Here is a 128,886-nt window from a genome sequence, read left to right as displayed (position 1 = left end):
CCCCAGCCAGCATTCGCTGGCTGGGGAATTCTGGGAGTTGAAGTCCAGACATCTTCAAGTTGCCAAGGTTGAGAAACACTGCTCTAACCACTGAACACACTGGGGGAGGATGGGATCTATGGTTTGACACCTGGCGGGTCAACCCGGTGAAGAGCGCCTTGAAAAGCCAGAACCGGTCTGTCCTGGTCAGTAGAAACGAAGCCCCCCCCCCAACACTCCAAAGGCCCCCCCAACCTGGAGTGGTGGGTCATCAGAGGGTCCCCCCTGGGAGGGGGAGTCCAGCACCCTTTGGGGGCCCAGCTGGCCTCTTGTGCAGCTTCCTCTGCTTGGTTCAGGCGCTTCTGTGCTGCTTCGATCTGCAGGCAGCCAAAGGGCAAAAATCAGCCACAGACATGTAAAAATCCATAAATAATCACATCTCCCAGTTATCCTCGTTGGATCCAATTTTACTGTGTTTCCAGCCCCTGCGGCTCCCTCGGCACCCGCCTGCTTCCCTCCAGGATCGCCAGGCCCTGCGGGAGGCCCCCGGCTTCAGGCCTCAGCCACTAGCCCTGCGGTCCTGCAAAAGACAGCCCCTCCCTCCCCCACCGCACGCCTTCCCCCACTGGGACCCCTCCCTCCCTGGGCCAGAATGTGGAGAAGGCTGCGGCCCAGTCTGGAGGTGACCGCTCTCCCTGTGGATCTATCCAGGCCTCTTGGAAGCCATTGGGGAGTGGCCATCACTGAGCCTTTTAACACAACTCCCCTCCCCCCCCCCGTCCAGGCTTGGGATCAGGATGAGCAGGGAAGCCCACCTGCCCCCCCCCGCAGGTTCCAAAGGAGCAGCAGGTGAGATCCACATCCGTCAGGGCCTCCCTTTGCCTCCTGAAACGCAACTATCCTCCGCGAGCTGCACTGGCTGCCTATTGGTCTCCGGATACGCTTCAAGGCGCTAGTCGTCACTTATAAAGCCCTCCATGGTATTGGACCTGGGTACTTGAGAGACTGCCGGCTGCCAATCACCTCCACTAGATCGATCAGATCCCACAGATTAAGCCTCCTCCGAATTCCATCCGCCGGCCAGTGTCGACTGGCGACTACCCGGAGGAGAGCCTTCTCTGTGGTTGCTCCGACCCTCTAGAACGAACTCCCCGTGGAGATTCGAACCCTCACCACCCTCCAGGCCTTCCGCATAGCCCTTAAAACCTGGCTGTTCTGACAGGCCTGGGGCTAAAGAGCTTTTGCCCCCCCCTCGAATGGTATGGTTGTTGTGTGCTTTTAAATTGTGTATTGTTTTGTTTGTCTTTTATCCCTTATCTGTGTCCCCTTCCCTGACTTGGATTGTGAGCCACCCTGAGTCCCCTTTGGGGAAAAGGGCGGCATATAAGTGCAATAAATTCAATTCAATTCAATTCAACTGCTTCCTTCACACAACAGGCCTAACACGGTTGCTGAATTTTGGAAGCCGCGCCAGAGATTTGCTGCTTCCCTCCCACCAGGGGTTCAGTCTGTTCACCAGGCGGCCTCCCAAGGTTGCACCCAGCTCCAAAGCATCAACTAACCAGCCTGCGTCCACTTCATAAGCACGCAAACCAAGGTTGCCTCTTTGCCCCGTGAGCTGCCTTTGTGGGGCTCCCAGGGGCTTCCGAGTGGAAACCGAGGGGCTGGCGGTGCCCCCTCAAGCCCCCCCCCCACAGCCAAGGACTGCAGCTGCCCCCATCTGCCCCTCAGGTCTGGCAGGAGAGCATCGTTGGCCCCCTTGCGTCAAGGAGGGTCCTCTGAGGGGGTCTTTGCAGCCTCCGCCCTCTGGAATCGCTGGGCCCCATTGGCTGTTTTCGGGGGGGGGGTTGAGGCTACTGTGGTAACTGCTGTTCTCAGCTGCCATCCACTCTCTATTTTCCCCCCTAAGTTTGCTTGTTAGTTTTTTGCGTTTAACCTTGTTAGTTGCTCAGAGTCACCAAAATTGCCGCGTGGGCAACCCTAGAATCCCAAATCAATCAGATCAGTTTTGGGGGGCTTTGGGCACCACTAAATCTTTCCCTGACCGGGTGAAGCCGGTTGTGTGAACACGGCCCATCGTGGCTCTCGACTCCCCTGGTCAGAGGTCCTGGGCAGCGCTGTCTCCAGACGTTGGCATGGGCGGATTGGCAGAAATCTCGGCTCCAAGACTTTCTGGCTGTCGCCCAACGGCTCCTTCCTGAATGGCAAGCGGCTCAGTTCAGCTCTGCTGCGTTGTGTGAATGCTCTCCTCTCTCGCGTACATCTTGCATTATTTTCATCTTTACCCTCGGCTTCTTTCCTGCCCATACATAATTTGGCTGACAGGGAAATCTCAACAATTAAGGATAATAATAATAATGTTTAAATGATTCAGAAAATTAAGAAAGATCTGGAAAATTGGAGGAAACTACAAATATCATTAATGGGAAGAATTGCTATTGTTGAAATGAATATTCTATCAAAAAGTTTATTTTCATTTCAAGTGGTACAGATTAGCCCAGGGAAAAACTTTTTCATGGATTTAAACAAATTAATTGCACATTTTATTTGGTCAGGGAAAAAAGCATAAATTAAATTAAAACTGTTACAGGACAGTAGAGAAAGAGGAGGATTTGGCTTTCCCGATTGGGAGCTTTATTATCAAGCAGCGTCTCTCACCTGGATCAGGGACAGGATCAATCTAAAAAACAGAAGATTACTAACAATAGAGGGTTATAATTTGGAACTGGGTTGGAATGCCTTTATCTGGGATGGGAAAGGCAAGATTCATAGCTATTTCCAAAAACATTTAATTAGAAAAGCTCTACTACAAATATGGTTAAAAATCAAAACACTGCAACAGCATCCCAATCTGGCTATCCACCATGGAAGCTCTGATATACCTGGACATAAACAAGATAATAAGATATAAAGATATATTAGACAACCAAGAAAGACTAAAAAGAAGGCAAGAATTGAAAGACGAGGGAAGAGATGTAGGCTGGTGGCCCTATTTATAAATACAGGAAAGGTATAAAAAAGACAGGAAAAGGGGTGGATTTTATAAGGAGCCGCAAGAGCTGGATAAAATTCTACAGGGAACCGAAGAAAAAATGATTAAAAATATATATCACTATTTATTAAAATTCAAAATGGAAGAAGAAACTGTGAAAGAATCGATGATAAAATGGGCAATGAATTTTGGGTATAGTATAGAATTGGCAGAATGGGAAAAAATTTAGGAAATAAATTACAAATTAACAATGGTAATGGCATATAGAGAGAACATGTACAAGATGTTCTACAGACGGCACCTTCCACCAGTGAGAATTGTAAAAGTGTTCCCGGAGTGTTCACCTATTTGCTGGAAATGCAACAAACAACATGGAACATGCTACCATATGTGGTGGACGTGCACATCTGTGAAAAAAGAAATGATGGAAACTAATGCAGGGGAGAAGCAACCTGCAATTAAGGAGAAACTTCCTGACAGTGAGGACAATGAACCAATAGAACGGCTTCCAAAGGTTGTGGGTGATCCATCACTGGAGGTTTTTAAGAAGGGACTGGACATGATGTAGAGAAGGTTTAGCTTCTCCTGCTTGGGCAGGGGGTTGGACTAGATAAGCAGTGTCAAACTCAAGGCCTGGGGGCCGGCTCCAGCCTGCTGGTTGCTTAGATCTGGCTCGTGGGGCCATAGCAATAGCAGTAGACTTATATACCGCTTCATAGGCCTTTCAGGCCTCTCTAAGCGGTTTACAGAGAGTCAGCATATTGCCCCCAACAATCTGGGTCCTCATTTTACCCACCTCGGAAGGATGGAAGGCTGAGTCAACCCTGAGCCGGTGAGATTTGAACCGCTGACCTGCTGATCTAGCAGTAGCCTGCAGTGCTGCATTTAACCACTGCGCCACCTTGGCCATCCTGGAAAGAGCAAACGATTGGCGCACGGTGCCTCTGCCAGGGAAAAGAGAGCTTGGGAGGGTGCAGCCCTGTGCTCCCTTTTCTCTGGCAGAGGGTTGCAGGAGGCCATCGGAGCCGGAAACGGAGCTTGGGGGCCCATTTTTTGCTGGCAAAGCGCTTGGTCCACCAAAGGCGCCCCTGACATGATTGACATGAAGCTGGCCATGCCCACCTCGGCCCTCTGAGGTCAAACCCATCGCTGAAGCGGCCCTCAATGAAATCAAGTTTGACACCCCTGGACTGGATGATCTCCAAGGACCCTTCCAGCTCCATTCTGATTGGACAGGAAGGAGGACAGAGGCGGGAGCAAGCCCAGCGGCTTAAGGTGAAACCAGAGGCGGGAGAGAGGTGGTCAGGTGGCTGCTGGAACTTGGAGAAAGACATCAGAGAAGACTGGAGTGTCCCCAGGAAGGAAAAAAGATCCTGCAGAACAGAAAACTGAAGGTCACAGAGGAGGCCCACAAGTCATAAGATCAGACAGACAGACAGACAGAGACAAGGCTGTAACTCAGTAGAAGCCAGACTAGAATGGAAAGTCCCTCAGACACAAAAGCAGGCGCAAAGCTTCTTGGGGTTCACAAAATTTTACAGGCAGGCCACCCCTCCTTCACCAACATAGCAATAGCATAGCAGTAGACATATACCGCTTCATAGGCCTTTCAGGCCTCTCTAAGCGGTTTACAGAGAGTCAGCATATCGCCCCCAACAATCGGGTCCTCATTTTACCCACCTCGGAAGGATGGAAGGCTGAGTCAACCCTGAGCCGGTGAGATTTGAACCGCTGACCTGCTGATCTAGCAGTAGCCTGCAGTGCTGCATTTAACCACTGCGCCACCTTGGCTCTAACATCACCCTGCCAATCATCAAACCATTATAGATGGGAAGGGGTGGGGAGGAAAACCCAGACGGAGCCAGCTGCTGAACAGGACGATGGAGTGCCAAGGGGCTTTTGAGCAGGGGAAGAGGGTGTTTGCTAAGGAATCGGTCCTAAAACACCCCAAGGAGCCCTTTGTCATCCAGACAGATGCCAGCAATGTGGTGGGGGGGGGCAGAAAACCCTTCCAGAAATACCATGAAGAGAACTGCCAACCACGCACTTAATCCTCCTGAAAATCCCCCACCGACACAGAGGGCTGTTGGGCAGTGTGGGAAAAGGAAGCATTCGCCATCAGATGGGCTTGATAAACTTGGCAACAACTCCTTGAGGGGAGTAAAGTGACTTTTTTTTTATAAAGAATTTTTTTTATTTTTGAATAAACACAGAAAAAACACACACAAAAAAACCCACAAAAACCATCTTCCATTACAAATTGTAGAAAGTGTGTCGATTGGTTACAAAACTTCCATGCATCCCTTCCACAGTCATCCCTACAATTCATATCAAATCATATATTTTAAATCAAATATATTTATATAATTATCATCATACCTCAACCTTCATTTATAATTGTTTTTACGTCCTTTTATATAAAATATTCCAGATTTAAAGCAAAACCACATAATGGCATTCCATTAGCTCTTCCCAATATCACCCAGTAACATTACATCTTTATAGCATGTTCTAAATAAAAATTGGTTATATTTAATAACAGATTTATTTCCAACCTCGCCCAGTTCACTGTCAGTATCAACAATTTTCTTGTCTCTTTGTTTATTTTTTGCTTCAGTTTTTAGAACTCTGACCTCCACTTTCTTCATTTGATGAACATCCTCAATTTTTCCATCAAATTTTTACTCTTCTAAGATCTATGTTCTCCAATCTCTTCCCAATTTTCTCCCCCCCCCCCCCTGGTGCTTTGGAGAACAGGTTGCAACCCTGATATCACCTATAGTTTTCTCTTAAAGTAGACACGCTCAATTCCTACAAACATTATTGTATGATCTCCCTTCCAGCCCCCTAATCCTCTTGGTTGCTCTTCTCTGCACCCTTTCCAGAATCCCAACGTCTTTTTTACATCGTGGCGACCAAACTGGATGGTGGCCTTCTTACCAGGGCCTCATAAAGTGGGGCTAAGACTTCGCGTGATCTTGATTCTATCCCCTGTCAAGGCAGCCTGGGACTGCATTGAGTCAGGTAAGGAATACCCCGAGAAGGCCTGGGGCTGTGTAGTGGGGCAGGGTTGTGTAGTTCCTCACAAAACCCATCCCTCGATTATCTAGATCAGTGTTTCTCAACCTTGGCAACTTGAAGATGTCTGGACTTCAACTCCCAGAATTCCCCAGCCAGCGAATGCTGGCTGGGGAATTCTGGGAGTTGAAGTCCAGACATCTTCAAGTTGCCAAGGGTTGAGAACACTGATCTAGATACTGATACTCAGGCAAATAACCAATCCGCTTGGACTCTTGAGCACAGGAGAGAAGGGGAAATGCGATTTGGAAGAGTGTAACAGGAGACCTGGTGGGATGACTGGGAACAGGGCCATTAAAAGATAAAATTTCTTCAAAAAGAACAGAAGCAACAGACAGGCAGGAGCTGTGCTCTACGTTGAATGTTTCCATTTCTCTTTAGAAATTAAACGATCTTGCCGATGCTCTGCGATTACAAGCGGGAAATGCCAGACTGTTGCTTGAGCCCGCAGCTGCAAACCAAGAAGGAAGCACAGCGGGTGCCTCCCAAAATCTGACCCAAAGGGCCTCAGGGACGCCTCTCCTGTGTGTCCAGAGTCCTGCTCTGGAGGTCGTCGGGGTACAAGGTCGGGGTGTTGAATCGGCCTGTGGGACTGAAGCAGCCCCACCCCAATGTTCAAAGGCTTTGCTGATTGACCTCGAGCCGTCATTAGAGCCCTCATCCCCGATTGGCTTGGGCGACAGCCACTTCCTGCCCAGTTCCACCATTCTTCATGTGTGTTTTAACCTCCGGTCCCCTAATCTTCTTTGTGGCTCTGCACTTTTTCCGGAGTCTCAACGAGACTCTGCTTTATATGGTGGTTACCAAAACTGGATGCAATATTCTAAATGTGGTTTTAACAAGGCCTTACAAAGTGGGACTTCCCTTCACGTGATCTTGATTCAGTTCCCCTGTTAATGCCAGCCAGGATTGCATGGGCTTTTGGGGGCTTCCGCACACGGCTGGCTCCTGTTTAAGGGATTGCTCACTAGGACCCCCAGGGCCCCCTCCCACTTACTGCTATTGAGCCTCGTTTCCCCTAATCCACATCTGTACGTTTGGCGGTTCTTGTTAAGTGTAAAACCTTGCTTTTCTCTCCACTGGATTCCTTTTGCTAGGCAGGGCCCAGCGTTCCCCTCTGCCGAGATCCTTCTTCTGCCTCCCGAGAACCTTCTGGGAGTTTGGCTGTGGCCTGCCAGCTTGCCTCAAACGGTGGGGGCTTCCCTGCCGGAGGAACCTTTTGGTGGTCCACATTCATGAAGTCAGGAACAGAGGCAGGAGACGCCATGGTCTTTCCGGTCCTGCCGTGACCTTGAGGGGAAACTTCCTGTTCGAATGAAGGGCCAGTCAGTCTCTCTGAATGCTCCAGGAGCTCTTGAAGGCAGAAGTTCCCATTTGACTGAGTAATGGTTATCCCCGTCTTTATTTACCTCCTTCTGCCTCCCCTCCCATCCCTCTTTCCATCTTCTTGCTTTGCATTCCGTGAAGAATATCACTTTATGGGTGCTAAGCCTTTTCACTGCCAATAAGCCGAGGGGAGCAAGGGATGCCAAGAGTCACCCACGGGGGGGGGGGGGAGGGCAGCCAGTCAGAGACGGTGACAAAGTGCTAAGGTGGCAAGAAACGGCAGGGCTCTTCGGTGCCCGTCCTTGCCAGCCAGCAGCTCGGTGTCCCAGGAAGAGTTGAAGGGCAGGACTCGGGCTGGGATCAATAGAAATGAGATCCGGGCAATTTCCGGGGAAGGGGAGAAATCAGGCCCGGTCTTGCCAACATCTCTGGGTGCATCGGAGTCCTTGGAGAGGTGGCAGAGAAGGAGAGGAGGGCAGATGTCGCCCTTCTCTTCGGAAACGGGCAAAGGAAGCCTCAGCCACTTTGGCGTCAGTTCTGGGCAGAGCTGAAAGACACGGATCAGCCGACATCTTGAGGGCCGTTTTTCTCCTCCCTCTCGTTCCAGAAGGCTTGGGGGGGGACGGGATGATGGGTCGAAGCACCCAGGAGGCAAAATCTGGCTGAACTCCAGAAGAAGAAGGACAAGTTCGACTGGGGGGGGGACGATTTCCCTGGGAGGGGCTGGGCTCTCCTCCCCTGAATGAGCTTGGGGGAGGGAGGGAGCCCTCCTTTGGCCTCCTGCACTGACCAGGGATGGTTCTCCATGACTGGGGCAAAGACAGTGGCCCGAGGACACATGGATCAAAGGGACCCCCCCCACAACGATTGGGCTGGGGTGGCCGCCCTCACCCAGACCTTACGCTGAGCTGCTCTCAGGGAGAGGAGACCTGATGACTTTCCCCCTTTTGTCTGTGTCTTGTGGGGGGGAGGAGAGCCGCAGACTCAGGTCAGGCGTTTTCTGAATGTTTGAGCCCCAAAAGTTGCCCATGGCTGCTCCAGCGGCTCTTTCCAGCTCCAGGCCCAGCGGGGGCTTTGATCTCCCTGCTTGCCAAGACCGGAGCTTCTGCTGGAGACCCCAGGCCCTTCTTTAGTCCCCCTCCGTCCTTCTACGCCCCCCCCCCCCCCCCCGTCTTCCACAAAGATTTCCTAGTTTGTACGGCAAACAAATGGGGTTTTTTGTTGGGCTTCTCCAGGGAACAAACTCTGTTGCCAATGGAGGCTTTTGTGAGCTGCAGATCATTTTGACCCAGATGGAAAATATCGGCCTTGCCCAGCCCCACGTGGTGCTTCCCCCCCCCCCCCGAAAGCCTCAACACGAACCTCCCACGATGTATGGACTGTTCCCGGCAGGATTTTATCCTCCCCTCCCCCCCTCCGCCAGTAAGCAGCTACAGCCGAATGGACAGAAAACAGGCAAGAGATAAAACAAAACGAAGTTTTTATTTCCAAAAAATAACACCAGGGATTTGCAGGAACCCAGGGAATGCTGAGAGCAAAACCCAGCAGGCCCTCCCCAAAATGAAGAGAGAGGGGGGAAGGAGGGAGAGGGGGGGCATTTGAGCAGGGGGCTGGACTAGAAGACCTCCAGGTTTCCTTCCAACTCTCTTGTTCTGTTAAAGCCAGATATCCAAATCCCCTAGAAAGGCAGAGCCGGAGGGGAGAAAAGTGGGGAGCAGATGGGAGCCCCCCCCTTTCAATCACAAATAGTTGCAAAGCTGCAAAGAGTGCCCCCCCCCCAGTGAAGTCTCCCTCCTCTCTGTCGGCTGCTTCCTGAGCAAGTGACGGAAGTCGGGGGAGGGGCTGGGGGCTGGAGCTTCCCACGCCGTTCAGTGGATCGGGACATGGCTGAGAGAAACTCTCCTCCCCCTAGCGCAGCCCCCTCCTCTTCCTGGCAAGTCTTCCGCAGGCTGTGGGGGCCCGAGGGGCCAGGGCAGCATTTGGCCCCCCAAGCAGAGAGCCCGCCCCATCAGCTGGCCAGCCAGGGGGGGGTCGAAGCTGCACAGCAATGCCCCCCCTCCAGAGGCCTTTTGAAGCAGAGGGTCCAGGTGGGTCTCATTGTTCAGGGCACTTCAGGACGTCCTGCTTGAAGTACCCCACCCGGGTCACCTGGTAGCGGGGCTCATCTGCCAGCAGAAGGGGTGGCGGCAGAAGTGGAACCTCCCTGGAAGAGGGGAAACAGCGGGTGAAGGTGAGCGGGCGCTGCGGAGCGGCCACAGGGAAGGAATCGCAGGGACCCCCATGGGAGACCTCCTCCTGGCCCCTGGGAATCTCTCCTGGGAGGGAGGGACCCTAAAGCAGACCCAGAGCTCCTGGCACTGAGCTTGGTGGGTCAAGGGGGATTCATCCTCCCTGCAGGCCTTGCGGGGGGGGGAGCCGCCCCCTCCCCATCTTCTCAACCGTTCTCCCTAGGCCTCAGGGAATCCTGGTCCTCAGCCATGCAGAGTCTCCCAAGGAGCCTCTTCCTCCACACTCGGGGTGGGGGGGGAGCTCTTCTACTGAATTCAGGCATGTCCCCCCCTTCCCCCTCCCTCCTAGGAGAGCCCCACCTGAAAGGGTTTGCCCAGAGCCCCAATCAGAGGAGCTCCAGCAGCACTGCCTGACAGCTCACAAGTTAAAGCTCTGTGTGTGTGTGTGTGTGTGTGTGTGTGTGTGTGTGTGTGTGAGTCCCCTACATGAGAGAGGGAGGGGGTTCCCTCTTCTTCCCCCTCCTGCCCCCCCTCCTTTGGCAGAAGCCCCCAACCAGCAAAGCCCGAGATAGGGATGCTCTTGCTCGCTGCTGCCCTCTCGTGGCCATCTGTCTTCTGCAGCCACCCACTGCTGCTTGCTGCACCCGGGAGGAGGAAGTCCCTAGACGGCCCCCTTGCATAGCAGAGACCCCCTGCAGAGGACCCATGAGAGGGGCGGGGGGGGCCTGTCTGGGCCCCACCTGAGGCTGTCCCCCCTCCTGCCCCCCCCTTACCTTTGTACTGGAAGACCAGGTTAGCATCAGTGGGGACCCCAGGAAAGAGGCTGTCAATGTAGCGGGGGAAACCCCTGTCCACCTGCTCCTTTTTCACATCCAGCCTGGGGGGGAGGGGAGGAAACGTTAGCAAGGTCCCTCTAGATGCCCCCAAGGGCGCCTCTTCCTGTGCAGGGATCTGCTTTCCTTCTCCCTGGAGCTACCTGGGGGGTGCAGTCCAGGGAGCCAGGCCAGACCAGGCAAGGCAGCCGGGGTGGGGGGCGGGGAGAGCTCAGGCCAAGGGAGGGGGGTGGCTGGGGATGCAGGAGCCCCCCTGGGAGGCCGCTGCTGGGGGCTCCTGGAAGCTGAGCAGCCTCCGCCCCCCACCCAGCCTCTGGCCCCCAAAGGAAGGGGGTTGGGCAGAGGGACCCCATGTTCCCCCTCCCCCGAGGCTCAGGTACCTCCAGAACTGATCTCCGCTGAAGAGCAGGACCCTCCCCTGCTTCCGTGTCAGGCTCCCCACAATCTTGCGCACGTCTCTCCCGATGCCCAGCTTGTCAAGGCTCCGGGGGCCGAGCACCCGTGGCCCCTGGGACACCCAGAAGCGCTGGCCTGCAAGAGGAAGGGGTGGCTGGCTGAGCAGGGGCCCCTCTCTGGGCAGAGGAGCCGGCTGCAAGGGCCCTCCGCAGGGGAAGGGGCAGGGGCCACCCTGAGGGCCCTTTGGGTGGGGAGGGGCCCTCACCCGAGAAGAAGAAGATCTTCTTGGTCAGAGGGTCCTGGAAAGCTGCGTCAATCACATCTGGGAGGTCCGGCCAGGTGCTCTGGATCCGCAGGGGACCTCCAGGGGCCCGTGCCCTGTGCTCGACATTCGCCAGTATTGCCTGGGCAGGAAAGGCGGCTCAGTCTGAGCTCAGTTTCCCCCACGGGGCCCAACGCCCGAGTCCTTCCAGGCCCCCTCCTGCCTCGCCACTCACCCGTCCTTGAAGAAGTGCAGCGCCTTCTGGATCTCGCCCACCCCATCAAAGCCCCCCACCTGGCAGGCACTGCTCCGGCCATTCACAGCGGGGGTCTCGGTCACGGAAGAGCCGTCGTCATCCCCAGCTTCCGTGGGGGCCTGAGAAGGGGGGATGGGCGCCGTGGGCTGAGGGCCGGATCCTCGACCTAGTGGGGGGGGAGAAGGAGGAGCAGCACAAGCGTCAGAGGCTCTGATTTGGGGGGAGGGAGGGGCTGGCAGAAGAGCAGAAGCAGCTCAAGCGTTGAGCCAAGGGGGGCGGGAGCATTGCGAGGGGGCTGAGGACCTCCAGGGCCGCTTCCACATCTGGGTGAAGGGACTTGGGCCTCGTGTTCTCCATGGAAAGGGCTTCCAGACCAGCCTCACCCAGGAGACGGTGTGTGAACAGGACCCCAGTCCCCCCGATTCCCTTGGGAGCTTCCCGGGCAGGGACTCAGGGAGGGAGGGAGGACAGCCTGCTTCTGCTCCCAGGAAACCCCTCCCCCTGGCAACCCCCCCCCTCCTGCTCACCATAGAGGGACTGGATCCCGGCCACATCGTCCGGATGCAGCTGGAGGTCGGCCATGTAGGTGTACATGGGGTACATCAGGGCCTCCCGGATGCTGGAGTGCTCCAGGCCCAGCGAGTGGCCGAACTCCGTGTGCCGCAACCAGGAAGAGGCTGTAACCTGGGGGTGCAAAGCGGCAGCAGAGGCTGGACCGGGGCCCTCGATCCCTGTGGCCCCTGGGTCATCGTCCTCACCACCCTTCTCCCTGCTGAGGAAGGCGCCCATTCCCCTAGGCTGCCGGACACACTTGGTGCGTGTGTGTGTTTGTGTGCGTGTGCAAAAGTAAAGGTCAATTGCTCCCTTGGCCATCATGTCCGAATCCGAGGCATGGCGCTTGTCTGTTTCCTGGCCAAGGGAGCCAGCCTTGTCCAGAGACTTTTCTGTGGCCATGTGGCCAGCAAAGGGAAAGGCCAAAAGCGATTGGAATGCCGCTAACTTCCCACTGAAATGGTACCTATTTATCTACTCACACTTGCCTGCTTTCGAACAGGAGCTGGAGCGAGGAACGGGAGCTCACCCCGTTGCGTGGCACTCGGGCCGTCAGCTGAGAAGCTCAGCATCGTTAATGGCTGAGCTATTTGTGCCCTGTGGGTGGGAGTGCTGAGTCCCCTCCCCACCAGCTTTCCAGGGGGGCAGTGAAAGGAGCTTCCCCCATACCTTGGTCGGGGCAAAGGCCCCACTTCTTGTCCGCATCATAGTCGCTGGTGGTGGCGCACCAGAGTTTCCCATCGGTGCGTCCCTCCGTGGTGCAGCTGCTGTACGTCTGGCCCAGGAACTTGAAGGGGAAGGAGCAGGGCTCGCCCTGGGAGTTCCCTCCAATCACAGCCGTGTCTGGGGAGGGAGGAGGGAGAGGTCAGCCTTGGCCCCCAGCTGTTCTGCCAAGCAGAACTCCCTGAAGCTGAACGTGAGACGGTCAGGGCTGCTCGGTGGGCTCTGCAGCTGCAGCCCCCCTTGGTAATGCCAGGGCTGAGGTCGTCCCTGAGCTCTTGCATTCCCCACACTGCACCCCGTCCTGAATGCCAGACGCCCCCAGACCCTCCTACCTCTATTTGGGCAGAAGCCGTATTTCTTGTCCTTGTCAAAGTCGGCGGTGGTCGCGCACCAGCGGTAGCCATCTGTGCGGCCATCGGTGGTGCAACCCTGGTAGGATTTGCCGTCAAAGATGAAGGGGAAGACACACTTCTCCCCATCGCTGTTCCCGTCGTAGGTGAAGAGGACTAGCAAAGCAGACGAGGAAAAGGAATTCAGCCAACCAAACTCCCCTCATTGTCTTCCTTGGGGGGCAGCTCGGTTCCCCTTATTATTCATTAATTTATTACACTTATAGGTGGCTGACAACTGAAGGAGGAGCAGGGGGCTCAGAAGAGAATGGCCTTGAGAAGCCCCTCCCACCTGCTCCTGGTTCGATTGTAGTGGGGGCCTGTTTGTTCCCTCCCCCCCCCACCTGGGAGGGACTGTGCAGCTCAGCTTTCCAAAGCCAGGTGGCCCTTCTGCCCCCCCCCACATCTCCCCACATGTTGTGGAGCAATTAGGGCTTCTATAATCCTGACCAATCCAATCACTGGAGATCTTTAAGAAGAGACTGGGCAGAGCCTTGTCTGGACTAGTCTAGGGCAGGGGGGGGGTCTCCAACCCCAGGTCTGTGGGCCAGGGACGCGCAAACAAGCGAAGCCCACCTGGCAGCACACGAAACCCGGGCCCCCGACCCACTGAAAGACCCCTCTGCAGGGAACCGGTCCCTGGGGCCCGGAGGTTGGAGGCCACCGATGTAGGGTCTCCTGGTTGAGCAGGGGGGTGGATTAGAACAGTGTTTCTCAACCTTGGCAACTTGAAGATGTCCGGACTTCAACTCCCAGAATTCCCCAGCCAGCATTCGCTGGCTGGGGAATTCTGGGAGTTGAAGTCCAGACATCTTCAAGTTGACAAGGTTGAGAAACACTGGACTAGAAGACCTCCGAGGTCTATTCCGATTCTACCCTTCCCCATTCCGTTCCCGCTCTTCCGGCTTTCCGAGTCCCGTCTACTCACGTTCGCTGGGGCAGAAGCCGTATTTCTTGTCCTGGTCAAAGTTGGAGGTGGTGGCACACCAGGGCAGCCCGTCTTCCCTCCCTTCGGTGATGCAGGTGGAGTAGCTTTTGCCCTCAAAGGTGAAGGGGAAGCGGCAGGAAGAGCCGTCGGCGTTGCCAAAGTAGGTCTTCACCACTGCGCGGCAGAGAAGGGGAGAACCGGCCGTCAGGGGGGCAAGGCTCCAGGGCCCAGCGGAGCACCAGCCAGCAAGGGGGCTAACTCACCGAGGCCCGTGCCCAGCGTCCAGAACTCGTCATCATCAAAATGGGCATCCCCGCTGAACCGGTCTTTGCCAGGAGGGAAGGCATGGGCCAGAAGGTTGTCCTTGCCATCAAAAGGGTAGCCGTCACCATGCTCTGGGGAAGGGGAGAGGGGGAGAGAGGTCACAATCTGAGCAGGAATTCTTTCAAGACAGATGGGGGAGGGGGCGACCCCAGCTCTCCCCCCCCCCCAATCCTCCCCTCCCACTCACCTCCGGTTCCAAACTGGATGAGGATGTCCACCTCCCCCTCCTGCTGGCGGGTGAAGGTGAGGGGGGTCACCTGGCTCCACACCTTGAAGGCTCTGGTGAAGGCGTCCTCGATGACCGAGCCGTCCAGGTCAGGGGAATAGTTGACCACCCTGGCGAAGAGTGGAGGCTCAGAGGCTGCCAGAGTGCCAGGTGCCCTGAAGCTGCCCCCCCTCTCCAGACACACACACACGCAGAGGAAAGTGCAGGGCTGCCGCTGAGGGGGGGGGGCAACCTTCCCCAATCTGCTGCCCTCCACCCAGGAATCTTGGGGTCCCCTCCACTTGCAGTCTTCCACGAAGGCGGGGGGGGGATGGGCTGTGTCCGGTGAAGGTGCGCGCTCACTCACCGGTAGGTGAGGTCCGTGTGGTCCCAACTTGAGGTCGCCCGGGAAGGTCTGGAAGCGACCCACGTCCGGGACTCCGCAGCGGGGCGCCCGCACGGCCGCCATGGTGGAGGCGTCCAGCTCCCCTGTTTCCGGCAAGCCCAGCTGCTTCTGCATGGCCCTGAGGGGGGTCTCCAGCTTCACCTGCCCCCCGGGGGGATCCCCGTCAGGTACCCGTAACGCTGGAGGTAGCGCTGCGGAGACAGAGGAGGGGCGCTAGGGGGGGCTCCTGGGCGGGGATGGGCCAAGCGGCGGGTGGGGGGGGGGCGGCCCTTGTGGTGACCTCCTGTCTTGTCCTTCAGCCCAACCCTCATCCCGTGACCGGATCCCCCGGGGCTCTCCGGGCCTCCCCAGGGGCCAAAGAAAGAGCCGGCTGGGAGTCACTGGCTTCTTACAGCGGCGCCCACGCGGGGTCCGCCGCTGGCCTGGTCGGGCCAGCGCAGCGCCAGTTAAAAAAGCGCCCGGCGCCAGCGGGGGACTAGAGGCAACCGGGCGCCCCGCAGGGATCGCGTCGCCCCGCTCGCCCTCCCGCCCCGCTCGCTCTGGCGAAGTCCGAAGGGCGGCGGGGAAAGGAGGGTCTCTGGCCCCGGAGATAGCGCAGCTCGGAGACTCACGGTGGCCAACTGCCGCTCCGTCAGGCGGCTGAGCGCGTCCCCGGGGGAAGTCGACGACCACGGGGCCCTTCCCCTGCAGGGCGGCGGCCCAAGCGCAGGGCAGCGGCGGGAGCGCCAGGAGGAAGAGGAGGGTCGCGGCGGGGACCCTCATGGCTGCTGAGGCGAGGCGGGCGAGGGTCTCGGGTCTCGGGCCTGGGCGCGTCTCTCCTTCTCTGCTCTCGGGTTCTGCGGGAAGCGCGGAGCTCAGGCGAGCCCAGGAGTCTGCAGCCCGACCGCCGGCGGGGCCCTTTATGGTCCTCGGGGAGAGGGAAGGGGGGAGGCTGAGTCAGCCGCGGTCCCTCCCCCCCCCCGGGTGGAAGAGGGGGAGAACCGGCGGGCGCTGCCACTTCCTGGACTTGCCTCAACAGGAAATGTGAAACGCAGCGGGACCAGCCGCGGGTTCGAAGAGGGCAGCCGTCCGCCTCGACCGGGCTCGGACGCCGCTGCCGCAAGGAGCCAACGTCCCAGGCGCGCCTGGCTTCCCTGGCCCCAGTCCTTTGTGGGGCGGCATCAGAGCCCTTCAGGCGCTGCCCCAACTGCCACTCCTGCCTCTGCTGGGGCAGGAAGGGATGGGGACCCTCAGAGTGAGGGGCTGGCTAGGAAAGGGCTCCTTGGGCTGCTCGCTGCACCAGGAGGCTGCCTGTCCGAGCCTCCAACCAAGGCCCGTTGCCTGGGCATTATTCTGGCCCAGGGCCTCTTCTTCGACTGGCCAAGCTCCCACCTAGGCCCAGGACCTGGGGGCCCTCAGGGGCAGCCCCTGCTCTTCTTTTGGAGAGGGAGAAGGCTGGGACACTCCCAGAGCTCCCCCAGTCCTCCGTGCCTCCCTCCACGAAGTGGGTGGGTGCCCCTCTCCTGGACGAAGAGCCTGGCACCTGAGGCAGCCGGCTACCCTGTGAGGAGGACCCTGGCCGCTTTTGCAAGGAAGTTATCAGGAGGCACCCTGGATGGTTGGGGCTGCTCGGTGCTTTTGCCCTCCCAGCCAGCTCTCCCAAAGTCCCAGGGGGAAGGCAAGGCGGGGGGGGGGGGGGGAAACGTCAACACACCTGTCCCCTGGCCGGGCACCCCCTGCTGGCTGAGACCTTTGTGTCCATTCTGAAAGCCTGCAAATTGGGACTCCAAATGGGGGGGGGAGGAGGGGGGAGCCCAGCAACCTGTGGTTTCCTCATGATAAGCACTGAGCACAGCACGGCCTGTCCAGCCGCAGGTGCCGCAATCTCTGCTGACAGGAGCCCCTCTCAGCCCACTGAGACAATGCCAGAGCCCCTCCCCTCCAGAGGGAAGCAAAGCCCCCTCCCACTTGGAGACCTTGGCCTCCGAAGTCGAAAGCGCTCCGTGGGGCTCTTCCCTGCGTTGAAATACTTCGTAAAAGAGAGCACACGGGGAGGGCCACATCAACACTCCCCCCCCCCCCAATAACCCCATTGTCTGCCCAGGGGGGAGGGCTTATTCTGCAGCTCCTGAGGAGCCCCTGAGAGCTGAGAAGCCCTTGGGATCATCCTGTGACTCAAGAGGGGCAGGGAAGCCACCCCCCTCCTCCCCCAGTGACCCAACTGGAGTTTCCCTCTTCTGCTCCCAGACAGAGTGGGGGGGGGGAGGCCTGCCTTTGTCTCCCTGCTCCCTTCCATGGGTGTCTCATGGGAAAATCCCTAGATGGAAAGGGGGGGGGAGGTGCGGGAGGCGGGAGTTTTCATGCCACCTGATGCCCAGCCTGTTCCTTGGGGCTCCTTGGCATGAAGCAGAAACCCGAGTTCTCCCTTGCCTGCCACACGGACAGTCTGGGCTCCTGCATTTATGTGGGGCTAGTGGTATGTGAAGGTGGTGGCTTGTTCAGACAAGCTTTTCAAGGAGAACACGCTGGGTGACTCCGCTTGGGTATTGATTAACCCTAAAGCTGGGTTAACCGAGCACTGATCAACAGAAGAAGAGAGTTGGAAGGGACCTTGGAGATCTTCTAATCCACCCTCCTACTCAAGCAGGAGACCCTAGACCCCTGATGGCGAACCTATGGCACATCGACCCCTCTCTGTGGGCACGTCAGGCATCACCCCAGCCCACACATGCGAGCATGCCTCCTGCAGGCCAGCTGGTCTTCGGGCCACCGCCGTGCATTGCCAGGGAGCAGGGTGCATGTGGGGAACAAATGCGTGGGGTGTGTGTGCTCGCATTGCATTTTGGGGGGTTGTGTGTTTGCAGCCTCCCCCCATTTTGAGGCTGGAAGGCCTGACACTTGGGGGGGGTGCAGGCAGGGTGTGTGTGCTCACATTGCATTTGGGGGTTTCGTGCATGTGGTTTGGGCACTCGGCACCAAAAAGTTTACCCATCACAAATGCCTGAGAGCATTTCAGATAAGCTCTTTTTAAAATCCTCCAGGGATGGAGGAGCAGCCACAGTTTCTGGTGGCAGCCATTCCGCCAGTTAATTGTCCTGACTGTTAGGAAATTACCTTTCCATTCCAGATTCCTTGATGAGTTTCCACCCATCGCTTCTTGTCCTGCCTGAATTCAGGGACTTTGGAGAATAACTTGACTCCCTCTTCTTTGGGGCAGCCCCTGAGAGACCGGAACACTGCTCTCATTCCCCCCCCCCCCGGTCCTTCTTTTCCTCAAGCTACACGTATCCCAGTCCCAGCAACCGTTCTGTGTGTGCTTCAGCCTCCCCTAACCCCCTTCGTGGCTCTTCTCTGCACTCTTTCCAGAGGGGACTTGGCAAAATGCTGGGCACCCAGATGAGAACACACCCCGTGGGATAAACCTATTTATTTATGTGAAGCGTTTAGATAATATGCCTGCCTGCACTCAGCCCCTGGCCTGCCCTGTCCAGGCTGTGAGGGGATGGGGGGCAATCCCGCTTGGGTCTCTTTGGATCTGCTTCCCTGTTTTTCTGTCCTCTCCTCCGTCTTTCTCTTCTCTTCCCAAATTCGGCTCCTTTGCAGAGAGTACTTTGCCTTCCCCCCCCCTCCCCTGGAGCCTGCTTCTCCTGGCCCCTGTTTTGCTGGACACCGCTCCTCCTCCTCCTCCTCCTCCTCTGTGGGGCAACAGCTGGGACATTCACAGAGGGGTGGGGGACATTGCCAGCTGGATGTTGAGACACAGGATGAGCTCATCGTCCTATGCTGCTCCCCCCCCCCCCAGCCACAGTCACCATCTCTCCCCAAGGCCCAGCAGTGGCCTCTCGGCCAGCCAGGCTTTGGGAATGGCCGAGGATCCGGCTGCTGGGGGTGTGGGGCTAACCTGGTGCAGGCTGGAGAGATGTTCTCGGAGGGGGGGATGGGAAGCCCACCTGCTGGGCCAGGTGGAGTCCCCAGTGACCTCAGAGGGACGCAGCCTCATTCCTCCCCCCCCCCCCCCCCCGGTGAGTCTTCAGGCTCTCATGGGAGAAAAGGGAAGAGCCCCGTGGGAAGTGAGCCTCCAGTAGCCACTGAGTCACAGCAGGGACTTTGACACACAAGTGGTCATGGGGGAACCCCCCCACCCCGCCCCAGAGCAGCGGTCCTCCCCCCGCCCTCTCTGGGTGCAGGAGAGGACAGGCCTGCTGAGGCTTGCGGGGGCCGGACTCGGCCGGTGGGAGCAGCCTGGGGACCCCGGATGGCCCCCCCGTCTCCAGCTGGGTGCAATCGGACCCATCGCAGCACTGCTGCGGATGCTCTCACAAAATGGCGCCAGAGGGGCTGCTTATGTACAAAACTACCAGGGTCCTTCTCCCTCCCCCCTCCCCCCCAAAGGACCCCCCATCAGAGATGCCCTCCTAAGAGCTCCCGCAATTGTCTTTATTCTTTGTAAAACGTAAGCGCTTATTCCCAGCTGCTCCGAGGCCTTTTGCAGAATCCCCGCCCTTCTTAAGTGGTCGTTAAGTGAATCTGGCTTCCCCATGAACGTCGTGCGCCAGAAGGTCGCAAAAGGATGCTGCAACCGTCATAAATATGAGTCAGTTGCCAAGCAGCTGAATTTTGATCACCTGACCCTGGGGATGCTGCAAAGGTCGTAACTGTGAAACATGGTCATAAGTCACTTTTTCAGTGCCATTGTAACATTGAACTGTCACTAAGCGAACCGTTGCAAGTCGAGGACTGCCTGGATAGGGGTGTTCTCCATGCAGTGACGATACAAGCATTCGCTCAGGGACCCCTCTCAAAGCTACAACCACAATGGAAAAGGCGGATTATGAGCAGTCCTCACACGTTAACGACCGTTGTAGCATTGCCGGGTCACGTGATCGAAATTCGGCTAACCGCCTGCATTTGCGTCGCTTGGGTCGGATTCGCCCTCTGCGACCTTCCCAGCTGCCTTCCGACAAACAAAATCAACAGGGGAGGGGGAGAAACAGATTCACTTAATGACTCCGGATGCCAAATTGTGGTCGTAACCTGGGGACCTCCTGTAGATCTGTGTCGCACTGACTTAAAGTTTTAAAAAAGCAATTACAAGAGGAAACACAAACCCACACGTGAAGGCCTCAACTTACGACCGCAAACCTGATTTTAGAAGAAGTAATAAAATACTCAATTTACGTACAAAACTGGCTGCTCTCTGGGACGGCTCCAATAAGCCGACCTTGGCCTGGTGACTCCCTGGCCGTCTGGTCTTCTCGGCCACTCTCTCGCCAGCCCTGGCCCTTCTCCTCTTCTCTGGCTGACCCAAAGCCACCCACTTACAGTATGGCCCCCATTGTCATTGTGTACACAATGTGGCTCTGGGAACAGAAGGGGGGACTTGGAGATGTCTCATTCCTAATTTTGGGTCTTCTTCATTAGATCAAACAGGCTGTCATAAAGGAATGTGGGGGGGGGACTAATGTGGGGTGCAGAAAGCCGGAAACCTGGGTTGTGGGGATCAGTGCCAGCAGTTTCGCCCCTCGGTGCCCAAATCGCCCTCCAGCTGGGACTCCCAGCCACTCCCAGCAGCCCTGGTCAGCCTGATACAATGCATGACAGATGAGCCTCCCCCTTCCGTCCTATGGGCGCAGCCCAGGAGCATGGCGACCCCATTTCTCTTCCCCATTGTTAGTCTCCACATCCCTGCTGGCACTCAAAGAACGGAGCAGCACCTGCCAAACCAAACCCAGGAAGAGAAGCACCTGGGTGGGAAGGGACCGGTGGCCGAAAGGGGAGCCCGGAGCTCCTGGGTGCCACCCTGGGTGCTCAGCTATACAAAACTGGCCGAGGAAAGTCTTTGTCGGGGGGGGGGGACTTTGCCATGTGCCAAGGGCCACCCAGAGACGCCCAGGGAGCGAGCCGGCCGGGCCTCGTCCTTCCCCAGAGCCGACCTGAGGTCTCGGGCCTTGGAAGGTTTTTAAAGGGGGGGGGGCGTCGCACTGGGCTTTATTCTCCCCGCCTGGATGGGAGCTCGGCTGCCTTTCAGGATTGACTGGCGGCTGTGAGGGGGGGTAGGGCGGGGCGGTCCAGCTGGTCTCCCACGCGTGGAAGAGCCGGAGGGCAGCTTTGAAGCCTCCACAGACCCTCGGCCCTTCCCGCCACCACCCCCCGGGAACCCCCTCTCCGTTTCCCCCTGGACGGTTCACCGCAGCCTTTGGGCGGAACGCCCCTCATTCGGCGCCGCACAGAGCGCAGCTCGGCCACTGCGGCCTCCAGCGGAGCAAAGCGGGGCAGGAGTGCGCTCTCCGAGCAGCCGTGGAAGCGCTCCTTCCCGCCGCCACCCATCCTGCGCCTTTGGCCGGGAGGCGTCGTGGTGACGGGCGGGGAGGAGAAAGTAGAAATGAGGGACTTCGGCCGCCGCAGCCGCCCGGGACGCGCATCCTTCGGCCGCTTTTGTGGACGCGGGACAGCCCCCCCCCCCGCGTGTGTGTTTGGGGGGGGGGGCTCAGGTGCGAGAGAAGCTTCCCTGGCGCCTCCGATTCACAGCCGGGGCAGGGAGAGCGCCAAGCCCACCGGCGGGCCCCTCCAAAGCCAGAGGGGAGAAAGGGGGAGAAGCCCACCTGGCTGGGGAGGGGGCGGTCTCAAGGGAGAACTTCTCATCGCGGGCTGCGCGCACAGAACTGCCGTCCCACAGTGGCTGGCAGGTTGTTCCGGGGGGGGGGCAGCTCCTGCGCCCTCCCCGCCTTTCTTCGGCTCCTGCTTCGGAGGTCCCCGAGCGGCAGAAAGCATCAACTCCTGCCGCCCTCCCTCCTCTGCCCCCCGTGAATGGGCTAAGCGCACCTTGCGCCTGGGGAACTCAGGGGAACCTGGAGGTAGGGGCCCCTCCCTGGGAAGCACAAGGCAGAGTCCCCCAGGCGCCCCCCCCCAAGACTCCCAAAGTCCTGGTGAGGAGGGGGCAGCGGAGCGGTGGACTGCTGGGGTGGGGAGGGGGCTCAGCCAGGATGGGAGCAACAAAGCAGCTCCTCTGGAGAGGGAGGTGGGGCTGGGCTGGGTGGAGGCAGGGCCTCCCAAGGGCTCCTGTTGGTCCCCAGCACAGCCCACCTGCCATCGGCCCCTGTGTCACCACAGCCGCCCGCTCTGAGGGGCCGGGAGACCATGGTGGGGGAGGGCCAGAGCCGGGGTGGTGGTGTTTGTGGCGGCACAGCCGCCTTCCTCCAACAGCAGCCGAAAACTTGGCTGTGGCTCTCTGAAGGGCAGGACACGCCGTCGACGTGGGGTACAGCCACCCCAGCCATAAGGCAAAATAGCCATCCATGCCTCTTGCGACGCTGGGACAACCGTCAGAAGAAGAGACGACTCGCCCTCCGCTTACAACAGTCCCTTTATTGACTCTTCAAAGTTACACTTCGGCACTGGGAAAAGTGACCCTTTTTTTCACACAACTGTCACAAGTGGCACCATGGTGACATGATCAAAATTCAGCCGCCTGGCAACTGGTTCGCACTTATGACGGTCGCAGTGACGTGGGGTCACGCCATCCCCTTTTGCGACTTGATAAGCAATCAGGAGGTTGGATTCACTTAACGATGTGAGTGAGATATGCTTATCAAGGAAGGTCTTAAAACGGGGCAAAACTTGCTGAATGTCCGTCTTAACAACAGAAATTTGGGGCCGAATTGTCATAAGTCAAAGAATAACCATGTATTGAGCAACAAAGGAAGTTATTCTGGCTTCAGGGAGGTCTCGTGAAAAGCAGCTTTTTAAAGACTTTCACAATTTGTCTCCTTGTTTTAGTACAATTATTATATTATTTTAAGGAGAGTGCTGGCTCCAGGTGGTTAATTCTCTTAACGTGAAGCTTTCCAGTCAAAGAAAAAAGTTTGTCTCAGTATTAATTGCGATTTGAAATGAGGATGCTAATAAACATAAGGTTAGTTTTTCACCCAAAGCTACCGGTAAATGACAATAAACAAACATGAGTTATACCAATAAACATTCTACGAAATTTGTTGCACAGTAAACGTTTACATCTTAAGTCCGTAGTTGTGAAATTCCCGTGTGGTTAATGCTAAAGTCTCCATTAGAGACAAAAACAAAAAAAGGAAACAAAACAAACAGCAGAAATAAAGTTATTTGGTTTCCTGGTTCCTCTTTTTTTGCACTTCTAGTAATTTGCAGTGCTTCACATGCTGCGTCTGTAGTGGATTGTTCTTGCTCAAATCTGATTAAGCTGTTCATTATACCTTTCGGATTCCATGAACACCAGGTAGAAGTTGTGTGTGGTGGTGGCGCCTACTGCCAATTACCTCCACTAGACCGATACGATCGCATCGATTAGGCCTCCTCCGAATTCCATCAGCCGGCCAATGTCGACTGGCAACTACCCGGAGGAGGGTCTTCTCGGTGGCTGCTCCGACCCTCTGGAACGAACTCCCTGTGGAGATTCGGACCCTCACCACCCTCCAGGCCTTCCGCGCCGCCCTAAAGATCTGGCTGTCCCGGCTGGCCTGGGGTTAAGACCCTAACCCCACTCGAATTGTGTGACTGTTGTGTTTTTAAATGATGTAGTGTCTTTATGTTGTAAAATGTTTGTCCTCCCCCCCCCTTTTGAACTGTGAGCCGCCCTGAGTCCCCCCAGGGAAAAGGGCGGCATAAAGGGAAAATGAACATGAATGGTGGTGGGAGTCTGGGGTGGCCTCCCTGCCCAACAGGCCTGGGGCTGGACCAGGCCCACTCACTGGTCAGGTTCAAGGTCCCATTCTGAGCTGGCCTTGTCCCAGGTCTGCTTTTGGAGCGATTGTGCCCCAGAGCTGGCAGTAGCACCCACCCCCTTCATCACAGAGGGACCCAGCCTAGTTGTGCTCCCCCCCCCCCGTCTGCTTCAAGGTGGGGCAGAGAGTCGGAGAGTCAGAGAGACACCTCAACGCAGCTGGGTGCTTCCTGGCTCCAGCCTGGCCTTTGTGGTCCTGGCTTGTTTTGCAGAGTGGCAAATGAACCTGAGTGATGAATCAGCCCCTCTGAGGCTGCAGGAGGCCAGGAACCGCAGAGGGGGCCTCAAAGCGGCAAGGAAGAGGGGAGGAGGCTGGGGGGGGGGGGCAAGGAAGGTCAAGGCCTGCCCTGAACTCCTGGCACCCCTTCCTCAACTCTGGGCCTGGAGAAAAATCCATGGGTTTTCTTTAAATATCAAAAAAGTCAGATTTTTAAATTTAAATTGGATTTTATTAGATTTATTTTAATAAAATGCTTTTGGAGTAAAAATCTATCTATAGTTTTCTATTTAAGATACATTAATAATTTCATTTATTCAGCATGAAACGGAGCTTAGGGATGTGGCGTGAGGAGGCTGCATATGCTGCAATGTTTACATTTTTGGTCAATTCTACAAGCTAAATAGGAAACCTTCATTTGTTTGCAAATAATCACACGAAAGAGTTTAACTACCAGCAAGAACGAGAACTTACATTTAAACAGCGCCCGTCATTTCAGAGCCACCCTGGCAGCCCCTGTTGGTGGGCATCCACTCACCTGCTGCCCGCCACGTCCCTCACCTTGTGGTGCCCCTGCCGCACCTCCGCCCCCCCCCCCATTGAAGTGAACGGGACAGCCGGAGAATCCCCAGAGGGTCAGAGGAGGAGGAGCCGCTGCGGGACAGAGAGACCGCTGCTCTTTAAAAGCCACGATTTGAATCCAGTGGGTTTAAGTCAAGCCTTTTTACTAGCGATTTCAACCACGATTTCAATCGACTTGATTTAAATCAAATCCGCCCTGCCTGGAGCTACTCTCTGCTCACCACCTGCACGAGACGCAGCAAAGGAGGGCATCCAGGCTGACCTTCCCTGCCTGGTGGGGAAACTGAGGCAGCTCAGATCAGGGACCTGCCAGGAAGGGGGGGGCTTCGTAACCGGCATTTTTATGCCAACAGCAGCTGATCTCAGCCTCCCTGAGACTCTGGGGGGGAAGGAGGCCCTTCCTTCAGTGGCCCCCATGCCTAAGCCGTCCCCTTTGGGAGCTGATGCCACCCCTGGCCTTCCAATGTTCCCAGGCGACACGGGGTCCCAACTGAAAGGAAGCAATCCGATGCCAGGGGGAGGGTCCCCCAAGACCCTTCTTCGCAGGAGAAGGGATCTCCAGGGCCCCCATCCCTCCCTCCCTCGGGAAACAGCATCGTGTCCTCTGCTCTCCTCAAATAGGTAGCCCACAGTCCCAGCAGAAGCAAAGTTTTGAGAGAAAATGCACAATCATGAAAACCTCCCCAGCCCCCTTCCTCCTCTCCCCCCCCAAACCCCAAAGGAAACAACCCCCCACCCACTTTGTGCAGACAATGTTTGTTGTGTGTTCCCAAACACTAAAACTGCAGCCACAGGCAGAAGGACGGCCCCTCCCTGTTCTAAAGAAACCACTCACCCCAAGGGGGGGGGGATGTTCCTGGAGGGGGGGGCAGGCCCACTTAGCCCCTTGTCCTCCTTTAAAAGCTGCAGAGCCCCCCCCCCTCTTAGGTTTGGCCCAGCAACCGCTTCAGGGAGAAGGGGGCTTGCAGGACCCCTCCCCTTCAGGGGTCTCCCTACTCCCCCCTCGAGGCAGAATCGCTTGCAGCCCCCCCCCGCCCCTCCCCCGCCCTTGGAGGCAGGGTGAGGCAAGGGCTCTTCCGGGCAGCCTTGTGCAACCTGGATGAAGCAAGGCTCCGGCTGAGCCAGCCCCCTCGGGCACGGACGGGACCCTCGCCGGGGGCTCCTAATAAGGCAACCGATAATAAGGGGGAAGCGGAAGCTGTGGGGGGAGGAGGCGGGCAGGGCTGCAGACAGAGCTCCGAGGAGCCCCCGGACCCTCCTGCGCCCCTTTCGGCCCCAGGGGCTTCCCTTGCGGGGAGGGGCGGGGGAGGAACCCCAACTGAGGGAGGGGAGGGGGGGAGGGGGCGCAGGGTGAGTGGAAAAGAGGGGGGCAGCATAGAAGTCGGCGCCTGCCTGGCAGGGGGGAGTCAGCGGAGCCCCTCCCGCAATGCCCCCCTCCCCCAGTGGGCATCCAGGGGGGCTCAGAGAGGGGAGGCAGGTGGGGGGGGTCCTGGGAAGACCCTGCAGCGACCCTTCCCCAAGCAGAGCCCACCCCCAGCTCCCCCACCGGCCCTGCGGCTGCAACCGGCGCCCCCGCCCCAGACCCCCTCCCCCCCGCTAAGCCGGAGCCCCCTCCCTCCCCCCCCACGGCACCCACCGCCGCTCCCTCCCGGAGGAGCCTCTGCAAGAGAAGCCGGGAACGGAAGGCGGCCCCGCTCTCGGGCCCCGCCCCCTCCCCTCCTCCGCGGGGGACGCACGCGCGGAAAGGCCGGCGACGCTTCCGCGGAAGCCGACGAAAAGTAGAGCCGAGTAGAAGCGCAACGCGTCACGTGCCCCACAAAAGTAGTTCCGGCGGCAGCGTCGTCCCTGGCGGTGGAGGTCCAGGGCGCCGAACCCCTCCGCCGGGCGAGAGAAGCGGTCATGGCGTCTTCGCCGGTGCCGGAACGGAAAGCGGAGCCGCCGACGGAGCGCCCGGAGCCCCTCGGCGGCGCGGCGGCAGGTGAGGCGGGGGCGGCGCAGGGCCGGCGGGCGTCCGCGAGGGCTCCGGGCCGGCGGAGGGGCGAGGAGCGCTGGGCAAGATGGCGGAGGGGGAGCGGGGCGCAGGCAGTGCCAGGGGCAGCCCGGACCCCTCAGGCCCCGCCAGGCTGCCAGGGAGGGAGAGGGAGGGAGGGAGGAGCGCGGGGGTCCCAGGCCACGCCCCTCGCGCGCCCCCCGCAGCCCCCCCGCCCCGCTCACCCCCCGCTTCCCCCCCCCCGCAGCAGCAGCAGCAGCAGCAGCAGCAGAGGACGCTGCCCCGCAGAGCGACGGAGGAGACGCCGAGGCCAGAAGGAGGAGGGAGGAGGAGGAGGATGGGGGGCCGCCCCCCGAGGAGCCCCCCCCGGGTGAGCCGCTGCCCCCTCCCCTTCCTCTAACCCTAACCCTAACCCAGGGCGGGGGGGGGCGTCTGGGGGGGGTCTCGGGGGGACTGACGGCGCTTCCTCCCCCCTGTGCGGCAGGATGCGGGTGGGGGGCGTCGGCCGAGGAGCTGGTGGAGGTGGTGGTGGTGCAGCGCTTCCAGTGCCGGCGGTGCCCCTTCCGCAGCGCCGCCCGACAGACGCTCCTGCGCCACGTCCAGCGGAGGCACCTGCAGCCAGGTGGGTGGGGAGGGGCTCTGGGAGTGGGGGGGGGAAGGTCTTGGGGGAGGGGGTCTTGAAGTGGGGAGGAGGGAGGAAGGAAGGGGGTCAGGGTGGGGGGAAGGAGGGGTCTTGGGGAGAGGGGGTCTTGGGGTGGGGGGGAGGAAGGAAGGGGGTCTTAGGGTGGGGGGGAGGAAGGGTCATGGGGGGAGGGGTCATGGGGGGGAGGAGGAGGCCTGCAGTCCCTGGACTCTTAGGGGGCAGAGAGGTGGAGGTTAGGCCCCACTGGCGGCTGAGGGTCTCTTCTGCCTGCAGGGGCCTCCCCAGGGCCGAAGAGGGGCCGGCCACGCAAGGGGGCTTTGGTGCCAGAGGCCCAGAAGGAGCAGGAGGAGGAAGCAGAGCAACAGGAGGAGGATGATATTGTGGATGCCGGAGCCATCGATGACCCGGAAGGTAAGAGGGGGGTGGGAGGCAACGAGGCCCCCTCCCCTCCTTTCTGCTGCTGCTGCTGCTGGGGGTCCCCAACACACACAGACCCCCCTCTGCCCCTCCCTCTGCAGTGGACAGCGACTACAACCCAGCGGAGGATGAGCCCCGAGGACGCCCGCCCAGGGTCAGCCGCCCGCTGCCTCCCTCTCCCAAGCAGGGGCTGCGGCGGCGGCCAGGGAGACCCCGCAAGTTCCCACGCCTGGAAGGGCCCCCTCAGCCGGCAGGTAAGGAGGAAGGGTGGGGGGGAAGGTATGATGGGTGAGGGGCAAAGACGCTCGTGGGCTCCCAGCACCCGGTGAGGCTCCCTTGGGCTGCCCTCCATCCCGGAGGCTCTGCAGGGCCAGAGCCCCAGGTCCCCTCCTGAGTGTGGCCCCTGCAGGGAGGAGAAGCAGGGAGGGTCTCGGAAGGAAGAGCCTCTGCGGCTGGCAAAGGGGCCTCCGGGCAGGAGTGGAGCCCTCCCCCTCGTTTGTGGGCCCCCTTGTGCGTTTCCTGCTGTGTCCGGAGGGCTGCAGCTCCTGACGCTCTGCCGGTCAGTCCTTGACCTCTGGCCCCCCTCTCCGCTTCTGAGGCCTGGTGAGGGGCAGCCGGCTCAGGAGGCTCTGAGACCCCGCAGCCCCTTTGCTTCCTGCGTCAGAGCAGAGACCCCACTGGGGAACAGGATCCGTAGAAATCACGGGGGGCTTTTCCTGGGGAATCCCTCTGGCCATTGGCCGCTGCTGCTCCCATGGCTGATTTCTTCCCTCGGCAGGCGGTGAAGCGGAGGAGGCCGTCTCCTCCCCGTGTGTCCCGCAGGGGAACCCGCAGAGCTCCGAGACGCCCAGCTCCTCGGGCTCCGTCCCTGATGCCACCGGTCGCCTGGCGGAAGTGGCGGTGAGCCAGTCGGATTCGGAGAACAGGGACCCCTCCTCGCACGGCCAGCCCGAAGCGCTTCCCCGTCAACGAGGCCGGCCCCCCCATCGCTTCCTGGGCAAGAAATACCGCAAGTACATGGGGCGAAGGTGAGAGGGGATGGGGCTTTAGAGGGAGGCTTCTGGCCGGGACCCCCATGTAACGTTCCTGTGGTTCGCCCATGAGGCCAATGTGGAGAAAAGACAGGAGACGACCTTTCTCGGGATGGAGCGACCCAGATTGGGGGTCTGAGAGCCCCTTTTATTGAGATAGGACAAAGGCAGGAGGAGCAATAGCATGTGGTTAAAAACAGCCTGTAAAAGTACAATTTCTAATCTACTGCTTAGGGAAGTTCTGTCTATATATGGTCAAATCCTGGGCGTCATTGGTAGGGCACATCTCAGGATGTTATGTTATGCACTATCAGGATGTTATGGAGTTTTAGGAGTTTGTTTTCTCCTGTGTGGTTCAGCGTGGCTCTGCATGCCCTGTTATCCACTGGGCCATGGGTGACCACTACGCCTGCACAAGGAATTATATTACAACACCCCCAGGTGACAACCCCTCCCCCTGTGCCTCCCCACAGGTACTGCTACAAGTCCGCCAAGCCCTTGATGCGGCCGTACCTGTGCCGGATCTGTGGCTCCCGCTTCCTGACCCACGAGGACCTGCGCTTCCACGTCAGCTCCCACGAGGCCGGGGACCCCCAGCTCTTCCGCTGCCTGCAGTGCAGCTACCGGTCCCGGCGCTGGTCCTCTCTGAAGGTGAGCCCACCCCCCCCCTTTGGCCCCCTCCCAGCAGGGAAGCAGCCATTGCCAGGAGCCTCCAGCCCCTCCCTCCCTGCTCCCCCCCTGCAGGAACACATGTTCAACCACGCGGGGAGGAAGCCCTACAAGTGCGAGGAGTGCGATTACACCAGCGTGTACAAGAAGGACGTCATCCGCCACTCTGCGGTTCACAACCGAGACAAGTGAGCGCGGGGCAGGGTGGGGGGGAGCTCCCCGGACCCCCTTGTGACCTTCTGTGGCCTCTGAAACCCTGCGGGGGTCTTCATTCCGTCCTCTGCTTTCCTTACGAAGCCCCTTCCCCTCCTTTGCTCTCTTTCAGGAAGAAGAGAACCGACCCGGTAAGCAAGGAGGGTCTCCTGAGGGCGGCATCCCCCCCCCCACCTATCCCTGCCTCCAGAGCGCTTCCCTGATTGGGGGGGAGGGGGCTGCAACAGCTTGGCTCTATTTGGGAATCCCCCTTGTTTCTGGAGTACCTGGCCCGGGCCGGAGGAGCAGCAGAGGGTCTCCTGCAGAGGCCGACCCACCGGAGTCTCCCCCCCCCCTCCAGGCTCCCAAGCGCAGCGCCTTCCCCTGCCCGGTCTGTGGCCGAGTCTACCCCATGCAGAAGCGGCTCACCCAGCACATGAAGACGCACAGCTCCGAAAAGCCCCACATGTGCGACAAGGTGGGTGGGGGCCTGCCAGGATGGGGGGGAGGGGGTCTTAAAGCCTCTCCTCCTCCTCCCCCCCCCCGGCTGACCCCTCAGCTCTCTCGCAGTGCGGGAAGTCCTTCAAGAAGCGTTACACTTTCAAGATGCACCTGCTGACCCACATCCAGGCGGTGGCCAACCACAGGTGAGCGGGGGCCTGCGGGGGGGGCCGCCCGGCTGGGCTCTGCCGGCAGCGTCTCCTGGGGACAGCCGCTCACGGGGGCTCTCCTGCGGGCAGGTTCAAGTGCGAGTTCTGCGACCACGTCTGCGAGGACAAGAAGCTGCTGCTCAACCACCAGCTGCTGCACATCAACGACCGGCCCTTCCGCTGCGGCCTCTGCCCCTACGCCACCGTCCGCGAGGACTTCCTGCTCTCCCACACGGCCGTCAAGCACACAGGTGGGCTCGGCCGGAGGCTTCGGGCAGGGCTGCCCACCTGAGGCTCCGCTGCGGCTTTAGTTGCGCCCATGATAACAACCATGGTAAATTGACGCGCTGCCCGACTGCCACCCTCCGGGCCCTTCAGAGCCGCCGAAAGGCCTGGGAGGAATGCCACAAGCAGAAGCCGGCCAGGGCGGAGGGGGCATCGGTCATTGCCCAGGGGAAGGGGCTGCTCTTTGTGGCAGGGCGGGGAGCCCTTGGCGTTCCCAGGGGACAGGCCCTGCTGCAGCACCCCGGACCCTCAGCCACAGGCCTCTGGAGGCCAGCCCTCTTCGGCCCACACCAGAGGGCCCCTTGGCTGCCCCAGTGCCACCCGTGTGCCAGTCGGAGCAGGCACAGCCACGTCTTGGGGTTTTGGCTCCTCCTGCGGAGGGAGCGATTGGGGGGGGGGTTGGAGCTGGGCGTGGCGAAGGGGAAGGACGGGCGCTGAGCCTCTGGTGGCCCCTGCAGGCGGGAAGCCCTTTGGCTGCGACCTCTGCCACTTCTCCACCAAGCACAAGAAGAACCTGCGCCTCCACGTCCAGTGCCGCCACCCGGAGAAGTTTGCGGAGTGGGTGCAGCTCCATCCGGAGGAGGCGCCCTGCCGCCGGCGCCCCTTCTTCACCCTCCAGCAGATCGAGGAGCTGAAGCAGCAGCACTGCCAGGGCCAGGCGGCCCCCGAGGGCCCCCCGCCCAGCCCCCCCGTGAGTGGCCCCAGCCCCCCCACCCCCACCCTTGGGGAGGGGCCCTTGTGCCGCTGGGGCTGCTGTGGTGACCGGCTGTCTGGCTCTTCCCCGCAGGTGCCAGGACCCCCGGACCCTCCCCAGGAGCCCCTGCAGGGCGCCATCCTCCTCTTCGAGCCAGGTACCTGCTGGGGGGGGGGGCAGGGGATTGCTGTGGGGGGGGTCGGGTAGCGAGGCAGAGGCCTTTTTAGGTGGGCAGAGCCTGAGGGGGGCTTCTGACTCCCCTGGGACAGGAGTGGGCTAGCAATCCCTGCCCAGCTCCCCCCACGTAGCCCCTCCCTCTCTGGGTGGGAGACCTCCGAGCGGTTCAGTCGTGGGAACCGGGCCAAAGTTTTCTTACTCGTCTAAGTAACGTCTTCAGTTGAAACGGACGTTTGGGGGAGTCTGATATTCGGGGAGTTGCTGAAATGAACCAATTCTTGCCGTGCAAACTGCCCGGGGGAGGGTGGGGGGGGGGCGGAAGGGGGAGCGTCCTCCCATTATCGGGGTCTGGGCACAAGGCTGGCAGGAGGGAAAACACCCTGAGGCCAAAGAGACCCCCCCCCTTCCCTCTTTCTGGGGAGGCCTGGAGGGGAATGTGAGTGGATCCTGTGTGCTGAGAGATCCCTTTCTCGGGGGAGGGGGGGAGGGCAAGGTTTAACTTCGATCTCTTCCCCCCCCCCTTTCCCAGAGGTGGGGGGCTCGGCAGAGGTGACCACGCAAACCGCCCTGGACCTCCTGCTGAACATGAGTGGCCAGAGGGAGCTGCCTTCCAGTGCCCTGGAGGTGAGGCTGGGGGTTGGCGGAGGGGGGGGGGAGGCAGAATGTGGGGAGGGGGCAATCTGACCTGGCTCTGCTCCCCCCCACCCACAGGTGGCTGTGGTGAAGGCGCCCTTGGAGTCCCAGGGCCAGGGAGAGGAGGAGGAGGAGGGGGAGCTGCAGAGCGGCCTGCTGACCCCCCAGGGGACGGAGCAACGGGGGGCCCTCCTCCAGCCCTCCACGGGCCCCTCCGAGGTCCAGCACATCACCGTCCCCTTCTGCAGCGCCTCCGAGTACAGCGTGGTCTCCGGCAACGGGGAGGTTGCCAGCACGCTCTACGGGTGAGGACTCCCCTGGGGAGGGGCATGGGGGGGGTGAGAGACAGGGGGGGGTCCCTTCAGCCCCTCGGCTGAGGCTTCAGCTCCTCCTCTCTTGGGCCCATTTCCCTCCCTCCCTCCCTCAGCAGCAAGGACGAGGCCCCTGGCGAAGCTGCGCAGGCCCTGATTCAGGACTCCCTGAAGGAGGACGCCACAGTGCCCGAGGGGCCCCAGCAGCCCCCACCGCCTCCAGGGGAGGTGAGCCAGGGACCCCCGGGAGGCTCCGAGGGGAGGGGAGAGCCTGGAGCCGCCCAGCGTTTGCTGTTGGGGGCAGTTGGGGGTCAGCTGCTGACCCCCTGGGCTTCTCTGCCGATTCTCCCCGCAGCCGCTCAGCGGGGAGCCCCTGCCGGCCGTCCCGTGGCCAGTCGTGCGCTGCCTGACCTGGCAGGCCCAGGAGCAGCTGGAGCCGGAGGCCGGCGATCTCCCCCTGGTCCCCTCAGAGCAGGCCGTGGCCAGGGCCCCCCCGGGCAAGAAGCCCCCCCCGGCCAAGAAGTTCTCCTGCAAGATCTGCAGCGCCACCTTTGCGGGCCGGGCGGAGATGGAGAGCCACAAGAGGGCCCACGCCAGGCCCAGCGGCTTCAAGTGCCCCGATTGCCCCTTCACGGCGGCTGCTTGGCCAGAAGTCCGGGTAGGTGCTTTGGGGGGGTGGGGGTGGAGGGGGCGGCTGTGGGGGCTGCAGGGCTTCCTCCGGGAGGGGCCCCCCTCTCACGCACACCCCCTCTGGCCCCAGAACCACCTGCAGCAGCACGCCAACCTCCGTCCCCACAAGTGCCAGCACTGCAGCTTCGCCTCCAAGAACAAGAAGGACCTGCGCAGACACACCCTGACCCACACCAACGAGAAGCCCTTCGCCTGCCACATCTGCGGCCAGAGGTAAGCCCGGGGGGGCGTCCTTGGGGGGGGGGGCTGGGGGGAGTCCGGTCTTGGCAGCCGAGTGACGGCAGCCCTCCCCCCCGCCTGCAGGTTCAACCGCAAAGGACACCTGAAGTTCCACACGCAGAGGCTGCACAGCTCGGAGGGGGGGGCGGCCTCCGAGCCCCTCCCCACCGCCTCCCAGACCATCATCCTGAAGAGCCCCGAGGAGACCCTGGCCACGCTGCAGAGTAAGCGCCCCGGGTGGGTGGGAGGGGGCTTCCCCCAAGCCCCTCCTGCTTCCCTCCTCCTGGCATTCGGCCCCGGGGGCTGCAGGGGGCTTGGCCATTGGCTGTCCTTGGGGGGGGGGTGTCTGGCTGGCATCCTGACCTCCTCCTCCTCCCCCCCCCGCAGCGGCTCTGCAGTCCGGCCCAGAGAGGCTCCAGCAGGCCCTGGAGCAGGAACACATGATCGTCACCCAGCAGGAGGGGGACCCCAACGAGGTGAGGAGGCTCGGGGGGGGGGGGCTCAGCTGAGTCTACCCGGGGGACAGCCCAAGGTCAGGGGGCAGTTCAGGGAGGCCCCCCACCCCTCCGGGTGAGATCCTATGGCCAGAAAAATGGGGAGGGGGCTCCAGCTGGGTTGGCGGGAGGCCTTTGCTGCGTTGGCCCAGCCAGAATCCTGAGGGGGGGGAGGGAGGGTCTTCGTGCAGATGGAGAGAAAGGCCCTCGGGGGGGTGGTCACTTCTGATGCTCTTTGCGCTGCTGCCTCCTGTCGGCATGTGGGGAAAACAGGCAGTCGTCAGTCGTCCCCCCCCCTCAGTTCTCCTCTTGCCCCCCCCCCTGGCCTGGCCCCTCCCTGCCGTGGGGCAGCTGGGCCGGGTGCGAAGTCTGGGCCTTGCTCTCCTGCAGGAGGAGGCCACCTACATCCAGGAGATCCTGGCCACGGCGGACGGGCAGATGGTGCAGCACCTGGTGACCACTGAGAACCAGGTCAGCCCACCTGTGGCCACCCCGGGGGGGGGAGTTTGGGACTCTGGCCACTCCCCCCCCAATAATCTCTCCCCCCCCCCAAAGGTCCAGTACATCATCACCCAGGAGGGAGTCCAGCAGCTGCTGCCCCAGGAGTTCGTGGTGCTGCCTGAGGGCCACCACATCCAGGTGAGCCCCCCCTCCCTCCCTCCCACAAACATGGGGGGCCCTCCCCCCCCCCCGATGTCTGACGTTCCCGGCTGCTGTTTCAGGTGCAGGACGGCCAAATCACCCACATCCAGTACGAGCCAGGGGGGCCGTTCGTGCAGGAGCCCCAGGTAGGAGGGTCAGCCGTGGGGCGGGGAGGCTGGGGCCAGGCGGAGCTGGTGGGGGGGAGTCTGACGGATGCCTTCTCCCCACACAGATCCAGTACGTCCCCGTCTCCCCTGGGCAGCAGCAGCAGCTCCTCACCCAGGCCCAGCTGGAGGCCGCGGCCCACTCGGCAGTGGCCGTCATTGGGGCCCCCGGGAGCAGCAAGGAGACCCCCGCGGAGCAGGAGCTCCTGCCCGTCCCCTTGGGCCGACCGGCAGCCGGCCTGGGCAAAGTGAAAAGCCCCAGCTGCCTCTTCTGCACAGGTGCCTCAGGGGGGCCTTTGAGTGTGGGGCTGAATCCTCTGGGCCTGCCCTAGATCCGCCCCCCCACCTCCTCAGAAGGCTCCCTGTCCTTTCGCCTGGGGGGACCAGAGGCTGCCCTCTCCCTTCCCCCTCCCAGCGGCCAACGATGGGGTTGGAGGGGTGGGATAGGGACAGCCCCTTCCCCTCCCTCCTCCTCCTCACTCGTCCCCCCCTCTCCCTCTGCAGCAGTGGCCGACGTGGCCGTGGCTCCCTTCGGCACGGAGTCTGGGCCGGAGCAGCTTCAGCCGGGCGTCCACTACGACATCATCACTGTGGCAGAGTGACCGGCCTCCTCCTTGGACCGGCCTTCCGTCCGGAAGGTGCCTCCCGCAACCGCCCCGCTTCAGCCGCTGCTCCTACTCGGCTGCCCCGCAGGTCACCTGGCAGGCCAGGTTGGGGGGGGGCTCTTCGCAGGGATGCCCAGCCGAAGACCCCCGTCTGCAGCCCCTCCCCCCTCGCGAGGACTCCCTGGGGGAGGCACTGCTGAATAAAAAGGGCCACTCGGTCTGGACTTGTGCGTGCGGCTCTTGTGGGAGGGATGGGGAGAGCGGGGGCCCTTCCTACCCACCATGCCATTCCCCCCCCCCCCGAGACAACCCCCCTCCCTTTCCTGGCCGCCCAGATGTTGGCTGCTCCTTTGGCAGAGTTGGTGTCGGATTAGAACTGCTAATCCGGGAATTTAACGCAGAGCTTTGGCCTCGTCCTGATGGCGCTCAGCAGGGCAAAAGGCCCCCTCCCCCAAAGGGCACCTTCAGCCAGGTGCCAGGCAGGGCTGGGCAGGTGGCACAGGATGCAGGCCCCCCCTCTGCCCCAGCTGTGGCCTCTGCCAGGCTCAGCCGTTCCAGCTGTGTCCCAGCAGCACATTAGCAGAGGGCAAGCGGGATTACCAGCCGTTATCGGATCAGGCCCTCATCGGGGGCGGGGGCAGGGGGGGAAGGACGCGCTCCAGAGGAGACGGCCAGTGTCTGCCCAGCCAGACCACGGCCGGGATCCCCTCCGTCTCTGCCTCTCCTGCTTGGTGGGGCCAGGAGGGCAGGTGGGGCCAGGCTGAGGAGGGAGGGTGGTGAGGAAAGTCTCGGGGGGGGACGACCTCTGGCTCTTCTGGTTGGGGCTGAGGAGTTTGGCAGGTATGGGAATGGCAGCTGAAGGCGCCCCTCCGATGCTCCCACCAGGACCCCCCTGAAGCTCTCTGGCCCAGCCCTCTGAGGTACCCGGAGGAGGCCTTGAACCGTGGCTCTGCACACCCGAGGAGCCCCAGTGAGGGGGGGGGCACCTGGTGCCTCCTGATAGGCCCCCTTGATTGGCAGCCCAAGAGAGAAATCTCCCTGCCCCCCAAGAGAGGAGAGAGCCTGCCAGTCACCTGAGGCCGAGGAGGATGGACCGGACCTTTTGGAGGTTCTTTCTGGGGGGGGGTCTCTATGCTGCCTGCCTCGGGGGTGGGGGGGACCCAGCCCTTGCTCTGAAGCAGATTCTCCCTGGGGCCGAATGCGGAGAAAGCCCCTGCTGGAGCTGCGGAGGGGAGCAGGGGGAGGGTCTCCGGGCTCCCTCCTGAAGCCAGCCAGCCTCCCTGCCCAGAAAGGCGGGGAGTGTGTGTGTGTGCAAGTGCTTAACCTGCCACCCCAAGGAGGGGCTGCGTTGCCCAGCAGGGTCTTCCCAGCTATGCTGGAAGAGGTGGGCCGTAGATCCCCCTACCAGCTAATTCACAGCTGTATTTTGCACACTTGACCAGTTCACACACTTGCTGAGGGCACTTCCGCCCAGAGAGAGGACATGCTGGGCCTGCTTCGTCTTCCCTGGCGCCTCCATGGCCAAGAGGCCTCTGGGTTGCCCTGAGCCCCTTCACGCCCAGGGAAAAGAGGGAGGGGCTCTTCTCTGGGGGCGGGGGGGGGGAAGGGGAGGCAGCCAAAGGTCTTCTTCACACAGCCCCCTTCCCCGGATGCTCCTTGGCCTCCCAGCTGCCTCCCCACAAGGGCCTGAGCCGGAGATGTGCCTGGAGAGGGGGGTGGAGGCGTGGCAAGGGGGGGTTGGCATGGAGCATGGCACGAGAGCCACAGCCTTCCCGGGGAAAAGGGCGGCTTGGGTGCCAGGAGGGCCTCACCTGTGCAGAGTGGCAGGGCAGCGTCCCTGGGGGGGGAACCGCCTGTGTTCAACATCTTGAGTTATTTATAAAAAATAATAAAGGAAAGATGTGAATTAAATAAAATTCCGATGATCCCCAGGGGGAACCAGGGGGTTGGAACGGCTGAAGTCCTGCTTTCTAGGCTGACGGGGGGCCCTCTCTTACTCCTTGCCCCAAAGAACAACCGTCACTATGCGGGACGTATCTGCCAATGGCGACTGCCAGGAAGGCCCTTCTGAGTCTTGGGGGGAGTTGCATGGCCTGAGGGCCGACCAGGAACCACCTTCTCGGGCTCAATGAAAGGGATCCAGTGCAGCCCCATGTGACAAAATTCAGGAGACCTTTCAGCTCCGGTCAAGAAGGTCTCCTGCTGACCCTGCTCACTGTCAATGGCCGTCTAGCCCCAAACCTTCCTGGTGGTCCCCCATCCAGCTCTTCATGGGATCGGATCCTGCCTGCCTGGCTTCCGAAGGTGGGCCAGATGTGTCCGAAGCAAAAGAACAGCTGCTTCGATCTGGCTGTGGCTTCTCCCCTGTGTCGGCCAGAAACCCTCCGCTTCCCAGCTGGTGGTCTCAGAAGGGGGGGCTTTGCTGGCTGACCTCCCTCCCTGAGGCAGCGGGCGATGAGGTGACCTTGGGGCTTCTGGCTGGCCTTCATGCTGGAAGGGCCTGGGCTGCCCTGGGCCAAGGCCTCCCTGGAGGATCCAATCCCCTTCCAGGTTCAGCTCTCCATCACCCGCAGGGACAACCTGGGCCAGAAAACGGATGGCCGTGAGAAGGGAGGGTCTCCTGCCGGCTCTCCTGGACCTCCTGGCAACTTTGGATCTCATGGAGGGTGTAACCTTTAGGCTCTGCTTCCCCGCTAGGGTGGTCCGGAGTCCTTTGAGGCCATCCGGCTGGGCCTCTGAGCCACTGGCTGGTGTCCCAGGGCAGAATCCCTTCCAGACTGGCCAGGCAGTGCCAAAAGTGGACAAGAGGAGGAAGGCTGGGATGGTACCCTCCTTTCCTGGCCCTGGTCTGAACTGGGAATTCTTCCAGAACTGGTGAACAGAAGGGCAGGGCAGAAGAAGCAGAGCTTCTACCTTTAATTTAGTTTGATGATTTTCAGTGCTTTCCATCGAGGGAGTCCAGCCTTTGCAACTTTAAGACTTCTGGACTTCAACTCCCAGAATTCCCCAGCCGGCTTTGGTTTGGTGGCTGGGGAATTCTGGGAGTTGAAGTCCACAACTTGCAAAGGTTGGAGGCCTCTGCTTTCCCCTGCCACCCAGTAGTTTCCCTCTCCTAGGCCCCAGACGGACCTTGCTGCTGACCTCCCTCCCTCCCTCCCTCCCCAGCATCAGGGCCTTCCCCGGCTCTTTGCCCTCGTCCAATGTGTCCAGAATACCATAATTTGAGCCTGGTCGGTTTCTGTCTTGAGGGACAGCTGACGTCTCCCCTCCTCTGCTTGTCTCTTGGCTGTCCACCGTCTTCTCGGAGGTCTTCACCAAAGCCAAAGCTCCGAAGTGTTTTCTCCTTGTCCATAAAAGAGGCGGTGGGAAAACCTGAATTTTGGTCAAGACGTATCACAACATCTGCAGATCTTTTCCAGGCCTTCCTGGCTGCTCTGCCCAGGGCTGCTCTGCAGTGTTTCTCTTGATTCCTTCGGTCCTGATGGTTAGTCAGAAAAGAGCTGGAAGGGACTCTGGAGGTCTTCTAGTCCAGCCCCTTGTTCAAGCAGGAGGCCCTGTGCCATTTCATACAAGTGGCTGTGCAATCTCCTCCTTAAAATTTTTACTCCCAGGGATGAAACGCCCACAACTTCTGGTGGCAAGCTGTTCCACTGGTTACTTGTTCTCCTCCTTAGTTCCAGATTCCTGGGTTAGTTTCCACCCATTGTTTCTTGCTTTCTGGTGCTTTAGAGAACAGGTTGGACCCCACCTCTTCTTCCTGGCAGCCTCTCAAATCCTGGAATGTGATGTCCTGCCCCCTCCTGCCCCCCAGTCCTCCTTTTCTCTAGACCAGCCAAAGCCAAATCCTGCAACCGGTTCTTCTTCGTATCCTTCAGTCTCCAGGCCCCTAATCAGCTTAGCTGCTTTTTCTATACACTTTTTCCAAAGTCTCGACGTCTCTTTTTGCAATGTAACTGGATGCAGGATTCCAGGTGTGGCCGCCGTAAGGCCTTCTAGAGCGGGACTAATATTTCACGTGAACAACACCTGACCACCACCCCCACAGGTAGAAGCCCCCCCTTCCTTTGCTGCCTCCACTCTCCCTTCTGAGCTGGGGGTTCTACTACGGGGATGTCAGCCGTTTGAGCGTCTTTCATTTCTCTCTGCTCTGTGGCCTTTCCCCCCCGGGAGCTTCACACCTTCAGTTATCCGCCTGTTCTCATCAGCACAGATTCTAGACCAGTATTTCTCAACCTTGGCAACTTGAAGATGTCTGGACTTCAACTGCCAGAATTCCCCAGCCAGCATTCACTGGCTGGGGAATTCTGGGAGTTGAAATCCGGACATCTTCAAGTTGCTAAGGTTGAGAAACACTGGTCTAAATGGTTCTTCCTCCAGACTCAAAACTGTGCTTATCCTCTTCCAATCCAGCCTGCCGTGATATTCTCTTCTACAGGTAATCCTCGACTTAGCAACAGTTTCTATGCACTTTCTATGCCGAGGTGGCGCAGTGGTTAGGGTGCAGTACTGCAGGCCACTTCAGCTGACTGCAGTTCTGCAGTTCGGCTGTTCAAATCTCACCTGCTCAGGGTTGACTCAGCCTTCCATCCTTCCGAGGTGGGTAAAATGAGGACCCGGATTGTTGTTGGGGGCAATATGCTGACTCTGTAAATCGCTTAGAGAGGGATGAAAGCCCTATGAAGCGGTATAGAAGTCTAACTGCTATTGCTATTGCTAGTTCTTTAAATGACACTTCAAAGTTTCAACAGCACTGAAAAAGTGATGTTTTTTCACACGACCTTCCCGTGGTCACGTGATCAAAATTCGGATGCTTGTATTTATGGAGCATCCCAGGGCCACATGGCCCCACTTTGCGACCTTCTGACAAGCGAAGCCAATGGGGAAGTGACTTACCTCAACTGCAGTGATTCACTTAAGAACTATGGCAAGAGACATCGTAAAGTGGGGCAGAACTCTCTAAGCAACCTTCTCAATTAGCGAAACAGAAATGTCGGGCTCAGTTGTGGTTATAAGACGAGGACCAGTGGTAGACCTCTACTGACCTGGAGCCCGGTCTGTTTCCCCTGCTTTGCACGAGGCCCTTGAGAGGTTCTGGGATCCCCGTTGCCCAAGGCCTTCCGGTCAACTCAACCGAAGGAAGCGCCAGTGGGCGTCTGGGGAGCGGCTCTTGGGTTACCCCCAATTATCCAGCCAGCCTCCCCATTAAGGCCGCTTGTTCTCCAGCCTTTCCTAAAGCCAGCGCGAACATCTGGCCTCCTCCCCTCTAATCCTCCTGGGATGATCCTAAGCTGGCTGCAAAATTATGGATATTGTACAATAGTTGGCAGACTCAGCTAAGTCCCCCGGCTTTCATTTTGGAATGTAGACTGACCTTTTGCAATCCCGGCGTTTGTTCTTATTTTTCATTTTATACCATAGCAGCCCCAGGGGGACTCTGGGAATAAACATAGACCCATTCTTGCATTTGGGTAGATTTTTCTGTTTTTTTGCCTCATTTCCATGAGATTCCATCTCTCCCTGCAGCCTTCTGATTTGGCAGAGATCAGGGAACTGAACTGAACTCCTTTCTTCGCACAAAAGCTACAGGTAGCCCTCAATTTGCAGTCCTAATTGAGCCCAAAATTTACGTTGCTAAGTGGGACAGCTGTCTTGCCCCATTTTACAATCTTTTGTGCAGTGTTTCTTAACGCTGGCTGGGGAATTCTGGGAGTTGAAGTCCGGACATCTTCAAGTGGCCAAGGTTGAGAAACACTGCTTTTGTGCTATAGTTGTTAAATGATTCACTGCAGTTGTTCAGTTAGTAACATGGTTGTTAAGTGAATCCGGCTTCCCCATTGACTTTGCTCATCAGGTCGCAAATGGGGAGCACATGCTGCCGCCGTCATAAATGCGAGTCAGTCTCAAACTTGCTCACGCGACCACAGGGATACCGCAATGGTTGCTAAGTGTGAAAACTGGTTGTAAGTGACCTTTTTCTCGTGCTGCTGGAACTTTGAAGAGTCCTTCCAGGAACTGTGGTGAGCCGACCCCCCCCCCCCTGACCGTGTGAGCAGGGAGCGTCTTCCAGGGCAGGAGTCCCCAAGACTTCCCATTTTAAGCAGAAATGGTTATTTGGAAAAAGCCTCCTGAAAAGTTCTGGCTTTTGGCTCCCTAACAGGGCTCTCTTCCTGCAACCCCTCCCTGGAGGAAAGGGGCGGGTGGGAACAGGCAGCCGGAGGATCCCGATTGGCCGGTCTTGATCCTGTCCTTTAAGGGGAATGGGGTGACCTCTAAACACAACCCCCCTCCAGCCCCCCCCCCGCAGACCTGCTCCTATAAGAGCCCAGGCTCCCTCCCCCAGCAGCCCATCTGCCCTGCACCATGGCCTCCGCAACGCCCCCCAAGCGCTCCCTGGAGGTGAGGGACCTGGAGGGCTTCTGGAGCCCCTTGAGGGGGTGTCCGGCCGCCCTGCTGCCCCCACTGCCCTGCCTGTATCCTGCTCTGCCTTGCTATGGCTGGTACCCGCCGGCCCCAGGCGCCATCAGCCAGCCGGTGAGTCCAGGGAGGGTCAAGGGCTCTGAGCTGCTTCTCCAGACCAGCAGCCGCTGCCCAGCAGGGGGGGGGCAAGGGGGCTTCTCTCCCCATCGCAGAGGGCTCAGGTGAATGGCCTGAGAAACCTAAAGCAGAGTTAGGAGCCCATAGAGATTCCCAGCCATCCAAGTCCTGGTTCTCCCAAAGGGTTTTTCCTTTTTCAGGAGGCAACTGGACTTTTGAAGATGTTTTGCTCCTCATCCAAGAAGCTTCTTCAGCTCTGACTGGATGGAGGGGAAAGGAAGGACTACAGGAAGCATTTGCTCCACTCAGGTGACCCTGAGGACACCGGCAGACAAACCTCCAGGTGGCCTCAAAACGCTCTCAAAGGATGCAGACCACCAGCTCCCTGCAAGGAATACCAACCCTTCCATCACTCCCTGCCGCCCAGTCAGAGCTGGAGAAGCTTCTTGGATGAGAAGCGAAACGTCTTCAGAAGGAAAAACAAGGAAGTCCAGTCGCCCCCCTAAAAAAGCCCCTCTGGGACTAAAGCAGACTCAACGGAGGGGCCAAAGGGGCGCCGGAGGGTGGAAGGGCTGCTGCACCTGCTTCCCCCGCCGCTTCATCGGGGATCGACCACCACCCGACCACCAGCACCGCCCCCCCGCCCCGTCCAGGGCTCCGCTAGCTGCTCTTTGCCGCGATCCCAAGCCGTCTAGTGGGGGCCGGGGAGGCGGCGTCGGGGACGGAGCGCGGCTTTTCTGGGCGAAGGCTCCGGCTGGTCCCGCAGCCCCGGATCGCGCCGGGCGGCTCGTTTGTCCGCGGGGAGCACCGGGACTCCCCTCCTGCGGGGCCGGCCGGAGCGGCTCTTCCGCGCGCGGGGCTGGCGGGGCGCGCACAGCGGTCCGGTCGAGGGGACAGCGTCGCCTTTGGAAGCCCGACCGGCAGAGGAGCCTCCGCGGGAAGCCCCCAAGGGGATCGGCCGGCGCCTGAGGCTGCGCCCCCCGGACGGGTGGCCTCCGTTCTGCGGGCAGGCGGGTTCAGGAGCGCAGCCGCTGGCCGGGATGGCGGCTCCTGCCCGGGGAGCTTCTAGCCGGCTCTCCCGCCGCGGCCCCGCTTCTGCCGTGGCTCTTTTTTCTTACGGGGGTCCCGCCAGGGCCTCCTGCGAAATCTCGGGCCTCGTAACAGAGCAGGGGCCCTGGACACGCGGGGGGGGGCAAGGCTGAGCGGGCCTTTGGGCTCCTCTGACCCTGCAAGGCCAGTCGGAAGACCGGGACCCAGGTCCTAAGTGGGCATCTCACGCGGGAGAGTGGAAAGGTTGGAGCTCATTCCTTCCTTCCTAAGAGTCTTTCCACAGGAGTCCATTCTCTCCTTCAAGGGCTCCAGTGATGAAGCAGCCACAATTGTTACATTGATTAATCTTTCCCACTGTTTCTCCTGAGTTGCTTCTCTCCTTGATTAGTTTCCATCCAAATAGTCACTTGGAAGTGATAATTTAGAAAGGATTTTGCCTGTCTGGCTCACATCCCACAAACTTTTTTCTCCTCCTCCTTAAATTAAGTCTGATAAATGCACAGGATGAACTCTTGGAGGAGCTGCGTTTGTCTAGTCTAGTGAAAAGAAAGGCCACAGGGGACACGTTAGCCGCCTTCCAATATTTGAGGGGCTGCCCCAAAGAAGAGGGGGGGTCCACCTATTCTCTCGGGCACCTGAAGGCAGGAGAGGAAGCAATGGGTGGAAACTAATCAAGGAGAGAAGCAACCTGGAATTAAGGAGGGATTTCCTGACAGTGAGGACAATGAATCAGTGGGACAATCTCCCTCCAGAAGCTCTGGGTCCTCCATCACTGGAGGCTTTGAAGAAGAGACGGGGCAGCCCTTTGCCTGAAACGGCGTAGGGTCTCTCCTGCTTGAGCAGGGGGTTGGACTAGAAGACCTCCGAGGCCCCTTCCAACTCTCTTCTTCTGTAACGATAGAAATGTGATGGAAGCAAGGGCGCCTCCCGGCAGGTGTGTTGGTCCAGTGAGTTGTGCAGGGATTCCCATTAGACGGGATTAGTGTTGTCGTCTTGTGGCTTTGGGGCATCAGGCCCCCAACCGCTGGGATCCCCAGGGGTCCCAGAAGCCTCTGGAGGCCTGGCTGTGTTATAGGAGGAAGGTCGTTTTACTTACTTGTGCTTTAATTTAGACATTGGATGTGTGATAAGCTGCCCGGAGCCTTTTTAGTGCTGGGTGGCTTTAATAAATCCAATAAACAAATCATAGGAAAATGGATGTACTGGAAAAGGTTACCTAACCAAGATGGGAGTTTGTGGAATGTACCAGAAAAATGACTTTTGCTTTAGTTCTGGAAAAGGGTAATTCTTTTTGTAAAGCATAATAGGCCTAATTTCTCTTTTTGTTTACGCCAGTTTTATACAGCAGCCTATATACAACAATTGCTACTGACTTGTTTTAGGATCTTTTAAATAGGTATATTGGCATTTAAAAATAATATTTTTTAAATGAATCATAGAAATGTAGCATCAGGAGAGATCACAGGGTCCAAAGTGGCCCATATCAACCCCCAAGGGGTCTGTCCAGGAGTTGTTATTGTTATATACACACACAAAAAAAAGGGCAAAATGCAGCTGCCGGCCCTTTAGGTGACTTTTGCTCTCATCTGTGTTGAGTTTTCACCAACCAGCTCAAGAGCTCAGGATTCCCCACGGAGCCCCCTTGTCTTATGTCCAAATCCAGGCAGGGCTTGGGGGAGGGGTGGTCTGGCAGGCAGGGATTTTCCCACTGGGCAGACTTTTTAAGTACCGTCCAAAAAACGCTGGTGTGACCCCCGATAACACCAGTCAGTTTCTGCCATCATCTGCCTCACTTCTTTGTCTTCTATTCTACTCTCCCCTGGTATCACCACCTCCATCGTCCCCACATTCCTCTTTCCAAGCCCAGTTAAATCTGGGGTGTCCAGACTTTGAACAATTATGTTCTTCAGAATCCCTCAGTAGTTTAACCTGCTCATTTTATGCTACTTTTGCATGGTGTTTTTTTTTCTTTGTATGGATCTTTTCGCTACCTTTCCTATGTTCCCCCCATCTGACGTCTTCTTCTACAGCCGTTCCGTTTGAATCCTTGTAAGCTTCTCCCCTCCCCCCAATCTTCTTTCACCACCTGAGTAAAGGGTCTTCCGAAGAATCTGAGGACCCCCTGATCTAGTCCAGCCCTCTGCAGGGGGCTGCAGAACACTCCCCCCAATGAAAGCATCCTCCACAGCCGCAACAGGAGGCCCTTCTCCTCCTCCGGCGGCAAAAGGCTCCTCAGGGAAGGGGGTTTGGAGGCTGCCCGGGTGCCACCCACGGCTCACAATCGCTCTGCCTTGTGTCTTGCAGGTGCCGGCCCCCTGTTGTGAGCTGCCTGGAGGGTTGCCCCTGCTGTGGCCGATGCCCCCGCTGGGCAGCCCCCTCCTCTGTGCAGGCCCCCCAGAGGACCCACGCTGGGGCAAGACAACCATCTGGAGGGAGAGCACGGGGGCCCTGCGGGCGTGGCTGGGCCAGCATCTCCAGAACCCCTACCCCAGCAAGGGGGAGAAGGTCCTGCTGGCCGTGCTGAGCCAACGGAGCCTCAGCCAGGTCTCTACCTGGTTTGCCAACGCCCGTCGGCGCCTCAAGAAGGAGAACCGGCTGCACAGCAGCTCTCGGCTGCTCACGGCTTCGGGCGAGGAAGAGGAAGAGGAGGAAGAGGGCAAGAAGGGGCAGGCTGGAGGCCAGCGGACAGACTCAGGCAGGAGCCCACAGGCCCCATGGGGGGGCTCCAGGGCTGCAGATCCCTTGCGAGGACCCAGACAAGACCCAGATCCCCTGGCCTCCCTCCACCAGGCTGCGCCAGAGAGGGCCCCTCCTGAGGCCAGGCTGTGGAGTGTGGCCGAGCCAGCCACCCGCCTCCTGCCTGGGAAGCCTCCCCAGTGGGTGTGGGGCCTCCGTCCCCTGAGAACTCTCTCCTCCGGCCTCCGGGAAGCCCCCAGCTGTGCGCCCAGGGAGGGGAGGGGAGAAGGGCCACCGGGCTGTGAGCCTTGGGGCCCTCCTGCAGAGTCGGGTGGGGCTGAAAGAGGCATCCCTCTGCCCTCTCCTGGCTGGTGCACCCTGGAGGTGGACTACAGTCCCCAGGAGGCACAGCTGGCCTGTCAGCTGGTCATGCAGACTTGTGGCTCCGCACACCTGGAGTGCACCCGGCTGAGGAAGGCCAGGCCCAGCAGGGGGGAATGTGCCGCAGGGGCCCTTCTCCACGTGGGCACCGAGGGCAGCTCCAGAATGGGCCAGGCTGCCAGGCAGAGCAACCCTCTGGGGCAGTGGGTGCCACTCGAGTGAGCCAGGTGCAGCGCCCCTTCCTCTCTCCGGGAAAGCCGTGCGAGGGGCAGACCCCTTCTCCAGAGTGGAGGGGGTCCACGTGGCTCGGGGCTCCCCAGTGACGTCACTTGTGGGAAGCTGGCAGGAAGTCACAAGTCGCAGCCGTGTGGGTCCTCGCTTAACGACCGGCATTGCTCTTTCCAACCACATCACCTAACGATGGAAATCCCACTCCCAACCGCCATCATTGAGTGGGGATTGAGTCCCCGTGTGACTTCCCACGTCAGGGCTTCACTTCCGGCCACAGTTGAGTGCAAAATTTTTGTGGCTAAGCAAGATGGTTGTTAAGTGAGTTTTGTCCTATTTTATGACCTTTCTTGTCACATCTGTCAAGTGAATCACTGCAGTTGATCAGTTATTAAGGGAACCCGGCTTCCCCACTGCCTGTCAAGAGCTCACAAAAGGGGGTCACATGACCCCAGGACTCTGCAACCGTCATAAATATGAGTCAGCCTCCAAGTAGCTGGTTTTTGATCACGTGACCCTGGGAATGCTGCAACGGTCGTAATGTGAAAAACGGCCATAAGTCACTTCTTTTTGTGCCATTGTAACTTTAGATGGGCGCTAAAAAAAAATCGTTGTAAGTTGAGGCTTATCTGTAGATCAGTGTTTCTCAACCTTGGCTACTTGAAGATGTCTGGACTTCAACTCCCAGAATTCCCCAGCCAGCATTCGCTGGCTGGGGGATTCTGGGAGTTGAAGTCCGGACATCTTCAAGTAGCCAAGGTTGAGAAACACTGCTGTAGATCATCTGGTCAGCAAAAGTACGGGGTTTTATGGGGTGGGAATGTTGGTTCTGAATACGAAGCCTCTCCAGCCCCATGGACCAGGGGTCTCCAACCTTGGCAACTTTAAGCCTTGTGGACTTCAACTCCCAGAATTCCCCAGCCAGCCACAAGTCTTAAAGTTGCTAAGGTTGGAGACCCCTGGAATGGACGGGTTATAATATAATATTTATATATACGGTTTTTATGTTGTTCTTGTTTTAATCCTACCCCACTCAGAGCTGCTCTGTGAATGAGGTAGACCCTTTCTAGATTTGATATACACAGTAATCCAATAAATAAAAACACAACAGCCTTTCTGTTGTGGCGCAGTGGTTAAAATGCAGCACTGCAGGCTACTGCTAGATCAGCAGGTCAGCGGTTCAAATCTCACCGGCTCAGGGTTGACTCAGCCTTCCATCCTTCCGAGGTGGGTAAAATGAGGACCCAGATTGTTGGGGGCAATATGCTGACTCTCTGTAAACCGCTTAGAGAGGCCTGGAAGGCCTATGAAGCGGTATATAAGTCTACTGCTATTGCTATATTGCTATCTTTAAAGTCCGTGTATTAATCAGAGCCTTTCTTGGTTGTGTTGGTGAAACTGCACACATGTTGCTAGATCTTAGCAGATTCCCTTTATTCCCCCCCCCCCTTGGGTGAAGGAAATTGGAGAAATTGCTGAGTAACCTTTAGTAATTAATGAATTAGTTCTGAGGTGCTTTTATTGCTCATTCCCCGCTGCCCCCTATTAATAAACTGATGCATCATAAGGAATTATATCAATTGTTTCATTACCAGATTTACCATACCAAAACGTCAAAAAATTAATACTCTATGTCAGTGTTTCTCAACCTTGGCCACTTGAAGATGTCCGGACTTCAACTCCCAGAATCCCCCAGCCAGCATTCGCTGGCTGGGGAATTCTGGGAGTTTAAGTCCGGACATCTTCAAGTGGCCAAGGTTGAGAAACACTGCTCTAGGTTCAGTCAGATATGAGTGAATCATCATTTCAAATGTGAAAGGGTGAGAATGATCACCGACAGAACAATTAATGCAACAGGAATAGCGTTCTTATTACACCCACCTGTTTTTTTCAAATCTTCGCTTGATAGGCGCCCACATATCAGCGTTACTCATAGCAGCCCCCCCACCCCAGGCAGTTCCTCTCTCCCCCCTGGGCCTGCAGATGGTCTCAGGGTGCTCCCATCAGGGCTGAGCCCAGCCCCAAATCCCCCTCCTCTTGCTGCTGGCTGCCCCCTTCTCTTCCCTCTCCCTGGGCCAGAGTCTCCTCGGGAGGGTTGGGAGGAGGGTGACCGGTGCCTCCCGTGAGCTTGGAAGGGCTGGCTGGATGGTCTGGACCAGGCTCTCTCCAAACTCCAACCCTGGCAGTTGGAAGGCCACAAGTCTTAAAGTTGCCAAGTTTGGAGACCCTTTTGAATGGCCTTGCTTTTTCTTGGCTTATCCATCTCTGCCAACGTCAAAGCATCCATGCAGGGGGTCCTCGGCTTACGACCACAATCGAGCCCAGCATTCCTCTTGCTAAGTGAGACATTTGTTAAGTGAGGTTTGCCCCATTTTACGACCTCTCTTGCCACAGTTGTGAAGTGAATCCCCACGGAGGAACCCAGGCCAGCTTTGCAAAAACACCAAACAAACCCATCGCCAGAGACTCACTCAGAGCCCCCCCACCCGGCCATCACTGAGGGCCCCCAAAGGCCGGGATGCCTCCCCCCCCAAGACTTCCTCTGGGGGAATCAGGCTCAACTCCTGCCCCCCACTGGCCCCCAGACAGAAAGGGAAGGGACCCGGAGCCTTCCAGAGGGAGGGGCCTTCAGCCAGAGGAAGCCAGTGGGCCTGAAGAGCCTGACCAGGGAGGCCAGACTGGCGGGGGGGAGGGGAGGGGGGCTGGGTCATTTGTCTTTGGGGTGCCCCCTGCGTTGAGTGGGGATGGTCTCAATGTCCTCAAGGGGCCCTTCTGACTCTGGGATTTGGTGGCTTGATGAGCCTTGGCAGTGTTGGAGGCCCTGAGTGCTTTCCTGAAGGGGACCACGGAGGGCGGGGGATGCTGGAACAGGGGGTTTCAGGGGTGCTCTGGGACCTCAGCCAGAAAGGGAAGGGACCACCCACTTTCTCCCCCAGGAGGAAAGAAGCCAGGCAAACCGAGGGGGGAGGGGTGTTCCAGGAAAGATGCAGAGCCTTGAGCTGAATCGCCAGGGGGCTTCTGGATGGCTTCTGGCACCCCCACTTTCCCCATGAGGCCCTTCATTTAGCAACAGCCCCCCCCCCACCGCTCTCAGGGGGGTCCTGGCACCCTTCCTTCGTTGCATCAAGAACTTGCCCATTGCCGGTCTGGGCATCCAGCCTGGCACAACCTCTGGGGTGCAGAGGCAGGGTCGGGGTGCGAATGCTGCATAGGAGCTGGGAGGGGCCTCCGGGAGAGGCAGAGGGAGCCTCCTCCATCCTCCGTGCTCAGGTTTTATTCCTGCACCTGCAGCCCCATTGGGGTGAGGAAGCCACAGGCTCTCGCTGGGCTGCTCCTCAGGACCCTCTTCCCCATGGCCCCCCCATCCCCCAGGGAGACCCCCATCCAGACAGATCCACTGGGGAGTTAGCCTCCCATCCCAAAGTCTCTGGCCGCAATCTCCCTAATAGTGAAGGGCAGGTAAAAGATGTCCTTTGCAACACGGGAGGGTGGTGTCAGGTACGTTGCCACTATACATGGAGGTTCAATTTCTGTTGTAAGGAATGGGGTCTCTTGGGGTCGCTTCTTGGCCAGCAGGCTCCCTGCGCAGTTCTCCATCAGAGTCCCAAACGGCTTGGCTCTTCCTGGTGATAGGAGCATCCGCAGAAAAGGAAGCAGGAGGCCGGGCCCTTCGCAAGGCCACCACGGGCGTCTGGGCCATCCGGGTGACCACAGAACTGAGGCTGTTGGGGGGGGGGAGCTGCCCCGCCCCCTGCCGTGAAATGGACCTCAGGGGGTGCCTGGGGGCGGTCTGGGGGGGCAGAGGGGGTGTCTGTGTGAAGGGCAGGGAGTGTGGAGGTGGAGGGGGGTGGCCTCCCAAGGCAGCTCAGGTGGGCAATTGGAAGATGTCCTGGCAGAGGCACTGGCAGAGGCTGTAGAAGATGCAGAGCAGGAGGGTGGAGGGCACCAGGCTGACCAGGCCCAGGCCCAGGCTGGGCCGCTCCACCAGCAGCAGGTAGATGCCCAGCGGCAGGGAGCTGAAGTAGACCAGGCCCAGGAGGCCCAGCAGGAACCGGGGCACGGGCCGCTGGGTGGCGCAGGCCCCGCAGAGGGGTAGCGGGCTGTGGCAGGGCAAGGAGGCCAGGCTGGGCGAGCGGTAGAAGCGCATCACGTCCACCAGGTCCAGCGCCTCGGGGGCCGCCGCCGCCGCCGCCTCCTCGGGCACCTCCAGCAGGGTGATGACCAGGCAGTCCGAGGACCGGTGCTTGCCGTCCGCGAAGGGCTCCAGCACGCCGGGGCACAGCAGCAGCTCCGGGGACGGCGGGGGCTGGCAGAGCAGCGCCAAGACGCGCCCGTTGTCCGGCAGCCGCGCCACGTCCTGGCCCGGCACGGGCGTCTCCTGCCGGCAGAAGGGGCAGCAGAGGCGCCCGGGGGAGCCGCCCGCCTCCACCATCCGGCGCAGGCAGCGGGCGCACACCTGGTGGCGGCAGCCGAGCACCTTGGGCCGCCGGCCGCGCCCGTCGAAGCTCTCGCAGCAGATGCCGCACTCCGTCTCGGGGGCCGCCCGGCCCAGCGGCTGCTCCCTCTGGCCCGCGGCGGGGGACATGGCAGCCCCGGGGGGAGCGAGGGAGGGAGGGCGGCGCCTGCGGGGACAGAAAGCGAAAGGGCTTCAGCGGCGCTGCAGAAAACGGGGGTTCCGCTCGGGAGGAACCGGGGGGGCAGAGCAGACCCACCGCCAACGAACAGCCCGGCTGAGCGGCGATGCTTCCACAGAGCGGACAGGAGCGATCATGCCCGGCAACCTGCACGCTCCCCCCCCCGCCACCCTCAGCCCGTGCCCACACAGCAACCGGTCCTTAGGGTTCCCCCGTCCCGGAACACGGCGCCCCTTGGCACCCGTGGCAGCACAACCTCCGAGGAGCAGGAAGCGGCTATGGGGCAGAAATCCCCCGGGTCCCCGCCTAGAGCGCCCTGCATGAAGCCCCCCTCCCCACGCCCTGCATTGCAGGAGAGGCGGCGGCTCAGGTTCTGCCCTGAAAGGCAGCGGGGTGGCGGGGAGGGAGGCGGGCGGGCATCCGATGATGCTCCCCGCTGCCTGCACCAGCTCTGCCACCGCAGCCGCTTCTGCTGAAGCCCACGTGGGAGGAGCCTCGCCCTGAAAGACCGCAGAGCCCCCTCCTCCCTCCCTCCCTCTCTCGGGCTGCAGGGACCCCCGGGGCCGGGTCTGCCTTCCGCTTGCTTACCTCGCCGCAGGCGCGAAGAGAACCGGCCGCCCGGCCGCCTCGCAGGGACTGCCGCAGCGCCAGCTGGACGCTCCCGGGCCACGGGCATCCGCCTCCCCGTTGCCAAGGCGACGCGGACCGAGCCGGGTGTGGGCGACTCTCGTGCGGGACCGAGCCGCCCTCCCACTCCCCCCCCCCCCGAGGACGATCGGCTGCCCGGCAACAGCCGCCGGTGCCCGCCGACCCTCGCCCGCTCCCTTGCTCCAGAGGCGGGAAAGCTCCAGGCACAGGGTGGGCAGGAGGGTCCTTCGCCTGCTACGACCCCCCCCCCCGCACAAGGGAGCGCAGCGGCTTCATTTGTGGGGAAGTAAAATTGTGGGGTCCGAGGCTGTAATGGAGAAACTTCATGCCCCCCGTTTCCTTCCCCCAGTCCGCGTGAAACAGAAGGCAGGACTGACAAGACCCCCCTCCCGCAGCCCCCTCCTGCCGTCCCTAGGGTAGTATTTAGCCCCCCACCCCCGCTTCTCCACCTGTTGCCCCGCTGCTTTCTCAGCCCCAAGAAAGGCATCCGTGGGCTCCCCAGACAGGAGAACCAGCGCCATCCCGGGGGCCCAAGGTGGCAGCGGAGCAGAGCAACGGCCTGGCCAGGGATCCGGGGCTGCGGGGAGTTGCTGAGCCTGACCCCCCCCCCGAAGATGGGACCGGACCTTCCTGCCATCTGATGGGCTTGCAAGGGAGCAGCTGGCCTGAGGGCAGGTGGGCTCTTCAGCCTCCCTCTGCAGACTGCGAGGGGCCAGTTAGGACAGGAAGGGCGCTCCTTAAATTGGGGGGTGAACAAACTAAAGAAATTGGTTCATCCTGCTAAGTGACGGATGGAACCCCCCCCTTTTGAGGGTTTGCAGAGCATTTACAGGGGGGGGGGGGCAGCAGGGCGAAGCTCAGAGGTGAAAAGGTCCAGCAGCTGCAGAGGAAGAAGCCGGGATGGGGAGACCCAGCACTTCTGGAGGACTTGGGTGGGGGGAGACGAGTGTGTGTGTGTCCCAGTGCCGAGCACACAGGGTGACCCATCTGCTGAAAGAGGCAGTTGAACAGAGCAGCTACTCCACTTGCCTGGTTTAAGCCATACCTGGAGGAGCCCCCCCCCCCCAGTTCTGGGCTTCCCATTGAGCCCCTCCCAGAGGAGGCAGAGAAGAGCCAAGGAAGGCCTGGCAGAAGGCCCATTCTCTGAGGGGGGGGGTCCAGGAACCCCACATTTGACATTCAGAAAGCAGTTTCAGGAGGAGACACCCCCCCCAAAAAAACAAGACCTACTGGATAGCAGAAGGGCCATCTTCCAATACTTGAGGGGCTGCCCCAGAGAGGAGGGGGTCAAACTGTTCTCCAAAGCACCCAAAGGGCAGAGAAGGATCAATGGATGGAAACTGACCAAGGAGTGATTCAACCTAGAAATAAGGAGGAATTTCCTGACAGTGGGAACGATCAATACATGGAAGAGAAGTTGCCTTCGGAAGTTGTAGGAGCTTCATCCCTGGAGGCTTTCAAGAGGAGACTGGACTGCCCTCCGTCAGAAATGGTGTAAGGGGTTGGACTAGATGACCCGCCAGGTCCCTTCCAATTGATATTCTATTCTATATCATTTCAGCAACAGGTGAAGGTTCTGTCCTCCTGAATAGCAAAATGAAATTCGCAGGGCCTTCAGGCGCTTAGAGCAGTGTTTCTCAAGCTTGGCCACTTGAAGATGTCCGGACTTCAACTCCCAGAATTCCCCAGCCAGCATTCGCTGCCTGGGGAATTCTGGGAGTTGAAGTCCGGACATCTTCAAGTGGCCAAGCTTGAGAAACACTGGCTTAGAGAGAGGAGATTCTGGGTCAGCATCATCAGATACGTCACAGGTTCCCCCCCCCTGGGGAGGGGGGCGTTGCAGTCAGACACGCTCTGATTGGTGCAGAAATGGCTGCTTCAGAGCCAAGAGGCCGCTAGGAGGATAGGCGCCCCCCCCCCGCAATTTGTCAGAGGGATTCAGGTTTGCTCAGGGTGGGGGTCGAAAGGCAGGGTGGTGGGATGAGCGTCCTGGACCCCGCCCACATGGCCCCACCAGGCAGGACAGTCACAGGGTGGGGAGGGGGTGTCAGGGCTGGGAATGGTCCATGCTGCCCACCCGAAGGGTCTGTCCCCCCCCCCCCCCGGAGCTCCCACTGCCCAGAGAGGGGACCTTTGCCAACTCTTCCTGTTGGGAGACCAGGTTTCCAGGTTTTGGGAAGGGGTGGGGTGGGGGGCTTCCAGTTCTCAAAGGTCCACCCAGCCCTTCCTGCACTGACCGGCAGCATCACCCCCCCTCACAGGGACCCTGCAGAGGGCAAGAAAGGAGGCCAGACAGTCCCCGACTTACAGCCGTTCAAGAGGCCGTTCAAAGTCAACAACAGCACTGAGGGCTGTTTCTCCCACTTACGACCGTTGCAGCTGCTCTATGGCCATGGGATCCCGGGGGGCTTGGCAAGGGGTTCCCACTCAGAGTCCAGGGACAGTCGTGTTACTAGCCCCCCCACATCCGACCCCCCCCCAGGAAAGGGATCAGGCCCAGGCAGGTGATAATGCTGGTTTTAATGTTCCTAAGAACTAGAAACAAAATCCAAAATAGACGTTTTCCCTTCGCTCTTTCAGTCATAAAAGGGTTAATGCTTCGTTAAATTAAACCGTTTTTTAAAAAAAGGAACAAGAACAAAACCGTCCCAGGAGCCTCCGGTGGAAACGAGACCTTCCGCTCACACACACACACACACGCAAGTCCTCTGCTCTGCGACGGACAGTAAACGGCGCCAGGGGGGGAATATGCAACGGGCACACGCGGGAAGAACGGGGGGGGGTGGGGGGAGGCAACGAGGGCAGCTACCACAGGGACACGTATTTACACAACCGATTGTGCACCAGCAGCCCCCCCACCCTCCCCCCTGCTTCCCCCACCTCCTGCCATGGGGGGGGGCAGCCTGGCCCCGCTCCCCCCAGCCGCTCCCGCCCTCCCTCCCTCCCCAGCTGGGAAAGGCTCCGCTCTGCTGGGCACAGCCCAAGGGCATCTGCAGCTCATCCGGGGGGGGGGGGGGCATGAGAGCAACAGGGACCGCCGGCCCCCCCCCCGGGTCCCACCCTGGCGAGGCCAGCCGCTCCCCTCCTGCCCTCCTGCTGCTGCTTCGGAGCGGTCCGCTCGTCCTCCTCGGCCTCTCCGCTGGCCGCCCATCAGTTGGGGGTCGACTCCCGGCTGGTGCTCTGCTCCCGGACCGGCTCCTGCTCCTTGTCCGGGGCCGAAGAGGCGGCGGAGGCGGCTGGGTGGGCGCGCCCCGAGTGCTTGTAGGCGGTGAGCAGCTCGTGCAGGCGCTCCGGGCTGGGCCCCCACTTGGAGAAGCCGGCGTTGTTCTGCAGGAACAGCACTGTGGTGTTGTGCACGGCTTTGTAGTACATCTCCTCCCTGCAGAGGCAGAAGGCCAGCGCTCCAGTGACCCCCCCTCTCTCCCCCCCCCACGGCCCACGGGGCAGCGCCCACTCAGGATGCCGGGAACCACACTGGCACGGCAAGCACCCTGCCCCACCGTACTCTGGGGGCTGCCAGGGACCCTCGTGAAAGCTCCCAGTGGGGGCTGTGGGGAGAGAGGGCAGGGGGAGGCCCTGCTCAGAGGCTGTGTCCCCCCCCACCTCCCCCTGGGAAACTCCGGTCTCAGGAAACCTCCGGGTGGGCTGTGGGGACAGGCGGCCCTGGGAAGAGGCCCATCCAGGCGGCTCCCCACACCTGGGAAGGCTTGGAGGAGTCGGGGGAGAGGGGAGCAGTTTGGTCTAGTGGTGGAGGAGCTGGTGGAAACAGGGCGACAGGGAGTTCTAGTCCCATCTGTTAGGCCTAAAAGCCGGCTGGGTGACTTTCCTTCTCTCTCAGACCAGCCCCTCTCACAGGAGACATGGGGGGGGGGGGGAAGGACCGATGGCTGCCTTGAGTTCTGCATTAAAGAAGACCGGCTGAACATGGCCGCTCTCCCCGTTGCCACCGTCCGGGTCCCCCGCTTACTTCTTGCAGAGGTGCTGGGAGCCGCTGCGGTACTCGTGGTCGAAGGCCGGCAGGATGAGCTGCTGCCGCTTGAAGGGGCTCTGCTCCATGCGGGTGAGGGCCGTTGGGGGGGGGTCCCGCCACTCCGGGATGAAGACGATGAAGGACAGGGGCTCGCTGGACGCCTCCAGCAGTTTCTGGGCCAGAGGGAAGAGGGAGGCTCAGCCGCTCGCTCCCCCTCCCGGCCGGCCCAGGGGTGGGGCAGCAGGGGGGGGGGCCCCCAGGCCTTACCTCGAAGTGCGTCACCATGACGTCCATCAGCTCCTCGCAGAAGGGGGGGTTGGCCTGGAAGGAGCCGCTGATGGGGAAGAAGTCCAGGCAAGGCCTGAGGGGGAGGAGGCGGTGGTAGCCAAGGCCGTCTGGGACCCTCCCTGGCCCAGAAACGACACGTCCAACAGTGGTGCCCCCCCGCTTTCTTCCTCCCCCTCCCCCGCGGCCCAAGCTCCCTGGGGGGGGGCAGGTGGGGGCTCACCCTCTGGAGCCGAAGTAGCCGTCGGTGTCCGGGAAGGCCGAGCAGTATTGCTTGAAGTAGCAGTTCAAGGGGGAGGCGAAGCATTCGAAGCTCACCCCGAAGACCTTGTAGAGGGCTTCGAAGACGTGCACCGGGAGCGCCCCCTGCAGGCCGGTGCCCTCGTAGAGCCCAACGCCAAACATCATCTGAGGGGGAGGAAGGACAGGAGCCCCCTGGGAAGCACAGCAGGGCCAGGCCGGCCCCTCCAGCCACACACACACACACGCCCGCGCGCCTCCCGAAGCCCAGCCGGAGGAGGGCCGTACCTGGTACCTGCGGAGGAGGCACCACACCCGGGGCAGGAAGTGCTCGAAGCCGGAGTCGTCGATGCAGCTGTAGCGATAGAGCAGCCACTGCGAAGGAGAGAGGGAGGGGCTCTGCGAGGGGGCTCAAAGGGCATGGCGGCCTCCCTCCCGCCTCCAAGACCCCTCCCCACCCTCCCCCTCCCCAAAAGAGGCGCACCAGCTTGCTGAAGTAGCTGCGGCTGACTTTCTGCACCTCGCCCTTGTAGCGCACGCAGACCAGGCTGCTCTCCATGTGCATCTCCGCGCTGGGCAGTGGGGGCGACGGGACGGCCAGCCGCACCGGGTAGCAGTACACCAGCCGGTCCTGAACGTCGGGGGGCTCCACCTCGGCTGGGGATGATGGGAGGTTAGCCCCGAGTGTCCTGGGCCGCCTCCTCCTCCCCCCCAAATAAGGGGCTCAAGTCACCTCCCACCCCCGGGACCCCCGGAGGGCCCCCTCCCCGCCAGCAGCTACCGGAGATGCTGTGCTCCTTGAGGATGGCCAGGTGCTTCTCGCGGATGCGCTTGACGTACTCCAGGGAGATGTGGTAGATCTTGCTGCAGATGCCCTCCACCGAGTCCTTGGCGGCAGCGGAGACGTGGGGGCCGCACTGCTTGCGCAGGTGCTCCAGCCGGTCCTGCAGGCGGGAGGAAGAACCTTCTGCTCTGGGGCTGCTCCTCTCCCGCAGCCGAGGACCTTTCCCAGGTTGCCAGCCTCTCGCCCAGGTGAGCCCGCAACTGACGGGACTCGGGCACAACGGTCTCCGGGCAGCCTGAAGGGCTCTGAACATTAACCGGAGACCCAAGAGGGAAGGCTCCGCTCTACGACGCCGGCCTTCGTGCTCTACCTACTCCTCTACTCGCACTTGAGGGCTTTTGAACTGCTAGGCTGGCAGGAGCCGGGACAAGTGACGGGCGCTCACTCCGTCTGGCGGCACGCGGGTCTTTGACGGCTGAGCTGGAGACCATTAACAGTCTCGGCATCCTAACCACTTCGCCACCGTGTCCCCGTAGGCCCCTACATCGAACCTCTGCCCCTAAAGGCAGGAAAGCAGCCCAGCTCCCGCTTCAAATGAGGCGAGGTGGCGCAGTGGTTAGGATGCAGTACTGCAGGCTACTTCAGCTGACTGTTATCTGCAGTTCAGCGGTTCTAATCTCACCGACTCAGGGTTGACTCAGCCTTCCATCCTTCCGAGGTGGGTGAAATGAGGACCCGGATTGTTGTTGGGGGCGATATGCTGACTCTCTGTAAACCGCTTAGAGAGGGCTGAAAGCCCTATGAAGCGGTATGTAAGTCTAACTGCTATTGCTATTGCTAACCTCTCCGTCCCCCCTGGAGAAAGAGGCCAACCCACCATGTAGTCCTCCTTGGAGGCCGAGCGATCCCGCCGCAGCCAGCTGAAGGTGTCTTCTACGTTCCACTTCACCACCTTCCGGCTGTCTGGAGAGGCGCTCCTGCACACCGAGAGAAAAACCTGCCGTCAGGCTCCAAACACCCAGGACGACAGCGGGTGGTTCTTCCATGCTCCAACCCGACAGAATCTTGCCAGACTGAAGCAGACGAGTACCTAAGGGAAGCACACACTCTGGGGACTCTTAGGGAGGAGCCGTCCTCAGCCTCTTTCTCCCACAAAGCTATTTGGGCAGAGATGTCTCTTGCTCCTTTGGAAAGCCGCCCCTCCCTCCTGGGAATCCAGACCACACTCCATCACACCTGCTGACTCTGAAGGCCCAGAAGCTGATTCAACCTTGGTGCTCATTTCTTTGGCGGCTGGCGGCCCCTCCTTCCCGCTGCCCCCCTCCCTCCCCTCCTGGGTGGCCTTTCTGGGAAGAGCGGGGTTGCAGCCCCCCATAAAAGCAAAATCTGTCCCTACCTGGATTCAATGAGCCGCTTTGCGGCTTCGGCATATTTGAATAGCAGCCGCTTGGCTTCTTCGCGGAACTTGATTCGGGACAATCTGTGGGGGAGGCAGGGGAGAGAGGGAGGGCTGAAGGTTAGGCTCCCGGGAGGGCAGCGTCCAGAGGGGCGTCCCTCGCCCCAGTTGGCCTACCTGATGGGAATGTCATTCATGATTTCTCGGAACATGGAGGGAGACACGACGGGCTCGCAGTTGCTGGGCAGCAGGGGGTCCGAGCCCTTGTCCACCACCTTTCGCTCCAGCATCCAGCGGTTGAAGGACTCTCGGGGAGGATCGATTCCTGAGGGAAGAGCCGGAGAGGGACAGCTGGGCTCAGTGGCGAGCCCCCCTTCCCCAAGGCTCACCGGGCGGTCGAGGGGAGGGGCAGGTGTTACCCTCCCGCTGCTGGCAGAGCTCCCGGTAATGCTGCCGCAGCTTCAGCATCAGCTGGGACCGGAGCAGCTCCACTTCCGGGTGAGGGGTCAGCACGTCCGCCGGGGCCCGCTGCTTAATTACTGCGTTGGTCTGAATGTCCAGGTCCCAGTAGACTCTGCCGGAGGAGAGAGACCCAATTAGGGCAGCCGGGCCTTCCAGCAGCTCCCCCCGTCCCGCTCTCACGTCACAAGCGCAGAAAACGGCAGGGGAAAACAAGCCGGGTTCTACTAAAAGCCACGTAAATTCTAGAATACGCTGCTCGGCTTCCTGGGCGTTGACAGTAAGGGTGCCCCAATCCGCCCTTTCAGGTCAACCACGGGCTGGGCAGGGAGGCCTCCTGGAACGTGGCCTCCTCCTTCACGGTGAATGGATCCTCATTCAACTCCGGGCTTTCCTTTCCTTTGTGCTTTCGAGTCCCCCCCGATTCCTGATGAGTCCACAGACAAGTCCCTGCAGTTTTCTTGGCAACGTTTTCCGGCTGCCCTTGGCTGCCGCTTCCTCGGGCTGCGAGAGACGCCCAAGTCACCAGGCTGGCATCTTGCCCACGGCAGGGCCAGACCTTATAGGCATCCAGATGCCTGATGCCTTAACATCTGAACCGAGGGGAAGGTTCAGAACTACAAAACACAGTTGTTTGCGTGGAAAGAATGGGGCTTGAAACAAGGTTTTTGTGACCGACTCGTTCTCTGTTGCAGTGCCTACCCAGTGGAAGCCCCTCCCTCCTCCCAGCGTTCCCGACGGCCCCTCCTGAAGCCCTGAAGGCTCTTCACAGGCATTTGGCCCAAAAGGTCCAGTCAGCCCCTGCTGGTTGATCAGTTTGGGGTTTTTTAAATCGTAATTTTATTTTAAAAAATGACTACAACAATAAAAAAAAATCTAACATAAACCCAAAAAAGATAAGGAAAAAAGAATAAAGACTAATGTAAGAAAAAGCAGACTGTGTAGAAAAGAAAAACAGAAAATAGAAAAAATAGGAAAAAAGAATAAAAAAGACAAATGAGTTGCCTCTTCATCAGGAGGAAGACAAACCTTCTAGTATTTTAGTATCTTCCCTCCTTTTCTTTAAATACAATTGTCTCTCTGTTCGTTAATGTAATTGTTGTTTTTAATGACTGGAATGATTTCAAAACCTCAGACATATATTACTGTTCCTGTAAATTGGAGTGTCCAAATCTTGGCAACTCTAAGAAAGACCTGTGGACGTCAGCTCAGTCCCAGGATTCCCCAGCCAGCACAGCTGGGTCTTACGGTTGCCACGGCCGTTGTGCATTTGGGTTTTAATACTCTGCTCCCTGCCTAGAAACCCCGCCGAGAGACAAGACGCGAACGAAAAATAAGCAAGTTCAAAAGGCTGCAGAGGAGGAAGACGGCAGACGCCCTCGTGGCCTCTGAGGACAACCATCCTCTCTGCAAGGCAAATTCCACAAGGCAGAGAAAGGAAACGCCAAACAACGAGCAGGACAGGATGAGCGAGGAGGAGAAGCTGCCAATTTTCTAAGGGACGATGCGGAGGCTCCTTTGATGCCTATTACAAGCTTCGCCTCCTCCTCCTGCCCAGAAACTGCCGCCCGAGATTCACATCCCACAGTCTGACTCACTCGGTTGGTCGCAAGAGAGCCGCCTGCCTCTCTTCGGGAGAGACGCCCCAGGCCTTCAACAGCGGCGTCCCGGGAGTGCTGGAAATGTTCGGGGCAGGCTGAGCTGTGGGGTTTCCCGGCACCTCCATCTGCAAGGGAGCAAGGCCACGTTACCTTGGGGAGAAACAGCTGGGCTGGGAAGAGGCTCGCCAAGCCACAAGAACCGGCTCCTCCCTTGTCACACCCACCACCCGCTGACTGGAGGCCGAGACGCCCGTCCACCCCAGGGAACTTCTGAACCTTCCAGGTAGGAAAGGGAGAGGACGCCACCAAGCGAGGAAGGCTCTGCCAGCGATGCCCCAAGCAGACGCCAGCCTAGGGCCCCATCTGCTCCCCCAGCCAACGCCAGTCCTTTCCCCCCCCCACCACCACAAACAACCCTGTGCGGTGGGCTGGGCTGAGAGAGAAGGACCGACCCAAAGTCACCCAGCCGGCAGACCATCAGGAGTTATGGAGGCTCCCTTTTCAGTAGCAGAATCGGGTGGGTGGGTGGGTGAATAGGCTGCGCACGGGGACAAGAAGGCCCAGAGACACTCTGAACAAGTGGGGCCCTCTGGTGGCTTCTGGCCTTGTGTGATTGTGGTGTCACATATGTGTGTATAGCTGCCCTGCACCAGCAGGATCTCGTGGCAGCACGACAGGATGCAATGAAGGTGGCTAGTTGTTTCTGGACAAGATCTGTTTTAACGTATGTGTTTTGATCGTGTATTTTATACTTTGCACTTAATGTTGTACGGTAGGCCTTATTTTAATTTTGATGCTTCCAAGGCAATAATCACAACTAGCAGAACCTGTGGCTCCGTCTAAAGAGAACGAGGGCGACTCCTGCTTTGGACTCAGGAACCTTTGGCCTGGTGGGTTTTCCTGCTCCTCCTCTTCTTCTTCAGGTGATTTTCACAGCCGGCTCTTCCCCCGTGGCTCCCCTCAACTCCTCCTGGCTCTGCCCTCTCAAGCCCCCCGGGGTCCTGGGCCGAGAGGAGGGGGGGGCTCCCTACCTTGGGCTTTTTGGCAAGGTTGCTGCTGGGCTGGCCTTCCTCGGACAGCTTCCGCTTCCACAGCCTGCTTTCGGCCGCAGCCGCTTCGCCGGCTCCCCCATCTGCAGGCACCGGGGCGGCGTTCAGACCCAGAGGGTCCGACTAGGAAGCCCAAAGAGAGAACCGTTAGCAGCGCCTTGAGGCTCCCCGTCCCGCCCCAGCAGGAGCCGTGCCGGCAGCCGAGGGATGCTCCGGGAGGCCGTGCCTGCGGCAGCCGAGCCAGCCACTCACAATGACGTCGTGCTGCCCCAGCAGCGGCATCTCCCAGAGCGACTGGTTGGTGAAGCGGTTGAAGTAGTAGGGCCGGCTCTCACGCTTGCTCCAGCACTTCTCCCAGCCCGCCTGCACCAGCTCATCTGTAGGGGAGGCGAGAGCACCCAGTCATGGTGGGGGAGGGAGGGAGGGAGGGGGGGTAGGCAGGCGTTGGGCCCCCCACAACTGCCTCCGTGCAGTACCTGGCAAGTCCTGCACCAGGCGGGCGGCCTTGGGGGAGCTCGGCTGGTTCTGGTGGGAGGTGCTGGGAGAATGGCTCATGAGGGCAGCCTCCTCCCTGGAGCTGCCGTGGTTCTCATTGGCCATCTTGCAGCATCGGCACTGGAGGAAGACAAGGAAACGGCATCAGCGACGCCTCTTGCCCACAGCCAAACCCGGGCACCAGGCGAGTCACACTGGCAGGGCACCGCCAGGCGACCTGCTCAAACCTGCCAGCCGCAGGAATAGAATAGAATAGAATAGACTTTATTTGTATGCCGCCCTTTTCCCTGGGGGGACTCAGGGCGGCTCACAATCCAGGGGGAGGGAAGGACAAAACAAGTTACACACATGAAGACAACACAAGGTTAAAAAGCGCAACAGTCATACTATTCGGGTGGGGTTGAAATCTTTAGCCCCAGGCCTGTCGGGACAGCCAGGTTTTAAGGGCTTTGCGGAAGGCCTGGAGGGTGGTGAGGATTCGAATCTCCACGGGGAGCTCGTTCCAGAGGGTCGGAGCAGCCACAGAGAAGGCTCTCCTCCGGGTAGTCGCCAGTCGACACTGGGCGGCTGATGGCATTCGGAGGAGGCCTAATCTATGGGATCTTATTGGCCTAGTGGAGGTAATTGGCAGTAGGCGGTCTCTCAAGTACCCAGGTCCAATACCATGAAGGGCTTTGTAGGTGACAACTACCTCTGGGGAATGTAAGATCCACCCTTGCCTGGCAGGGGGAGGGGGGGGCTGACCCCCAACACAGATCCCTAGAAGCCCCGGCAGTTTCAGGGCTCTGAGCCAAGGCAAAGCACCCTTGGGGAGCCTTGTAAGATTCCACTAGCGCAGTGTTTTTCAACCTTGGCAACTTGAAGATGTCTGGACTTCAACTCCCAGAATTCCCCAGCCAGCATTCGCTGGCTGGGGAATTCTGGGAGTTGAAGTCCAGACATCTTCAAGTTGCCAAGGTTGAAAAACACTGCACTAGCGGAAGGAAAGACGCCTGGCTCTCTGCCCTTCTCCACTCCAGCCACTAAGCCTTGCTCGGCTCTCATCCCCTCTGCGGACGGATACGGAGGGTGGGAGCCACAGATCTGCCCTCTTGAAGAAGCAGCAGAAGGGGAAGAGCGGAGGGATTTTCAGGCTGCAGCCGACAGAGGAGACCCTCCACATGTGAAGGGGAGGGGGGGCTTTATTGCAGAGCCCTGGGGGGGGCACGGTGGTCCCAGTGCAGCCCAGCAGGCAAACTCTGCCCACGGGGGGCCCCTCCTGGCGGGCTGAAGGGAGGGTCGGGGACGGAGGGCGTGTTAACACTGGTGAACTGCGGAGAGGGAAGAAGGGGCTTTGCGTTCAGGAGAAAGGGGGACGGGACGCACTGCAGGGAAAGGCTCCGCCCGCCGCCAGCAGTTCGATCCTCGCTGGCTCAGCCTCCCGTCCTTCCGCCGTCGGGAAAACGGGGACTGAAGAAGGGGGCGAAAGGCGGCTGGAAGCGGCGCCTGAGCCTGAGGTCCACGGAGGCCATGGATGCCCCGGGCAGCGGGTGGGCTAGATGACCTCCGGGAGAGCCTTATGGGGAGGCAAGGAGGCCGATCTCCCTTTCTGCCCCTTCGGACACCGGAGGCCCAGGAGCCCCGGCAGGGCTGAGCCGCCTCCCTCCCTCCCTCCCTCCTTCCTTCCGGGGCGGCCGCTCCGCTCTGCGCAGAAGCGCCGCCCGTTCGCCTGGCCCAGAGGAGCGGAGGCGGCGGCGGCGGGGCTGCTGCCGCGGATTCCCTCCCTCCGACCGGCCTGGCCGGGGCAGCCAAGCGGAAGGGAGCCGGAGAGCGAGGAGGACGGCCGGGGGCTCCGGGCGGACAGACGAGGCGGCGTTGGCGGCGTGGATGGGGGCGCAGGGCCGGCGGGGGGGGGGAGGCCAGTGAGGGGGGGGGGGCAGGCGGGGGCGCGCGGCGGCGGCGGCGGTCGAGGCGGGGGCGCGCCCAAGATGGCGGCGTGGGAGGCGGCGCCTCCTCCTCATCCTCCCGCCCGCGGCTCGTCCACTCGGGAGCGTCCTGCGCCCCGCCGCCTCCGCCGCGCCCTTCGACCGCCAGGGAAGGACCTCCGAGCTCTGCGTGCCGCCCCTCACCTGCGGCCGGGGCCCGGGGTCGCTGGGGGTCGCTCAGCTTCCCGCCGCCATCGCGCCGCTGCCTCACCCTGGCAGCCGCCGCCGCCATCTTGTATTCGGGACCCGCGGCGACCCGCGCGCAGGCGCGGGACACGCCCTGCGGAGCCCTCTGCGCACGCGTCGCGCCGCCCGGCCTCTCCGGCCGCGCAGCCGCAGTTTGGCCCCTGGGCGGAGAAGCCCTCGCCATCTGAGGCGACCGGCCGTTGATCCTCCTCGGAAGGGCGGAGCGCTTTGCGCGGCCGGCTGGAGCGGAGGGGCCGGGGGGGGGGCAGTGGGGGTTCCGAGAGGCCGGGACTCGTTTGAGCATCAAGTGGGGCGGGGGTCTCCGAGGAGGCCAAGGTTGGCGTAGCGCAGTGTTTCTCAACCTTGGCCGCTTGAAGATGTCCTGGACTTCAACTCCCAGAATTCCCCAGCCAGCGAATGCTGGCTGGGGAATTCTGGGAGTTGAAGTCCGGACATCTTCAAGCGGCCAAGGTTGAGAAACACTGGCGCAGCGTGTAGTTTTGGGCCTAGAAGAAGAACAGGGAAGGTTTGGGGGATGTAAAATAAGAAGCGCCAGAGCCAAAGCTCTTCCCTCCGCTTCCTTATGCGTTCTTCTAATCCGTAAGATGATTTAATTCATCCCTGGGGAGGCTTTCAAGAAGAGACCGGGCAGCCATCTGTCAGACATGGAATAGGGTCTGCTTGAGCAGGGGTTGGGCTAGATGACCTCCAAGATCCCTTCCAACTTACTCTAGTCCCCCCCCCCCCCAAAAAAAAATTGTAGCACTTTACAAAGCCTTGGAAAGATCACCTTTGTCGTAATGCAGCCAGGTTTGGCCCATGATACAAAAAAAGATGTGGAGACTCTAGAAAGAGGGCAGAGAAGAGCAGCAAAGATGATTAGGAGACTGGAGACTAAAACAAATGAAGAACGGTTGCAGGAACTGGATATGTCTAGTTTAAGGAAAAGAAGGACTAGGGGAGACATGTTCCAATATCTCAGGGGTTGCCACCAAGAAGAGGGAGTCAAACCATCTGAAGGCAAGATGAGAAGCAATGGATGGAAACTAATCAACCTGGAACTAAAGACGAATTTCCTGACAGACCAATCCACCAGCGGAAGAACTTGCCTCCAGAAGTTGTGGGTGCTCCATCACTGGAGGCTTTTAAGAAAAGACTGGACTGCCATTTGTCTGAAATGGAATTGGGATCTCCTGCTTGAGCAGGGGCTGGACTGGAAGACATCCAAGGTTCTCCTCCAGCTCTGGTTTTCTGTGTTCTAATGAAAGCTGAGGGCACACCAAGGATTCAAGGAAGTGGAACTGCCCATCCAAATGATCTGCACAACTTTCCAGAGCAAGTCTGTGGGGAATGCTCAAAACATCTAGGCTGTGGTTTTGCCAAAAGCCTACTGGACTTTCTTGGTTTTTGCCCCCCGTTTTTCCTTCTCATCTAAGAATCTCCCTCATTTGTAACTTAGAATTGAAGAAGCTTCTTGGAGTGAAATCTTTTCAAAGGAAAAAAAAATCCAAGAAAGTCCAGCTGCCTTTTTGGAAAAACACCTTTAGAGTCTTCCAACCTCAACTACTTTTAAGGGAGTATGCGCTGACTCCCAGAATTCCTCTGCCGGCGCTTGGGAATTCTGGGAGTTGAAGTCAACACAATCTGAAATGGTGGACGTTTAGAATTGTTCCAGGCCGGAGTATCAGGGTTCCCTGAAGCAAAAACATCAGCTGCTTCAGACAGTTTTCTGTCACCAGCATTCGGGCCTCTTGTTCGAGGCTTCTGGGATTTCTTTTAACAGGCTGCATAGCCTGAAAAAGTTTTAAAACTTTCAAGTGGGGCTGGATGCTTGGGGGTTATTGTCCTAAGGCGCTGTGTGGCCAAGAGCCTCCGCAGGCTTAGGCTTCGATTCCTTTGAGATAGCAGATAGAACATGTGAAGGTAGCGATGAAGTTTTTAATAAACCTGGGCTTAAGGCCAAGGGCGACATCTGAATGTGGCCAGCGCTGTATTACACAGCCTCCTCGGGAACCTCAACTGAGGGGCTGGGCCCTGGTTAATTAGGACGTGTTTACCCACCGCCAGCGCTTGTGGGGAAGTCCTAGAGGAGTTCAATCCCCGGTTGGGTTGCCAGGTATAGAAATGGGAGCCTCCTGTGGCGGTGGGGGAGGGCAGAGAGGTCCTTCTCTTTATTGAAGGCTCTGCAGATTCGGAGCTGGGCTCAGTTTCTTCCTGGGTTTTGGGCAGAGTGGAGGGTCCTTATGGAAGGTGCCTCTTGGTCTTGCTCTTGGCGGGCGGGGGCTTGGCCAGAAAAACCTGCAAGGCTCCGAAGGGGATGCAGTTACAGGTAGTCCTCGGCATACAATTTGAGGCCAAAATTTCTGTTACTAAGTGGGACATTTGTTAAGTGAGTTTTGCCCCATTTTATGACCTTCCTTGCCAGAGTTAAGTGAATCACTGCAGTTGTTAAGTAAGTAACACGACTGTTAAGTGAATCTGGCTCTGCCGTGGACTTTGCTTGTCAAGGCCGCCGAAGGGGATCCCAGGCCCACCAGGCACTGACCCCCACAGGTGGAGACCAAGCGTCCAAAAATTTTTTAAAAAATTCAAGGTTATTATTATTTTTAATACAAATTATTATAGGAAGGAAGCACTGTCCGGGTCTTTTCTTTTACACCCCCTCGTTTACATAGTCCATTTTACATCATAGTTTTGTTTTCACTTTCAGCTAAATTCTCTTCTACTATTTTCATCTTTGTCCTTATTTTTCTTAACACATAAACAATGTCTTCAATTGCCCCTTCAAAGTTTCACCAAATTTTCATGTCTTATTTTCTCCATTGGTATATTTTGCTATAAACGACATATGTCTTCTAATTCAATTTAAACAGAGAGCATTTCTTTCAATTTTTCTACAATTAACAAGATACTATATTTCTTAATTACATAACAATGACAATCTTACGACTATTCTCTTTCATCTACTAATGTAACTCTTTCCCCCTTTCTCTTAGCCATTTTCTCTTGGAGGCTGAAAAATTCCACTTTTAATTCTTTTTCTTCTCCCTCTTTATCTTCTTTTTCTTTTTCCTATTTTGGTGGTTATTGTATCTTTTCTTCAGAGCTTTTACTTTAGTTATTCTGGCAGCTTTCCCCAGGGATTTCCCTCTTCTCCCTTCCTAACTGTTTTGTGGTTTCTTTTTTGGGAATTCTCCCCTTTGTCTGCTTTTTCTTTTTGACTGTAAATCCCAATGAAATCTTCTATCTTCATTTTATTTTCAATTTTTCTTTTTTCCACTCTTTATCTTCCTGTACCTCATTTGTGCAGCCTTTCACCCTTTTTCTTCTATTTCTTCTTCTGTGTGTTCCCTTTGAGTTTTTGGCTTCTTTTTTAGCAATTAACACTTCACACTTTTCAGCATCCCAAATAATTCCATCATACATCCAACTCTCCATTATATAAGTAACTATTGTGAAATATTTTTAATTTTTTGAATTATATCACATTTAACTGTAGATTTAGGATCTTCCAAATTCTATTGCTCAATTTTTGAATTAGTCCAGTCCAAATTGGAGTTTTCTTTCTCTTCCACAGCTATAGATAGTTGCATTCAAAACAATATTGTAGAAACAGATACCCCTTAAACAAATCTCCAGGTTTCAAAATATATTTTCTTGTGGCCAAAGTCACACTTCACAGCGGCAACTCCCCCCCCCCCTGCTTTCATTCGCTGGTGTTGTGCTTTCTGCCAGCCGCTAGATGGCTCTTCCCAAACTGCAAATACAATCCAACAGCTGACTGTCAATGGGTGTCAAAAACGCATTAATTCCACATAAAATAAGGAGGAAAAAGACTTCCCCTCCCCGGGCTCTTTCTTTGGTTAATTGATTTCTTCACTTCCAAACAGCAGAAGACAAAATCATCTGAGGCTTCGGTGTTTTAATCTCCGCTGCCTCTTTTTTCTTCAATAAAATTCCCCGAAAGCCAGTTAACTGCTAATTACACTCCGGGACTCTCTTGTTTTAAGATCAAAATCAATTTTTCTTTTTCTCTGTGAGTTGGTCGATCACTCACCCGGCGTCCATACTCTCTTCTAGCACCGCTCCAGCACAAATAGCTTAGTCCGGATGCCCCAGGGATGTAGCCGTTGTTTAATCATGCCACCCCCTGCCAGTTTGGAGGGCTTTTCTCTGACCCACCCGGGAACTACCCAGGAACTCTTGGTTGACTGAGACGTCTCCTCCTCCCCCGTCCCTCCAGGACAGGTCTCAGTCCGAAGGCCTCTCGACAGCCGTTTCTCCGGCTGGGTTTCCGCAGGGCTTGAAAGAGCCACTTTTTCCCAGCTGGTCTTCCTGCGACGCCTCTGGCTTCCCCTCCAAGCACCTGAGTTTTGATCACATGACCATGGGGGGGTGCTGCAACAGTCATAAGTATGAAAAACCCTGCCCCCTTTTTTCCCAGTGCTGCTGTAATTTCAAACGGTCACTGAGTGAACTGTTGTAAGTCAAGAACCGTCTCGTGGTTTCTTTCCTGATTATTAAATGGAGAGGTGCTGACAAACCGTCTGTAGTGTGAATGCACAGGGACCACGAAGGGCCCCCAAATAGCGGCCAGTTCAGAATCCGCATCCCAGTTGTGACCTGCTGCTCGGCTGGGGGCTCTTCCAGGCCAAGGAAAACAATCTGGGCGGAAGACTCTGCTCCCCACTTCTTTCAAATCCTGCAGCTCCAAGACTTTACAGCGGCTGACCTACGGTTGGGCTTTCTGAAGTGCCTGGCTGGGCGCTGAAGAACAAAGGCAGGAAAAGATGGTTTGTTTGCTACAGGAACCTCTCTTGCCTGTGCCTGTTCTGTGGATCTGGGGGGGAGAGAAATCAAAAGAGACCCACATGAAACAATCTCACAGAGGAACAAAGGCAGCCCCACAGGTGTTCCAGCCGATAAATTCCAAAGTCCTGAGTAAATATTACAACTTGTTGATGCAAAGTAATTGTCAGCTCCTCTCCATTAATTAACTAGGAAAGAAAGACCACGAGACTCCATGTGTGGAAAATCAAATGTACTTTTACTAATTAAGAATGGTTAAAAGGCAAGCGTAGCGAAGTCTGATTAATTAGGCGCGAAAGCGATTGATATATAGAATAGCCCATTCCCCACCCCTTGGCATCATAGTCCCAGTCCAATCATAAGTCTTCCAAATGTCAGGTGCAAGATAACTTCAAAAGGCATCAAGAAGATGGAATGTCAGTGCTGTTAGACCTGGCGGGAAACACCCATGCATGCGTAGTCCGATCAGTCGGTGAACTCCAGAACCTTCCACCAGCACAATGAGTAACCCCTCCCAAATATCATTCCCCCCCTCCCCGTTTCATGGCAGCTGAAGCAACAGCAAAGCAGAAGCTGACAGTAATAATAATTGTATCTGGTATTTTTATTGCTTTGGGACATTTTAAAAAACACAATGCAGGTAACAATCCAGTTGATTTAAGGAATCTTGTCAGGAATGTTTTAATTTGGAACAATTTAGAAAGGGGAATTTACCAAATTTGCGGATAATACTAAGCTGGCAGGAATAGCTAACAACACCCTAGAACAGTGTTTCTCAACCTTGGCATGCTGGCTGGGGAATTCTGGGAGTTGAAGTCCGGACATCTTCAAGTGGCCAAGGTTGAGAAACACTGTTCTAGAAGATTGGCTGAAGATCCCGATGGATCTGGACAGACTTGAGCACTGGGCTCTATCTAACAAAATGAAATTCAATGCAGAGAAAAGTCTTAACACTTAGACAAGAAAACCCAAAAGAACCCACATAGACTGGGTGGAACCAGGCTTAATAACAGTGACTGTGAAAGGGATCTTGGAGTCTTAGTGGACAGCCAGCTAAATAGGAGCCAGCTGTGTGCATCAGCTGTCAAAAAAGCCAATGCAATCCTCAGTTGCATTGACGGGGGGATACAATCAAGATCAAAGGTGGTACTAATACCACTCTATAAAGCCTTAGTAAGGCCACACCTAGATTACTGCATCCAGTTTTGGTCACCACACCATAAAAAGATGTGGAGACTCAAAGGAGTGCAGAGAAGAGCAACCAGGATGATGATGGGACTGGAGGCTAAAACCTACGATGAACGGTTGCAGGAACTGGGCCTGGCTGGTCTAATGAAGAGAAGGACCAGGGGAGACAAGAGAGCATCTTCCAAGACTTGAGGGGCTGCCACAGAGAGAAGGGGTGTGTGTGTGTGTCAAGCTATTCTCCAAGGCAAGGCCAAGCTATCTGCCCAGAACCCCAATGGGAGTGGGCGGCATACAAATTTCATTAAACTTTCATTTCACCCGAAGGCCAGATGAGGAATAATGGATGGAAACTGATTCAACCTAGAAATAAGGAACGTTTTTTTGACAGAACAAACAATGGAACAAAAGTTGCCTTCAGAACTTGTGGGGGGCTTCATCACTGGAGGCTTTCAAGAAGAGACTGGACTGCCATCTGTTGGAAATGGTGTAGGGTCTCCTCCTTGGGTGAGGGGTTGGACTATGTGACCTCCAAGGTCCCTTCTAACTCTGATAATCTGTTAATTTAGGATGGAATCCTCCAGGTGGGGGGTTGTCCTGGATGACCTCAAGGTCCCTTCTCACATGAGGCTAGAACATTGGCTGATGCACATATTGTTGCTCTGCGTCCTGTGCAGGGAACCAGGATGCTGGAGCCAATTTCTCCTCCTGGGAAAATGTCTCTCAAGGGTCCCGGTGTGGGGCTGATGTCCAGAGAGAGGCTAGCTGTTCTTTTCAGGAGGAAACATCTGACCTGACATAAAATACATAAATGTATTTATGTATTTAAAATACATAAATGTACTTATGTAGTACATGAAATCATCTGCTACAATGTCCTACCTGTCAATGGCTACTTCAGCTTCAACCACAACAACACAGGAGCTCCCAATAGATTACAAACTCAAAGTAAACTGCTCCAAATTTGATTGCAGAAAATACGGCTTCAGCCACAGAGTGGTCAACGCCTGGAACGCTCTACCTGACTCTGTGGTTTCTTCCCCAAAGCCCCCAAACTTTAACCTCAGACTGTCTACTGTTGAACCTCGCCCGCTTCCCCAGAGGTCTGTAAAAGGGGCCTGGATAAGCGCACCAGTGGGCCCACCGTCCCTGTCCTCCTTTCTCCATTTATTCGTACCCGTTTACTGTGTTCATATTTATGTTTATATTCATACTTGTTATCCTTCACATGTTTGACAAATTAAATAAAATAATAAATAAAGTAGAGATTGGGGGGGAGGGGAAAAATGGCCACCCTCCCCTCCAGAAGGCAGCCAGGTGGGATCCTCCCCCCCTGAGATGCCAGTCCTTGAATAGCCCCCCGAGACAACCGGCATGTGTTGAAGGCGCCCTGGGCAAATCCGTTCCAATCTGGATATGGTTGGTGTGGTGTAACAGCTGCACAAGGCACCTGGCTAAAGCGCCCAGAGGTTGGTAGTTGTGCCAAGGCTTCGACAGGGGTGAGTGGGTGAGGAGCCCCTTGAGAGAGTCCTGCTCCAGCAGGCCACCCTCTGTATTTGAGAGGCTGCCCTGTGGTTGCAAACCCTTTCAGAGACTTCCTGAGGACTAGAAGCCCCGGCAGAGCCCAACCTGTGCAGGCAAGAGAGGCTCTTGTTGGCCCTGGTGCCTCTCTGTCTGGGATTCTCCCTCTTGCTTCAGTCCCGGGAGGCTGGGGTGAAGGTGCCAGGGATCAGGAGATTTCTCTTGTGCCAGGGCTGGGATTCAACCCGGAGCCCAAAGCAGAGTTCTTCCAATGTGCTTCAAACCCCCTGGGGGAGGGGCGTTGGCTTATTCCCTCCAGGAGGGATCAATGAAAGCTCTGGGTGCTCCAGAAGATTCATCCTTTGGGGTGAGGACCGACTTGCAAGCCAAGGACCGGGCAGGGGGTGGGCAAGTAGGCAGAGGGAGGGCACAGCTGGTAGGGAACCAGAGGATTCCTGCTTGAACAGGGGTTGGACTAGGAGACCTCCAAGGCCCCTCCCAACGCCGTTAGTTTGTTTCTTCTGCTTGGGAAGGGCCTCAGGTCAGCTGAGGGTTCCCGTAGGGCTGTATCCTGAGCAGAGGCTCCGAAAGCCCCCTGCTGGCCTTCCCTCCAAGGCCGGAGCCCCACAGCTGTTTCCTCCAGCAGAGCCCAGCCTGCCAACAGGAAAGGGCCAAGGGTGTGGCAGTGGGTGCAGGAAGGCCAGCCAAGGGGAAGGCTTGTCCCTCCAGGTGTTTGGGTGAAGCAGCCTCCTCCTCCTCCTCCTCCTCCTCCTCCTCCTCAGAAGCAAACTCACAGCTGCAAAAGATTGAGGGACCCTCCTGGAGGATTGCCAGGCCATGCATGAGGTGTGTTGGCCCCCCTTGGCATGCTCTGAGGGGCTCCCCACCATCGGGAAGCTGTTTTGGATTCCAGCAGCACATGGGGGGAGGGGCTGACCCTGAAATCTGAGCAGTGCCGCAACCCCCCCCCGCCCCCCGCCCCCGCCCCCCTGCCTTTGGCTCTGCCTGCCACTGTCACAGGCAGTTCCCCCGGAGGGGCCACGTGCTGTGGGGAGAGACTTCCACGTGCAGCGGCTTCCTGGGGGGCGAGAGCTCTGGTGTGGCCAGCACTGCTTGCTCTGAACCTGCTGAGGTCAGCTTGGCTGCCCAGGCTCTGCAGAAGGTCCGGCCGCTCAGCCCCGAGTAGCCTCCAGGCACGGAAAAGCCGGGCCTCCCTCCTGCCCGCAGCCCTGCGGTCTTCCTTTCCCAGAGGGGTCCAATATTCAGAGGGAAACTATTTTAACTCAAAGGCGGGATAGGTGTGTCGTAATAACAACTGTGCAGCCCAGTGTGGTTATGCTGGGATGACGAGAGATTACATGGAAGCTCCTTGAAAATAAAGGTTTGGTGCAGCAGCTGCAGCTTCTGAACTCCTGAAGTGGCAGAAACGGCTCCCCGGGCAGAGAGGAGAAGCCGCGAAGGGTCTGCGAGGGAGGCCAGCACGGCGGAGGGTGGCTGTGGCCCAGGACTCTGGCAAGACCCGTCCGGCCAGGCCTGGCATCCTTGGAGGTGGAAGCCAGGAGCCTGCAGGGAAAACCTTGGAAACGGAGCCTGTCCCGAGACATAATCCTCAACTTACAACAGTTCACCCATTTTTCTTTTCAACGTGCCCAACACATGTGGGTAATCTGTCCCCATATGTTAAAACAGCATACAGATTATAAGCCAGACGTATTTTTGTTAGACATAATAATAATGCCAGAAAAATATGAGAAAGGGAATTTATGTTTAATATTACATATATCGACAGCAGCAAGAATAGTATTTGCACAGTACTGGAAAAATGAGGAAAGGCCTACGGAAGAAGCAGTAATCAAAAAAAAAAACATTAAGACTCTGCAGAAATGGACACAGAAAGGAAAAGAAAAGGAAGAACACGGAACTTCTTTTACAAAAACAGCAGAAGCTAGAAAAATAGTATTAGGGAAGCAAATTAACCCAGGCAACAGGCTGTTCACAACGCACTTACGTAAAGGGAAAATGTACAAATAAACAATAATAACTATAATAATAATAAAAAGTTACGGCAGCAATGAAAAAAGAGACTCATGACCATTTTTCACACTTAACGACCATTGGAGCATCCCCACGGTCAAAATGTTGCAGCAGATTTGAGGTTTGCGATCTACTTACGAAAGATCAGGACTCGAGACCACGAAGGTGCGAGAGAAACAGGTTTATTTGATGCATCGAGTTCAGCGAGTTCAAAATCTGAACTGCCTGGGCTCTGCCCAGGATGCTACTTTTATGCCGTGTTCCACACTGTGCATTCTCAAGTCAAGTCAACATGAGACAAACATGACATTTCAAAAAGGGGAAGTTCACTTTGGAATGTTACAGCGAAGTACATAGGAAAAATACAAAGAAGAGAAGTTCCTATAACATCTGAAGCTGTCAGCAGTTTTTACCTCTGTTCTATCTGACATCCACGCCTGGCTTCCTGTGCCCCTCCTTTACAGGGCCTTGCCTGTTCAGCCCTATTTTTAATACATGAGGAAGTTGGAGAGAAAGTTCACTCCAGCTAAAAGTCAACTTTGGAACTCCAGGGCACTAGAATGAAAAGCCAAGCTAATATGAATTTATAAGGTCCATTCTATTAAGACCACCTAACCTGGCCGGCCACTGGTGGGTTTACCTGTGCACCCCCTCCTGCATCAAAATGATCAAACTTCAGGCACTTGGCAACTGACTCTTACTTATGACGGTCGCATGATCTCCTTTCACGACCTTCTAACAAGCAAAGTCAACGGGGGACGCCAGGTTCACTTAACAACCACGTTAGTCACCTAATTACTGCAATGATTCACTTAGCAACGGAGATGAGAAAGGGGGCACACGGGGAAAAACCTAACAATTTCTCACTTAGCAACATAGATTTTGGGCTCAATGGTGGCCGTAGATCGAGGGCTACCTGTAGCCCCCACTGTGGGTGGCTGAAGAGCTGCTGGGAATGAGGGCGAAGGGAATCCTCCGTCTTCCTCCCCAGCAGCTGCTCCTCCGAAGGTCAAGTGACCCCCCTGGAGTTTGGGGGTTCCAAAGACCCAGCTTGACTGGTGTCACCGAAGGGCCCCTTCCTCCTCTCTGAAAACCGAGGAGCCTCCTGCCAGCCAGCCCCTCCGACGCAGGATTTCATTTCCCTTGCGGGGGATGGGAGCCACGTCCAGTCTCTTGTCCCCCCCCCCCCCCGGTCTGTTTCTCTGGAGATTTTGTGATTTAGTGCTGGGGCGGGGGGGGGGGGCAGGAGAAACTCTGGGTCGCCCGTATCCTGTGGCTGCGGAGTGTCCTTGGGACAAAGAGGAAACCATCCGGCTCAGAACTGCTGAATGGCAGAATTTGGAAGGAGGAAGTTGGTGAGTGAGAAAGCAGATGGAGATCCCCCCCCCTTCAGCCATGAAGCCCCCTCCCATCCACCCCGTCTGCCCTCCCTGATAGAGTTGCGGAGGATAAAAGGGGGGGCTTTGGGCCTAGAAAAGGGTAGAGGTAGGAAGGGGGGGGAGGGAAGAGGACCTCTGGCAGGGCTCCCCCCCCCGCCCATGTTGTGATGGGGGAGTCCAGGAGGGGGGGGACGGAGGGAGGCTTTGATTCTGCTTTCATCCTCCCCCCATCAAACGGAGGTCTTGGCTCAGCCTACAATCCCCCCCCCCCACACCTCAGGGCAACTGGATCCAAGCGGCTAACAAAACAGAGGGATTTCTAGCAACAGCCTCCTAGCAGGTGGGGAGGGGGTGGCACCATCCTGGTTTTCCCGCACAGAAGCCCCCCCCCCCCCTTGCAGGAAAGCGGATCTCTGGAGACAGGATGTGGAGCGCATTTCCTGGGGAGATCAAGGAAGGCGCCTCCTACGCCTGTAGCCAAGGGGGTGCAGGGCCCCTTGAAGGGGGTGGAAGCCCACCACGGACGGTCAGGCTCTTCTGGCCCCCTGGCTGGGCTCCCCTCACCCTGGAGGGGGGCAGCTCCTCTCCTCCTTGTGGGTGAACAGGCCTTCTGCAACGAGTGTGGACCTTTCGCGGGGTTCCCCCAGTCCCCTGCTCCCTTCTCCGGCGCACGGGTAGCCCCGTCTCAGCCCCCAGTGCGCAGGAGGCATCCCGCTTGGGGGGAGAGTCTGCCCTCCCTTCCCAGCTACAGGACTGGACGGCAGCAATCCCACCGCGGCCCCCTCGCCAGTCCCGGACCCTCCGTGGGGGCGGGCGAGGCCAGGGCTCCCCTCGGTCACGAGGGGGGGCGGCTTCTCCCTCCCTGCTAGACACAACCCCGGGGCTGCCTCCCGCGTTCTCCTCGCGCCAACTTCGCCCCGGGTGCGGAGAGACGCCGCGGCTGCCCGCCCTTGCCCAGGCGGCCCCAGTCCCGGCATCCCGGCTAGCGGCGACGAAGCCCCGCGCGCCGCTGGACTCTCCCTCCCCTCCCTCCCTCCCTCCGTCCGGCTGGGGCGGGCTCCGGAAAGCCGCCGGGAGGGAGTATAAAGGCGGCTGGCGGAGCGCGAGGGTCCGCAGAAGAGAACGCGGGAATGCCGGCAAGTGGGCACGAGGCGAAGGCGGCTCTGGAGGGCGGGCTGGGGGGATCCCCTTTTCCCCGCGCCCCCCGCCCCAATTCCTGGCCCCGGCCCCGGAGAAGCCGCCCCCCTCGGCCGCCGCTCTGCCCTGCTCGGCTCCTTCGCGCCAAGCGCGTCTCCCGGCCGGAGCCAACCTCGCCTTCCACACTTGGGACCCCGCGGGAGCAACTTCGGCCGGCGCGCTGCCTCTGCCGCGGGCGCCTCTCGCGGGGTCGCTTAGGCGGGCGGGCTCCGAACTCCCAGAAGCGGCTGCTGGGACCCTCCCGGCCCCGCACTGAAGGCCGAGTCCCAGCCGCCCCCTTCCCCGCAGACGGGACCCGCGCAGCTCAGCTCCCTTCGGGCCGCGCAGCGCCTGGATGGGGGCGCCAAGGGAGCCAGTCCTGAGTCCTCCCGGGTGACCGCGGCCTTTCGGGGAGGAGAGTCGGGCTGGGGGCTTGGAGCCGGAGCTGCTTTCTCCGGGGACCGGAGCGGATGAAACTCCGGCTGCGAGGTCTTTGGGAGAAGCAGGCGCTGGCCAAGCTGCGATACTTTGCCTACCTCGCTTGGTCTCTGCCCACCGACTCCTTAAAGCTGTGGAAAGGAAATACTGGCCAGGGTCTCCCCAGAGCCCCAGCAGAGAGACGCCCACCTGTGGCCTCACCTGCCCTGAGGACAGGCTCCCTTTGAAGCTCGGCACTGCCGCCCTTTGGCTCTGCCTGCCTGCCTGCCCCCCTCTCTCACATCTATCTACCTGTATCTATCTACCTATATCTATCTATCCATCCACCCATCTTTCTCTCTCTCTCCCTCCCTCCTTATTCTGCTGCCCATCTCAGCTGGAGAGGGCCTTCCCCTGTGGACCTGCCCACCCAGATGCCCCAGGGGGTGCTTGCCAGATGCCATCAGGACTGGGCCAGCCTGAGGGGAGCCCCCTGTGGACCCTTCGGAGACTGACCTCTTGCCCCTTGCAGGAAAGAGCCGCCATGCCTCTGCACGGCCTCCTGTTGCTGCTGACCTGGCTGGGCACAGCCTCTGGGGCCGCCCACACCCCTGCCTGCAAGATGAGGATCACGGACAAGGGCCTCGCGCTGGGTAAGTGGCGGGGGAGGGGCTGTAGAGGGGGGGGGGAGCCCAGGCTTGGGGATGCCTCCCCTTCTGGCTCCAGCAGAGGGATCCCCATTCCCCCCCCCCGCTGGTTTTGGCTGGCACTGCCCATTGCCCACCCAGGCAAGAGGGACGGCCTCCCTTCCCTGGTGGTTTGGGCTGGGGGTTCCTTGCCCGCAGAGGCTCTGGGGGTGATGCCTGTGTGTGTGGGGGTCTCTTGCAGTGAAGGAGGAGGGTCTGCGCTTCGTGGAGCAGGAGCTGGAGAGCATCTCCGTCCCCGACCTGCATGGCAAGCAGGCCCAGTTCCACTACAACATCAGCAAGTGAGTCGGCTGGGCTGGCAGCTTGCAGGCCTCTGGACCCGGCTCCTCCCAAGAGCCCTTCGGCCCCCCCCTCAGCCCGCCTGGCCTGCAGCTCCCCAGGGTCTGCTGGGCCCCTCAGCTGGCAGATCCATTCTGCAAACTGGGGGTGACCCAGACAGCCAGCGGGCCAGGATTCGCTTCGGCCATGGCAGCCCGGGGAGGGACAGCCCCTCCCCCCCGTCTCCCACCTCCCACCAGAGGGGACCAGGGGAAGCAGCCGCAGCTGCTGATCAATTTGGGTTAAGGCATTAATGCAGGGAAAGGGTGCTGCGGTCGTAGGAGAGTGTGTGTGTTTGTGTATGTGCGTGTGCGTATGGAATTGTCTATATCCACCATCCTAAAATAAGGAGGCTTCTCCCAGGGATTTATCAGGGACCGATCAAACCTGGATTGATTGCAGGAGCTCTTCAAATAAGGCAGGGAAGAGCAATGGAGTTCACCCTCCTGCCTCTCTGATAGCTTATGCAAGGAAAAAAACGCACATGGGTTGTGTTGCATGACTGAAGAGATCAGCCTGTCCCTGCCCGGGGCTGGGCTGGGCAGAGCAGGGCAGGGCAGGGCTGGAACCTGGGCCCAGGGTCGCCACAACAACGTTGGTGCCTGTGGAAGCGGCCAATCAGGAAAGGCTTCCAGGGTCTCCAAACCCTTTCATTCCAACCTCCACCCACCCAGACTCCCCATGTTCCTCTCCTTCCTCTCCCCCATGGCCCTCGGTGCACGGTTCCCACACAGGCTGAGCCTGGATGGCACCAGGGGGGCCGATAGCAGGGGAAGAGCGGGGGGAGGCAGGGTAGGGGGCAGGGGCCTGGCCCGAGAGGGGACTCCCCCCATCCCCAGCTGACCGTCTCTCCCTGCAGCGTGAAGGTGACTCACCTGCAGCTGAACTTCTCGGAGCTCCGTTTCCAGCCGGAGCAATTCCTGGCCTTCCGGATCAACAACGGATCCATCGGGGTGCGGTTCCGGCGGCAGCTGCTCTACTGGTTCTTGTGAGTGGCTCCTTAAAACGGTTATGTAGCCGCCCTTCTTATTCAGGTAGTCCTAGACTGGAAACGATTCATTTAGTGACCATTCGGAGTCACAACGTCCCTGAAAAAAGGGTCTTATGACCGTTTTACGACCATCGCAGCATCCCCCTGGTTGGTCACGTGGTCATAATCCAGATCAGTGTTTCTCAACCTTGGCCACTTGAAGATGTCCAGACTTCAACTCCCAGAATTCCCCAGCCAGCATTCGCTGGCTGGGGAATTCTGGGAGTTGGAGTCCGGACATCTTCAAGTTGCCAAGGTTGAGAAACACTGATCCAGATGCTTGGCAATAGACTCGTATTTATGACGGTCACAGTGTCTCAGGGACACGTGATCCCCTTTTGCGACCTTCTGACAAACCAAGTCAACTAAACAGGGGAAGCCAGGTTCACTTAACGACCATGTTACTATCTTAACCACAGCAGTGGTTCACTTAACAACGGTGGCAAGAAAGGTCATAAAATGGGGCAAAACCTGTTTATTAAAATGGTTCACTTTGCAACATAGATTTTGGACTCAATTGTGGTCGTAAGTTGAGGAATACCCGTAACCATCCCTGGGATAACAACAATAACAACAACAACATCATACAGAGCGTATTAAAACCAACCGCATTAAAAACAAAAACCGGATGCCAATTCAGCCTCCTAATTATAATATATTTCCCCACCCTTGTCCGGCAGTCCAGCGTTTCGAACCCAGGGCTCTCCCGCCTGGATGTGACCCTGGAGCCTTCCGTACAGTCTGCAGAGGGAGGGAGGGAGGGTGTCTATGTGAGGGAGGAAGAGGGGCTGTCTTGGCGTCTGAAGCCCCCTCCCTCCCTCCCCACCTTCTTCCACCCCTTTCTGCCCAGCTATGACATCGGCTCCATCAAGGCGTGGGCCGAAGGGGTGAACATCCACACCCAGCTGAGGCTCTCCCGGGACCAGGGCGGCCGCCTCAAGATCGCCAACATGAGCTGCAACGCCTCCATCGCCCGGATGCACGCCGGATTCAGCGGCACCCTCCGGTAACCGGCCCCTCCCTCTCCGGGGGAGCCCATTTGGTCAAGGGGATTCCTAGGAAGGGCCTTGTGGCGGGGGTGGCATGCCAGGGCCCGGGGATGCCAAGAGGATGCCAAGCAGGCTGCCTTCCCCTGCCAAGGAAGAAAACGTTGAGATTGGCAGAAGAAGCAGCTGGGGGGGGGGAGGCACTCCTAGCTCCCCCCCCTTGACCAGCCTTTCCCGACTCTCTCCAGAAAGGTCTATGAATTCGTGGCCATACTCATCACCTCAGGGATGCGCTACATAATCAGTCAACAGGTGAGCACCAAGCCACAGGTGGGCCCTGCTGGGCCACGGCGAAGGGAGCGGAGCACAGGTGGCAGGTGTGCCAGTCTCCCCCGAGTCCAGGGTAGAGCAGGGAAAGCCTGATTTTGGCCTATAAAGCCTTGAAATTTCCCCCCCTTCTGTTCCTCTGTCCTGGGTTTCTCTCAGTGGCTCCACTGGGCTTCCGGCCACAGAGGGAACTTTACTACTTGGAGTAGCCTTAGGGAATAGACTGGTGGGGGCACCCGGCAGCTGTGGGAGTTTGGAGCCAGCCTAGGTAAAGAACCCGCTTGGACGCCCCATCTCTGGCGTTTCGTAGAATCATAGAGTTGGTGTTGTAATATAGTTGCAGAGCCACGCTGAACCTCACAGGAGAAAACAAACTCCTAAAACTCCATAACATCCTGATAGTGAATAACATAACATCCTGAGATGTGCCCTACCAATGACGCCCAGGATTTGACCATATATAGACTGAGCAGTAGATTAGCAATTGTACTTTTACAGGCTGTTTTTAAGCACATGCTGATTGCTCCCCCTGCCTTTGTCCTATCTCAGAGGATGGTTACGTTACAAGTTGGGAGGGACCTTAGAGGTCTTCTAGTCCAACCCCCCTACCTAAGGCCTTATACCAGGCTGTCCAGTCTCTCTGGGAAGAGCTCCAGCGACGGAGCCACTCCCAGAGGGAGGCTGGTCTCCCCTTTTCCCACCAGCTCTCTGCCTTTTCAGATCTGCCCTGCGCTCAACCACGCTGGGCTGGTGCTCCTCAACTCCCTGCTGGACACGGTGCCCGGTGAGTGGTGGGCAGCATGCCCTTTCCCTGCCAAAGAGGATGGAGGGAGGACTCTGGTGCGACGGGATTCCTCCTCACCCTTTTCTCCCCCTCTCCAGTGCGCAATCCCGTGGACGAGTACGTGGGCAGCGACTACTCCCTTCTCAACGACCCCCGTGTCACCCCAGAGAACATAGACCTGGATTTTAAGGTACCCGCCAGGCGCCCCTTGCGGAGGGCTCCCTTATGGCAGGGCTCCCCAACCCCAGGGGCCACGCGAGCGTCCATCCGCAGCTCCACTTCCTTGGCTGGCGGGGGGCGCCTGTGTGCGAGTGTGAAGCTCCGTCACACGCACGGGAATGCTCATCGCTTGTGTGAATGGAGCTGTGCATGTGTGCACCTCTGCCCCTCGCGCAAAACTCTTTCCTCTCCCCACCCCTTGCTGGTCCGCAGAGCTGGAAAGTTTGGGGAGCCTTTATGGGATGTGGGGCACCCAAGAGATTTTGAGACGGGGGGATTAAGTCACCCTCAGTGCTGCCAGAGGAAGAGGAGGAGGAGGGCAGCCACGTTTGAGGGCCGGTGGGACAAACCCCTGCCTTGCTCTGGGCTGCCTTCCTTGCAAAAGGCTCAGAAGAGAACATGGGTAGGGCCACACTGAGCACCCTTGAAAGGTGGAGCCAGAGGCGGCCTCTCCTTGGCCCCCTCAAGCCCAGCACTGCTGCTCTCCCAAAAGGCCCCTGGGCTTCCTTGCCTTCCTGTGAAAACGTTTCCCTTCTCCTCCGGGGAGCTTCCTCGGCTGCCACTTAGGGGGAACCAAAGAAGAAGACAAAGGAACAAGGAAATCCAGTCGCCTTTTGGGAAAGGGGCCTTGGGCAGCCCCACAGGCCTCTGCGGGGAAAGAAAATGCGGACAGGCCTCGACTTACGACCCCAATCCAGCCCAGAACTTCTATCGCTAGCTGAGAAAGTTGCTAAGCGAATTTTGACCCCTTTTGTGACTTAAGGGACGTGGGTGGCTCAGGGGCTCAGGCGCTGAGCTTGTTGATCAGAAAGGTCAGCAGTTCAGTGGTTCGAATCCCCAGCGCCGCGTAACGGAGGGAGCTCCCGTCACTTGTCCCAGCTTCTGCCAACCGAGCAGTTCGAAAGGACGTAAGAAATGCAAGTAGAAAAAATAGGAGCCACCTTTGGTGGGAAGGGAAGAGCATCCCGTGCGTTGAGTCATGCCGGACACAGGACCACGGAGACGTCTTCGGACAGCTGCGCTGGCTCTTGGCCTTTGAAAGGGAGGCGAGAGCCGCCCCTCGGGAGACGGTGCTCGTCCCTTTCACGCAGACTAACGCACTCGAGCAAGGGGGAACCTTGACCTCGTGACTTTTCTAGCCAGAGTTAAGTGAATCCCTGCAGGCGATAAGTAACTTGGTTGTTAAGTGAATCTGGCGTCCCCCATTGAGTTGAAGGTCGCAGAAAGGGGATCAGGTGACCCCAGGAGATGGCAACCGGCATAGGTCCCTGCCAGTGGCCAAGCCCTTGACTTTTGACCCCCTGGTGATGGGGCTCATCAGTCCCTTTTTTCAGTGCCTTTGTAACTTTGAACGGTCACTAAATGAAAAGTTGTAAGTCGAGGACTACCTGTACAGCAAACATCCACACACACACACACACACACTGATCCCGACCCCTGGGGTGTATTCGTGGCCCGGCCTTGTCCCAAGGGGGCAGCCGTGAGGGGAGGGGACCCCTCTTTCCCGGCGTGACCCGGGGTCTTTTTCTGCTGCTGCTGCTGGCAGGGCATGTTCTTCCCTCTGGGGAACGAGAACGAGACCCTGCCCAACGCAGCCCCGGAGCCCCTCCTGAGGGAGACGGAGCGGATGGTCTACATGGGGCTCTCCGAGTACTTCTTCGACTCCGCCCTCTTCTCCTACTACCGGGCGGGGGTCCTGAACATGGAGTTTGCAGGGGACGAGGTAGGCCACGCTGGGCAGGGGTCTCTCTGGGGGGGGGAGGGCAAGAGAGAGAGGGCTGGCAGGGAAGGTGCGGGGAGGGGGGGGAAGCTGCCGCCTTGCCCATCTTATGCCTCCCCCCCCCCGTTACAGGTGCCAAAGGATTTGCAGGTGTTGCTGAGAGCCTCTTTCTTCGGAAGCATCGTGCTGCTGGTAAGGGGGGGGGGAGGGGGCAGCTTGGAAGGGGATTCTACAGGAAGGACCCCATTGTCCCCCCAGGAATCGCCTCCTTTGGAAACCAGATTGGGGGGGGGGAAATAAATTTCATCATTGCCAGTATAACGTCTGGCTGACTATGCAGCAGCCCTTAATAATTAACAGAGTTGGAAGGGACCTTGTGGGTCATCTAGTCCAACCCCCTACACCATTTCTGACCAGTCTCTTCTTGAAAGCCTCCAGGGATGAAGCTCCCACAACTTCTGAAGGCAACTTCTCTTCCACCGGTTGATTGTTCTGTCAGGAAATTCCTCCAGGTTGAATCTCTCCTTGATAGGTTTCCACCCATTCTTCCTTGTCTGGCCTTCGGGTGCCTTGGAGAATAGCTTGACCCCTTCCTCCTCTCTGGGGCAGCCCCTCAAATATTGGAAGATGCTCCCGTCTCCCCTGGTCCTTCTCTTCCCTAGACCAGCCAGGCCCAGTTCCTGCAACCATTCATTGTTATGTTTGAGCCTCCAGTCATCATCCTGGTTGCTCTTCTCTGCATTTTGAGTGTCATAAACTTCTCTCCAGATTTCTGTGCTAAATCTTGCCAGTTTTGCATCTTACAACCCCAATTTATCTTCATCCGCTTCCCCTTTACCGTCCTCTGAAGAAGCCCCCCCCCCTGCCCCCCTCCCAAATGTGGGAGTCAAAACCAGAAGTTTTATTTTCAATTCCTTATTACGAGGGAGCCAAAAGCCACAAGGCCGTTCCCGGTTCCTTTTTAGCCAGACTTCTTCTCCAGAGAAACCCAGCAGGGCCCGCTTGGCCCCCCCTGGCTGACCCTCTGTCCTCCCCCCAGAACCCCGAAGTGGTGGACGCACCCCTGACCTTAAAGCTGCAGGTGACCGAAGCCCCCCGCTGCACCATCCGGACCTCCGGCACCTCCGTCTCCGTCTCCGCCCTGCTCAACATCTTCTTGGCCCCCCTGAACCAGCCCCCCGTTCTGCTTTCCAGCCTGACGATGGTGAGCCCCCCCCAGGGACCCCCCTCCTGCCCTGGGAAGGGGTCTTCATCCTCCTGATGGCTGATGGCCTTGAGCAAGAGGCTGCCTTCCTCCTGGGCTGCTCCTGGGATCCACAAGGTCTGATGGGGGGGGGCAGAGCTGAGGGAGGGGTCTGCAGGCCATGCTCCAGCTGCCCCCCCCATTGTGGCCTTTCCCCCCGCAGGAATCCCGCTTAAGCGCCAAGGTGGTCCTTCACGGCAAGGCTCTTCGGGTGCAGCTGGACCTCCGAAGGTAGAGCTGGGGGTCCCTGGGGTGCCCGTGTGTGCAGGGGGGGGATGACCAGTGGCCTCAATTTGGTAGCACTTCTACCGCCCCCCCTCCTCTCCCCCCCCGCTTCAGGTTCCGGATCTACTCCAACCAGTCAGCCCTTGAATCCTTGGCAGTAAGTCTAACTTTGGGGTCAGGCCCTCCTGACTGATGGGGAGGGGGCTCCCGGTGCTTATCCCGCCCCAGCCAAACCCCTCCCCCTCTCCCCCCTCCAGCTCCTCCCGCTGCAATCGCCCCTGAAGACCCTCCTGCAAATGACCATCATGCCCTTCATCAACGGTAGGCACGGGGGGGGGTCATGTGGGGCAGCTCTGTGGGGGCAGGGAGCTGGATCCTTGGCCTTTGGGTGGGTGGGTGGGCTGCAGAAGAGTGGCCGGGTGACGCCCCCTTGCCCTGAGGATTCAGCCATGGGCCAGGCCAGCGAAGCCCCTCCCTCCTCCTCTCCCTTTCAGAGAAGACCATGAAAGGGGTCCGGATCCCCCTCCCCGAAGGCATGGACTTCACCAAGGAGACCATCAGGAGCCACTTGGTAAGTAGGACCCCTCCCACCGGGACCCCTGGCGCTGGGAGGCTCTGCCCCACAAGCCCCCCCACCCTCCTCCTTGCCTCCCCCCCAGGGCTACCTCACCGTCGGAGCAGACCTGCACTTCAGCAAAGGGCTACGAGAGGTCATCGAGAAGCTCCGGGCCACACCGGGCCCTTCTCTGGCCTCCCCGGCTGCCTAGGGCCCCGGATCCCGTCCCTCACCTGGCCCCAACCTCACCCTGCTGGACACGAAGGTCCTTGTAAGCCTCTGGGGCAGCTGAATAAAGAGCTACGCTGCCCGACTCTGGCTCCTGTCTTAAGGGAGGGGCTGCCGGTGGGGAGGGCTCTTCTCCCATCCCTACAACAGCCCTGCCAGGCGGGCCTGCCCAGGCCACATTGGGAAGAGGCTCTTTGTCTGCCTCTGAAGGCAGCTGGTAACCGGCAGACGGCCCTGGCCCCCTCTCTGCCTCCGACACGGAGCCCTCGTTCCGGCCTCCCCAGACTCCAGGACTGGCCCATCCTCCTCCCCAACCTCCTCAATGTCCGAATCAGCTCTGCTGACCGCTGGTGGGCCACACCGTGGACTCAGAGACCGCTCTCGGCCAACACCCTCCCCCCAGGGCTTTGAGCTGCCCCCCCCCAGCAAAGGGGAGCACCCCACATCCACCGTAGCCCACCCCCTCCTGCCCAGCAAACGCGGATCGAGCCAAAGTCTTGGTTGTCCATCCAGGCTGGGCAAGAGGCTCAGTGCACCACCTCTGGGTCTCAAGCCAAAAGGCCTCGGCCCTTCCTGGGCTCAGGAGCCTGGGGGGTGCTGAGCTCACCTTCCCTACCCCCCAAGTCAGGGAATTTGCTCAGAGAGCCCAAACTGCTCTCGGACTGAACCAGGCTCCACCCTGGCACAAGCTCTTCACCCGCCTAGTTTGGGGGTTCACCTGGCAGCAGCACCCCAAAATCTGGAGCGACTCACTCCTTCCTCAGCCCTAAAGGGAGCCCTGAACCGTTGCCACAACTCGGCTGCAGTCCAGCCCCCTCCCCGTCTCCAGGGCTTAATTTAGGGAGAGGCAGCTGGCGGGTGGGTGGGGCACGCAGAGCGGAGGCTCCCCTCCCTGCTGCAGCTGCCTGGGCACCCCCCACCCTCTTTCGGGAGGGGCAGGCTGCTGCAGAAGCCTGGGTGCGGGAGCTGCAGGTCCCAGAGGTTGGCACCGCTGCTGCCTCCCGGAGATGCTCAGCTCTGCAGAAAACACCTCCTGGCTGCTGTCCCCCCCCCACCAGTGGATTCTGGGGCAGCCCAGAGGGCAGGGCTGGAGGGGGGGGGAAGGACGGAAAGAGTACAATCACAGCAGAAGAGGGTTGGAAGGGACCTTGGAGGCCTTCTAGTCCAACCCTCGTTCAAGCGGGAGATCTGAGACCAGGGGCGCCCAATTTTGGAACTTTTAAGACTTGCGGACTACAACTCCCAGAATCCTCCAGCCGGCACAGCTGGGAGTCCACAAGGCTGACACTTTCCCCCCAGAGACCATTCTGGCCACATGGCTGTCCGGTCTCTTCTTCCAAGCCTCCGGCTCTGCTTCAGGAAGACCCTCAACCCCCAGACCCAGCTCCGAGGCAGCCCTTTCCCCACAAATCACTCCGCTCCTTTTCCATTAGAAAAATAACCGTTTAATCGCTTGCTTGGACCAGAAAGGAGAAGGCGGCCGCTCGTGACCTCCACTTCCTCCTCCAAGAGCAGCCAGGACAAGGCTGAGAAACGGCCCCCCCACCCCCCCCACCCCCGGGGGAGGGCAGCGAGAGGACCTGCTTCCTCCCTGAGGACAGTGCAAATGTGCAGAGAAGGGTGGGGGGGGAGACCAGGCCCTGCCAGAGGACCCACCCAGGGCCTGAGACCCTCCAGGCGTCTACCAAAGGCCGGTCAGGAGCGCCGCAGCGGGAGGGGGCCGGTCTCCCCAGGAAAGTGCTGTTCCTGGGCTTAGAAGGGCTGCCGGGTGAGGAACCGCTGTATCATGTGGAAGGCCGCCCGTGCCTGGTCAGTGGGCACCATGTGGCCGGCACCCTGCGGAAGGGAGAGACGAAGAAGCGACGGGAGCGTCACGGCTGACTCGCCACGCGCCCCTCCCCCTCCTTGCAGCCAGAAACAGAAGCTGGGAGGGGGCAGGGAAAGCAAGGGAATGCATGGGAGGACTTGGCCGGGGGGGGGGGGATTGGGGAATGCAAGGGAGCCTGGGTCTGTAGCCTGGGGGAGTCCCAACACCCCAAGGTCAAATGCTGGGGAGGGGCTCAGATTGTTCCCCAAACAAAACAGAGGCAATTGACTGGTGGGCAATGGACCATAAGGAGGTCCGGTGGGGGGGAAAAAGGGGGTTTCACCTACACTGGTTTTCGCGCGAAAACTTCAGAACTGGCTTTGCTACAACTGTCCCATTGTGGGATTATCAGTCAAGGGATTCTCTTGGTTGGATAACATCCCAGGAGTTCCAATGGGACGGCTGAGGCTCTGGGAGGGGAGGGCGAGCTTGGCTCCCGCAAGACCCCTCCCCACTCTTACCTTGACGGTGAGGAAGGCAATGTTGGCGAACTCCTTCACGAAGCCCCCGATCTGATCCTGGCCGTCCTCATCCGTGAAGATCCAGGCTCTCCGGGCCACCTCCACCTGCCAGCAAGAGGGCCAGCCGTGAGGGTCTCTGGGCTTCCGGAGGGGAAGCGGGGTGAGGGGCAGGCAGCACCCAGCCCGGCCCGATGGGGAGGGTCACGGGAGGAGTCAGGCGAGGCAACCCCATCGCTGGAGGCTGTGCCCCCCACAATCCCTGAGCCCCATCACCTTCCACGCATCCCCCAACCCAGAGGGGGGAGGAGCTGCCGGCTGGAGAATCTGTTTATGCATCATTTATTAAGCATCTACGCCGCCCGTCTCCCTGCAAGGGGGCTCTACACACAGGTAGTCCTCGATGTGCAACAGTTCATTTAGTGACCATTCGAAAATTGCAAGAGCACTGAAAAAAGTGACTGCTTTTCACACTTACGACGGTTGCAGCATCCCCCGTGGTTATGTGGTCAAAATTTGGACGCTCGGCAACTGGGTCCTATTTATGGCCTGGCTTCCCTTCTGACGACCAGAGTCCATGGGGAAGGCAGGTAGCAGCTTAACAACTGCATCGATTCACTTAACGACCGTGGCAAGGAAGGCATAAAATGGGCCAAACCTCACTTAACTGCCTTGCTTAGCGACAGAAAATTGGGGCTCAACTGTGGTCGTAAGTCGAGGACTACCGGGAGGAGGTGGACCCGAGGGGCCCAGGAGACAGCGCAGGGGAGGCCAGCAGGGGCCGCCTGGAACCAGGGGTGCAGAGGGGGGAGGGGGCTTTCCCCTCAAGAGCCTCCCCAGCTCAGCCCACCTTCTGCTGCAGGGACTCCACGAACCATTCGTCCCCCAGGAAGTTGCAGGCCATGTCGACGTCCCCGTTGTAGAGCAGGACGCGGTATTTCTGCAGGGGAGACCAGGGGGGGAGGAGTTAGTGCTGCTTCATAAAACCCTCCTGAGGCCCCACCTGGAATCCTGCAACCGATTTGGGTCAATCACAAAAGAGATGTTGGGACTTTGGGAAAAGGAGAAAGAGGAGAGCAGCTGAGAGGATCGAAGGGCTGGAGAGAAAACCACAGGAAGAGCGGCGGAAGGATTTGGGCGTGGCCAGCCTAAGGAAAAGAAGGACTGGGGGGGGACACAAGGGGGGCAGCCTCCCAGTGTTGGAAGAGCTATCACAAAGAGGAGGCCCGGCCTCTTCTCCAAAGCGCCTGAGGGCAGCAGGGCTGGGGACGATGGGTAGAAATTAATGAAGCAGAGAAGCAACCGGAACTAAGGAGAAACTCCCTCACAATTAGAACAATCAACCAGCGGAACAGCTTGCCACCAGAAATCGTGGTCACTCCATCGCTGGAGGTTTTTAAGGGGAGACTGGACAGCCACTTGTCTGAAGTGGAATGAGAGCTCCTGCTTGAGGGCTGGACTAGAAGATCTCCAGGGTCCCAGCTGTATCCTATTCTAGAAGCCGCCCAGGATTACAAACTCCTGGAGGAAGGGCCAGCCTGGTTTCCCCTCCACTGGGGGTGGTGGTGGGGGGGGCAGGGCAACAAGGAACGTGGTCATCCCCATCCCCTCTCCCTTCCCCCACCCAGCAACCCCACTGCTGACCCCAGCAACTCACCCCAGTGCTGAGCAGCTTCAGGTACTGGTCGTTCATCTTGGAGTAGAGCCGCTTGTAGCCACGGCTGACGTTAAAGCTGCAAAAAGGGCCTCGATTAGGGGGTGGCCTGCAGAAGCCCCCCCCCCCAATGCACCAGGAGCTGCCCTGTGCTCCCCCCTCACCTGCAGATCTCCCACGCGGGGGCATCGTCCTGAATGTGCAGCGCTCGGCGCACTTGGGGGTCATTGAGGTAGCGGGTGAGGCCGGTGGTGTTGATGCAGGGGGGGTCCAGCCGCACATGCTTGGTCACCCCCAAGTTCAGCAGGTTCTGAGGGATTCCAAGCACAGCGGCTGCTCCAGGAGATTTCCAGCTTCATTCATTCATTCACTTACCCATCCACCCATTCATTTATTTACTCATTCATTCATTCATTCATTCATTCATTCACTTACCCGTCCACCCATTCATTTATTTACTCGTTCATTCATTCACTTCATTCATTCACTTACCCATCCACCCATTCATTTACTCATTCATTCATTCACTTCATTCATTCACTTACCCATCCACCCATTCATTCATTTACTCATTCACTCACTCACTTATTCATTCATTCATTTATTCATTCATTCTTCCCTCCCTCCGTCAGCTGCTTTCAGGCCTTCAAAGGGCAGAGGAAAGCTGCTGAGATGCATGAGAGCCTTCCCTCCCTCCCTCCCTCCCTCCCTCCCTCCCCTCCTCCTCCTCCTGCTGAAGAACGGGCTGACATCCATGGCTGCCTGAGTTGGGGGTCCCTGTGGGGGGAGGGGGCTGCACAGAAGCCCATGAAACCTTCGCTCTGCTTTCTCAGGCCGTTTCAGGTGGGCCTTTCGAGCAAGATGGCTCTTGTCCCCCAAAGAAGTCCCCCACCCTGAGGGAGGCCCCCCTTAGGGGTTTCCAGAGCCCCCACCACCACCAGTATAGGGCCACCTTTGAGGCCCCCAGCGGGGCTCATGTCCCAAGCGGCCTCTGCTCACCTGCCTCCAGAGGCTGCGGAAGGGATGCCAGAGGAATCTGTTGCCCAGGTCGTGGGTCACGATGGTCCCGTCCAGGTAGCTGCCAGGGGGAGAACGGCTGAGCTGCCTTCCGGGGCCCCTCACCCGCTTCCTCCACCCGGGGGGATCCCTGCCCGCCACCACAGGGGGGGGAGGAGGAAAGGGGGCCACTGCAAAGCACCAGGCGCTCACCTGAACTTTCCCGGCACCCCCCCAGCACAGGGGGCATAGAGGTTGTAGATGTTGAGCCCGGAGTCGTCCACAATGTGGATCATCTCCACCATCTGGAGGAACAACAAGAGAGATGGATGACCTCGAGGGGTCCCCTCCACCCCATCCCCTATGGCCCTCCCCCCCTCCCGCCAGTTCCCCCCACTCACGGCAGCCGTGCAGTTCAAATTGGGGTTCTTGTGGAAGTCGCACTTCCCCCCAGAGCAGCAGAAGCGCTGCAGGTCTCCCCAGAGCCTGTGGAGGAGAAGCAGGGGGTCTTCATCAGCCGCCCCTGGGGCCGCAGCGCCAGAGCCCCTTCCCAGGATCCCCCCCCCCCCGGCAGAGGCTCACCGGTTCCCCAGGAGGCCATGGTAGTAGGCGAAGTAAACCAAGGAGTTGTCGTTGGTCTCGTAGGAGGAGAGTCCGTTGCCCACCGAGAGGCCCTGAAAGGCACGGCCTCCGGTGACCTCCGGCAGCCCCTCACCCCCATTCCCCTCCCACCCACCCCCAATGCCCCAGACAGGAGGAGATGACTGGCTGTTGGCAGTCAGATCCTCCCCGGTGCTTCCCCCCCCGATGTCAGGGAAAGCGGGCAGGCGCTTGTCCCCCCAGCCCTGGTTTTGCTTCCCCAAGAGAGCAGCTGGAGGGAGGCTCAGGGAGGTGCAGGGGGGGGGGAATTCCGGTTTTGCCACTCTCCACTTCTGCAGAGCTGTCCAGTGCCAGGGGCCATGCCCTGGGCACCCCTGTGGCCCCCACCCACCTCCCTACCTGCCCATTTAATGCCAGGCTCCTGGGAGTCTGCTCCGGGGCCACAGGGCCCTAACGACACACCCACCTTCAGGTTGAGGCTGGCGTCCTGCATGACCCACTCTGCCAGGGTTGGGATGTAGATGCCGCCATAGCTTTCCCCAGCCAGGTAAAGGTCCTTGGGCAGGTGCTCGGGGAAGAGCTTGAAGAACTCTTTCAAGGCCAGGTAGTTGACGCGGGCCACCTGCGGGGGGGGGGGAGAGAGGGCATGTGCCAGGCACCAGCTGGCTGGGCAGGGCACGGGGGGGGGGGCAGGGGCCAAGGGTCAGCACCCACCTCTGTGTCGTTGGTGTGGTAGTCTTGGCTGTCCGAGTAGGAGTAGCCGACGCCAACGGGGGACTCCAGGTAGAGGATGTGAGCGAGCTGGAGGGAGAGGAGGAGGAGTGAGGCTCCATGGGGGGGGGAGGTGCTATCTCGCCCCCCCCGCCTCTCCTGCCCTCTGAGTGGGGGTGGGCAGGAGATGCTCCAGCCAAGCTTTCAGGGTGGGTGGGGGGGGGGTCACCTTATTCCAGGCATATTCGTTGTAGGTCAAGGTGGCCCCGTCTGGCTGGACCTGAAGAGGAAGAAGGGACCCTCTTCAGTGGAGACCCCGGGATGCCCACAGCCTCTCTGCCCCCCGGGCAGCTTGGAAGGCAAAAGAGCCCCCCCCCAAGGGAGGCAGTAGCTGCAGGGGTGGGTGTGACCTCACAAATGCCAGAGCCACAAGGGCCCCCAGCACAGCTGGAGGGAAGCTGCCCCAGGGGCACGGGGGAGGGGGCCCAGGCGAGGGGGGGGGCTACTGACCCTGAAAGGCCCGTGCTCGGTCAAGAGGCCGGCGATGGAGCTGCAGCCGGGACCCCCGTTCAGCCAGAGCACCAGCGGCGTCTCCCCGTCCGCCTCCTGCGCCTCCACGAACCTGCGGAGAGGAAGCGGCGGTCGGAGGGGGGGCGTCCCGTCCCGCCACCCGCCCCGCCGGCCGCCAGCCTACCAGTAGTGCAGGTGCTTGTCGCCGTCCACGCTCAGGAACCCCGTGTACTGCTCGAAGGACGCCTGCTTGCGCAGCCCCGGCAGGAAGTCGATGGCGAACTTGGAGGACGCCGGGCCGGACCAGGAGGCGGCGGCGGCGGCGCCCAGCAGCACCAGCGTCGGCAGTAGCGGCATCTGCGGGGAAGGCAGCGCAGGGCGGTCCGTCAGAGCGGAGGCTCCGGGGGCTCCGGCGGGGGGAGGCGGCCCCCAACCCTCCCCCGCGGGGTCCCGGCAGCGTCCCTCGCGCGCCCGCCGGAGCTCACTTGGCCACGGGGGACGGGAGGCGGCGGCGGCGGCGGCTCCTGGGGCTCCGGAGGCGACAACAGCAACAGCGGCGACCGGGCGCACGTGACTGCCGCTCCCCGCCGGGCCCTGGTCACTTGACGGGCGGGGCGGGGCCCGGAGCGAGCAGCGGCCAATGGGGGGGCGCGCCACCTCGCCCCGCCCCGCTGCAGAGGCGGAGGGGGGAGCGGCGCCCGGGCGGCGGCTGGGCTGAGTTGAGCGCCGGCCGGGACTCCCCCGAGCGAAGCGCCCGCGGAGCCCGCCGCCCCCGCCTGCCCCCTCCCGCACGTGCCCTGCGGAGCGCCCCTCCCACGCGGCTCCCCCGGCCCCCGCCTGGCTCCGAGCAGCCGCTGCCCCGGTGCGCCCCGGTGCGCCCCGCAGGCGCCGCGGGATGGCGGGCGAGCCGCTCTCTCTCTCTCAAGGGGGCCGGCTGCCTCGCGGGTCTGGCCGAGGAAAACGGGGAGGGGGGCTGCAAAGGGGGGGGGGAGCCCGGGCGGATCCGCTCTGAGCGTCGGGAAGTGCCCGAGCCGCACCTGCTGGCGATGCCCGGCCAGAGCGGGATGCCGAGGTTGAGGCTGCTTTCACCGGCCCACCTTGGCGGGGGACTCTGGCCCACCTGGGAAGGCGGGGGGAGGGTCTGACCCCGGGAGCGGCGGGCGCTAGGACCCGGCCCCCCGCCGGCCGCTCTCCCTATTTGGTGCCGGGCGTCCCGGGAGCGCGTCCGCCCCCTGGCAGCCCCTTAAAATAGCCCCGGCCGGGCAGCCGGGATCGGTCATGGCGGGCCCACGCCACCCCTCCACGCGCTTCCACGGGGTGCACGGGGCGCACGTGTGCCTGGACGCCTCCCGCACGCAGGCCACCCGCGTGGAGAGCTTCGCCCACGGGCTGTGCTTCAGCCACCTCCCGCTGGAGCCCGGGCAGCTCTTCCTGGTGGAGATCGAGGAGAAGGAGGCGGGCTGGTGCGGCCACCTGCGCGTGGGGCTGACCGCCCACGACCCCCGCCGCCTGCCCGCCGTGCCCGAGTACTCGCTGCCGGACCTGGTCAACCTGGGCGACAGCTGGGTCTTCGCCATCACCCGCCACCACAACCGCGTGGGCGAGGAGGCGCCGGCCGGCGGACTGGGGCCCCTCTGCGGGCCCCACCTGACCATCGGGCAGGTCCGCATCCCCCGCGACAGGCTGGTGGGCCGGAGCCGGCCGGGCCGCTATAGCCACATCCTGGACGAGCTCTACAAGGCCAACGTGCTGCCGCCCACGGCCCGCAAGAGCCGCATCGGGGTGCTGTTCACGCCGCAGCCGGGCGGGACGGCCCACATGCACATCGTCATCAATGGGGAAGACATGGGGCCCAGCGCCAAGGGGCTGCCCGGCTCCCGACCCCTCTATGCCGTGGTTGACGTCTTCGCCTCCACCAAGAGCGTCCGGATCATCCAGGTGGAATACGGCTGTAGGTATTGCTCAGTCTGCCCCCCCCAACCCTCTGTGCCCCCCCATGCCAGCCCACAGTGGGGCTGCTGGTTGGCTAGAAGTAGGGGAGGCCTGTGGGGCCAGCCTGGGCTGTTCGACCCCATGTTGAGGTTGCAGGAAGTGGGCAGGTCTAGTTTAATGAAAAGGAGGACCAGGGGTGAAAGCAGCAGTGCAGTATTTGAGGGGCTGCCACAAGGAAGAAGGGGGGGTCATGCTATCCTCCAGAGCCCCCGAAGGCAGGACAAGGAACAATGGATGGAAACCAAGGAGAGAAGCAACCTGGAACCACGGAGAAACTTCCTGACAATGAGGACAATTCACCAGTGGAACCGCTTGCCACCAGAAGCTGTGTTTGCCCCATCCCTGGAGGTTTTTAAGGGGCTGGAGAGCCACTTAACAAATTAAACAAAATAAATAGAGAAATGTCATAGGGTCTCCTGCTTGAGTAGAGGGAGGGAGTTGGACTAGAAGACCTCCAAGGTCCCTCCCAACTCTTTCATTCTGACTTAGCCCAGGGGAGGGGAGGAGGGTGCATTGCAGAAGAGGAAGCCCAGCCAGCAGCACCCGGCATTCTCTCTCCCTGGCTCATCCTGGAGGGAGGAGTCCTGGTTCCCGAACTCCTGTTAGGAAGAGGAAGTCAGAGGGTCGGGGCCCATCATGGTGTAACTCTGTGAAGAGGAGCCCTCTGTGACGCCCAGACACCCACCACAACAACACAACCACAACGGAAGCCGGAAGTTCTGTGCTCATCAGGCAAATTGGAGGGAGCCAGATTTGAACGATGGTCCCGAAGGGCTTTGATGGGGAGACTGCAAGGGCAGGGCTGGTCCAGGGGCTTCGTCCAGAGGGCTGAAAGGGGATCCAGGAACCCCTCTGGGGATTGACAGGGTCCCCCCCCCCACCTGAGGATCAAACTTTGAAAGTTTGATTAAACTTTGAAACTTTGATCAGGCGTCTCCTGGCATCTTGCAGATTAAAACCTGGACGATGATGGAAAGTTTTATGGATCCCAATCTGGCTATGAACCTCAAGGAATTACTGGGACAATCAACTGGTTGACCTTTAAGGTGCCAGAAGCCTCTGTGTCCTGCAAAAGCCTAGGGCAGCTTTGACCCCTGTGGAGATTTTCAGAACAGGGTTGGAATAAAAATATCAAAATAATAATATTTTTTTAAAAAAAGGAATAGGTGGGGCCTGGGGATGGTGACTGCAAAAGGGCTTAACGGTCAGGGGGTCCCCATGCCTGTCTGGGAAAGGACAGCCAAGCCAGGAGAGAAGCCCCTCCCTTCGGATTTCTCCCCTCTAAGCCAGGATGGGGGAAGGGGCGGCTGGAATAGGCAAGAGTGAAGGATTCTGGGAGATGAAGTTCAGCAACCCTTGTTGTGCCATGCAGGTATTCCTCGCCTTACGACCATTTTTCTCTCTTACGATGGTTGTAGCACCCCCCCATGGTCACATGATCAAAATTCAGACGCTTGGCAACTGACTCATATTTATGACGGTCGCAGTGTCCCGGGGTCACGTCTTCCCCTTTTGTGACCTTCTTTGTTAACAATATTTTTATTTTCCATTTTCATAACATATAATCACATGTATACTATTACATAGACAATATCATGTTGTGGGAGAAGACAGTATCCATGTGCAATCATATTACTTTGAAATCTAACACCCCTCGTCAGGCCTAATATGCTCCCCCCCCTCCCCCCTCCCCCCCAAGCCTTCACAACCTACCCCCCCCCCGACTTCCCAGAACCCGTACACGGTATAGATATTTGACAAACACAGTCTAAGATATATTGGGGGGAAAAAAGAATAAGAAATTAAAAACATCTTTGCATTGAACTTAGCTCCTCTTTGCTAAACTAACTTTATAAACAATTTAAATCATTCCTGATCTTAAGCATAGGCTAACTGGAATTTCTTAGTCCCGTATTTATTTTGTATATAGTCAATCCATTTTCTCCAGTCTCGTTTATATCTCTCATCTGAATGATCTTTAAGATATTTTAGCCATCTCAGCTAAATTTGTGACTTTAAATATCCATTCTTGAGTTGTAGGCAAGTCTTCCTTCTTCCAGTATTGCGCCACCAACAGTCTTGCTGCCGTTATTAAATGCAAAATCAAGTTAGTCTCTACCGCTGTAAAGTCAGTACTTATACCTAGCAAAAATAACTGAGTAAACTTTATCCTTCTTTTGAAGATATTTTGCATAATCCACCATATATTTTTATCCAAAATGCCTTAACCTTTTGGCAAGTCCACCATATATGGAATATGTAGCATCGAGAGAACCACATCTCCAACATTTGGGTTGTAAATTCGGATACATAGAAGCCAGCCTTTTAGGATCTAAATGTCATCTATAGAACATCTTGTAAAAATTTTCTCTCAGGTTTTGGGCTTGTGTAAATTTCACATTTCTTACCCAAATTCTTTCCCATGTATCCAACATTATTGGCTCTTCAATATTTTGAGCCCACTTTTTCATACAATCTTTAACTAATTCTGTTTCGGAATCCATCTGTACTAATACATTGTGTATCCTCTTTATATGCATTAAACTTTGATCTCTTATTTGTTTAAATAAATTATCCTCAACTTGGATAAAACCATTTTTTTGATCTATTTTCCACCTGGCCTGTAACTGCCCATACTGGAACCATGTTTGAATTACCTTTTCCTCTTTTAATTCCTCCAATGATTTTAGTTGTAATACCCCCTTTCTAGGGTAAGAAGCTGTCTGTAAGTAATTCTATCCTGTTTTTGTGCTATGTTCATATTTTCTATTGCATGTCTACGAATTGCCCACATGGGTATCTTGTCATTTAATTTGTGTTGATATTTTTTCCAAACCCGCAATAAAGCATTCCTTAAAATATAACTTTTAAAATTTTTGTCCACTTTTTTGTTATATAACAGGTAAGCATGCCAGCCATATACCAAGTCATGTCCCTCAATATTAAGTATCCTATCATTAGTTAAATCGATCCAATCACTGATTACAGATAATGCTACTGCGTCATAATATAGTTTTAGATTGGGTAATTTCAAACCTGCCCTCTCACGTACATCTTGCATTATTTTTAACTTTACTCTCGGATTCTTTCCTGCTCATACAAATTTATTAATACCCTTCTGCCATTCAAAGAGATTCGCATCTTTTTTAAGTATAGGTAACATTTGGAAAAGAAATAAAATTTGGGTAAGATATTCATTTTCACTGCTGCTATTCTTCCCAACAAAGATAACTGCAACTTCTCCCATTTTTTCATCTCTATCTGTATACTATGCCAAAGTGGTTCATAATTATACTTATATAATTTCCCATTTGAGATTAAGATATTAACTCCGAGATATTTGACCTTTTTGACTATTTCGCATCCTAACATTCCTCCTAGTTCTTCCTTTTGTTTAGTATTCATATTTATAGCTAATATTTTTGTTTTCCCTAAATTTATTTTAAAACCAGACACTTGACCATATTGATTAATCGTATTCATTAAGATCATACTAGATTCCTGCGGTTGATCCAATAATATAACCAAATCATCCGCGAAAGCACGCACTCTGTATTCTTGCTGCCTAATCTTAATTCCTTTTAGACCGTCCAAGCCCCGTATTTTGTTCAGCAATACTTCCAAGGTTATAATAAACAATAGTGGGGACAAGGGACAACCCTGTCTTGTACCTTTTCCAATTTGAAAAGAATCTGTTAAGCTTCCATTGACTATAATTTGAGCCGTTTGCTGTTGATATATTGCTTTGATTGATTGTAAAAAACTTTCTCCTATTTGCATTTTTTGCAATGTTTTCAACAGGAATTGCCAGTTAACTCGATCAAAGGCTTTCTCAGCATCCAAAAATATGAACGCAGCAGGAATTTGATTGTTCTTTCCCAAGTATTCTAATGCATTAATAATTAGTCTTACGTTACTTTTCATTTGTCTCCCTTGAATGAAACCTGTTTGGTCACTGTGTATCAATTGTTGAATAACCAACATTAACCTATTTGCTAGGATTTTGGTAAAGATTTTACAATCTATACCCTTTTGTGACCTTCTGGCAAGCAAAGTCCAGATTTGCTTAATGACTGAATTATTCACCTAACAACTGCAGTGATTCGCTTAACAACTGTAGCAAGAAAGGTCATAAAATGGGTCCTTGGTGCTGTCTAAGCTTGGTAGTTTCCCTGGCAGATGTTTCATGACCCAGCTAGGGAACATTATCAGTGCTAGAAGGGGGGGTGTTTTGTGGAGTGGAGACGGAAAAGAGGGAAAGGGAGGAGGAGGAGGAGGAGGAGGAGGAGGAAGGTTTCATGACCCAATTAGGCCCTGACCTGGCTCCTTAGGAAAGAAAGACTCTCGATTCCATTTGTGTGAGAGATAATACTTTTACTAAAGACCAAGTGGCTGCAATAAAGCCAAGGCAGAACTAAAATTCACTTCTGAATGTCCCTTAGTTAACGTTCTCTTTCCCCCATTCTTCCCCTTGTTGTATGTCTACTGTCCAATTACATTCTAAGGATTTGTTTTGGTGACGGTCCCCGTGCTGGCGGGCTGTGGGGGGGGGTGAGCCTTGTGCTTCCCCTTTCAGGCCTCTGGCTTTGGAGCGATGGGTCGATGTCTCAGAACGGCATAATGCACAGTTTTGGTTCCCCGCATTCTCCTTGAGCACAGCAATTCCCTCCCCCCCAGTTTATGGCCAGCTGGCATCTAATAAATGGTAAATGGTAAATGGTAAATGGTAAATTTATTTATAGGCGCCCTTTTCCCTGGGGGACTCAGGGCGGCTTACAGCAGATAGGGTGGGAAGACACACAATGACATATATAAATAACATATAATTAAAATAAAAGCAACATTCATTCAACATTCGGGTGGGGACAAACTATAATCTTTAACCCCAGGCCTGACGGGATAGCCAGGTCTTGAGGGCTGTGCGGAAGGTCTGGAGGGTGGTGAGGGTACGAATCTCCACGGGGAGATCGTTCCATAGGGTCGGAGCTGCCACCGAGAAGGCTCTCCTCCGCGTAGTTGCCAGTCGAGGTTGGTAGGGAGGCTGGGGCTCAAGCTGGCAGTTCTGACAAGGGTTTGGGCTGGGACTGGGGGAGTCCAGGATCCGTGTCAGGCCTTCCTCCCTTCAAAACTTAAGGAAGAAAACCCCCAGCTCCACTGATTTAGAGAAGAGGCACTTTTACTAAGTTTGAATTTCGAAGTGATAGCAGCAGAAGCACCCCCAGATCTCATTCCAAGCGCACGGAAGTTACAGATTGAAAGTCACCCCTAATCTTTCGTCCCACGGTCCAGCACCGAGAGTCCAATCAACGTCCAGGATGATGGTGTGGGAAGGATCCTCTTCATGCGTTTCTCCCACCTGGAGTCTCGGGACGGTTGGCTTTAAACAGCTCCACTCAGTAGTGCCATAATTCATGGCAAAAAACCTCCCTTTCGGTTCTCATGGGACTATACCTGCTCACTTCCCCAGCCCAAATACCTGAGCTCCCCTCCCCGTTACGACGGCAGCCGATAGCCAGCATGTGGAAGAAACACCCGTGGCTGGAGATCCGGCTGACCCTCGGCCACAGAAACTTCCCAAGGACTGTGGATGAGCCCATATGCCTCACACAGGCCGTTGCCTGGAGGGAGTTAGGGAGGGAGAGAGCCACGTCATAATGCCCTTGGCTATTTGGGTTTGCAATGATTTTACTAACCCAGTGTTTCTCAACCTTGGCAACTTGAAGATGTCCGGACTTCAACTCCCAGAATTCCCCAGCCAGCGAATGCTGGCTGGGGGAATTCTGGGAGTTGAAGTCCGGACATCTTCAAGTTGACAAGGTTGAGAAACACTGTCCTAACCACTGCTGGGGAATTCTGGGAGTTGAAGTCCGGACATCTTCAAGTTGACAAGGTTGAGAAACACTGTCCTAACCACTGCTGGGGAATTCTGGGAGTTGAAGTCCGGACATCTTCAAGTTGCCAAGGTTGAGAAACACTGTACTAACCGTATTGGCTTTAATTTCAAACGATGTGATTGATGGATAAAACAATAATTAGAAAGGAGGACATGCATTTATCTCTAATTGCCTAGTATTTCTCAAAACGCGACGACTCCCTTATTGCTTCGTTTTCCCATTCCAGAGTAATTGCTGCAGAACCACTCAAATCCCAGGAAGGAGAAGGACAGAGTGTCCAGTTTAAGGGTGTGGTTTGCTTCCCTTAAAATGCAGGTGGCAGCCAGGAGCATCATTGCCCGGTCTGCCTTCCTCCTCCTCCTCCTCCTCCTCCTCCTCCTCCTCCTCCTCCTCCTCCTCCTCCTCCTCCTCCTCCTCCTCCTCCTCCTCCTCCTCCTCCTCCTCCTTTTCGGCACAGCCCCATTGCAGCCCCAACGTTTTACCTGTTTTAGTTTAAAGTGGTTTTAATATTTAATATTGAGAAGTACATTTTTTTTGCATAATATTTTTATTTCCGTTTCATTCTATACAATCACATGTTTACTGTGCATAACCAGGGCATATAACATTGAGTAATAACCACAGCCCTCACTTTTATAGAAAATGCCCCCTACAATACAAACCGAATATACTACCTTGGCCCACCATACACCCTCTTTCAACCCCCTCCAACTTTCATTCTTCCTTCTCACATACCCCTCTACACCTACTTCCCCTCCCCCTCTATCTAACCCTGACCCTATCACTTCCTCTCTTAATCCATTCCCTCCCTTCCTTCTCCTCCTCCTCTCTCTCACTCTCTCCACCCTCCTTCTTCTTTCATTCAGCTCCTCCCTTCGGTATACTTCTATTACTTACCAATATATTCAGTTTGTTCTGTTTTAACACTAACATTAAAAAGCCACAGTATACAAGTGCAATCATGTACCTTAAAGTTTAACATATATTATGTTTCCCCCCCCCCCCCTCCCCCTAGAACCCCACCTCCCTTCCCTCCCCCCGACTTCCCAGAGCCCATACACGGTTTAACTTTTTAACAATCACCGTCTAGAATATCTCTACATTGATCTCAGCTTCTTAGAAGTACATTTCTTTTAGTAGGGCTCCCAAAGGAATCTTAGCAAGGGCCTTCATGGCTCATCACTGGCTGGGCCTTAAGGGGAGAGCGTTAAAGGGAGCCATTAATCCCAGAGGTGCTTTTTCAAGAGGCAAAAACTGGACTTTCTGCCTTTTTCTCTGAAGACGTTTCCCTTCTCATCCAAGAAGCTTCTTCAGCTCTGACTGGATGGTGGGGAAGGGAAGGATTGATACTTGAAAAAGCACTTTTGGGATAAGAGCCAAGGTGGCACAGTGGTTAAATGCAGCACTGCAGGCTATTTCAGCTGACTGCTAGTTCGGCGGTTCAAATCTCACCGGCTCAGGGTTGACTCAGCCTTCCATCCTTCCGAGGTGGGTGAAATGAGGACCCGGATTGTTGTTGGGGGCAATATGCTGACTTTGTAAACCGCTTAGAGAGGGCTGAAAGCCCTATGAAGCGGTATATAAGTCTAACTGCTATTGCTAACTGCTATTGCTATTGCTATTGCTATAACCATGACCTGGATGGCTGAGAATCTCCATAGGCATTTAGCAAGCCATTTGCCGCATATTCCGTGAGCGAGTCAGGCAATGGGACTCCTAAGAGGAGAAAATGGTAAGCAGCATGGACTAGAAGTGGAAGGAAGGAAGTGGCTACCTTGGGGGGAGCGGTGGCTAGTAAATGGAGAGGAAGGAGGAACCAAGTACTTCTGCTACTGAGGAATTGACGTTCCGTATGTACTTGGGAAGTGAAGACGTAGATTGGGACATGGGGTATGTCTAGTCCAGTGTTTCTCAACCTTGGCCACTTGAAGATGTCTGGACTTCAACTCCCAGAATTCCCCAGCCAGCATTCGCTGGCTGGGGAATTCTGGGAGTTGAAGTCCAGACATCTTCAAGTGGCCAAGGTTGAGAAACACTGGACTAGTCTAACACAAGGGACTAAGGGGGACGTATCCGAGTGACTGCCACAAAGACCATAGAATGGCACATTTGGAAAGGACTTCACGGGTCTTCTAGTCCAACAGGAGACCCTACACCCCGCCAGGCAAACGATTGTCCAGTCACCTCCAGTGAGGCAGCACCCACAACCTCTGAACGGAAGCTGCTCCACCAATGAATTGTCCTCACTGTCAGGAAGTTTCTCCTTGGTTGCAGGTTGCTTCTCTCCTTTATTAGTTTCCATCCGTTGCTTCTTGTCCTGCCTTTTGACGCTTTGGAACATAGTTTGACCCCCTCCCCCAACTTTGTAGGAACCCCACAAATATAAGAAACAGGGTCAACCTATTCTCCAAAGCACCCGAGGGCAGAATAATAAGCAATTTTCATTCATTCATTTTCATTTATTATATTTATATGCCGCCCTTTCCCCCCGAAGGGGACTCAGGGCGGCTGACAAATCAAATCAGGGAAGGGGAGGGGGGTACAGACAAAAAAATAAAAAAACGAAACATGACAATACATAATTTAAAAACACACAACAGTCATACCATTTGAGACGGGGGGCAACAGCTCTTTAGCCCCAGGCCTGTCGGAACAGCCAGGTTTTAAGGGCTTTGCGGAAGGCCTGGAGGGTGGTGAGGGTCCGAATCTCCACGGGGAGTTCGTTCCAGAGGGTCGGAGCAGCCACAGAGAAGGCTCTCCTCTGGGTAGTCGCCAGTCGACACTGGCCGGCGGATGGAATTCGGAGGAGGCCTAATCTGTGGGATCTGATCGGTCTAGTGGAGGTGATTGGCAGCAGGCGGTCTCTCAAGTACCCAGGTCCAATACCATGAAGGGCTTTATAAGTGACGACTAGCGCCTTGAAGCGTATCCGGAGACCAATAGGCAGCCAGTGCAGCTCGCCGAGGATAGGTGTTACGTGGGTGAACCGAGGTGCACCCACGATCGCTCGCACGGCTGCATTCTGGACAAGCTGAAGTCTCCGAATGCTCTTCAAGGGCTGGAAACTAATCAGGGAGAGAAATCCAGCCTGTAATTTCCCGATAGGACAATTAATCAGTGCCAACTAGAAGCCTCTAGTAGCTGTGGGTGCTCCACCACCAGAGGTTTTCAAGAACAGAATAGACAAGACATTTCTCTGAAATGGTATAAGTGTCCTGCCTGAGCAGGGGCTTAGACTAGATGATCTCCAAGGTCCCTTCCAACTCTGATATACTCTTCCTCCGTTAGGGTTAGCCTGAAAGATTTCAAGCAGAAGCAAAAGGCCAAATCCCAGCTCTTTGTAGCAGTGGCAAGAAAGAATCCAGGCAAACAGTTTCGTGTCATCTTAACATCCAGGAGATTTACTGTGGCACAGAGAGTTTCCTGGAAAGGCTTCCAGCGCATCCGGGATTTGCTCCCTTTCCCAGGCGCCACAATCCTCTCCATGTTGCTGTTACCACAACAGATTAACAAAACTATTTTTGAAGTGATTCCCCAGGGATAAAGTTACACAGGATGAACAGGACTAACACGACAGCTGCGTGGCGTTTTTCAATATCCAGGGGAATTTCTGGGAGAGGGGTTGATTTTGTGTCCTCAGACAGAGTTTGAAATAGCAAGTTAGACTTATATACCTCTTCATAGGGCTTTCAGCCCTCTCTAAGCGGTTTACAGACTCAGCATATCGCCCCCAACAACAATCCAGGTCCTCATTTTACCTACCTCGGAAGGATGGAAGGCTGAGTCAACCCTGAGCCGGGGAGATTTGAACAGCCGAACTGCAGCTAACAGTCAGCTGAAGTAGCCTGCAGTGCTGCATTTAACCACAGCGCCACCTTGGCTCTGAAAGGATCCCCTAGGACCTCCCAGGAGACCAAGAGGAAGGAAGGGAAGGAGGAGCATATCAGCAGCCAGAGATCACAATTACCCAATCAGAATAGAGCTGGAAGAGACCTTGGAGGTCTTCTAGTCCAACCCCCTGCTCAACCAGGACCAATCCTATACAATGTCAGACAAGGGGCTGTCCGGTCTCTTCTTGAAAGCCTCCAGTGTTGGAGCACCCACAACCTCTGGTTGAGGCAAGCAGTTCCACTGGTTAATCGTCCTCACTATTAGGAAGTTTCTCCTTCATTCCAGGTTACTTCTCTCCTTGGTTAGTTTCCATCCATTGCTTCTTGTCCTGCTTTGGAGAACAGGTTGACTCCCTCTTCTCTGTGGCCGTCCCCCAAATACTAGAATACTGCTCTCAGGTACCGTCCTCCCTCCCTCCGGCCCCTTAATCCTTTTCTCTCGACCGGCCATTCCCAATTCTTGCAACTGTTTTTCCTATGTTTTAATCTCCAGGCCTTTAAAACATCTGAGTTGCTCTTCTTTGCACGTCTTCCAAAATCTCAGCATCTTTCTGGTGACCAAAATTGGATGCAGGATTCCAGGCGTGGTCTTATACTAAGGCTTTATAAAACAGTGCTTATATTTTGGTTCTGTCCCTCTGTTTGGACAACTAAGGCTTGTATTAGCCTCCTTGGCTACTGCTGCAGACGGCTGGCTCATTTCCCCATGGATATTCTAGTCCAACCCCCTGCTCAAGCAGGAGATCCTGGGCTGCGCCAGTCTTGTCTTAAATTCCTCCAGAGTTGGAGCACCCACAACTCTTGATGGCAACCAGTTCCACTGGTTAATTGCTGTCCTCCCTGCTAGGAGGTTAATTCCTTAATTCCAGGTTGCGTCTCTCCTTAACCAACTCTGGATATGGAGGCTGGTGAGGAGGGGAAGGGCTGGGCTCCGGCTGTCAAGGAGGGCCCGTCTCTTGAAGGTCTTTGGCACCCCTCCACCCCCACCCACAGCATCCTGCCGTGGTGACCCCACCTGCTTAGGAGGAGCAGCTGCTCTGAATGGAAGGTGTCATGACGGAGACACACCTGCTCCCACAGGTAACCCTCATCCATGCGGAGGGCTCCAGCTGAGTCACCCTGGAGGCGTTGCACTCCTGCAACCTCTGAAGAAGGACTCCCTGGCCCATGGTGCTGGGCCAGGCAACGCGTCTGCCCAGCAGCAGCTTTCACTCTGCAAAGCGATGTCTTTCACCGGGGGAGGGGGTAAGACCCTGGGACCCCAGGAGGGCCACTGCAACACCAGCCGTGTGTCAAGGGCGTGAGGGAAGGAGGGACGGGAGCCATTAACCTGAAGCCGGATGACTGCTGGGTGGCCGGGGAGCCCCCCCAAGGCTACATTTGTGCTTCTGGGTATTAGCCAGCCCCCCTGCCACCCCCCCCATGCGCTCTGCCTTCTGGCTGAATCCACCCAGGCCAACCTGATGGCCCACCCGCTTTTGCTCTGTGTCCAACCGTGGCAACTTCAACTCCCAGAATTCCCCAGCCAGCAGGCTCTGAAGGTTTGGCAGGCAGCCCCTTGGCCCAGGGCCATGGAATCTCTGAGTGAACCTTCTTCTCAGAGGGCACCCACTCACCCCCCCCCATTTTCTTTGACGAAGCCCCATTTCTTTTGTGCCCCATTGACTCTGTACCCCTTTAGAGTAGAACAGTGGTTCCCAAACTTGGCAACTTTAAGACTTGTGGACTTCAACTCCCAGTTGAATTCTGTGAGTTGAAGGCCACAAGTCTTTAAGTAGCCAAGTCTGAAGACCTCTGATTTAACAGACTAACACAGTGGTTCCCAAACTTGGCAACTTTAAGACTTGTGGACTTCAACTCCCAGAATTCTCCAGCCAGCTCTGCAGAGCTGGCTGGAGAATTCTGGGAGTTGAAGTCCACAAGTCTTAAAGTTGCCAAGTTTGGGAACCACCAGAGTAGAATAACAGAGTTGGAAGGGACCGTGGAGGTCTTCTAGTCCAATCCCTCCTGCTCAAGCAGGAGACCCTACACCATTCCGGACAAATGCCTGTCCAGCCTCTTCTTGAAAACCTCCAGTTATGGATCCCCCACAACTTCTGGAGGCCAGGAGTTCCAGTGAGTGATTCTTCTCGCATTCAGGACCCTTCTATTTTGTGGCAGCCCCTCAGATATTGGAAGACTGCTATCATGTCACCCCTAGTCCTTCTCTTGGTTAGACCCACCAGACCCACCTACTTCCCTTAACCATTCATCATACAGTTTAACTTAAGCATCTTTGTTGCTCTTCTCGGCCCTCTTTCTAAAGTCTCCACATCCTTTTTTTTACTGTTTGAAAACTCTCTTCTGGATTCATGTCTTAGGGGATGGTAATTAGAGAACGAAAAATAGCAAGAGCTTCTAGCTTTCTATCACACAAAAACCAGCTGCTTGAGAATAAGCCTCAAAGATGCATTTTACAATTCCTGCAACTCAGAACAGCTTGGTTTGCACAAAGGAGACACTTATCTTGGTTTAACCTTCATGTCTTAACCTGGTTTAGCTGGGTTTGCAAAGTGCACATTTATGTGGGTTTAATTCATGTATCAAAGGTAAATATAAAGCAGTGTTTCTCAACCTTGGCGACTTTAAGTCCCGTGGACTTCAACTCCCAGAATCCCCCAGCCAGCAGAGCTGGCTGGGGAAATTCTGGGAGTTGAAGTCCACGGGACTTAAAGTTGCCAAGGTTGAGAAACACTGATGTAAAGGTTCCGCTCGCATATATATGCTAGTCGTTCCCGACTCTAGGGGGTGTCATCCCCGTTTCAAAGCCGAAGAGCCAGCACTGTCCAAAGACGTATCCGTGGTCATGTGGCCGGCATGACTCAACGCCAAAGGCACACGGAACGCTGTTCCCTTCCCACCAAAGGAGGCTCCTATTTTTCTACTTGCATTTTTTTACGTGCTTTCGAACTGCTCGGTTGGCAGAAGCTGGGACAAGTCACGGGAGCTCACTCCGTTATGCGGCGCTAGGGATTCGAACCGCCGAACTGCCAACCTTTCTGATTGACAAGCTCAGCGTCTTAGCCGCTGAGCCACCTTGTCCCTTAATTCATGTATTAAGCTGCTTTAACTAGACCTGGACAAAGGACACACTTTTGTTGGTGTAACCCTCGTTTCTAAAGCTGGTTTAAGAGAAACTGGATCTCTGCTCGTTTACCCTCTAACCCTCACCTTTCTCCCCCCCCCCCCAGTGCCCTCCCTGCAGACTCTCTGCCGCTCGGCCATCCAGAAGCACATCAGCCACCGCCTGGCCATCGATGGGCTGGACCTGCCTCCTCTGCTGAAGAACCTTTGCAAGTACGAATGAAGCACCTGGCCGGGCACACCTGCCTCTCCTGCCCGACGGGCCTTTCCAGACAGGGCCGGTTCTGTAAGTGGCTGGGAAGAAGCAGCCGATTCTGCGGATGTCAAGCAATGGGAGGCCTCCGTTGGGGCGCTCCCAAATGCACCTGGGGAAACCTCCGTGCCCCGGGAGCAGCCCAGGTGCCAGGAGGGCAGTGCCCCATTGTGGTCAGGACGAGAATCTCCTGCATATAAACCTGAAGGCGATCCGGGGCAGCCACGAGAGCTCAATTAAAAGCCGTCTCAAGGAAGGGCTCTTTGCTCTGGTTGGGAGGCTATTTCTGTTCCAGGCGTTTTTAGATTTTTATTTTTATTTTAGATTTTATTTATTATTTTTAGGCCGCCCTTTTCCCTAAGGGGACTCAGGGCGGCTTACAATTCATAGGAGGGGGAGTGCAAGACAAAACATAAGACAATACGTGAGTAAAAATAGAAATAAAATAATAAAACACAACATTCATTCAACATTCGGGTGGGGCGGATAAAAATCTTATCCCCAGGCCTGACGGGAAAGCCAGATCTTGAGGGCTGTGCGGAAGGCCTGGAGGGTGGTGAGGGTACGAATCTCCACTGGGAGATCGTTCCAAAGGGTCGGAGCTGCTACTGAGAAGGCTCTCCTCCGCGTAGTCGCCAGTCGGCACTGACTGGCGGATGGAACTCGGAGGAGGCCTACTCTATGCGATCTGATGGGACGAAGGGAGGTAATTGGCAGAAGGCGGTCTCCTCTCGTTGGTACCCCCGTTTCTCTAACGCACCAGGGAGGACCCCGGCTGGGCTCACCCTGACAGGCCGGGACCAGGTGTGGCAGAGTCCAGGTGCTCTCTTAGCCACACGCTTATTCAGTGCTGGACAAAAGTGGGATCCCCCCTAAGGCTGGGAGGACCCCAAATGCAATTTTAAGCAAGCATATATGAAATGAACAAAATGATAAAAGGTTACGATATTTATGTAGTTACTTAGCCAAGCACATGATATTAAAGTAACCAAAGTATTTTTACAATCCCCAAGGCACCTCAGAACTTTTGAGCACCCCTAATGCTTGGAAATTGAAAGTTTAAAAACTTGACACGTCCCAAATAGGTTTCTGGATTACGTGAGAGGAGCACTGCTTTCAGGCATTACAAAAATACTTCCACACGCACGTTGTGGTTATGCTCACATGTTCAGCTAGAAGTTTGTGATTCCCGTATCAAGGTCTCCGCAACTCTGAACACTTGCTAAGGCCTGAATTTTATTGCTGTCACTTCCACCTGTGAATCTTTAGACCAATCATGAGATTTACCAAATCCTGATCAATTCAATTCAATTTATTAAATTTATATGCTGCCCTTTTCCCCCGAAGGGGACTCAACACCACCTCTTGAAGGTTTGGGTTGAGGGAGGGGGGCAGAGGTCCCAGTCACTTCAGGCCACCTGACCACCAGAGCAGAGACCCACCGGTGGCCACTCAGTGGCTCTGTGTGACATAAGGCCCACACCCTGTGATGCTGGTTCTAGAATGGGGGGGGGGGGCGCTGGGGGTGGCCAGAGGACAGCACTGGCACTGCAAACGCTGACCAGGATTTCAGCATAGATGATGGCCTTTTGTGGGGGCCTGGAAAAAGCTTCCTCTGCCTCCTTTGCACCCTCCCACCAAGGTATTACACCCTCCCCCCAAAATAGTTTGAATGCGTGCTGGAAGGGTCTAGAAATGGGGATCCCCAGCCGAGCGTGGGGCGCTGCAGAGAGACGGGCCCAGCCATTTCCAGTTGCATGATCAGGACCATGGAGCCAAATCGCACAGACGACCAGGCTGGTTTGAGGGCGTGGAGCCCCCTGTGCCAGGCTGGGCTCTGCAGTGGGCTTTGACCTCTGACTAGAACCAAAGGTGAGACCTCTTTCCAAGTCTCTCTAGCCAGGCGGATTAAGAAGTGGGGGGAGCAGAAGAAACAGCCGCCCACCCACCACATTCCCCGCTCCATGACAACCACAGCTTTATGGGGGGTGAGGGTTACTGTTCTCTTTCCCAAATCCTTATCAGCCTGGGGAGCCCCCTTCCCAGACCCAGAGAAACTGGGGAGGGTTAGAAGAGAGCTGTGTGTGTGTGTGTGTGTGTGTTGGGGAATTGGCAGCCCACATATATCTAAAAGATGGACTGGGGAGGAGGAGGAGGAGGAGGAGGACCAGTGGGTCAAAATGAAAATAAAGGAGAATGAATATTAAGAGACATTTGACAGCTGTGGGAGAGACTAATCCTGCCTAAAATTGGGGTGGGTTCAGGAGGGGCCAGTTGACCAGGTATGGGGGATAGATTACATGGTCTCTAAAGGTCCCTTCTCCATATGTTCCATCCCCCAGAGAAAGCAGCTGTTCTCCAATTGCCCAAGATCCGGCTTCCAAGGCAGACGGGGAGCAGAATCTGCTCAGATGCCCCCATAAGATCCCTCGGTGTTCCTTCTAGGCAGAAATAAATCCCTTCTGGGGCCCAGCTGTGCAGGCTATGCCCCGCCAACATCACCCGGGAGGCGGGCATTCTGTGCTGCTCTTCCTGGGCTCACAGGCTGGGGCGCAATGGCTGTTTCAATGGGGCACCCCACGCCGAGCCTCGCGCTCTTTGCCAGCTCCTGGGGTGGGCAACTATTTGGGTTCCAAGGAAAAGGCCCCTGGTGCCTCCTGGCCCCTCCCTCTGGGGAAGGGGGTCTGAGCGAGAGAAGTCGCAGGCAGCGGAAACTCTGTGCCCTGGAGCGCTCAGGGGTGCCCCCTTCTGGCCTGACCTGCTGAAAGGGCTGTGTGTGTGTGTGTGTGTTGTCCTTCAGCTGCCTGCCCCCCCTTCGGCCCTTCGGTTGGTTGCATCCTCCTGGCAGGGAGGAAGCCAGAAAGAGGGCAGGGTCTCTAATGGGCGTGTTGTCCTCTGAACAGGAGAACCGGCCGCCGGTGGCAGCAGCAGCAGCAGCAGCAGCATCGAGTCCAAGGAGGCCCCACGGAGTCGGCTGAGCTCCTTTGCCCGGGTGCCCCACGAGGCCCCTCCTTCGGCTGGCATCCCCTGCTGCCCCGTGGGGCTTCTGCGAAGGAAACCCCAGGCCAAGCAGACCCCTCCCCTGCAGGGCGGAGCCACGCAGCTTCCCATGGGGCCCAGCCTCGCCCAGTCATGCCCGGCTCTGGGGGCCCTCCAGCAGGGGAGCACCGACCCTTGGGATCCATCGCGGGGTTCCTGCTGCAGGCACCCCCTCCAGAACGTGGCCCAGGAGTTCCCGCTGGAGCACCCGGCCGACCGGTGGCTCTACCTCCCCTCGGGGCCCCCGCAGCCCCCGCAGCAGCAGCAGCAGCCGCAGCCCCCGAGCTCCGGCGGGGACTTTGCCCTGGCCCAGTGGGGCTTCCTGCCCAGCGGGGGGGTCTTCGTGATGTCGGCCAAGCTGAACAGAGAGCAGGAGGCCCAGCCCCGGCTGCCCTGGCCCCCCAACATCTGCATCCTGACCCTGGCCATGATGATCGCGGGCATCCCCACCGTCCCCGTGCCTGGGGTGCGTGAGGAAGACATGATCCATGCCGCCCAGTGCTTCATGGCAGAGAACCTGGAGCCTGGCGAGGGCCCGGCGGAAGGGGCCCCGAGGAGGCAGTGGGCAGCCTTCCAGCGCCTCGGCTCCTCCTTCAAGAGGGACCGCCAGCGCAGGAGAGCCACCCACCGGAGTCTGCTGCCCCTGTTCCTGGCCCAGCTGGAGAAGTAGCCACCGGAGACTCCCTTGGGGGGGCGGGGGGGCTGAGAAGCCGACATAAAGGAATGGAGAAACCTTTGCTGGCCTTCGTGTGCCTGACTCTGCGCCCCAATTCAGCTGCTCACGCCGGCCCTTCCCAGCTGGCTTGGCCTGAACTCCCTGCAGCCGGTCCTGCCCCTGCGCCGAGGTGGCGCAGTGGTTAGGGTGCAGTACTGCAGGCCACTTCAGCTGACTGCTATCTGCAGTTCAGCTGTTCAAATCTCACCGGCTCAAGGTTGACTCAGCCTTCCGTCCTTCCGAGGTGGGTGAAATGAGGACCCGGATTGTTGTTGGGAGACGATATGCTGACTCTGTAAACCGCTTAGAGAGGGCTGGAAGCCCTATGAAGCGGTATATGTCCAACTGCTATTGCTATTGTCCTTCGTGGCAAGCCCGCTCCCCACGCAGGGCTGCTGGGAACCCCCATCTTCTGCCAGGCATCAGGAGTAATCAGCAGGCACGGACTGGTCAGGGAAGCTCTTATCAAGGGCTCCTCAGCATGAAAGGCCCCACTCAGCAAGGAGGGGGTGCGAGCAGGTGGGGAAGGCCCAGCCGGAGGTGCTCTGACCCAGAGACGAGGGGGCAGCCTCCTGCCCTGAGGCCCCAGACTGTCCTTGACGACCGGCGGCTGCTCCCCCTTCTCCCCACTAGGGACAGACTGATGGTCTCCCATGGAATCCCATGGGTTCCACCACAAAACCGCGGTAGACTAAAGCGCGCTCGACGAAAGCGTGTACGTGACGTCATCACAGCGCGACGAAAACAGCACGCTGTGAGCGGTAAACTTAAAATTAACGCGTAAATCTAAACCTAACCCCCCCAAACCTAACCCTAAACCTAACCCTTAACCTAACGCTAAACCTAACGCTAACCCTAAACCTAACCCTTACCTTTATGTGAATTGGCTTGCTTTAAAAGCGCTTTTTAAAGCGCCCCTTTTCTTTCTTGTCGCGCTGATGATGATGTCACGTACGCGCTTTAATCGGGCGCGCTTTAGTGGACCGTGGTTTTGACGTGCCACAAATCCCATGACTTTCTCCAAAGGAACACGCTTCTGCAAGGGGCCCCCATCGGAATATAAGGCCCAGTCCGTCCGTCAGCCAGCCCAGCCACGGGTGAAACTCTCTGCGGCTGCCCTGGCTCAGAAAACACGCTAAAATAGTCCTCCACTTACAACTGGGATCAGAAGTCACATCACTAAGAAAAGTGGCCTGAAAAGAGAACCACGCCTGATCTTATGAGCCTTCTTGCCATGATAAGTGAATGAGGAGTCCAGTTGTTAAGTGAACCAGTGGTCGTTAAGCAAATCTGGCTTCCCCCGTTGACGTTGCTTGTCATAAGCCGGCTGGGAAGGTCACGTGACTGCAGGATGCTTCAACTGTCCTACCTCCCTGCCAGTTCCCAGCCCACCCAAAGATTTATGACTGGTCGACGGGGATGCTGTCGTAACAGTCACAAGTGTGAGGACAGAGCATAAGCAACTTTTTTCAGTGCCGTTGTAACTTTGAACAGTCATTAAGCCAGTGTTTCTCAACCTTGTCAACTTGAAGATGTCCGGACTTCAACTCCCAGAATTCCCCAGCCAGCGAATACTGTATGCACTGGGACAGAGGAAGAATACACTTTTATTGCTCAGAAGCTAGAGAGGAACCTGGGAGCCCTCTGGCACTCTGGGGATTAAGAATCTTGTAAGCAGAGGAACAGGGACGCCGACATCCATCCTAGCTTGGTAACGAAACGTTCAGAAGCTCCCACAAGCTCCAAGAACAAACCTTCCCCCCGCCCCCATTAAGACCCTTCCCAGCGACTTTCCCTCCTCCTGCAGGTCACAGTCCAAACATTAACGATTGTCTTAAGGGAGGAGGAGCTGGGCTCTTTTTCTCTCCTCCTTTCTGCAGAAGCAGACTGTGCCTCCGAGAGCCCGTCGCTCCCGGTCCCCCCGAGGTGCCTGGGGAAAAGGGAGACAGAGAAAAAGAAAAAAAAGGGAGAAAGAAAGAGAAAGGGGAAGGAAAGGAGGAAAAGGAGAAGGAAAAAAGGAGAAAGGAAAACAAGGGAAGGAGGGAGCGAAAGAAAATGAAAGAGGGAAAGAAGAAAGAAAGAAAAGAAAGAAGGGAGAAAGAAAGAGAAAGGGGGAAAAAAGGAGGAAAAGGAAGAGAAGGAAAAAAGGAGAAAGAAAAACAAGGGAAGGAAGGAGCAAAAGAAAATGAATGAAAGAGGGAAAGAAAAGAAAGAAAGAAAAAAGGGAGAAAGAAAGAGAAAGGAGAAGGAAAGGAGGAAAAGGAAGAGAAGGAAAAAAAGGAGAAAGAAAAACAAGGGAAGGAAGGAGCGAAAGAAAATGAAAGAGGGAAAGAAGAAAGAAAAAAGAAAGAAGGGAGAAAGAAAGAGAAAGGGGGAAAAAAGGAGGAAAAGGAAGAGAAGGAAAAAAAGGAGAAAGAAAAACAAGGGAAGGAAGGAGCAAAAGAAAATGAATGAAAGAGAAAGAAAAGGAAAGAGAGAGAGAGAGAGAGAGAGAGGGAGGGAGGGAGGGGGAGGGAGGGAGGGAGGGAGAGGGAGAGAGAGAGAGAAATAGCAACTTCTCTCATGAGAGCCAAAGCCTTTGAAGGCATTTGGACGAACTTCCTTCTCCTCTGGCCGGAAGCGGAAGTGCGGGAGCCGACCGAGGGGAGAGCGCTTCCGCACCGGCCCGGCCACGTGACCGTCCAAGATGGCGTCCTCCAGTGGAGAAACCGGCGAGCCGCCCGAGTGCGAGCAGAGGCCGGAGCCGGCGGGGGACCTGCGCAGCGTCCTGCTGACCAGCGTCCTGCAGCTGGAGCCCCTGGACGTCGACCTCTTCCGGTCAGCCGGGCCGGAGCCGCAGTGGCTGGGACGGAGCTCCTCCTCCACCCTGGCCCCTTGAAGACGGGGCTGGCTGGGGTTTGGGGGGGGAGTTGAACTCAACCTCTCTTCAAGCGGCCAGGGTCGAGAAACGCTGGGCTGGGAGGAGGAGGAGGCTCGACCTGTTGAATGTCCACGGAAATTCCCCATCACCCGGGCCGTCCTTGTCCCAAAGGTGCTTTTTCAAGAGGCAACTGCACTTTCCTTAAAGTCTCCTTAGAAAATCCAATGAAAAAGCAACTTTGGGGCTCCACCTGTTGAGCTTCTGCCCGCCTGTAGCCGTGGAGGTCGCCTTGCGGAGAGGCTTCCCCGTTTAGTGTTGGAGGTGGCCACTCTGTGCCTGCCTCGGAACCAACAGTGGGGTGGCTGCCACGAAGGGCAGGCAGCCGGTCTGGTCCCTGGCCCTGAAGGTTGCCACGGAGGCCCCAACGGAGGGCTGAACATTGGGGTTCAGCCTTGGATCTTGGCCCCGGAGAGGAGAGCTTGGGGGCAGCTACTCGCCTCCCTGGCCTGCATCACCCCCAAAGCTTCCCCCAAGAGGCAGCCATTGCCATCCATAACTCTCCCCTTTTCTTCTTAGGGGAAGGCACTACTGGGTGCCGGTCACGCAGCGTCTTTTTGGAGGGCAGATAGTGGGCCAGGCGCTGGTGGCCGCAGCAAAGGCCGTGACGGACGACCTGGAAGTCCATTCGCTCCATTGCTACTTTGTGAGGGCAGGTAATTTACAGCGCCTGGAGAGGGAGGAGTGGGAGGCCCAGCCAGCGTGCCCATCAGAGCTAAAGGAGGGTGCTGTGAGCTGCTTACAATTTATTTATTTGTTAAATTTATTTCTCATCTGTCTCGTCCTGGGGGCTCCCTAGGTAGCTTACCATAATGAAAAGAAAAATGAAAGGAAGGTCAACGGAAGTAAAATATCGGATGCATAAAATTAACAGTGATGAAGAAATGCTGATAATAATACAATATGATATTCAAAAAGAAATGAGGCAGATTTTCTTATTGTGAGACCAAACGGTGGAACACTCTTCCTCCTGAAGCTGCTGCCTTGTTGCCCAAAGTTTTTAAGGGAAGATTGAGCAGCTGTTTTCTGGGATGTAATGGTTGGATTAGCGTTATTCTCACAGCAATCGGGGTGTCTCCTTGCCTGGGACAACTGGGGGCTCACGGCAGGCTCTTCTGGCTTCCAGGGGACCCCACTGTGCCTGTTCTGTATCAGGTGGAACGCACCCGTACCGGGAGGAGCTTCTCGGTGCGCTCGGTCAAGGCCATCCAGCACGGGAAGCCCATCTTTATATGCCAGGCTTCCTTCCAACGGGGGCAGCCCAGCCCGATGCAGCACCAGTTCCAAATGCCGGCTGTGCCGCTCCCGGAGGAACTGTTGACCCAGGAGCAGCTGATCCAGAAGTACCTGCGGTGAGTGGCTGGGAGAGGGCTGCAGCGCTGAGCCAACGGCACACCTGGCGCGTGGAGAGTAAACCTCAGTGGGAGACGCCCCCAGCCGCTCCTTCCTGGAATGAATGAAAGGGACCCCGGAGAGAATTTAGCTCCGTCTCTGTGAAATTCCTCGGAGATTCTTGTATCTCTGGCAGCAGGGAGCATATAAAGTTCGTGGCTTTGTCCTGGCAGCAGTACAGAATCCGGGGCCTCAGAGGTGCCATTGGTGTGTCGAGCTGAGACTGAGCCACACTCTCCACTCTGCTCCCCCTTTTCTCCGCGTTGGCAGAGCCTCCCTGGTTTCTGGCATCTCACGCTGGCACCTGCCTTTTTTCCAAAGGGACCCCAACCTTCTGGAGAGATACCGGCAGGGACTCCGGAGAATGCTGGCCCAGGAGGTTCCGATCGAGATGAAGCCGGTGAACCCGCCTGACTTTTTCCACCAGAACTCCCAGGAACCCAAGCAGCTCTTCTGGGTGCGTGCCAGGGGCTACATCGGTAAGACCCGCACCCTGACCCCAGCCTGCTTTCCAAGAGCATCTTTATCATGCCCTGCGCTTGGTCAGCTCTCAGGGGAGGGAAGAGCTGGCTGGAGAAAGCAGAGCCCTCCGTTGGGCAGCCGAAGGTTCTGTGGGGTGTGGAAGTCTTCCTGTCTCCTTCAGAAGGGCTGCCCCTCTGAGCCCCTCTCTTGCCTCCTGCTGGTGGGCCAGTTGGGGCCATCCCTGTAGGAAGGAGGGGACCACCCTGGAAGGACAGCCCCACCCCTTCAGGCCTCCTTCAGGGTTTGCATGAGTGGGGTTCTGAGTACAAGTGCCGGTTGTGGGGCTGGGCTTGGGGGCCGCCCTCTTCAAAGCAAATTGCCTCCCCCCTTCAAGGCCCATTCAAGAGGACTGAGAGTGGCTGCCTCCCCCTCTGCTTCCCCCCCCCCCCCGTTCCTTCAGTGTGGCCATCTGACCAGCATGGGGCTGTTTTGCCCACGTTTTCTATGCTGCAGATGATTTTGTGAAATTTATAGCTTTGGCTGGTTTACTGGTTTTTAATCAACGTGCTCAATTCTGCCCTTGGGATGATTGCAAATACGGCAGGAAATGTATGTCAAAGACCCCCTCCTGGGCAGAAGGGGGCTTGGCCTGTTCAGTAGGGCTGCCTTGCCTCTTCCTGTATAGCCCAACCTACTCTCCCCCCCACTCACCCCACCTGCTCCCCCCTCACCCCCAGTTTGCCTTCAGGCGTAGTGTCGGCCTCTCCGTTTCAGGCGAATGCGACATGAAGCTGCACTGCTGCGTGGCTGCGTACATCTCGGACTATGCGTTCCTGCGGACGGCCCTGTTGCCGCACCAGCACCACCGTGTGAAGTTCATGGTCTCGCTCGATCACACCATGTGGTTCCACGCGCCCTTCAGAGCCGACCAGTGGATGCTGTACGAGTGCGAGAGCCCCTGGGCCGGTAAGCCCCTCTGCCAGCCTGCGGGGGTGGGGTGGGGTGGGCAGGCAGGGCAGGGGAGACACCGAAGCAGCTTCTCCATCCTCCTCCCTTCCACAGGTGGCAGCCGGGGCTTGGTGCAGGGCCGCCTGTGGCGCAGAGATGGTGTGTTGGCGGTCAGCTGTGCCCAGGAAGGAGTAATCCGCGTGCAGGAAGAGCAGCCGGCCTCCAGCAAACTGTAGCCCTGTTTATCTTCCCCCATCGGTTCTCCTCTCCTAAGGGGAGCCCCTCCTCCCTCCTCCCCTCTTGCACCGGCTGAGTCTTCGGTGGGTGACGGTCGCTTACAAGGACCCCCGTAACCACACTTACAGATGGGAGCACTTCCCTTGGGCGCATATTAATTTATTAGAGACTGACTTTCGTTCCCCAGCGGTTAATAAAGGGAGTAAAGTGTCCCACGCAGCTCTGGTTTCTGAAGGGGAGGAAGACGTTCCAGTGGCTCCCCCCGAATCAGTGCCGGAGGGGAGATCTGCCCACTGCTCAGTCCCACCTTTGGCAGTGCCTAACGGCCTCCCCCATCTGGCGAGAAGAGCCTGTGGGGAGCCTCTCAGGAGGGGCCCCTGCCGCCCCTCTGCCAGCCCCCCCGCCTGCAGATGCTTTTGTCACCCCAACACGGCCGTCGGCATCGCCTCACTTTCTTGGATGGATTTGGGGGATTGTGGGTCTGCGTCCCAGAAGCCTCTTCCGAACGGGCCGGCCAGCTTCGTCCGGCTGCTGGGCCAGAAGAGGCGCAGAGCTCACAAGGGTAGGATGGCCCTGACTCTCCCCGGCTTCTCACCTGGTGCCCCCACTTGCTGGCAGGCCCTCAGGGCAGCGTCTGTTTGAGCAGCAGCTGCTTCAAAGGGGAGGTTGGATCTCGGCCCCCCGCTGATTCCTGCAGGCCACGCAGACGGGGCTCCGCCTGCTGCGTGTCCTTGCCCAGCACCCAGGCCAGGTGGACGTGGGTCTGCAGGAGGGCAGCCAGGAGGGGGTGGCTGTCCTGGCCCTCCAGCTGCTGCAGGGCCTGCTGGCAGGCCTCGTGGGCCTCCCCCCACTGCTCCAGCTCTTGATGGCAGACGGTCAGGCCGGCCAGCGTCAGCAGGAAATGCCCCGAGCGGCAGGCGCCCAGCTTCTCCTGCAGCCGCTGCGAGGCTGTCCAGGCAGCCAAGGCCTGGCGGTAGAGGCCCCTAGCAGTCAAGTCCTGCGCCCCCCGCAGGCTGTCCAGGAAGAAGAATTCCAGGAAGGCGGCCGAGCGGCGGATCTCGGGCGAGGCGTGCAGGCGGGAGAGAAACTGTTCGAAGGCCCGGCTGCGCTTGGCGATGGTCGCAGGGGTGAAGTTGCGCCACAGCTGCTTCCGGGGGAAGGAGACCCCCGCCATGTCTGCGCTGAAGTGGCGGCGCAGGCGTCGGTTCAGCCGCTCAAAGTCAGAGTAGCAGCGGGCGACGGTGGCAGGCGTCTGGTCAAACTGCCCTGCCCGGATCAGGTAGACGGTGTAGAGCTGGGTGGCAAGGGAGAAACGGGTGAGGGGGGAGCAAGAAGCAGCCGCCCCCCGCCTCAGCCTGCTCCCCCCCACCCCACCCCAGCAGCAAAGCCTGTTGACCCTCCCACTGGCAGGCCTCCTGCAGAGAGTCCTGGGGGCAGGTGGAGCAGCGCCCCCCCCCCCAGGAAGAGAATTACCTTTTCTGAGTGCCCAGTGCAGCAGAAGAAGGAGAGAGACAAGAGTCAAAGTCAGCTGCCCCCCAGCCCCACTGGAAGGTCTGGGGAAGCCCCTTTGGGGAGAAGAGACAGCTGAGACCATGGGGGTCCTGCATCTTCCTTTGGCCCCGGCCTTCCTTGGGGAAAGCAGGAGCAACCTGGGGGCCCTTTCCCGGTCCCCTTCTTCCTCCGCCCCCCCCACTCACCACGTGCTTGGAGTTGCGCTCGCTGACCACGCTGGCACTGGTGACCTCGAACAGGAGGCGTTGGGGCACAAAGCTTCCCCGCGACTTCCGCCAGAACTCCTGCAACTGGCGGGTGAGCAGGTGGCTGCCCCTTTGCTCGGCCAGGGGGGAGTCCGACTCTGAACCAGAGGGGGGGAGGGGAAGGGGGAGCAACAGGTGAGTTGAGGCCAGGGGGGGTGGTTGGTCCATGGAGCCTCTGGGCTGGCAGAGGAGCAAAAGGGGCCCCTACTCCAAGGATCTGGAGGGGAGGAAGCCCTTCCCTCCCCAGGACATGGGGGGTGGGGGGGAGGGTCTCATCCAGAACTGAAACTTCCTATCAGTGAGAACAATTGACCAGTGGAACTCCTTCCCTCCAGAAGTTGTGGGGGCTCCATCACTGGAAGAAGGGACTGGAGAACCACTCTGGAGTGGTGTAGGGTCTCCTGCTTGGGCAGGGGGCTGGACTAGAAGACCTCCAAGGTCCCTCCCAGCTCTATTTCTACTGGAGTCCAGATTCCGCGCCAGGAAGGGAAGCCCCTTGGATCTCTCCTTCCAAACCGGGAACTGGGAATTTTGACCTAATTTCAGACTGTCCGATTTATGGCCAGGTTGCCCTCCACGCGTGAGCCCTGGTCATGGGCGAGTGTTGGACGAGCTCATTCACCAGCTGCGCCCCCGCCCCGCTTTGGCGCCCTACCTCCCATCTCGGCCGCATCTCCGGGCAGGTGCAGATCCAAGAGGGCTCCCGGCTGGCAGCCCCCTCCTTCCCCCTCCTCCTCCTCCTCGTCCTCATTGCTGCTGAAGCTGAGGGTGCCGCTGAGGCGCGTGGCCAGGCCTTCCGTGTCGTCGTCCAGCTCCGAGCTCTCCGGACAGTCCTCGGCCCCGGCGCAGCCCCCGGCCGGCCCCTCCGCCTCGCCGCTCCCGGCCAGCGCGTGCCGAAGGCGGTGCAGAAGGCGGGAGGCCATCGTGGGGCCCGGCCCTCCGCGACGCCCCCACGCAAGGGCGGCTGGCTGCTTCGCGGGCTCTCTGGGCTCCCGCGGGGCTTTGGGGGTGAAGGCACAGCGCCGCCCCACCGCCCGCCCGCCCGCCCTTCTCCCCGGCCGGCGGTCCCGCCGCTCACCTGCCGCGAGGAGCCGATGGGCGCTTGCCGGCGGGGCTCTGCTCACCTGCGAGGGGCCGCCTTGCTCGCCTCGGCCCCGGCGACGACGGCCAGCGCTCCCCGGGGACGGCGCCGCCCGCCTCCTCCTCCTCCTTCTCCGTTATCCCGGCCAAGCGCCGCCCCGCTCCTCCTCCTCCCCGCGCCAACGCGGCTCCGGCCACGGCCGCCTGCACGTAGCCGGGCAGGATCAGGGGCCGGGCCTTCCCGGGAAGCGGCCTCCCTGCCGGGCGGGTTCCGGGACAGAAGTCCGGCCGTCTTCCCCGGAGCCTGGAAGCGGCCTCTCCCCGCCCGCTGCGCCGCCCTTCCTTAACCCCGCGCCCGGCGGAGATGCTCGGCACCGGAGCGCCCCGGTTCCCGCTTTGCCTTGAATGGAAGAAGCCGCTCCCGGTGGGAAAGGGGAGGGGAGAGGCGCCTTCTCCGGCCCGGGGGCTCCTCTGCCCGAGGCAGATCGGCTGGGCTGCCGCGCGGCTCCTTGGAGAGCGGGAGGCCGCCGAAAAGCGGCTTGTAGCTTCCCACCCCGGGGGGCTCGACCTTGGCAGCTTTATTTTATTTATTTAATTGCGGGTAGTCCCCGACTTGCAATGGTTCATTTAGTGACCATCAAAAGTTACAATGGAAAAAGAGATGACAATTTTTTCACACTTACAACCTTCCTAGCATCTCCCTGCGCTGAAGTGATCTAAATTCAGATGCAACTGATTCATACTTATGACGGTTGCGGAGTCCCCGGTTCACGTGATCCCCTTTTGCGGCCTTTTGACAAGCAAAGCAAAGGAGGAAGCCAGATTCATTTAACAACCGGGTTATTCGCTTAACGATTTAAGTGATTTGCTTCGCAATTGACAATAAATGTCGTAAAATGGGGTAAAAGCCCACTTAACTGTCTCTCTTAGCAACAAAACCTTTGGGCTCAATTTAAGGGATTTATCTGTAGAATGTATTAGCCGCCCATCTTGCCAGTGGTGATTCTTATTTTATCCCTTCATTCTGTTAATCCAATGGATAATCTCATCCAATCCCACCCAGCACAAAGTTCCTCCATCTTCAAACTGCCAAGGTAGGAGCAATTTATTGAAATGCATCTGGCTGCCCATTCGGGCTCAGTGGCTCCAGGCAGCTTGTAAAGAAACGGGACTCACTTGCAGCCTGAAGGGTCCCTTCGGGCTCCCACGTGACCATCGATTGAGACGTTGGAAAAAGTGCAGAGAAGAGCAATTAAGACAGTGTTTCTCAACCTTGGTAACTTGAAGATGTCCGGACTTCAACTCCCAGAATTCCCCAGCCAGCGAATGCTGGCTGGGGAATTCTGGGAGTTGAAGTCCGGACATCTTCAAGTTGCCAAGGTTGAGAAACACTGAACTAAGAGGATTAAAGGCTAAAACGAACAAAGAACCATTGCAGGATTTCGATATGGACCAGAGGTGAGTTCCTACCAGTTCGCATCTATTCGGTAGATCCGGTTCGTCAAATCTACGGTTAGAAGAGGTTCCACCAGTGGACCCGGAAAGCAGGCCACACCTACAGAAGAGCTTCCAAAACTTTTTGAGACCCACCACTGCTAAAGGGTTAGGGGTGCAAGGACCTTGTAACTTGACAGCTTTAAGACTTGCATGCTTCAATGCCAGAGTTCCTGAGCCAACTTGACTGGAGGAGGAATTCTGGGAGTTGAAGTCCACAAGTCTTAAAGCTGTCAGCTTTGAAGACCCCTAGTTCCTCTAACTTAATACAAAGTAATTTTATATATCATTTGCTCGTAGTTCCTGTGAGTATTTCATCCAAATCTGTCAACTCCAAATAAAAACCATAAAGCTTTGAATCTTTTTCATATCTCGATTGTATTTTCAACTTTGTATACCAAACCATATCTATCCCTTTGTACTTCTAACTCTTGTTTCCCTTTTAATTCTCCTTTTTCTGATAGTTCCTTTATATCTAGTAATATTTTCCAGCTTAATAAAGTTTGAATGTATCAATGCTTCCATTGTCAAAAGCCGCATTGGAATCTTCTAATAATGTTTCCCAAACTAAATAGAGTGTTTCTTACGTGATGCCTTTGAAAATAACTCTGTCCCTTGTTTTTCCCACGCCACAAAAACGCAGCCAACTTAGTTTTAGATCATGTCCCTCCAGTGTCAATAACCTTGTTTTCCTCAACGTAATCCAGTCCTTCATCCATGACAGTTGCCGCTGCTTGATAATATATCCCCCAATTTGGGAGTCCGAACCGTCCTGTAATTCTTGCATCCTGTAGTGTTTTAATGTTAATTCTCACTTTTTTCCCATATAAATTTCGCAATCTTATTCGAGGGTTGGCAATGACATACGTGGGAAAAAGGAACAGGAAGAAAAGACAAAACTAGAAGGAACAAGAGTGCAAAAGATTAGCGTACATTCAAAGTGACAATAAAGTTACTCTATCATTCTATCTGCCACGCCGTGCAATTGCATTTATTAATCTAAATTTATTGGCCACCTGTGAAGTTCCCGTGGTTCGCCCATGAGGCCAATGTGGAGAAAAGACACGGACACGAGCTTTCTCGGGATGGAGCGACCCAGATTGGGGGTCTGAGAGCCCCTTTTATTGAGATAGGACAAAGGCAGGAGGAGCAATCAGCATGTGAGTAAAAACAGCCTGTAAAAGTACAATTTCTAATCATCTGCTCAGGGAAGTTCTGTCTATATATGGTCAAATCCTGGGCGTCATTGGTAGGGCACATCTCAGACTGTTATGTTATGAACTATCAGGATGTTATGGGGTTTTAGGAGTTTGTTTTCTCCTGTGTGGTTCAGCGTGGCTCTGCATGCCCCGTTATGAACTAGGCCATGGAGGACACACACCTACACAAGGAACTATATTACAACAGCCTCCCAGCTCCAACGGACTCTAGTCACACTTTTTTAAGGAAAACTGTGTCAAATGTTTTGTTGAAACCGAGAAAAGATCTTATGCCTGCAGCACACCCGCCCTCAGGACAAAGAGATAACAGAGGAAGTGGCCATTCAGCCCTTCTGGTAAGACCTGTTTTTCCAGGTGATTTCCAGGCAGGTGAGACTCAAAGGTTACGGCAATTGGCTTCCCAGAGAATGTCTCCACTTGGCCTTTTCTGTCTGGCTTCAAAGTCAGTGGAAGTTGGGCTTCAACACGTGTATGTGTGTGTGTGTGTGTGTGTGTGTGAAGCCTGGAGGCCAGTGGGTTTTCCTTGCTCCCCACCCCCCCAGCCCACTTTGCTTGGCAGAGTGTCAGGGAGTTGTGCAGCAAATGTTCGAATGAAGTCAGAGACAGAAACGTATAGCTTGATATAAATAAATATGTTTAACATTTATTACATTTACATTAACAGTTTTTCATTGGACCAGGTGCAGGCATCATGACTATAGCAATAGCAATAGCAATAGCAGTTAGACTTATATACCGCTTCATAGGGCTTTCAGCCCTCTCTAAGCGGTTTACAGAGTCAGCCTATTGCCCCCAACAACAATCCGGGTCCTCATTTCACCCACCTCGGAAGGATGGAAGGCTGAGTCAACCCTGAGCCGGTGAGATTTGAACCTCCGAACTGCAGATAGCAGTCAGCTGAAGTAGCCTGCAGTGCTGCACTCTAACCACTGCGCCACCTCGGCTCTCTTCTGGCTCTGCTGCTCCCCGTGCAGCACCCTGGCCTGTGGCGCCCCCCGCCCCCCCGGCAGCCTGCTGTCCCTGCACTTGCCCTCCCCAGCACAGCCGGCACAGGCCAAGCCTCTTCGGAGGAGCCCCAGGGGAGAGCAGAAGAGGAGGGCAGCTCTTTGGGAGTAAGCAGCTGCCTGCCAGCCCCTCCCATCTGAGCACGGAAGATAGGAAAGTGCAGGGGAATCTGAGCATGGGCAGAGTTCCCTCACCAGGATGGGGAGAGTCTTTGCTGTGGCCCGACTTGAATCGGACCTCCTGCTCCTTACTTGCCTGGCCCTGGGCGGCCCATGGAAGGATGGAAAAGGAGAGAATGCCAGAGTTGGAAGGGAGGACGGAATGGGGTGGAGCTGGAAGGGACCTTGGAGGTCTTCTAGTCTGACCCCCTCTGCCATTCCAGAGAAGTCCAGCCTCTTCCTAAGGACTTTGGGCAGAAAACATGGCCTTGAACCTGGAGTCACTTTCGGTGCCAGGGCGGTGCTGGTGAATTTCATTGACCGGCTCCCGCCTGGCAATTGCCAATTGCAGCCCCCCCCCTCCTGGGCAAGGGAGTCTTCCGTGCTCTGTGGATGTGCATGGGGGTTGGGGGGGGGGGCTGGCCAGCCCCTCCACCTGAGCCAGCTCTTCTCTGCCTTATTTAGCTGGCCTCCTCAGCAGCTTTCCTTGGGCATGTCTATTAATAGGGGGGAGGGCTCCAGCTGCTCCTGCCTGTCAGGCCCCGCCCTCCTCAGGAATTGGGCTGCCCCTCCCCAAACAGGCCCCCAAGTGGGAGGGGTCATGCTGGTTTGCATGGAGCGCCTACAGGGGGTTCCTCGTCTCCCCAGGCTGCACAGGTGCCCAAAACCTCTGGCCAGCGGCTGGGAGGCTCCCTCTGGCCTTCTCCCCCCACCCCCAGACACAGGGAAGTGGGAAACAGGATCCCCCATAAACAAAGTAGGGCTGGGGGGGAGTTGGAGGAACTGCTGCTACATCCCTCCCTCCCACCCGCTCCCATGCAGAATTCAGGGTGGGGGGCAACTGCTTTATTCTCCTAAACCTCAATGGGCAGTTGAATTAAGTGGCGGGGGGGGGTGAATTAAGGACGCCTCTGGGGCTCCCTTCTCCCTGTGGGATGCAAAGATGGGGCAGAGCTGGCTTAGGTCTATTTTTATTCCTGCCCAGGCCGGGGGGGGGGGGGGCGTGGAAGGGGAGGGTGCAGAGGGACAATTCCTTGCAATGCCATCTGCCTCAAATAGTGGGGAGGGGGAGGAGGAGGCCACAGGATTGAATCCCCCCCCCCTGCTCTGCTCACCCCCACTTCCTGGCCAGGAGAACCCTGGCTAAATTTGGTAAAATGCCCGGCTGACCAATCGACAGGTGAGGCCAAAGGCGATTGGCCCTGGGCAGGACTGCCTCTCCGGGTGCCCAATCGGAGGGGCCGGGGGGGGCAAGGCCGGGCTGGTGGGGTACAAAGGGGGCCGGGTGGGTGGTGGGGCAGCGTTTGCCATCTGCTCAGACCGCAGGGGGACTTCAGTTCTGTGGGTGGCTTTGGGGTGACACCTGCCAACATGGTAAGCATGGTAAGACCACGGGCACGGAGCCCGTTGGAGGACGGCGCCAGGACGGTTGGAGCTGGACCTCCAGCCAGGATGCCGGACGGGACCGCAGACTGTGCACAGATGGCCGGCTGGACTGGTTTGGTCGAGTGTCCGATGGGACAAGGCGGCCCCGGGGCCCAGGGCCAGCACAGGGGTGGCAAGGAAGCTGCCAGGACACAAGCAGTGCTCTGGAGGAGCCGTTCTGTGTGAGGCCGGGGGGCACCGTGACCCGTTGGCCGAGGCTGCTGGGGCGACTGTGGGGAGGGGGGCACGGGGGGAAGGACTGGGGAGGCCGGGTGGCAGTTGGGAGATGAGGAGAGTTGACTGAAGTGGGAAGGGGTTTTTTTTTTGGGGGAAGGGGGTGTTGATATTCCTGGGTGCCTCCAGAGAGGATGGTTGGGGGGGGGGCTGCAGAAAGGAGAGCTGGCTGTGGGGAAAACGGAGCCGTGGGTCAGGAGGCGCAAGGACCGAAGAGCATCTTGGAGGAGTAACCCAATCCGGGGGGGGGGGGGAGGAGGAGGACAGCTGTGGGTCCGGCTGGCAGGCTGCCTGCAGTGGCCCCTAGAAGGAGCTCCGGGCAGCTTCGGCCTGACTAAGAATAGCCCCTGTCTCAAGAAGCCTCTTGGCTCTGGCCGGCTGGCTCTGGCCCCGGCGCCACGGAAGTGACCAGGAGGAAGCCTGGGAGGGAAGGACGGCAGCTGCCCAGGAGGAGGAGGAGGAGGAGGAGGAGGAGGAAGGGCAGACTTGGGGACAGCCCCCCAGGAGCTCCCCCAGCCCAGGGCCTCTCGGGCCTCGGCTTAGGGCTCCATGCCGGAAGAAACCCAGGGAGAGCCGAGGGGCTTCCTTCCCTCCCTCCCCCGCCCTTGTCAGGCAGCCCTTCCTCAGGGCGGACCCCCCTCCCTGGCTGGGGCTGCTTCTCCCCCCCTTTGAGCCAAGGAGTAGGGGGTGCACCAGGGGTGGGTTCTGGCCGGCGTTACAGCCGCTTCACTCGTGCGCCCTGAATGCACACCCCACGCGCATGGGTCAGTTCGACAGAAATCGTTCTGCGCATGCAAAAGAAAGAGAAAGATTACTGGGGTGGTGATGGCAACCAGGGAACCGGTTTGGAGTCGTGGGCAGCCTGGCTGACCCAGGACAACATGCCACGACCGGTTTGGCCGACCCGGGCCGACCCGGGAGGAGGCCACCTCTGGGGTGCAGCGTCCTGCTTTTGGGGCGAGGAGCTCCCGGTGGCGGAAGGTTGGAAGGCAGAGAAGCTGCGGAGGGTCCTGGGACTCAGGTGGGCTGGGATGGGGGGGCACTCATTTCCCCAGGCAGGCCCCGGCTGGGCCCCCTCCCCGTCCCCCCCTCACCCCTCTGCTTGCCTTGCAGACGGACCAGCAGGCAGAGGCCCGCTCCTACCTCAGCGAGGAGATGATTGCGGGTGAGTGGGCCGGAGAGGGCAGGGGGGGAGGTGGGCACTGTGCCCGGAGGGGGGGGAGAGGTTGGGGGCTCAGTGTGCCCAGAGGGGCTGGGGACCATTTCTAGAGCACAGCAGAGTTTGGCCAGGGGATGCCAGTCCTTGATGTACGACCAGAATTAAGCCCAAAAGTTCTGATGCTAAGCGAGACGGTTGTTAAGTGAGCCATGTCCCATTTTACAACCTTTCTTGTTACAGCGGTTAAGTGAATCGCTGCAGATCTTAAGTTAGGAACATGGTCGTTAAGTGGATCTGGCTTTGTAAAAGGGGACGACGTAACCGCTGTGACGTGGCCACTGTCGTAAATAGGAACCAGTTGCCCAGCCTCTGAATGTGGATTGGGTGGCGTTGGGGGGGGGGAATGTTCGGAGGGTCGCAAGTGTGAAAAATGGTCCTGGGCCGCTTTCTTCACTGCCGTCGTAACTCCGAGCGGTCATGAAGCGAACCAATCGAAAGGGGAGGGGTGCGTAGAGCCACTGCTGGACGTTTGGGCTTGGGGGGCCTGGCCTGGAGGCCACGTGGACGAGGGGAGGCCAGTGAGGTTGGGGGGCTGCCGCGTTTCCCCGCCAGAGGCTGAGCCCCCCCCTTGCCCCCCCTCTCCACAGAGTTCAAAGCCGCCTTCGACATGTTCGATGCCGACGGGGGTGGCGACATCAGCACCAAGGAGTTGGGGACGGTCATGAGGATGTTGGGCCAGACGCCCACCAAGGAGGAGCTGGACGCCATCATAGAGGAGGTGGACGAGGATGGTGAGAGGGGGCAGAAGACGGGAGGGGGGAGGGAAGAGGGGGATGGGGAGACCCCCGCCTCCCCTGACTCTCGGGTGGGACACCCCCCGCTCCCTTCCCGCAGGCAGCGGAACCATCGACTTCGAGGAGTTCCTGGTGATGATGGTGAGGCAGATGAAGGAAGACGCCAAGGGGAAGTCGGAGGAGGAGCTGGCCGAATGCTTCCGCATCTTTGACAGGTGGGCCTGGGTGGGGGGGAGGGTCCTCGGTGGGGGTCTGCCAGGGGGTGAGGCTGGCCTTGTTGGGGGAGTGGGGAGGGGGTTCCTTAGTTTTATTTATTCCTTAGAGTTTTTATCCCGCCTTTATTTAGTTGCATTTCGTATTTCCTTCCAAGAGGGATTCTTCGTAAGGGACCCAAAGTGGGAAGTTCCCTTAAGGCCTCGTGGTCCCAAAGGGGCTTTTCCCCCCCAAGAGGCAGCTGGGCTTCCTTGTTTTTTTCTTGGAAGACCTTTCGCTTCTCCCCCAAGAAGCTTCTTCAGCTCTGACTGGATGGTGAAGAATGGAAGGATTGATATTCCTTGCGGACAGCTGGGCATTTGCATCCTTTTGGAGGGTCCTTGAGGCCACTTGGAGGCTCACCTGTGTCTTCAGGCTCACCTGAGGGGTGCAAATGGTTCCCGTAGTCTGCAGTTTTTCTCTGGAAATCCATTTCCAGGAACCATTTGCACCACTCAGGAGACTCTGAGGACACGGATAAAACCTCCAAGTGGCCTCAACGACCCTCCAAAAGGATGCAAATGACCAGCTGCCTGCAAGGAGTGTAAATCCTTCTATCCTTCACCATCCAGTCAGAGCTGAAGAAGCTTCTTGGGTGAGAAGCGAAACATCTTCGAAGAAAAAAACCATAAAGTCCAGTTGCCTCTTGGGGGAAAAAGCCCCTTTGGGACAAGCAGGGCCTGGAGGAGGGAGCTCCACAGGACTAATACACCTCCTATTCTCCTTATAACAACCACCCTGTGAGGTGGGTTGGGCTGGTTCAAAGTTATCCCTCTGGCTCTTGTGCCTATGGCAGGACTAGAACTCACCGTCTCCTAGTGATGAGTCTAAAAGTCACCCAGCCGGCTTTCATGGCTAAGGTAGCTCTGGAATTCACTGCCTCCAATTCTCCCACCTGGCTCTTGGCCCTGGGGTTGCAGCCCAGCCAAGTGGGAGCATCAAGGGACCGAGCTGACCCCCCCCCACAAGTGTCAATTCGTCTCCACCTTCCCAAATGAAGGCTCTTCGGCACATCTGCCCCCCCTCTGGAGTTCCGAATCCCAGGCTGAGCCTTCTGGTGCCCAACAGGATGTGCCCTCCATGCTTCCGGTCAGAGTTGACCACATGGGGGCAGATGTTTGCCCAGCCTCAGCTCTTCTGTTCTTTCAAAGGCCTGGAGGCTAAAACATACGAAGAACAGCTGCAGGATGTGGGTTTGGCCAGACTACAGAAAAGAAGGACCCGGGGGGGGGGAGGGCGGCGGTGGGGGGGCCTGATAGCAGCATTTGAGGGGCTGCCCTAAAGAAGAGGCAGTCAAGCTATTCTCCAAAGCCCCAGGAGGAGAAACAGCAACGGATGGAAATTAATCAAGGAGAGAAGCAACATAAGGAGAAACTTCCTAACTGTGAGGACAATTAACCAGTGGAACTGCTTGCCACTAGAAATTCTGGGTGCTTCATCCCTGGAGGTTTTTAAGAGGAGACTGGGCAGTCACTTATTTGAGATAGTATAGGGTCTCCTGCTTGAGCAGGGGGCTGGACTAGAAGACCTCCAAGGTCCCTTCCAGCTTCCATTCCATTTCATCCTATTCTATTCTATTCCATTGCATTCCATTCTATTCTCTTGCCCGATCTCCTGCCAGGAATGCCGATGGGTTCCTGGATGCTGAGGAGCTGGTGGAGATCTTCCAGCTCTCCGGGGAAAGCGTCACAGAGGAGGAGATCCAGGAGCTGATGAGGGATGGAGACAAAAACAACGATGGGCGGATCGATTTTGACGGTGAGACGCTGGGACGGACAGACGGACGGAGCTCCTTGGGGCTGACCCATAGCTGCCCTCCCCTGCCCCTGTTCCCAGCCCCTCACCCACCTTTTCCCTACGTGGGGTTTGGGACTGTGGGAGGCCGAGCCCCCTGCCAAAGTCTCTCCCGGGACCCCCTAATAATTCAGCGAGGCTGCCTCCAGGGGGGTTGGGGGGTTGCTGGGCGCCACTTTGTGCGTGTGGGGGCTGTCACCCCTTAGCTTCTGGGAGGGGCTGCTCCTCTGCCCATCATTGCTGGGGGGGCTGACCCATCTCCATCTCCCCCCAGAGTTCCTGAAGATGATGGAGGGTGTGCAGTAAAGCGCCGAGACATTCCTGCAAGACCGGCCGGCGGGAGGGGGCAGCCCCCCCAGCCCCGCCGAGCTCCCAAGGCCCATGCTCCTGCGCCAGCTTCCTCTGCACAGCTCAGAGACGCCTCTTCAGCCGGACTCTCGATCCCATCGCCCCCCGCTGTGAAAGCCTGTTTTAACACCGACACCTCAATAAAGAGCCA

The 128,886-nt window shown here is 57.6% G+C and overlaps 10 protein-coding genes across 13 annotated transcripts in view; 5 read left to right on the top strand and 5 right to left on the bottom strand.

Annotated features, from left to right (window-relative positions):
* Positions 1-9,334: 9,334 nt before the first annotated feature.
* On the bottom strand, positions 9,335-15,760 carry MMP9 (matrix metallopeptidase 9). The gene is given in 19 exon segments (XM_087720900.1): positions 9,335-9,534; positions 9,537-9,578; positions 10,377-10,480; positions 10,817-10,967; positions 11,098-11,196; positions 11,199-11,236; positions 11,330-11,516; positions 11,878-12,004; positions 12,006-12,034; positions 12,572-12,745; positions 12,958-13,131; positions 13,943-14,116; positions 14,206-14,337; positions 14,454-14,602; positions 14,839-14,864; positions 14,866-15,035; positions 15,038-15,068; positions 15,489-15,533; positions 15,535-15,760. Coding segments are annotated over 19 exon segments (2,022 nt in total). The 5' UTR covers positions 15,640-15,760; the 3' UTR covers positions 9,335-9,469.
* A 10,475-nt stretch (positions 15,761-26,235) lies between these two features.
* On the top strand, positions 26,236-35,137 carry ZNF335 (zinc finger protein 335). Of its 4 annotated transcripts, XM_087720715.1 has the most exons (26): positions 26,236-26,385; positions 26,645-26,767; positions 26,882-27,019; positions 27,314-27,451; positions 27,559-27,711; positions 28,236-28,485; positions 28,962-29,139; positions 29,233-29,345; positions 29,483-29,501; positions 29,711-29,827; positions 29,920-29,996; positions 30,090-30,250; positions 30,743-30,975; positions 31,072-31,135; positions 31,685-31,779; positions 31,867-32,093; positions 32,216-32,327; positions 32,455-32,757; positions 32,860-33,002; positions 33,093-33,232; positions 33,396-33,484; positions 33,893-33,973; positions 34,058-34,141; positions 34,225-34,290; positions 34,377-34,587; positions 34,813-35,137. In XM_087720715.1, the coding sequence occupies exons 1-26, from the start codon at positions 26,307-26,309 to the stop codon at positions 34,908-34,910; spliced, it is 3,492 nt and encodes a 1,163-aa protein (XP_087576841.1). In that variant the 5' UTR covers positions 26,236-26,306; the 3' UTR covers positions 34,911-35,137. The 4 variants fall into 4 exon arrangements, with proteins under 4 accessions (XP_087576841.1, XP_087576840.1, XP_087576839.1 ...); XM_087720714.1 differs by lacking the exons at positions 26,236-26,385; positions 26,645-26,767; positions 26,882-27,019; positions 27,314-27,451; positions 27,559-27,711 and having other exon boundaries at positions 28,341-28,470; XM_087720713.1 differs by lacking the exons at positions 26,236-26,385; positions 26,645-26,767; positions 26,882-27,019; positions 27,314-27,451; positions 27,559-27,711 and having other exon boundaries at positions 28,343-28,485; positions 32,219-32,327.
* A 14,510-nt stretch (positions 35,138-49,647) lies between these two features.
* Positions 49,648-50,367, bottom strand: LOC106556351 (E3 ubiquitin-protein ligase RNF182-like). The gene has a single exon (XM_014075348.2). It carries the CDS (start codon positions 50,365-50,367, stop codon positions 49,648-49,650), a length of 720 nt encoding a protein of 239 aa, XP_013930823.2.
* Positions 50,368-54,073: 3,706 nt separating this feature from the next.
* On the bottom strand, positions 54,074-63,592 carry PCIF1 (phosphorylated CTD interacting factor 1). Its single transcript, XM_087720711.1, has 16 exons — positions 63,452-63,592; positions 61,325-61,463; positions 61,101-61,225; positions 60,831-60,971; positions 59,797-59,924; positions 58,159-58,313; positions 57,917-58,064; positions 57,740-57,823; positions 57,221-57,320; positions 56,341-56,503; positions 56,044-56,216; positions 55,848-55,934; positions 55,543-55,727; positions 55,302-55,395; positions 55,032-55,207; positions 54,074-54,443 (listed from the first exon to the last, which is right to left on the bottom strand). The coding sequence occupies exons 2-16, from the start codon at positions 61,446-61,448 to the stop codon at positions 54,215-54,217; spliced, it is 2,112 nt and encodes a 703-aa protein (XP_087576837.1). The 5' UTR covers positions 61,449-61,463; positions 63,452-63,592; the 3' UTR covers positions 54,074-54,214.
* Positions 63,593-76,450: 12,858 nt separating this feature from the next.
* Positions 76,451-84,442, top strand: PLTP (phospholipid transfer protein). The gene is made up of 15 exons (XM_087720708.1): positions 76,451-76,667; positions 76,903-77,002; positions 77,899-78,027; positions 78,920-79,075; positions 79,304-79,367; positions 80,103-80,166; positions 80,265-80,356; positions 81,932-82,108; positions 82,238-82,297; positions 83,145-83,309; positions 83,512-83,579; positions 83,688-83,730; positions 83,831-83,894; positions 84,068-84,144; positions 84,233-84,442. Exons 1-15 carry the CDS (start codon positions 76,472-76,474, stop codon positions 84,338-84,340), a joined length of 1,563 nt encoding a protein of 520 aa, XP_087576834.1. The 5' UTR covers positions 76,451-76,471; the 3' UTR covers positions 84,341-84,442.
* Positions 84,443-85,779: 1,337 nt separating this feature from the next.
* Positions 85,780-91,527, bottom strand: CTSA (cathepsin A). The gene is made up of 14 exons (XM_087720707.1): positions 91,338-91,527; positions 91,154-91,265; positions 90,873-90,923; positions 90,647-90,733; positions 90,399-90,554; positions 89,915-90,006; positions 89,734-89,818; positions 89,546-89,637; positions 89,336-89,414; positions 88,501-88,646; positions 88,340-88,415; positions 87,533-87,622; positions 86,686-86,790; positions 85,780-86,193 (listed from the first exon to the last, which is right to left on the bottom strand). The coding sequence occupies exons 1-14, from the start codon at positions 91,508-91,510 to the stop codon at positions 86,110-86,112; spliced, it is 1,428 nt and encodes a 475-aa protein (XP_087576833.1). The 5' UTR covers positions 91,511-91,527; the 3' UTR covers positions 85,780-86,109.
* A 623-nt stretch (positions 91,528-92,150) lies between these two features.
* On the top strand, positions 92,151-106,597 carry NEURL2 (neuralized E3 ubiquitin protein ligase 2). Its single transcript, XM_087720706.1, has 2 exons — positions 92,151-93,104; positions 106,160-106,597. Exons 1-2 carry the CDS (start codon positions 92,432-92,434, stop codon positions 106,273-106,275), a joined length of 789 nt encoding a protein of 262 aa, XP_087576832.1. The 5' UTR covers positions 92,151-92,431; the 3' UTR covers positions 106,276-106,597.
* Positions 106,598-112,729: 6,132 nt separating this feature from the next.
* Positions 112,730-116,127, top strand: ACOT8 (acyl-CoA thioesterase 8). The gene is made up of 6 exons (XM_014055409.2): positions 112,730-112,876; positions 113,496-113,632; positions 114,103-114,328; positions 114,690-114,847; positions 115,605-115,796; positions 115,893-116,127. The coding sequence occupies exons 1-6, from the start codon at positions 112,746-112,748 to the stop codon at positions 116,012-116,014; spliced, it is 966 nt and encodes a 321-aa protein (XP_013910884.1). The 5' UTR covers positions 112,730-112,745; the 3' UTR covers positions 116,015-116,127.
* Positions 116,128-116,158: 31 nt separating this feature from the next.
* SNX21 (sorting nexin family member 21) lies at positions 116,159-118,810 on the bottom strand. Its single transcript, XM_087720705.1, has 3 exons — positions 118,428-118,810; positions 117,713-117,870; positions 116,159-117,309 (listed from the first exon to the last, which is right to left on the bottom strand). Exons 1-3 carry the CDS (start codon positions 118,693-118,695, stop codon positions 116,638-116,640), a joined length of 1,098 nt encoding a protein of 365 aa, XP_087576831.1. The 5' UTR covers positions 118,696-118,810; the 3' UTR covers positions 116,159-116,637.
* A 5,215-nt stretch (positions 118,811-124,025) lies between these two features.
* The window catches only part of TNNC2 (troponin C2, fast skeletal type), a 4,878-nt gene continuing 17 nt past the window's right edge, over positions 124,026-128,886 (top strand). The window contains exons 1-6 of the mRNA XM_087720704.1: positions 124,026-124,112; positions 125,502-125,553; positions 126,195-126,338; positions 126,442-126,556; positions 128,215-128,351; positions 128,662-128,886. The exon at positions 128,662-128,886 is cut by the window's right edge and continues 17 nt beyond it. Coding sequence (XP_087576830.1) covers positions 124,101-124,112; positions 125,502-125,553; positions 126,195-126,338; positions 126,442-126,556; positions 128,215-128,351; positions 128,662-128,693 — 492 coding nt within the window. The 5' untranslated portion in view covers positions 124,026-124,100 and the 3' untranslated portion in view covers positions 128,694-128,886. The remainder of the gene's footprint in view (positions 124,113-125,501; positions 125,554-126,194; positions 126,339-126,441; positions 126,557-128,214; positions 128,352-128,661) is intronic.

The sequence above is a fragment of the Thamnophis sirtalis genome, unplaced genomic scaffold (assembly GCF_051295495.1).
Source record: "Thamnophis sirtalis isolate CommonGarterSnake01/CBP01778 unplaced genomic scaffold, rThaSir2_p1.2 scaffold_7, whole genome shotgun sequence".
Taxonomy (NCBI): domain Eukaryota; kingdom Metazoa; phylum Chordata; class Lepidosauria; order Squamata; family Natricidae; genus Thamnophis; species Thamnophis sirtalis.
The sequence above is the reverse complement of the archived record's forward strand: the minus strand, read 5'-3'. Positions and strand labels throughout refer to the sequence as shown.

What these genes read in the sequence shown, in the direction of transcription:
- NEURL2 (XM_087720706.1), top strand. Translation starts at nt 92,432, where the DNA reads ATGGCGGGCCCACGCCACCCCTCCACGCGCTTCCACGGGGTGCACGGG. An exon ending in CATCCAGGTGGAATACGGCT is followed by an intron (nt 93,105 to 106,159) that starts GTAGGTATTGCT and finishes CCCCCCCCCCAG; the next exon opens with TGCCCTCCCTGCAGACTCTC.
- LOC106556351 (XM_014075348.2), bottom strand. Translation starts at nt 50,367, where the DNA reads ATGTCCCCCGCCGCGGGCCAGAGGGAGCAGCCGCTGGGCCGGGCGGCC.
- ACOT8 (XM_014055409.2), top strand. Translation starts at nt 112,746, where the DNA reads ATGGCGTCCTCCAGTGGAGAAACCGGCGAGCCGCCCGAGTGCGAGCAG. An exon ending in CTGGACGTCGACCTCTTCCG is followed by an intron (nt 112,877 to 113,495) that starts GTCAGCCGGGCC and finishes TTTTCTTCTTAG; the next exon opens with GGGAAGGCACTACTGGGTGC. An exon ending in GCGTGCCAGGGGCTACATCG is followed by an intron (nt 114,848 to 115,604) that starts GTAAGACCCGCA and finishes TCTCCGTTTCAG; the next exon opens with GCGAATGCGACATGAAGCTG.
- ZNF335 (XM_087720715.1), top strand. Translation starts at nt 26,307, where the DNA reads ATGGCGTCTTCGCCGGTGCCGGAACGGAAAGCGGAGCCGCCGACGGAG. An exon ending in AGCCCCACATGTGCGACAAG is followed by an intron (nt 29,828 to 29,919) that starts GTGGGTGGGGGC and finishes GCTCTCTCGCAG; the next exon opens with TGCGGGAAGTCCTTCAAGAA. An exon ending in AGGAGGGGGACCCCAACGAG is followed by an intron (nt 33,485 to 33,892) that starts GTGAGGAGGCTC and finishes GCTCTCCTGCAG; the next exon opens with GAGGAGGCCACCTACATCCA.
- CTSA (XM_087720707.1), bottom strand. Translation starts at nt 91,510, where the DNA reads ATGCCGCTACTGCCGACGCTGGTGCTGCTGGGCGCCGCCGCCGCCGCC. An exon ending in ACCACACCAACGACACAGAG is followed by an intron (nt 90,555 to 90,646) that starts GTGGGTGCTGAC and finishes CCCCCCCCGCAG; the next exon opens with GTGGCCCGCGTCAACTACCT. An exon ending in TCCGCAGCCTCTGGAGGCAG is followed by an intron (nt 88,647 to 89,335) that starts GTGAGCAGAGGC and finishes GGAATCCCTCAG; the next exon opens with AACCTGCTGAACTTGGGGGT.
- PLTP (XM_087720708.1), top strand. Translation starts at nt 76,472, where the DNA reads ATGCCATCAGGACTGGGCCAGCCTGAGGGGAGCCCCCTGTGGACCCTT. An exon ending in GGACAAGGGCCTCGCGCTGG is followed by an intron (nt 76,668 to 76,902) that starts GTAAGTGGCGGG and finishes GGTCTCTTGCAG; the next exon opens with TGAAGGAGGAGGGTCTGCGC. An exon ending in GCTACATAATCAGTCAACAG is followed by an intron (nt 79,368 to 80,102) that starts GTGAGCACCAAG and finishes CTGCCTTTTCAG; the next exon opens with ATCTGCCCTGCGCTCAACCA.
- SNX21 (XM_087720705.1), bottom strand. Translation starts at nt 118,695, where the DNA reads ATGGCCTCCCGCCTTCTGCACCGCCTTCGGCACGCGCTGGCCGGGAGC. An exon ending in AGATGCGGCCGAGATGGGAG is followed by an intron (nt 117,871 to 118,427) that starts GTAGGGCGCCAA and finishes CCTCTGGTTCAG; the next exon opens with AGTCGGACTCCCCCCTGGCC. An exon ending in AGCGCAACTCCAAGCACGTG is followed by an intron (nt 117,310 to 117,712) that starts GTGAGTGGGGGG and finishes CTTGCCACCCAG; the next exon opens with CTCTACACCGTCTACCTGAT.
- PCIF1 (XM_087720711.1), bottom strand. Translation starts at nt 61,448, where the DNA reads ATGGCCAATGAGAACCACGGCAGCTCCAGGGAGGAGGCTGCCCTCATG. An exon ending in CCTGGTGCAGGACTTGCCAG is followed by an intron (nt 61,226 to 61,324) that starts GTACTGCACGGA and finishes CCTCCCCTACAG; the next exon opens with ATGAGCTGGTGCAGGCGGGC. An exon ending in GCCTCCTCCGCAGGTACCAG is followed by an intron (nt 55,728 to 55,847) that starts GTACGGCCCTCC and finishes CCTCCCCCTCAG; the next exon opens with ATGATGTTTGGCGTTGGGCT.